Raw genomic sequence first — 144179 nt, 5'->3', positions numbered from 1 at the left:
ATCTCCTTGGATCAAATTTTTGGATTACCCCTCTCACTTTCACTCCCACCCCAAAATTTCTCGATAATACCAAGACTCCATCTCCTTGGATCAAGGTTTTTTGGATTCCCCCCTCTGGGGGTAAGCATTCAAATGAACTCCTCCTATGGGGCATGGTGCTCTCTCTTACTACAGGTCTAAACAAGTGTGACGTCATTATTCCTCTCATTAATGTGTTTACTCGACGGTCAGTGACGTCACACGATGACCCCCACACACACAGGCTGAATCTTGTCTACCCTTTTAGTTAATAAGGGGACATAGTAGTGACGTCACGCGCACACAGGCTGAATCTTGTCGATCCTTTTAGTTCATTCAAGTTAATAAGGGGACACAATACATCAGAAAGACACATTTTATCGTTAATACCCACATTTTCTTTACAACACAAGTCTAGACATTTTTTTAACTATTTCATCTCAGGTCACTCCCCACGAAGTAACCTCCTCCCCACCCTCCCAAACCCTCACACTCCAACCAACACCTCACAATTTTCACTCATAACCCCCAATTTTTCTCGTTTTAACCCTTTTAGTTCATTAAAGTTAATAAGGGGACACAGTGCATCAGAAAGTCACCACATCGCTTACATCCACTTTCGTTAAATTCACTACTCACAATTTTACATATTACGAAGTTAAATACGCACTTTTACTTTGAACATCTTCAAAACACTCATAAATCATTTGAATACTCACCAAAAAATACCTTTATACATTTCCAAACAACACTGAAATACTCCAAAACATCATTCGAACACCCCCAAATCACCTCTGAATACTCCCAGAACACCTTCATAAGTACTCTTGCACATCATTTGAACACCTTCATAAGTACTCTCATAATCATTTGTACACCTTCAAAAAACACCTTTGAATACTCACATAAACACCCTTGAACACCTTCAAAACACCTTTGAATAACCTCAAAACACCTTTGAATACTCACATAAACACCCTTGAACACCTTCAAAACACCTTTGAATAACCTCAAAACACCTTTGAACACCTTCAAAACACCCTTGAACACCTTCAAAACACCCTTGAACACCTTCAAAAAACATCATTTGAACACCTTCATAAGTACTCTCATAATCATTTGTACACCTTCAAAAAACACCTTTGAATACTCACATAAACACCCTTGAACACCTTCAAAACACCTTTGAATAACCTCAAAACACCTTTGAACACCTTCAAAACACCCTTGATCACCTTCAAAAAAAACAACATTTGAACACACTCAAAACACCTTTGAACACCTTTGAACATTTCCAAACAACACTGAAACACTTCCAAAAACACCATTTGAGTACTCCCAATTACACCACTGAATACTACTAAAACACCGCTGAATTCAATCAAAACACCCTTCAAAACACCTTTGAACACCTTTGAGTACTCCCAATTACACCACTGAATACTACTAAAACACCGCTGAATTCAATCAAAACACCCTTCAAAACACCTTTGAACACCTTTGAGTACTCCCAATTACACCACTGATTACTACTAAAACACCGCTGAATTCAATCAAAACACCCTTCAACACCTTCAAACACCCTTGAACACCTTCAAAACACTCTTGAACACCTTCAAAAACACCTTTGAACATTTCCAAAACACTATTTGAGTTCTCCCAATTACACCACTGATTACTACTAAAACACCGCTGAATTCAATCAAAACACCCTTCAACACCTTCAAACACCCTTGAACACACTCAAAACACCCTTCAACACCTTCAAAACACCTTTGAACACCTTCAAAACACCTTTGAACACATTTAAAACACTCTCATAATCATTTGAACACACTCAAAAGACCTTTGAATAACCTCAAAACACCTTTGAACACCTTCAAAACACCCTTGAACACCCTTGATCACCTTCAAAAAAACAACATTTGAACACACTCAAAACACCTTTGAACACCTTTGAACATTTCCAAACAACACTGAAACACTTCCAAAAACACCATTTGAGTACTCCCAAATACACCACTGAATACTAAAACACCACTGAATACACTCAAAACACCACCAAAATCACCATAAACTAAGATCAACACCCACATCCCACAACACCCACAACCCACAACACCCACAATTTTTTCTCGTTTTATCTAATTTCATCAGAAAGTCACAACACCCACACCTCCCATTTTTTTCTCGTTTTAACCCTTTTAGTTCATTAAAGTTAATAAGGGGACACACTACATCAGAAAAAGTCACAAAAACAACCCACTTATAACGTCTTTTCGGTATCTCTAGTTCGACAACAACACCCACATCCCACAACACCCACATCCCACACACACACACAGACACACACACACACACATCCCTAACCTAGCCTAACCTAACCTAACTTATCCTAACCTAACCTAACCTAACCTAACCTAACCTAACCTAACCTAACCTTACTTATCCTAACCTAGCCTAACCTAACCTAACCTTACCTAACTTATCCTAACCTAACCTAACCTAGCCTAACCTAACCTAACTTAACCTAACCTATCCTAACCGAACCTACCCTAACCTAACCTTACCTAACATAACCTAACCTAGCCTAACCTAACCTAACCTAACCTAACTTAACCTAACCCAACCTAACCTAACCTAACCTAGCCTAACCTAACTTAACCTAACCTAACCTAACCTAACCTACCCTAACCTAACCTAACCTATCTTAACCTAACCTAACCTAGCCGAACCTATCCTAACCTAACCTAAAATATATTGGAACACTTCCAAAATACATTAGAGTACTCCAGAATTACTTTGAACGACTCCATTTTTTTTGGATATTTCCAAATTAGTTTTGAAAACTTTATCGTGAAATCGAACATTATTTTCTTGTTGGTAAACACACTCAATGGTAGAAATATTTACTCGATTTCCGAATAGAAACACTTTCCTCGCTCTGAGAGACTCATTGTGGGTCACCCCTTCCCCCCCAACACCACTGGGTAATGCGGTTCACACCCAAGGTAGATTTAAGATAATCATGAACACCTGCGTCAACTCAGGACAGACAGACGCCATGAAATGCGGGTAACATCCAAGGTAGAAAATCATCTCTTTCCAGACCAACTGTCTATCCTAACCTAACCTAACCTAACCTAACCTAACCTAATTCCTAACCTAACCTAACCTCACCTAACCGAACCTAACCTAACTCCATCAATCACCTCTATCCTAACCTAAATTAACCTAACCTAACCCAACCTAACTCCATCAAACACCTCTATCCTAACCTAACCTAACCTATCCTAACCTAACCTAACTCCATCAAACACCTCGAATACTACCTAACTTAACCTAACCTAACCTTACCTAACCTACCGAACCTAACCTAATCTAACCTAACCTATCCTAACCTGTCCTAACCTAACCTAACCTATCCTAACCTAACCTAACCTAACCTAACCTAACTTATCCTAAGCTAACCTAACCTAACTTAGCCTAACCTAACCTATCCTAACCTAACCTAACCTAAAATAACGAACCTAACCTAACTTATCCTAATCTAATCTAACCTAACCTAACTTATCCTAACCTAACCTAACTTATCCTAACCTAACCTAACCTAAAATAACCTAACCTAACTTATCCTAACCTACTCACTTTACTTTGAACACATTCAAAACACTCTCATACATCATTTGAGACCCCCTTTTCTCAATATCTCTCATCCACAACCTTTATCATCTCACTACAGAACAACCCCAAGATTACTTCGAACACTCTCATAAAGCATTTGAGTACTCACATAAACACTTTTGAACATTTCCAAACAACACTGAAGCACTTCCAAAATATCATTTTGATTACTCCCAAATAAGATTTGACAGCTCTAATTTATCTACACTTACACATTTCATTAAATTACATCTCATCCCCCCAAACTCCTCCCTCATTCTCCAGACTTTACAACATTAGCACAAAAAAAAAACTAACTCATACACTTATGACATGAGACATTACCATATCTAACACACTGACTAACTTTGAACCATCTCTGAACACCACTGATCTTCTTCAAAAAATGCTCTGCACATCATTTGAACACCTTCAAAAAAAACACCATCAAACACCTCCGAATACTCCCAAAAAACACTACTGATTACTACCAAATCACCACTGAATACTACCAATCACCGTCAAAATCACCAGAAACTAAGTTTAACATCACCATCTAACATCCTTTTTATAGAAATCCCCTCAAATCACTATAACCAAGAAGTCCCTCCCCATTTGGCGCATGAAAAAAAAAAAAAAAGCATGAACACAAACCTAATACGCAAACACTTAGTACATGATCACCATCAACTGAAAACATATCTTGTACACACACATAATATAAGACAATCACCAACTACAATCACCCATGTTCACTTACCTCAAAATCACTAATATCACAGAAAACAATCATTTTTATAAACATTTCACACACACACACACACACACAAAAAAAAAAATCATATTTGACAATATCTTAGCGCACTCACCTCACTACCACCAACACACGATGTCTCACCTCACAGGACCGACGAGCTCACCTCCAGTGACGTCACACTCCCATTGTGTTACTTGGTGGTTGGTAACATCACACCTAACCCCCCTTGTTTCAACCTGTTGTACCCTACATTATCTAAGAACACTATATCCAAGACGATTACCAGATTTTATGATCCCCAACACCAAGATCACAGAAAACACACATTTTTATAATTATTCACACAAAAATCACGATCACCAATTCCATATCATGTTTACCGTCATCTATCAACACTAATCACCAAGATCACCAAAAAATCTAAGATCATGCATCTCAAAACTACTATGATCACTGAAAACACTTATTTTAAACATTCGCACAAAAATAAGACATACACAAAAATACCACAACACTTCCACCAACATCTATAACATAACATGAGCACTATAACATATCACTATCACAAAAAAAAAAAAAATAATACACAGACACCCACATATTATACATTTCAATTGCAAATTTAAGACATGAGACATACACACCAAATCTAAGACATTCACCTCCAACTAAGACATACACATCACCCCTAAAACTTCCTTCCTTATTCATTCCGTATATCTCCTAGAGCTGTTTTAACCCCGACGGATCCATCACGACGTAGGAGCCAGAGGAACCATCACCACTCCAACACCACCTACTACACTCTGGCTCCTACGTCGTGATGGATCCGTCGGGGTTAAAAACAGCTCTAGGAGATATACGGAATGAATAAGGAAGGAAGTTTTAGGGGTGATGTGTATGTCTTAGTTGGAGGTGAATGTCTTAGATTTGGTGTGTATGTCTCATGTCTTAAATTTGCAATTGAAATGTATAATATGTGGGTGTCTGTGTATTATTTTTTTTTTGTGATAGTGATATGTTATAGTGCTCATGTTATGTTATAGATGTTGGTGGAAGTGTTGTGGTATTTTTGTGTATGTCTTATTTTTGTGCGAATGTTTAAAATAAGTGTTTTCAGTGATCATAGTAGTTTTGAGATGCATGATCTTAGATTTTTTGGTGATCTTGGTGATTAGTGTTGATAGATGACGGTAAACATGATATGGAATTGGTGATCGTGATTTTTGTGTGAATAATTATAAAAATGTGTGTTTTCTGTGATCTTGGTGTTGGGGATCATAAAATCTGGTAATCGTCTTGGATATAGTGTTCTTAGATAATGTAGGGTACAACAGGTTGAAACAAGGGGGGTTAGGTGTGATGTTACCAACCACCAAGTAACACAATGGGAGTGTGACGTCACTGGAGGTGAGCTCGTCGGTCCTGTGAGGTGAGACATCGTGTGTTGGTGGTAGTGAGGTGAGTGCGCTAAGATATTGTCAAATATGATTTTTTTTTTTTTTTGTGTGTGTGTGTGTGAAATGTTTATAAAAATGATTGTTTTCTGTGATATTAGTGATTTTGAGGTAAGTGAACATGGGTGATTGTAGTTGGTGATTGTCTTATATTATGTGTGTGTACAAGATATGTTTTCAGTTGATGGTGATCATGTACTAAGTGTTTGCGTATTAGGTTTGTGTTCATGCTTTTTTTTTTTTTCATGCGCCAAATGGGGAGGGACTTCTTGGTTATAGTGATTTGAGGGGATTTCTATAAAAAGGATGTTAGATGGTGATGTTAAACTTAGTTTCTGGTGATTTTGACGGTGATTGGTAGTATTCAGTGGTGATTTGGTAGTAATCAGTAGTGTTTTTTGGGAGTATTCGGAGGTGTTTGATGGTGTTTTTTTTGAAGGTGTTCAAATGATGTGCAGAGCATTTTTTGAAGAAGATCAGTGGTGTTCAGAGTTGGTTCAAAGTTAGTCAGTGTGTTAGATATGGTAATGTCTCATGTCATAAGTGTATGAGTTAGTTTTTTTTGTGCTAATGTTGTAAAGTCTGGAGAATGAGGGAGGAGTTTGGGGGGATGAGATGTAATTTAATGAAATGTGTAAGTGTAGATAAATTAGAGCTGTCAAATCTTATTTGGGAGTAATCAAAATGATATTTTGGAAGTGCTTCAGTGTTGTTTGGAAATGTTCAAAAGTGTTTATGTGAGTACTCAAATGCTTTATGAGAGTGTTCGAAGTAATCTTGGGGTTGTTCTGTAGTGAGATGATAAAGGTTGTGGATGAGAGATATTGAGAAAAGGGGGTCTCAAATGATGTATGAGAGTGTTTTGAAGGTGTTCAAAGTAAAGTGAGTAGGTTAGGATAAGTTAGGTTAGGTTATTTTAGGTTAGGTTAGGTTAGGATAAGTTAGGTTAGGTTAGGATAAGTTAGGTTAGGTTAGATTAGATTAGGATAAGTTAGGTTAGGTTCGTTATTTTAGGTTAGGTTAGGTTAGGATAGGTTAGGTTAGGATAAGTTAGGTTAGGTTAGCTTAGGATAAGTTAGGTTAGGTTAGGTTAGGTTAGGTTAGGATAGGTTAGGTTAGGTTAGGACAGGTTAGGATAGGTTAGGTTAGGTTAGGTTAGGTTCGGTAGGTTAGGTAAGGTTAGGTTAGGTTAAGTTAGGTAGTATTCGAGGTGTTTGATGGAGTTAGGTTAGGTTAGGATAGGTTAGGTTAGGTTAGGATAGAGGTGTTTGATGGAGTTAGGTTGGGTTAGGTTAGGTTAGGTTAGGTTAGGATAGAGGTGATTGATGGAGTTAGGTTAGGTTCGGTTAGGTGAGGTTAGGTTAGGTTAGGAATTAGGTTAGGTTAGGTTAGGTTAGGTTAGGTTAGGTTAGGATAGACAGTTGGTCTGGAAAGAGATGATTTTCTACCTTGGATGTTACCCGCATTTCATGGCGTCTGTCTGTCCTGAGTTGACGCAGGTGTTCATGATTATCTTAAATCTACCTTGGGTGTGAACCGCATTACCCAGTGGTGTTGGGGGGGAAGGGGTGACCCACAATGAGTCTCTCAGAGCGAGGAAAGTGTTTCTATTCGGAAATCGAGTAAATATTTCTACCATTGAGTGTGTTTACCAACAAGAAAATAATGTTCGATTTTACGATAAAGTTTTCAAAACTAATTTGGAAATATCCAAAAAAATGGAGTCGTTCAAAGTAATTCTGGAGTACTCTAATGTATTTTGGAAGTGTTCCAATATATTTTAGGTTAGGTTAGGATAGGTTCGGCTAGGTTAGGTTAGGTTAAGATAGGTTAGGTTAGGTTAGGGTAGGTTAGGTTAGGTTAGGTTAGGTTAAGTTAGGTTAGGCTAGGTTAGGTTAGGTTAGGTTAGGTTAGGTTAGGTTAGGTTAGGTTAGGTTAGGTTAGGTTAGGTTAGGCTAGGTTAGGTTATGTTAGGTAAGGTTAGGTTAGGGTAGGTTCGGTTAGGCTAGGTTAGGTTAAGTTAGGTTAGGTTAGGCTAGGTTAGGTTAGGTTAGGATAAGTTAGGTTAGGTTAGGTTAGGTTAGGTTAGGATAAGTTAGGTTAGGTTAGGTTAGGTTAGGTTAGGTTAGGTTAGGTTAGGATAAGTTAGGTTAGGTTAGGCTAGGTTAGGGATGTGTGTGTGTGTGTGTCTGTGTGTGTGGGATGTGGGATGTGGGTGTTGTGGGATGTGGGTGTTGTTGTCGAACTAGAGATACCGAAAAGACGTTATAAGTGGGTTGTTTTTGTGACTTTTTCTGATGTAGTGTGTCCCCTTATTAACTTTAATGAACTAAAAGGGTTAAAACGAGAAAAAAATGGGAGGTGTGGGTGTTGTGACTTTCTGATGAAATTAGATAAAACGAGAAAAAATTGTGGGTGTTGTGGGTTGTGGGTGTTGTGGGATGTGGGTGTTGATCTTAGTTTATGGTGATTTTGGTGGTGTTTTGAGTGTATTCAGTGGTGTTTTAGTATTCAGTGGTGTATTTGGGAGTACTCAAATGGTGTTTTTGGAAGTGTTTCAGTGTTGTTTGGAAATGTTCAAAGGTGTTCAAAGGTGTTTTGAGTGTGTTCAAATGTTGTTTTTTTGAAGGTGATCAAGGGTGTTCAAGGGTGTTTTGAAGGTGTTCAAAGGTGTTTTGAGGTTATTCAAAGGTGTTTTGAGTGTGTTCAAATGATTATGAGAGTGTTTTGAATGTGTTCAAAGGTGTTTTGAAGGTGTTCAAAGGTGTTTTGAAGGTGTTGAAGGGTGTTTTGAGTGTGTTCAAGGGTGTTTGAAGGTGTTGAAGGGTGTTTTGATTGAATTCAGCGGTGTTTTAGTAGTAATCAGTGGTGTAATTGGGAGTACTCAAATAGTGTTTTGGAAATGTTCAAAGGTGTTCAAAGGTGTTTTGAAGGTGTTGAAGGGTGTTTTGATTGAATTCAGCGGTGTTTTAGTAGTATTCAGTGGTGTAATTGGGAGTACTCAAATTGTGTTTTTTGGAAGTGTTCAAAGGTGTTTTGAGTGTGTTCAAATGTTGTTTTTTTTTGAGGGTGATCAAGGGTGTTCAAGGGTGTTTTGAAGGTGTTCAAAGGTGTTTTGAGGTTATTCAAAGGTGTTTTGAGTGTGTTCAAATGATTATGAGAGTGTTTTGAAGGTGTTCAAAGGTGTTTTGAAGGTGTTCAAATGTGTTTTGAAGGTGTTGAAGGGTGTTTTGATTGAATTCAGCGGTGTTTTAGTAGTATTCAGTGGTGTAATTGGGAGTACTCAAATTGTGTTTTTGGAAGTGTTTCAGTGTTGATTGGAAATGTTCAAAGGTGTTTTTGAAGGTGTTCAAGAGTGTTTTGAAGGTGTTCAAGGGTGTTTGAAGGTGTTCAAGGGTGTTTTGATTGAATTCAGCGGTGTTTTAGTAGTAATCAGTGGTGTAATTGGGAGTACTCAAATAGTGTTTTGGAAATGTTCAAAGGTGTTTTTGAAGGTGTTCAAGAGTGTTTTGAAGGTGTTCAAGGGTGTTTGAAGGTGTTGAAGGGTGTTTTGATTGAATTCAGCGGTGTTTTAGTAGTAATCAGTGGTGTAATTGGGAGTACTCAAAGGTGTTCAAAGGTGTTTTGAAGGGTGTTTTGATTGAATTCAGCGGTGTTTTAGTAGTATTCAGTGGTGTAATTGGGAGTACTCAAATGGTGTTTTTGGAAGTGTTTCAGTGTTGTTTGGAAATGTTCAAAGGTGTTCAAAGGTGTTTTGAGTGTGTTCAAATGTTGTTTTTTTTGAAGGTGATCAAGGGTGTTTTGAAGGTGTTCAAAGGTGTTTTGAGGTTATTCAAAGATGTTTTGAAGGTGTTCTAGGGTGTTTATGTGAGTATTCAAAGGTGTTTTTTGAAGGTGTACAAATGATTATGAGAATACTTATGAAGGTGTTCAAATGATGTTTTTTGAAGGTGTTCAAGGGTGTTTTGAAGGTGTTCAAGGGTGTTTTGAAGGTGTTCAAAGGTGTTTTGAGGTTATTCAAAGGTGTTTTGAAGGTGTTCAAGGGTGTTTATGTGAGTATTCAAAGGTGTTTTGAGGTTATTCAAAGGTGTTTTGAAGGTGTTCAAGGGTGTTTATGTGAGTATTCAAAGGTGTTTTTTGAAGGTGTACAAATGATTATGAGAGTACTTATGAAGGTGTTCAAATGATGTGCAAGAGTACTTATGAAGGTGTTCTGGGAGTATTCAGAGGTGATTTGGGGGTGTTCGAATGATGTTTTGGAGTATTTCAGTGTTGTTTGGAAATGTATAAAGGTATTTTTTGGTGAGTATTCAAATGATTTATGAGTGTTTTGAAGATGTTCAAAGTAAAAGTGCGTATTTAACTTCGTAATATGTAAAATTGTGAGTAGTGAATTTAACGAAAGTGGATGTAAGCGATGTGGTGACTTTCTGATGCACTGTGTCCCCTTATTAACTTTAATGAACTAAAAGGGTTAAAACGAGAAAAATTGGGGGTTATGAGTGAAAATTGTGAGGTGTTGGTTGGAGTGTGAGGGTTTGGGAGGGTGGGGAGGAGGTTACTTCGTGGGGAGTGACCTGAGATGAAATAGTTAAAAAAATGTCTAGACTTGTGTTGTAAAGAAAATGTGGGTATTAACGAAAAAATGTGTCTTTCTGATGTATTGTGTCCCCTTATTAACTTGAATGAACTAAAAGGATCGACAAGATTCAGCCTGTGTGCGCGTGACGTCACTACTATGTCCCCTTATTAACTAAAAGGGTAGACAAGATTCAGCCTGTGTGTGTGGGGGTCATCGCGTGACGTCACTGACCGTCGAGTAAACACATTAATGAGAGGAATAATGATGTCACACTTGTTTAGACCTGTAGTAAGAGAGAGCACCATGCCCCATAGGAGGAGTTCATTTGAATGCTTACCCCCAGAGTAGGGAATCCAAAAAACCTTGATCCAAGGAGATGGAGTCTTGGTATTATCGAGAAATTTTGGGGTGGGAGTGAAAGTGAGAGGGGTAATCCAAAAATTTGATCCAAGGAGATGGAGACTTTGATTTCGAGAAAAACTTGATCCGAGGAGATCATAAGAATTTCGAAACCCCCATAGGGGGGAATCCAAAACTTGTATTATCGAGAAATTTTGGGGTTGGGGGGGGTGAAAGTGGGAGGGGGGAAACCTTAAAAATTTGATCCAAGGAGATGGAGAATTTCGAAAACCCCCATAGGGGGGAATGCAAAAACTTGTAATATTGAGAAATTTTTGGGGTTGGGGGGGGGGTGGAAGGAGGGACAATCCAAAAAAAAACCTTGATCCAAGGAGATGGAGAATTTCGAAAACCCATAGGGGGGATCCAAAAAATTTGATCCGAGGAGATCATAAGAATTTCGAAACCCCCATAGGGGGGAATCCAAAACTTGTATTATCGAGAAATTTTGGGGTTGGGGGGGGGTGAAAGTGGGAGGGGGGAAACCTTAAAAATTTGATCCAAGGAGATGGAGAATTTCGAAAACCCCCATAGGGGGGAATGCAAAAACTTGTAATATTGAGAAATTTTTGGGGTTGGGGGGTGGAAGGAGGGACAATCCAAAAAAAAACCTTGATCCAAGGAGATGGAGAATTTCGAAAACCCATAGGGGGGATCCAAAAAATTTGATCCGAGGAGATGGAGAATTTCGAAAACCCCATAGGGGGGATCCAAAAAATTGTATTATCGAGAAAAATTTGAGGTGGGGGGTGGGTGAAAGTGGGATGGGTAATCCAAAAATTTGATCCAAGGTGATCATAAGAAATTCAAAACCCCCATAGGGGGGAATCCAAAACTTGTATTATCGAGAAATTTTTGGGATTGGGGGGTGAAAGTGGGAGGGGGAACCTTAAAAATTTGATCTGAGGAGATGGAGAAACCCCCATAGGGGGGAATCCAAAAACTTGGTAATATCGAGAAATTTTGGGATGGGGGGTGAAAGGAGGGGTACCCAAAAATTTGATCCGAGGAGATGGAGAGAACAAGAAAATGAAATTCAAAAAAAATTCGAAAAAAATCGGAAAAAAATTCGAGGCGCGGGGGCGATCCGGACGACGCTGCAGAAGGCGCAGCAGAAGGCGCGGGCGGGGGTCGCGAAGGGCGCGGGCGGGCGCGCGGGCGGGCGCGCGGCGGGGGGGCGCGAGGGGCGCGGGCGGGCGCGCGGCGGGGGTCGCGAAGGGGGAGGGGGTCGTGGGCGGGGGTATTGGTTGGGGGGTCAAGGGTGAGGTAGTCTCGAGGGCGAGGTCATGGTCAAAACCGGAAGTAACACCTAGGTGTGAAAAGGTGACCCTCCAGCTGCTGGTCCTAGACCGGATACCTCGCTCAGTGGAAGGCCTAAACCGGAAGGAGCCTCCCAGTGGAAGGCCCTAAACCGGAAGAGACCGCTCAGTGGAAGGCCCTATACCGGAAGAGACCGCTCAGTGGAAAAAATGACTACTCATGTTATCAGTATATATACCAATCATGTGACCCGAGACCAAGCCACGATTAATGGAGCGAGGAAAAAGCCTCTATTACCTGCGTTGAATGACTCCCATGGGTTTTGTGCTTCTTAAAATACAGTAACGAGGATTTATCATATACACTAAGTAGGAGGTTATACATAGCTGAATGTATTTAATTACTGTCACTAGTGACTAACGCCAGGAGCAAGTTGTTCGTAATTTTCACATGTATGACGGCAATAAATTATTGTGGCTTAAAATACTAAGCAGCAGCTACAGTGTGAAGATAGACAAGGTACTGACTGGCACTCTCATTATACATTTCTTAACACATCGGACGTCTCCCACCAAGATAGGGTGACCAGAAGCGGGCCGACATCACAGTTCAGATAACCTTCCGAACTGCAGCATCCCCACCCCTCCTCCAGGTATACCTTATTATCCATTAGTATACCTATTTTTGCTGGGAAAATTATAACTTCCAGTATGTAAATAGAATACAGCATGTTTTTTTTTTTTTATTATCACACCGGCCGATTCCCACCAAGGCAGGGTGGCCCGAAAAAGAAAAACTTTCACCATCATTCACTCCATCACTGTCTTGCCAGAAGGGTGCTTTACACTACAGTTTTTAAACTGCAACATTAACACCCCTCCTTCAGAGTGCAGGCACTGTACTTCCCATCTCCAGGACTCAAGTCCGGCCTGCCGGTTTCCCTGAATCCCTTCATAAATGTTACTTTGCTCACACTCCAACAGCACGTCAAGTATTAAAAACCATTTGTCTCCATTCACTCCTATCAAACACGCTCACGCATGCCTGCTGGAAGTCCAAGCCCCTCGCACACAAAACCTCCTTTACCCCCTCCCTCCAACCCTTCCTAGGCCGACCCCTACCCCGCCTTCCTTCCACTACAGACTGATACACTCTTGAAGTCATTCTGTTTCGCTCCATTCTCTCTACATGTCCGAACCACCTCAACAACCCTTCCTCAGCCCTCTGGACAACAGTTTTGGTAATCCCGCACCTCCTCCTAACTTCCAAACTACGAATTCTCTGCATTATATTCACACCACACATTGCCCTCAGACATGACATCTCCACTGCCTCCAGCCTTCTCCTCGCTGCAACATTCATCACCCACGCTTCACACCCATATAAGAGCGTTGGTAAAACTATACTCTCATACATTCCCCTCTTTGCCTCCAAGGACAAAGTTCTTTGTCTCCACAGACTCCTAAGTGCACCACTCACTCTTTTTCCCTCATCAATTCTATGATTCACCTCATCTTTCATAGACCCATCCGCTGACACGTCCACTCCCAAATATCTGAATACGTTCACCTCCTCCATACTCTCTCCCTCCAATCTGATATTCAATCTTTCATCACCTAATCTTTTTGTTATCCTCATAACCTTACTCTTTCCTGTATTCACCTTTAATTTTCTTCTTTTGCACACCCTACCAAATTCATCCACCAATCTCTGCAACTTCTCTTCAGAATCTCCCAAGAGCACAGTGTCATCAGCAAAGAGCAGCTGTGACAACTCCCACTTTGTGTGTGATTCTTTATCTTTTAACTCCACGCCTCTTGCCAAGACCCTCGCATTTACTTCTCTTACAACCCCATCTATAAATATATTAAACAACCACGGTGACATCACACATCCTTGTCTAAGGCCTACTTTTACTGGGAAAAAATTTCCCTCTTTCCTACATACTCTAACTTGAGCCTCACTATCCTCGTAAAAACTCTTCACTGCTTTCAGTAACCTACCTCCTACACCATACACTTGCAACATCTGCCACATTGCCCCCCTATCCACCCTGTCATACGCCTTTTCCAAATCCATAAATGCCACAAAGACCTCTTTAGCCTTATCTAAATACTGTTCACTTATATGTTTCACTGTAAACACCTGGTCCACACACCCCCTACCTTTCCTAAAGCCTCCTTGTTCATCTGCTATCCTATTCTCCGTCTTACTCTTAATTCTTTCAATTATAACTCTACCATACACTTTACCAGGTACACTCAACAGACTTATCCCCCTATAATTTTTGCACTCTCTTTTATCCCCTTTGCCTTTATACAAAGGAACTATGCATGCTCTCTGCCAATCCCTAGGTACCTTACCCTCTTCCATACATTTATTAAATAATTGCACCAACCACTCCAAAACTATATCCCCACCTGCTTTTAACATTTCTATCTTTATCCCATCAATCCCGGCTGCATGTACCCTCGTTAATTATACAGTCTTTTTGGACCGGGAATAATGCATTTGTAAAGTGGATGAACCAGCTTCAGATTATAAAAACTGTGACTGAAAACAGTTAACATTAGAGTACTTAGTTATCTTTCCTGCAAGGTATTTGTTCCAAGAATTAAAAAAAAAGTGCAAAGATTACCCTATGTGTAAAACTAATAATTTTCTTTGAAGTCACATGAATGAGCGACTAGTCAGTGGCAGCACCAAGGGGCATCAGCCCCCCAAATTCCATCAGTTCCCCATAGCCCCTTCAAATATAAATAATAATAATAACGCAGCTTCAAAACAAATCCCCCACCCCCTCCCTCCTATTATATATATATATATATATATATATATATATATATATATATATATATATATATATATATATATATATATATATATATATATATATATATATATATATATATATATATATATATATATATATATATTTTGCAATTTTGACAGCTTGTCCACATCAAAGACCAACGAAGCGACTGAAAATTTGCATGTTATACACCCCATAGAGGCACACCAAACTTAATGAAGTCAGTATTAAACATTCAGAAAAAAATTAACTAAGTCAGATGAATTTTAGTTTATCTTTAGCTACTTATGACTGTTCCTTGGATCAAACCAGCTTACCTTCTTTCTATTCCTTAGGCGCCATATCACATATGAACAACAATAATAATAATAATAATAATAATAATAATAATAATAATAATAATAATAATAATAATAATAATAATAATAATAATAATAATAATAATTTATTATTATTGTTATCCACCTAAGAATTAAACTTAAAGTGTCAATTAAGTGTATTCTTTGTAATAATTAATCTTTGCAATTAGCGTTCTGACACTTCCTGCTGACACTCGAGATTAAGAATGAACTTTATACAGTTATATCATTGTCTGACGTGACACGATAACATGACACATACTTGGTGAATAATCAAGATGATAAGAAATTTTAGATCAATAAGAGTTATCTATGATATCATTCTCATGGATCTTGATAGAGAGTACAAAGACGTAATTATACTTAATGGAAGGTTCTGTGCATTACATATATGTGACAAACACAAAATTCCAGTGAAAATGTTTAGAGAGACAATTGAGAAAAACGAAAAGGGTATTATTGTTGCTGCTGGAATTAATGTTTATAATATTACTATTTTCTTATCTATGAAATGATTGTAGACTTTTTTCTTCTTTGTAAAGCATCATTTAGTATTAATAAGTTTTAAAAATTGTATAACAGATTTAGTAAAGTTCAATAATTTCAGGTTGCAGTGAAAACTTGTTGTATTAAGAGTATCTTGAATTAGTAAAAAAAAAAAATCAGATATGCTTTTTCGCTATCAATTTTTACTCTTGCCGGGAAAGGAACTTAGAATAGATGACAAGAGATGTAACAATGTTCATCAGATGACAAGAGATGTAACAATGTTCATCAGATGACAAGAGATGTAACAATGTTCATCAGATGACAAGGGATGTAACAATGTTCATCAGATGACAAGAGATGTAACAATGTTCATCAGATGACAAGAGATGTAACAATGTTCATCAGATGACAAGAGATGTAACAATGTTCATCAGATGACAAGAGATGTAACAATGTTCATCAGATGACAAGAGATGTAACAATGTTCATCAGATGACAAGAGATGTAACAATGTTCATCAGATGACAAGAGATGTAACAATGTTCATCAGATGACAAGAGATGTAACAATGTTCATCAGATGACAAGAGATGTAACAATGTTCATCAGATGACAAGGGATGTAACAATGTTCATCAGATGACAAGAGATGTAACAATGTTCATCAGATGACAAGAGATGTAACAATGTTCATCAGATGACAAGAGATGTAACAATGTTCATCAGATGACAAGAGATGTAACAATGTTCATCAGATGACAAGAGATGTAACAATGTTCATCAGATGACAAGAGATGTAACAATGTTCATCAGATGACAAGAGATGTAACAATGTTCATCAGATGACAAGAGATGTAACAATGTTCATCAGATGACAAGAGATGTAACAATGTTCATCAGATGACAAGAGATGTAACAATGTTCATCAGAAACACTTGTTCGACACTTAATCCCTGACAAGAAACATTATCATACATTTCCAACTCTGCCGAGTTTTCACAGCAGCAGAAAAATTTCAGACAAATTTGTGACAGAAGTGATTACACTGTATGTATGGGAAAAGCGCTAGACCCTTAGGGGGTCATACATCGCCTGCGGGAATGGGAGGCATTAGGGTTTGATCCGAGGAAGGGAAGCACAGTCTAATTCATTACATCAAGAACCCCTCCCCTGCATCAAAGACCCTCTCTCGAGGGTCCTGGATTACTTATTTTGGTTGTTATTGAAGTATATACGTATATATATATATATATATATATATATATATATATATATATATATATATATATATATATATATATATATATATATATACAAAAAAAATTACGAATAACCTCTGCAAACCCTAAAATCTTCATTAATGTTTTTCAAAGTAATTTACGAGCAATAATTTTATTAGAAAAATATGGTGGTATAGTGGAGCAACAAATTATTATTTTTTTTTATTAACACACTGGCCGATTCCCACCAAGGCAGCGTGGCCCGAAAAAGAAAAACTTTCACCATCATTCACTCCATCACTGTCTTGCCAGAAGGGTGCTTTACACTACAGTTTTTAAACTGCAACATTAACACCCCTCCTTCAGAGTGCAGGCACTGTACTTCCCATCTCCAGGACTCAAGTCCGGCCTGCCGGTTTCCCTGAACCCCTTCATAAATGTTACTTTGCTCACATTCCAACAGCACGTCAAGTATTAAAAACCATTCGTCTCCATTCACTCCTATCAAACACGCTCACGCACGCCTGCTGGAAGTCCAAGCCCCTCGCACACAAAACCTCCTTTACTCCCTCCCTCCAACCTTTCTTAGGCCGACCCCTACCCCGCCTTCCTTCCACTACAGACTGATACACTCTTGAAGTCATTCTGTTTCGCTCCATTCTCTCTACATGTCCGAACCACCTCAACAACCCTTCCTCAGCCCTCTGGACAACAGTTTTGGTAATCCCGCACCTCCTCCTAACTTCCAAACTACGAATTCTCTGCATTATATTCACACCACACATTGCCCTCAGACATGACATCTCCACTGCCTCCAGCCTTCTCCTCGCTGCAACATTCATCACCCATGCTTCACACCCATGTAAGAGCGTTGGTAAAACTATACTCTCATACATTCCCCTCTTTGCCTCCAAGGACAAAGTTCTTTGCCTCCACAGACTCCTAAGTGCACCGCTCACCCTTTCCCCCTCATCAATTCTATGATTCACCTCATTTTTCATAGACCCATCCGCTAACACGTCCACTCCCAAATATCTGAATACATTCACCTCCTCCATACTCTCTCCCTCCAATCTGATATCCAATCTTTCATCACCTAATCTTTTTGTTATCCTCATAACCTTACTCTTTCCTGTATTCACTTTTAATTTTCTTCTTTTACATACCTTACCAAATTCATCCACCAACCTCTGCAACTTCTCTTCAGAATCTCCCAAGAGCACAGTGTCATCAGCAAAGAGCAACTGTGACAATTCCCACTTTATATGTGATTCTTTATCTTTTAACTCCACGCCTCTTGCCAAGACCCTCGCATTTACTTCTCTTACAACCCCATCTATAAATATATTAAACAACCACGGTGACATCACACATCCTTGTCTAAGGCCTACTTTTACTGGGAAATAATTTCCCTCTTTCCTACATACTCTAACTTGAGCCTCACTATCGTCGTAAAAACTCTTCACTGCTTTCAGTAACCTACCTCCTATACCATACATCTGCAACATCTGCCACATTGCCCCCCTATCCACCCTGTCATACGCCTTTTCCAAATCCCTAAATGCCACAAAAACCTCTTTAGCCTTATCTAAATACTGTTCACCTATATGTTTCACTGTAAACACCTGGTTCACACACCCCCTACCTTTCCTAAAGCCTCCTTGTTCATCTGCTATCCTATTTTCCGTCTTACTCTTAATTCTTTCAATAATAACTCTACCATACACTTTACCAGGTATACTCAACAGACTTATTCCCCTATAATTTTTGCACTCTCTTTTGTCCCTTTTGCCTTTATACAAAGGAACTATGCATGTTCTCTGCCAATCCCTAGGTACCTTACCCTCTTCCATACATTTATTATTGCTAGGAAAATATACTTCGTAGTTTACGAAATTAAGCAAGAACTGTGAAGAATACTGTAGTTTGGAATATTGTATTTTGTGTTATATCAAGACTCTCCCACCTACTTATGACGCTTCAAGGAAGGGAAAGAAATATCCTTGATGCAGAAGGTTGTTGTAGTTAATGTCTAGGAAAATCAATTGATGTGGGTTGTAATCAGAATATGACACACTCAGTGGCTCATTAAGGCCATCTTAAAAACTATGGCAATACTTAGATTTGTGTCCTTGACTCAGTTACAGATTGTGTCTGTCGTAGAGCACTAGGCTCTTGTCACCGCCGACGTACTGCTGCTAGCATAGATTTGTAAATTTATTCAATAACTACACATGGGCCTTAGTTTTCTTTTTATCTGGGTATGTTATTATTATAATTAAATAAAGCGCTAAACTTTATGTGTATGGGAATGTCATCGTGGGAAAAATATGCCGAACTTTGTTGCCTAAACCCAAGGGGGTTATCTAGCACCTGGCAAATGGGACATAATGATGACATAGGAAGGGAAGCGTGGCTCCAATTATTTGGCCCAAGAGAGGTCAGCTCAGTGGTGACCTGTACTTAGCTCAGTGAGGTCGTGTCTAGTGTACTCTCCGTGGACTGAACCAAGATGCCCTCCATCGAGCAACTTGACCAGCAGCTTAAGGAAGAATTGAGGGTAGCGAAGATGGACATACGGCGATTGACTGAGGAAAATAAGAGGATTCGTAGTAGTCCTCCAGTTGTGAGTTCTCAGGTCAAGAAGGGAACCTGGACAGTGGCTGGACAGCATGGAACGAAGTTGACGATCAAGAAGACGAATGGAAAGGTAGAAACAATGAAGAAGAAACAGACTGCTGTGGAAACTGTTGTGGTAACATCTAATGCATTCTCCGCACTACCCGACGAATGTGAGTCGACTACTGGGAAGGTCACGACGAACGACACCAAGGAAGGTAAGAATATTGTTGTTGTTGGGGATAACCAGGTTAGATACATGGATAGGGCGTTCTGCTTGAAGGATAAGAGTAGGAGACAGAGGGTTTGCTTTCCTGGGGCTGGGATGGAGGATATTGTTAGCCGACTTGACAGCATCATGAACGGTAATGGGATCAATCCTATTATCTGCCTCAGTACTGGAGGCAATGATGTAGGCAAGCGTAGAAGTGAGGATTTAGTTAGAAGGTTCAGGACAGCAATAGACATAATTAGGAAGAAGGGGGGCATCCTGTTATATGTGGCATTTTGCCAAGAAGGGGTGATGGAAATGAATGGTTGTCCAGAGCAATTGGTGTTAATTGTTGGCTGGACAAACACTGTAAAGATAATGCAGTACCATTCATTGGCAACTGGAACCACTTCTATGGCCGAAATGACATGTATGCCAGGGATGGGGTTCACTTATCCAGGGCAGGTGTGGGTTTTCTTGCTAGCTCAATTGAGGGGATTGTTAGGGCTTTAAACTAGGATTAGTTAGAGGTATGGGTTTAGAAATGAAAAATAATGAGTATGGATATATTGATTTAGGCTTTGATATTATGAATCTTAATAATAACAGTCATGAAGTAATGCTGGGTAATGATAATTTCAGAAATTGTGTAAAAGCAAAGGCGAATAGGAAAAATGTGAGAAGAAAAAACATATGATGATATTTTATGCTAACAGTCGAAGTGCAAGAAATAAGATTAATGAACTACGTTTGGTAGTGTGTGCTGGGAACTTTGATGTCATTGCATTAACTGAAACCTGGTATGATTTAAAGAGTCGGGATATGATTGCCGAGTGTAATATTCAAGGGTTTAAGCTCTTCCGTGTGGATAGTTGTAATGGGAAGGGGGGAGGAGTTGCATTATATGTTCGAGAAAATATTAAGTGTTGCATAAAAACTGGTATAAAAATAGATGGAATAGTAACAGAATCTGTTTGGGTAGAGTTTGTAGAAGGTTAAGAAAAACTAATTCTAGGTGTAATATACTGACCTCCAGGCTTGTATCACGATAGAGGGAGACTTCTTTGGGATGAAATTGTTAGGGCTTCTAGACACAATAACGTAGTGATAGTAGGGGATTTTAACTTTAGTCAAATTGACTGGAATTCTTTGACCGGTAATCTGGAGTCCGGTGACTTTATGGAAACAGTTCAGGACTGTTTTCTGAAGCAGTGTGTAATAGAGCCTACCATGGGTAATAATTTGCTCAACCTAATCTTGTCAAATAAGGAAACACTCGTAAATAATCTGGAGATCACTGAAGAGCTTGGCGCAAGTGATCACAAATCCATCACTTTTAGCATTAACTGGGAATACAAGAATAATGATAATACGGTAAAAAAAATCCCTGATTTTCGTTCTGCCGATTATAGTGGACTTAGGGAACACCTATCTAATCTCGATTGGGGTTATCTAGCTAATGATTTTATTGACGATGATCATACTTATGATTACGAAGGGATCTGCGTTTATGGTTTTTTCCTTAATAATGTACACCGTGCTCAGAGTATATACATTCCCCAGAGAGAAATTAGGTCTAGTAATAACGATCCCAAATGGGTTAACAGGAGGCTAAAGCGTCAATTAGGGAAAAAAAAGGGAATTTATAGGCGCATCAGAAGAGGAGAGGTTAACCTTACTGACCAATATGTTCAGCTTAAAAGAGAAGTAAAAAAGGGGATTAGAAAGGCTAAACGTGACTATGAAATTAGAGTTGCTAATGAATCAAAGACCAATCCAAAGGGGTTCTTTCAAGTGTATAGGACGAAGGTGAAGGAAAAAGTAGGACCTTTTGAAAATTGGGAATGGACAACTGACGGATAACAAACTGGAAATGTGTTCCTTATTTAATGACTATTTTTTGTCGGTTTTTACACAAGACACAAATGAGATTCCAGAAATTAACAACTATTCAGTTCCTGATGAATTTAACTTAACTAATATTACTGTCACGAGGGATATGGTTATCAAACCGATAGACAAACTGAAGCAAAATAAGTCCCCGGGGCCCGATGAGTTGTTTTCCAGGGAACTTAAGGAGTGCAAGATGGAACTTAGTCAGCCATTAACGAGTGTGTTTAATGCGTCCATCCTTACTGGTGTTGTGCCAGAGTTGGGGAAGATGGCTAATGTGGTTCCTCTATTCAAATCAGGGGATAAGTCCGTACCTTCAAATTACCGTCCAATAAGCCTGACATCTATAGTGAGCAAGTTATCAGAATCAATTATAGCTGACATTATTAGAAGTCACCTTGAAAAGTATAATTTGATTAATGAATCTCAGCATGGGTTCATGAGACGCCGTTCCTGCCTGACAAATTTACTGACATTTTTCAATAGAACATTTGAGGCAGTAAACAGTGATAAAGAATATGATACTGTTTATCTGAATTTTGGTAAAGCTTTCGATAGAGTACCTCACAAGAGACTCTTAAGAAAAGTGGCAGCTCATGGTATAGGAGGTAAAGTTCTAGCATGGATAGAGGCATGGCTTACCAATAGAAAGCAGAGAGTTTCCATTAATGGGGTCAAATCTGAATGGGAATTAGTTACTAGTGGTGTTCCACGAGGATCAGTTTCAGGCCATCTCTTGTTCATAATTTACATTAATGACCTTGATGAAGGGATTACGAGTAACATGAGAAAATTTGCTGATTATACAAAGATAGGCCATATGATTCATTCTGAAGAGGATAGCAATGAACTCCAGGAGGATTTTGAAAAATTGATGTCTTGGTCTGAAAAATGGCAGATGAAGTTCAATGTGGATAAGTGTAAGGTACTAGTCTCCGCACTGTCGCTTGATCTTCAGATAGTTCCTGACTATGGAACTGAACTTCTCCAGGCCGAGGGACTGACAACCTCAAATTCTACGACTTCAAGGGTGATGGACTGATTACATCGTATTCACATCTCTACTGTTCCTGCCTACTTTCTGTATTCAACTGAAGAAGCCAACTGTGTAGGTGAAACGTTTCGGAATAAAGTTGTCTAACTGTTGCATATGTGTCTTACCTAACAACCTGTCGGTATTGTATACCATTTTGATGTTCATCTTGTCAGACACTGCAACACATGGCATCTTGTTACAGAAAACACCTTGGACAAGCTTTTCAAGTGAGAAGTGTTGGATCTGAGAGGGACATGACCTCTCAGTGGCTACATTCTCACTACTACTACTACTACTCTGCACCTCTCCTTCCGACAGTATTTAAGTCTCCGCACTGTCGCTTGATCTTCAGATAGTTCCTGACTATGGAACTGAACTTCTCCAGGCCGAGGGACTGACAACCTCAAATTCTACGACTTCAAGGGTGATGGACTGATTACATCGTCTTCACATCTCTACTGTTCCTGCCTACTTTCTGTATTCGACTGAAGAAGCCTACTGTGTAGGCGAAACGTTTCGGAATAAAGTTGTCTAACTGTTGCATATGTGTCTTACCTAACAACCTGTCGGTATTGTATACCATTTTGATGTTCAATTTTTACAGTATTTTATTTTAACCAGGAGAAAATAATACACCCAGAGGGGTCATTTAACGCCTGAGGAATGGGAAGCAGACTATCCAAATTATTATTATTATAATCAAGGGGGAAGCGCTAAACCCGGAGGATTATACAGCGCCTGGGGGGGGATATGTGGAAGGCATTCAGGCTTAATTCGGGGAACTGGAGCACAGATCCAATTCCCTAAATCAAGAGCCCCTCACCAACATCAAGGAACCTTCCTTGAGGGGAGACTATCCAAAGAAAAGGAGGGTAAATCAAGTTCCTTGAGTCAAGAACCCCTCATTGGTATCAAAGCACCTCCCTCGAGGGGAATTAATACAGTAATGTATTAAAAGAACTGTCAATATAGGTGTTTACCTGGAGTTTACCTGGAGAGAGTTTCGGGGGTCAATGCCCCCGTGGCCCGGTCTGTGACCAGGCCTCCTGGTGGATCAGCGCCTGATCAACCAGGTTGTTGCTGCTGGCTGCACGCAAACCAACGTACGAGCCACAGCCCGGCTGATCAGGAACTGACTTTAGGTGCTTGTCCAGTGCCAGCTTGAAGACTGCCAGGGGTCTGTTGGTAATCCCCCTTATGTGTGCTGGGAGGCAGTTGAACAGTCTCGGGCCCCTGACACTTATTGTATGGTCTCTTAACGTGCTAGTGACACCCCTGCTTTTCATTGGGGGGATGGTGCATCGTCTGCCAAGTCTTTTGCTTTCGTAGTGAGTGATTTTCGTGTGCAAGTTCGGTACTAGTCCCTCTAGGATTTTCCAGGTGTATATAATCATGTATCTCTCCCTCCTGCGTTCCAGGAAATACAGGTTTAGAAACCTCAAGCGCTCCCAGTAATTGAGGTGTTTTATCTCCGTTATGCGCGCCGTGAAAGTTCTCTGTACATTTTCTAGGTCGGCAATTTCACCTGCCTTGAAAGGTGCTGTTAGAGTGCAGCAATATTCCAGCCTAGATAGAACAAGTGACCTGAAGAGTGTCATCATGGGCTTGGCCTCCCTAGTTTTGAAGGTTCTCATTATCCATCCTGTCATTTTTCTAGCAGATGTGATTGATACAATGTTATGGTCCTTGAAGGTGAGATCCTCCGACATAATCACTCCCAGGTCTTTGACGTTGGTGTTTCGCTCTATTTTGTGGCCAGAATTTGTTTTGTACTCTGATGAAGATTTAATTTCCTCATGTTTACCATATCTGAGTAATTGAAATTTCTCATCGTTGAACTTCATATTGTTTTCTGCAGCCCACTGAAAGATTTGGTTGATGTCCGCCTGGAGCCTTGCAGTGTCTGCAATGGAAGACACTGTCATGCAGATTCGGGTGTCATCTGCAAAGGAAGACACGGTGCTGTGGCTGACATCCTTGTCTATGTCGGATATGAGGATGAGGAACAAGATGGGAGCTAGTACTGTGCCTTGTGGAACAGAGCTTTTCACCGTAGCTGCCTCGGACTTTACTCTGTTGACGACTACTCTCTGTGTTCTGTTAGTGAGGAAATTATAGATCCATCGACCGACTTTTCCTGTTATTCCTTTAGCGCGCATTTTGTGCGCTATTACGCCATGGTCACACTTGTCGAAGGCTTTTGCAAAGTCTGTATATATTACATCTGCATTCTTTTTGTCTTCTAGTGCATTTAGGACCTTGTCGTAGTGATCCAGTAGTTGAGACAGACAGAAGCGACCTGTTCTAAACCCATGTTGCCCTGGGTTGTGTAACTGATGGGTTTCTAGATGGGTGATCTTGCTTCTTAGGACCCTTTCAAAGATTTTTATGATATGGGATGTTAGTGCTATTGGTCTGTAGTTCTTTGCTGTTGCTTTACTGCCCCCTTTGTGGAGTGGGGCTATGTCTGTTGTTTTTAGTAACTGAGGGACGACCCCCGTGTCCATGCTCCCTCTCCATAGGATGGAAAAGGCTCGTGATAGGGGCTTCTTGCAGTTCTTGATGAACACAGAGTTCCATGAGTCTGGCCCTGGGGCAGAGTGCATGGGCATGTCATTTATCGCCTGTTCGAAGTCATTTGGCGTCAGGATAACATCGGATAGGCTTGTGTTAATCAAATTTTGTGGCTCTCTCATAAAAAATTCATTTTGATCTTCGACTCTCAGTCTGGTTAGCGGCTTGCTAAAAACTGAGTCATATTGGGACTTGAGTAGCTCACTCATTTCCTTGCTGTCATCTGTGTAGGACCCATCTTGTTTAAGTAGGGGCCCAATACTGGGCGTTGTTCTCGATTTTGATTTGGCATAGGAGAAGAAATACTTTGGGTTTCTTTCGATTTCATTTATAGCTTTTAGTTCTTCCCGCGATTCCTGACTCCTAAAGGATTCTTTTAGCTTAAGTTCGATGCTTGCTATTTCTCTGACCAGTGTCTCCCTGCGCATTTCAGATATATTGACCTCTTTTAGCCGCTCTGTTATTCTTTTCTGTCGCCTGTAAAGGGAGCGCCTGTCTCTTTCTATTTTACATCTACTCCTCCTTTTTCTTAGAGGAATAAGCCTTGTGCATACATCGAGTGCCACCGAGTTAATCTGTTCTAGGCATAAGTTTGGGTCTGTGTTGCTTAGTATATCTTCCCAGCTTATATCGGTTAGGACTTGGTTTACTTGGTCCCACTTTATGTTTTTGTTATTGAAGTTGAATTTGGTGAATGCTCCCTCGTGACTAGTCTCATTTTGTCGGTCTGGGGCTCCTCGCATACATGTCTGAACCTCAATTATGTTGTGATCTGAGTATATTGTTTTTGATATGGTGACATTTCTTATCAGATCATCATTGTTAGTGAATATGAGGTCTAGTGTATTCTCCAGTCTAGTAGGCTCTATTATTTGCTGGTTTAAATTGAATTTTGTGCAGAGATTTAAAAGCTCGTGTGAGTGTGAGTTTTCATCAGAGCTGCCTCCTGGTGTTATTTCTGCAACAATATTATTTGCTATATTCCTCCATTTTAGGTGCCTTAAGTTGAAATCCCCCAGGAGCAAGATGTTGGGTGCAGGAGCTGGAAGATTTTCCAGACAGTGGTCAATTTTTAACAGCTGTTCCTGGAATTGCTGGGATGTTGCATCCGGAGGCTTGTAGACTACCACAATGACTAGGTTTTGGTTCTCGACCTTTACTGCTAAAACTTCCACTACGTCATTTGAGGCATTAAGCAGTTCTGTGCAAACAAGTGACTCTGCAATGTACAGGCCAACCCCCCCCTTTTGCCTGTTCACTCTGTCACATCTGTATAGGTTGTAACCTGGGATCCATATTTCATTGTCCAAGTGATCCTTTATGTGGGTCTCAGTGAAAGCCGCGAACATTGCCTTTGCCTCTGCAAGCAGTCCACGGATGAAAGGTATTTTGTTGTTTGTTGCTGGCTTTAGACCCTGTATATTTGCAAAGAAGAATGTTATCGGACTGGTGGTATTGTTGGTACTGGGGGGGGATTTTTTTTCCGGCATTAGTATCTGTATCTGTTGGTTTGGAGTGGAGGCCATCGACTGTGGTTCCACTCCAGGAATGACTGGATTTGGTGTACGATTTCTGCCATTTCCTGCCAGTTTTTTTTCCTTCCTGGCACTAAAAAACCTCTCCCTCTTGAGTGGCTGTGGCTACCCAGGTTTTCCCATGGCCTGGATGTTTTGTATCTTTTTGTCCCCTTTAGATGGTATGCCTGGCAATTTAAGTTATAGCACAGTCTTTCCTGTACTGAAGAGGTACACATTTCAGGGTGAAAAAGCTTACAGGAAGGGAGTTTGCATTTTCCTGTTGTCATATGGGCATGGCATTTTCTAGGGTGGTCATAGTTGCACGTCCCATCTGTTTTTCCAGATTTCCCATGCCAGCAGATACCAAGTGCATAGTATGTGCACGGGCTTGGTTTCCGCTTGCCTTGGGTTTCTGTGACTGTATTCCCTGTTGGTGCATGTTTCCCTGTCTTACTTCTATCCTCCCTAGCACCAACAATGGAGCTCCCACCAGTTGTTTTTGGTAATTTATCCTCACTATTGCTATTGGAGTCCTCTTGTTTGCTATTTCCTGCGGTATTTCTAGTTTGCAATATTGGTTTTATCTTATCTTTGACTACACTTGTTTCCCTACTATGGCTCCTGTCCCCTATGAGGTCATTTATATGTATTCCTTCCTGCGTATAATTCCCGACTACCTGGACAAAATCTCCAGCTTCACCATTACTGTCTCCCAGGACAGTATCTCCAGCTTCACCATTTCTGTCTCCCAGGACAGCACCTCCAGCTTCACCATTACTGTCTCCCAGGACAGTATCTCCAGCTTCACCATTTCTGTCTCCCAGGACAGCACCTCCAGCTTCACCATTACTGTCTCCCAGGACAGCACCTCCAGCTTTACTATTACTGTCTCCCAGGACATCACCTCCAGCCTTACAGTTTGTGACTACATGGCCAGTATCAAGGGCAGTACCATTCAGCCCAGACTTTTTATGTTCCCATCTGTTGTAGAAAGCTTCCAGGTTTTTTATGAAAGCAGCTTTGATGTTGTCCTCTTTTAATACCCTTGTGATTTTAGTCCACAGATTTTCCTCATTTGGGCATACCCAGAAACACTTCTCTGTTTTAATACTGCTTGTAGCTAGTTCTGGGATATCTGCACAAGGGGCGTGACACCAATTTCCACAAAAATGACAATTTATCCATGTGGAAGCCCGTTTGTTTGACTGACCACAGACTACACACAGCTTCATAATGATTTGAATGGTTGATTTACTGCAATTCTACTAGCAACCTCTTGAATATTATATTAATAACCTTAAATGAAGCTCTAGCTATTTGTATTTCTGTTTCTAACTCTTTTTGTATATTGGACAAATTGCTTTATAAATTCCGTGAACTAGACTTTCGAATATTCTTCAGACTATATTAACATATCTTACTCTTCGTGATAATAACAGTGACAAAAAAGAACACTAACCCGACATAGTGTGGTCTGAGGAGCAGTGTATGTCAGGTGTTGTCAGGACAGATGTTGAGATCCCAGTGACTGCTCTGAGGCAGGTGGTGTCACCTCATTTCTTATCTTCCTACTCTTAAGTGGCAGCTGTCACCTATCACAATCTCTCTCCTCATACATACTTTCCCCCATGACCAGAAAACATATGAATATTTTTTTCATTCCATCATGTATGATCCAATTAAATTATATAGAAAAATTTTTACCACAGTGGCAGCTATGATATAGGTGCCATGTAGGCACAATGTTTGCCAACCGCAAAAATCGTGTACAATATATAGTTATCTTGAAATATTACATTGTATCAGATAATTACAGTCTCCTCGTGACAAGAGGCGACACCTGATTCGTTCTTTAAGGTTGACCAATGAGTGAAAACTAATAGTAGTTATCTCTGACAATGAATGACTAACAGAGCACTTCCTTCCTACTGTCTTACATATTACAGTACCATATTATTATTGTGTCCTCAGAGGGGGGATCTTTAAGAAGTTACTTGATTTTTTCTTCCTCCAACTTTTTAATATTTCACTCATAACTAGAGTATGGTATGTAAATTGGCATGCTCAAGTGCCCTATGAGCAAAGTAGTTGAGCCCGTTCTCAGCATTCTGGAATGGCTCAGATAACTTCCAAAATCCTCAGTGGCAGAGCTTCCAACATTCACAAAAGGTTCCGAAGAAATAACCCAATAAGTCAGGCACTAACTTATTGGGTTCTCCTAGGTTAAATCTACATGATTTAATTTTTGTGTCTCCATAATGTGTGTTCTCTCAAGGCAATTGTCACAAATTTGTATGCTATCCAAATTAAGCACAAAACCCGTAGGTCAAGTGCATAGCGGTCATTCAGTCTTATACGTACACAGCTTATGCCTGGAGTGGTATTAAAGTATTATTATTATCAAATTAAGCACTAAACCCATGTGAGTCATACAATACTATGGGGAGGAATGTGTGAAGGTTAACAGTGAGCGAGAGTGTATAAAGTTAATAATGATAATAAATCTTTATTTCTTTTCACAATTCAAAAAAGGAAGGAAGGGTGAGGATGTTGCAAACTGCAATATCATCACCCTTCCTTCAGAGTGTAGGTCCTGAAGGTGGGAAGCACAATGCTTGCACTCTGCATGGGTAGGGATGTAGTGTGGAGGGTCGTTTGAATTGTGATGTATATGCACATGTAGCAAGACAGCAATTGAATGAATGATGGTGAATAAATTTCCTTTTACAGGGGAAGGGAGAGTCACCTTACGTGGGAGACGGCCAGTGTGTTAAAAAGGTCACTATTATTTTATCGTATTACAGTATTATTATTATTTTATTATCATATTACAGTATTATTATTATTTATTATTATCATTTTACACAGTATTACAAAAAATGCTGAACCTGAGGTTGAGTAGAAATTAAAAATTAGAAATTTAATTTTTTGTGGAGTAAAATGCCAGTGGATAAAAAACAGTTGAGAGAGGGAGCCTTGAGGGCAGCGGTGATATTAAGAAAGAGGGGGAACAAGATAAACCTGTCAACGCTGCAGGAGATACTAAAAGTGAAGTTGACATGTTATCTAATAATGGGACAATCTATCAAAAAATATTGAACTGTCGGTTCTACCTGATAACATTACATTATTATTATTATTATTATAATCAAAAAGAAGCGCTAAGCCACAAGGACTATACAGCTGATAACATTACAGTGGTGTATTGTATCATGAGAATATTTGGCATAATCATTTATTATAAATATGGGTACGAGCTAAACCCTTAGGGGTTATACAGCACCAGGGAAATGGGAGGTGATTATATTTGATCAAAGGATGAAGTTACCTAAACCAAGCATCCTTTACCAGTGTCAAAGTACCCTCAAAGTCACTATTTTAAACCAAACATAAGATCAGAGGTTTGCTTTTTCCATCTTGTACCATGTGAGGCAGGATTTTTTTTATACTGTGTACACTCACTGCACAGACCCATTCTCATGTTTAGGTGAAAATTTACTACCCACAGCACTTTTGAAGGCTCTGTGCTTAAAACATACATGTACAAGAGCAACACTGGCATCAATAACATCGATCAACGTAATAAGCACACGGTGAAAGGGTTAAGAATATGAAGTTATGCTTGCTGATCCTCAGTTGTCAAGATATTCCAACAATTTTGTATAAGACCTTTAGTAAATCTGATTATTTCACAAAATATATGTACCCTATTTAGCATGCAAGTGTGATTGTAATATAAGCTGATAAATTGTTTGCTATTATTGTACAACTTTTAACATCGTGCACAAATAACCAACAGGTTATTTGTATGTCATGCCAGCCACAGTATTGTGACTTTGTATTCTTTTTTTAGCATCATGCTTTTATGAGGAGTGTCATAATCGGAATATGTATGAGTTCTGGAGGAAAAGCCTGAAACAACAGCAATGCTCTCCTGTATATTGAGCTTGTTTTAAGTTCAAACAAAATTTAGATTCCATTTTAGTGAAGTGAAGTGTGTATAGGTAGTAGGTTGGTAGACAGCAACCACCCAGGGAGGTACTACCGTCCTGCCAAGTGAGTGTAAAACGAAAGCCTGTAATTGTTTTCATGATGGTAGGATTGCTGATGTCTTTTGTCTGTCTCATAAATATGCAAGATTACAGGCATGTCTTGCTACTTCTACTTACACTTAGGTCACACTACACATACATATACACATTTATTCATACACACTCATCTGAGTTTTCTTTGATTTTATCTTAATAGTTCTTGGTCTTATTAATTTTCCTTTTATATCCATGGGGAAGTGGAATAAGAATCTTTCCTCCGTAAGCCATGCGTGTTGTAAAAGTCAACTAAAATGCCGGGAACAATGGGCTAGTAACCCCTTTTCCTGTAAAGATTACTAAAAAGAATAAGAAGAAGAAAATTGTCAAAGTGGGAAGTCTGAATGTGCGTGGATGTTGTGCAGATGATAAGAAAGAGATGATTGTGGATGTTATGAATGAGAAGAAGCTGGATGTCCTGGCTTTAAGTGAAACAAAGCTGAAGGGGGTGGGAGAGTTTCAATGGAGAGGAATAAATGGGATTAGGTCAGGGGTTTCAAATAGAGTTAGAGCTAAAGAAGGAGTAGCAATAATGTTGAAGGATAAGCTATGGCAGGAAAAGAGGGACTATAAATGTATTAATTCAAGGATTATGTGGAGTAAAATAAAGATTGGATGTGAAAAGTGGGTTATAATAAGCGTGTATGCACCTGGAGAAGAGAGAAGTGTAGAGGAGAGAGAGAGATTTTGGGAAATGTTGAGTGAATGCGTGGGGAGTTTTGAATCAAGTGTGAGAGTAATGGTGGTTGGGGATTTCAATGCTAAAGTGGGTAAAAATGTTATGGAGGGAGTAGTAGGTAAATTTGGGGTGCCAGGGGTAAATGTAAATGGGGAGCCTTTAATTGAGCTATGTGTAGAAAGAAATTTGGTAATAAGTAATACATATTTTATGAAAAAGAGGATAAATAAATATACAAGGTATGATGTAGCACGTAATGAAAGTAGTTTATTAGATTATGTATTGGTGGATAAAAGGTTGATGGGTAGGCTCCAGGATGTACATGTTTATAGAGGGGCAACTGATATATCGGATCATTATTTAGTTGTAGCTACAGTTAGAGTAAGAGGTAGATGGGAAAAGAGGAAGGTGGCAACAACAAGTAAGAGGGAGGTGAAAGTGTATAAACTAAGGGAGGAGGAAGTTCGGGCGAGATATAAGCGACTATTGGCAGAAAGGTGGGATAGTGCAAAGATGAGTAATGGGGGGGTTGAAGAGGGTTGGAATAGTTTTAAAAATGCAGTATTAGAATGTGGGGCAGAAGTTTGTGGTTATAGGAGGGTGGGTGCAGGAGGAAAGAGGAGTGATTGGTGGAATGATGAAGTAAAGGGTGTGATAAAAGAGAAAAAGGTAGCTTATGAGAGGTTTTTACAAAGCAGAAGTGTTATAAGAAGAGCAGAATATATGGAGAGTAAAAGAAAGGTAAAGAGAGTGGTGAGAGAGTGCAAAAGGAGAGCAGATGATAGAGTGGGAGAGGCACTGTCAAGAAATTTTAAGGAAAATAAGAAAAAATTTTGGAGTGAGTTAAACAAGTTAAGAAAGCCAAGGGAAAATATGGATTTGTCAGTTAAAAACAGAGTAGGGGAGTTAGTAGATGGGGAGATGGAGGTATTAGGTAGATGGCGAGAATATTTTGAGGAACTTTTAAATGTTAAGGAAGAAACAGAGGCAGTAATTTCATGCACTGGTCAGGGAGGTATACCATCTTTTAGGAGTGAAGAAGAGCAGAATGTAAGTGTGGGGGAGGTACGTGAGGCATTACGTAAAATGAAAGGGGGTAAAGCAGCTGGTACTGATGGGATCATGACAGAAATGTTAAAAGCAGGGGGGGATATAGTGTTGGAGTGGTTGGTACTTTTGTTCAATAAATGTATGAAAGAGGGGAAGGTACCTAGGGATTGGCGGAGAGCATGTATAGTCCCTTTATATAAAGGGAAAGGGGACAAAAGAGACTGTAAAAATTATAGAGGAATAAGCTTACTGAGTATACCAGGAAAAGTGTACGGTAGGGTTATAATTGAAAGAATTAGAGGTAAGACAGAATGTAGGATTGCGGATGAGCAAGGAGGTTTCAGAGTGGGTAGGGGATGTGTAGATCAAGTGTTTACATTGAAGCATATATGTGAACAGTATTTAGATAAAGGTAGGGAAGTTTTTATTGCATTTATGGATTTAGAAAAGGCATATGATAGAGTGGATAGAGGAGCAATGTGGCAGATGTTGCAAGTATATGGAATAGGTGGTAAGTTATTAAATGCTGTAAAGAGTTTTTATGAAGATAGTGAGGCTCAGGTTAGGGTGTGTAGAAGAGAGGGAGACTATTTCCCGGTAAAAGTAGGTCTTAGACAGGGATGTGTAATGTCACCATGGTTGTTTAATATATTTATAGATGGGGTTGTTAAGGAAGTAAATGCTAGGGTGTTTGGGAGAGGGGTGGGATTAAATTATGGGGAATCAAATTCAAAATGGGAATTGACACAGTTACTTTTTGCTGATGATACTGTGCTTATGGGAGATTCTAAAGAAAAATTGCAAAGGTTAGTGGATGAGTTTGGGAATGTGTGTAAAGGTAGAAAGTTGAAAGTGAACATAGAAAAGAGTAAGGTGATGAGGGTGTCAAATGATTTAGATAAAGAAAAATTGGATATCAAATTGGGGAGGAGGAGTATGGAAGAAGTGAATGTTTTCAGATACTTGGGAGTTGACGTGTCGGCGGATGGATTTATGAAGGATGAGGTTAATCATAGAATTGATGAGGGAAAAAAGGTGAGTGGTGCGTTGAGGTATATGTGGAGTCAAAAAACGTTATCTATGGAGGCAAAGAAGGGAATGTATGAAAGTATAGTAGTACCAACACTCTTATATGGGTGTGAAGCTTGGGTGGTAAATGCAGCAGCGAGGAGACGGTTGGAGGCAGTGGAGATGTCCTGTTTAAGGGCAATGTGTGGTGTAAATATTATGCAGAAAATTCGGAGTGTGGAAATTAGGAGAAGGTGTGGAGTTAATAAAAGTATTAGTCAGAGGGCAGAAGAGGGGTTGTTGAGGTGGTTTGGTCATTTAGAGAGAATGGATCAAAGTAGAATGACATGGAAAGCATATAAATCTATAGGGGAAGGAAGGCGGGGTAGGGGTCGTCCTCGAAAGGGTTGGAGAGAGGGGGTAAAGGAGGTTTTGTGGGTAAGGGGCTTGGACTTCCAGCAAGCGTGCGTGAGCGTGTTAGATAGGAGTGAATGGAGACGAATGGTACTTGGGACCTGACGATCTGTTGGAGTGTGAGCAGGGTAATATTTAGTGAAGGGATTCAGGGAAACCGGTTATTTTCATATAGTCGGACTTGAGTCCTGGAAATGGGAAGTACAATGCCTGCACTTTAAAGGAGGGGTTTGGGATATTGGCAGTTTGGAGGGATATGTTGTGTATCTTTATATGTGTATGCTTCTAGACTGTTGTATTCTGAGCACCTCTGCAAAAACAGTGATAATGTGCGAGTGTGGTGAAAGTGTTGAATGATGATGAAAGTATTTTCTTTTTGGGGATTTTCTTTCTTTTTTGGGTCACCCTGCCTCGGTGGGAGACGGCCGACTTGTTGAAAAAAAAAAAAAAAAAAAAAAAAAAGTGTGTAGCTGTTTAGCAAACTCATGTGGAGTCAAAAAACGTTATCTATGGAGGTAAAGAAGGGAATGTATGAAAGTATAGTAGTACCAACACTCTTATGTGGATGTGAAACTTGGGTGGTAAATGCAGCAGCGAGGAGACGGTTGGAGGCAGTGGAGATGTCCTGTCTAAGGGCAATGTGTGGTGTAAATATTATGCAGAAAATTCGGAGTGTGGAAATTAGGAGAAGGTGTGGAGTTAATAAAAGCATTAGTCAGAGGGCAGAAGAGGGGTTGTTGAGGTGGTTTGGTTATTTAGAGAGAATTGATCGAAGTAGAATGACATGGAAAGCATATAAATCTATAGGGGAAGGAAGGAGGGGTAGGGGTCATCCTCGAAAGGGTTGGAAAGAGGGGGTAAAGGAGGTTTTGTGGGCGAGGGGCTTGGACTTCCAGCAAGCGTGCATGAGCGTGTTAGATAAGAGTGAATGGAGACGAATGATACTTGGGACCTGACGATCTGTTGGAGTGTGAGCAGGGTAATATTTAGTGAAGGGATTCAGGGAAACCGGTTATTTTCATATAGTCGGACTTGAGTCCTGGAAATGGGAAGTACAATGCCTACACTTTAAAGGAGGGGTTTGGGATATTGGCAGTTTGGAGGGATATGTTGTGTATCTTTATACGTATATGCTTCTAAACTGTTGTATTCTGAGCACCTCTGCAAAAACAGTGATAATGTGTGAGTGTGGTGAAAGTGTTGAATGATGATGAAAGTATTTTCTTTTTGGGGATTTTCTTTCTTTTTTTGGGGTCACCCTGCCTCGGTGCGAGACGGCCGACTTGTTGAAAAAAAAAAAAAATGTGTCTATTGTGAAATATGCTTCTTTCTATAAGAACAGTGAAAATGACTGAACCAACTCCCAGAGCTAACAGCTGAAGTGTCAGCCATATTACCCCCAGTTTATAGACCTGGCTTATAATTGTGTTAATTGAAACTAGTTTCCATTATGCCTGAGTAGAAATAGTGTTGCCAATTAAATATATTAGTAATAGGTATGAAATAAGTTAATAATAATTTTCTGTTATAATCATGTGACTTTGCCTAGCCTTATTCTAGTCTGTCATTCATGTTATTACTGCTTTTTATTACCTTTGCCTACATTTTCTGTACCTTTTTGTATATTTCTGCTGTTATTCTATAAGTATCCCACGTTAAATTATCATTTACATTATCTTGCAATTCTGTTAAAGTGTCATGGATCTTTTTAGCTTTTATTTACTTGCTTTATATTTAAAAAGATCTGTTATTTTTGCTTGTTAGTGTTTTTTTTTAACATTCTGGGTAGAGATTTTAGTGGCTTATGAGTTTGCATTTCATTCTGAAACTGCACCAATTAAGACTTCTTAAAAACATCATGTACTAGTAGTCTTTCGTGTCTTAAATGATGACTAAGAATGATCATTCTAGTTATACACAGTTGTTTGTACACATATAGAAAATAATCAATGAACAGCTTACCATTGTATCCATTCACATTCGAGAAGCTACTTTGGCACTCAAAATTAGATGCAGTATATGTACTAAAGAAGAGGGGTGTCCCCTCCGGAAAGTACTGGGTTGGTGTGTCTTTTCAACGGGCAATCCTTGTTGAAACACCGTGAGACCATGTCATTTTTTGGGACTTAAGGCCTCCTCTGGCGGCATCCCGGCCGAAAACACCCCATAGTCTCTTGGCACCATCGCCGTCTAAGAGGGACGGCGCACACCACCGTTCCCTCGGGTGACACCTCTCCTTCTTCCCAAGTGTCCAAGGCAACGTGCTACACTCATACGAGACAAGCGCGAGCAGCATTAACCCCGTCCTCTTCCACCTCTGGGAGCGGGACAACCCGTCTCCTTTACTATACATGCAGTGAATGGAGATGAATGGTTTTTGGGACTTGATGAGCTGTTGGAGTGAGCAGGGTAATATTTTGTGAAGGGATTCAGGGAAACCGGCTAGCCAGACTCGAGTCCTGGAGGTGAGAAGTACAATGCCTGCACTTTAATGGAGGGGTTTGGGATACTGATTGTTTGGAGTGACATCTGAACTGTCATATCTGGGCACTTCTGCAGACAGTGATTATGTCTGAATGATGGCGAAGGTGTTTCTTTCTTTTTTGGGTCACCCTGCCTCAGTGGGAGACAGCCGTGTTAAAAAAACAAATGTACTTAATGACATTTTGGTAATCATATACATATTATTGCTGACATTTATTGAAAATGTTCTGCATTTTAATTCACAAATACAAGCACATAAAATTTTGCAAGCTGATGTTTTTATAAAGCAAATTTCAACATTATACAGAACTGTATAATTTTTGACTTTATTGTTCTTTTATCAAAACAAACTAATTTTGCCTTTCATATTTATGAACCCTTATTATATTCACAATAAAAAAATATTAAACCTCTATGTGTCATTCTGTGCTATTGATGTCTATGTAAAAAATAATAAAATTGTATGACTTTTTCATGGAGGCCTTTAATTAAAAACTCTAACCAAAAAGCTAAACAAAAAATATAAAAACACAATATAATAAGAGCATTTTCAAATGCAGATAATCAATTTTGCGTATATTAATTTTTCCACATATCTGCAGTTACTGCATATATAATAATGGAATAACAGTACATATTACAAGATGGACATATGTACCATATGTGGCCATTCACAAAATACATCAAGTTTAGCAAAGAAAGTAATGATGCTTTTGGCACATACTAAATGTACCATTTACCATCTTCTGACTAAAAATAAATCTGGCCCAGTAGGGCATTATAATAGGAAAATTTTGTTCTGAGGATAAAAATGGAATTAACATCATTAATATTTTTTTTTTGTTTGAAAAGCAATGATTGTAAATGATGTTTGTCACATTTAACCCTTTCAGGGTCTGTCCCATAGATCTATGACTTTGAAGCCAGGGTCCAAGCCATAGATCTACACCACGAACTCAGCTCACTCAGATAACCTGTGAGCAGTAAATTTGGGCCTAGATATGAGAGAATACATCTATGTAGTAAGTGTGCACCACATAAAATAAATCCTGCAGCACGCAGTACTTAATGAGAAAAAAACTGCAACCGTAATTTTGAATTAAAACAGTGACTTTGTGGAGTTCTTTCATATGTTTTTTTACAGTTGTATTTGCAATTTCTTGGTCTCACTTGATAGAATGGAAGATATATTACAGAAATAGAGATAATTTTGACTGGTTTTAGTAATGAAAATGGCTTGAAACTAAGCTCAAAGTAGCAGAAATGTTCAATTTTTGCCAATGTCCAAGAGTAAACATATGACATCGTGCATCTAATATGCATCAGCTGGTGGGTCCAATATACGTTCACAAATGTGCTGATATTATTTATATAATTATTACAACATTGCATAACAGTAAATCTTCTAGTTTTTGGTGGGGATAAAAATTCATTGTGAATAAAAAATAAAAATGGAATTCATTTATAAAGCCTGAAAACATAACTAATGAACAGAGGAAATGTTAATTTAGTGCCAGGATTACCTGCAATGTTTATTCTGGACCCTATTTTGAAATTGGAATATTTTAAACTTTGTGTTAAACTGGCCAAATTATCAATCACTTTCTTGGGTAGTTGAAACAGTTGACTAGGCAATTTCTTGTGCTCAGTCAATAAAATAGAAGTAATACTAGTGAAACAGCTAAGAATTTGGTCGATTGGAATAATGTAATTGGCCTAAAATGGGAGTCAAAGTCAGCAAAATTGCCGGTGCGTAAATATCGCTGACTCATCAAAATTCACGAAAGCGTAATTTCGTCAATTTTCCATCAAATTTCATACTTTTTTGTTTTATTACCTTCAGAAAAAGATTTTCTACCATTTCATAAGAAAAAATAGCATTTTTTTTTTTTTTTTTTTTTTTTGTAAATTCTTGGACCCTGGCTGTCACTCTGAGATTTAGCCTCTGGACCCTCAAAGAGTTAAAGACTGGTAAGCAGTTTCTTTGTTGAACAAACTTCTGGGTGCATAAGTTCTCTATCTTGTACAAATTAATGTTTTCATTTATAACTGGGTGGAAGAGAAATAATAACATTTAGATTTAATCCCAGGAACACTGAACTTAAAGGTCCGAGTCCTCCTTAAAATCATGAGAAATCCACTGGTAAGATTGCAAATGTTTTACAATTGTGTGTTCTCTGCAATTAATAGATATTATGTATCTACACAAACTAAAAACTAAGGAAAGATGGCATATGCCATAATCATGAAAGTGAAAAAGTTCCTTTTATTTTGTGTGACAGCATGGTTTTTCTCTACAAACAATGATCTCTCACTGTTCCAAGATAAATAATTATTGATTCTCTTACTTTCCAGAATAAATTTAAAAATATTTTCAGTTAGTGGCCTTTTAATGTGTTATGTCTCCTGAGTAAACTAAACCTGTGTTTGGATAAACCCCTGAGAACACTTCAATATCAATGTAAAGTTTTATTACCATGTACTACATTTACCATAATCTTCCTGACATTCTCTTAACATCTTGTCAGCATCCCTCAGAGAGCATTTTTCAAAATTAATTTAAAAATCTGCATTTCATTAATAGATATCCAAACACAGAGGTGTAATAAATATGTTCAATGGCACATATTAACTCACATGGAGACAGTAAAAAAAAAAGAGTTGAGTACTACATATTTCAAACACTACATTTACTGTACATTTCTGTTTTGTAAAAAGAAGAAAAACGTTTGTTTCCTCTTTTTCAGGCTGCCCTGTCTCGGTGGAAGACGGCCTGTGTTAAAAAAAAAAAAATCTGAAGAAGGCTTTATTCTGAGAAAAATACAGTCTTTATCTTATCTTCTGCTTTAATGTCTCAATGTGGATTGATTTGTGTCATTAATAGATATATTTAATGGTATCAGTATCACAATAGTCATATTAATCAAGATATGGGTTGAAGCAGTAAGAGGTGTATGTTTGCAATATGCTTGCCACTGATACACTTCAAAAATATTCTTAGAGCACATATATTCATATAGTATAAGAAACTGTAGTTTTCATGGATGTATTCTGTGAATCAATGACAATGTTTTATCAAGAATAACATTAATGGCTGAGAACAAAAAAGCACAATACCGTGATTGGAATAATACACAAATACGTAACCCACACGTAGGAAAGGGGAGCTTACGACCACGTTTTGGTCCGACTTGGTCCAAGTTGGACTGAAACGCCATCATAAGCTTTTCTCTCCTACATGCGGGTTATTTGCGCATTAATGGCTGAATTATGTTAAATTTATGACAGTCCAAGTTTCTGAACAACTTGCACTACTGGCTCTGATTAAATTAAATCTGAAAGATATAAGCAACAGCAGCCATTAATAAATCAGTCATGAATTGTGACACTGAATTATTTCAAGTACCGTACTGTACTGTATATGGTTTCAAACATCATAATCGCCATACAATTCTACTGGATGATAATAAATAAGTTTAAAAACACAGGAAACTTGTGACTCATATCTGCACAATTTAAAAAATGTATCAAATAATTTCCACACCAAACATTTGAGCTAAAAAACAGCTACTGTATGTTCAAAAATACTAATTCTTACTCCCACATACACTGCACTGTATTACAGAAGAGGCAAATATTTGCTTACTATCAAGCACCCTAGCATTCACAGCAGGCACAAAACTGTTCATCTCTGTAATGAAAAATTAATGGCACTTACACACACCAGATAATGTCAGAATTACAGTAAAAGATGAGCTATGACATGCAATAGTTTCATACGACAACACTCAGTAACACAGAGAAGATGGTTTATAAGAGGACATACAAAGTTTATCACAACGGTGCTACACAACATAGTATTTGTTGGGATGGACTAAATTCAACCTTGCTTAGAAAACACCAAGAAAAAAGGCACACAATTCTATTTTAAACTTCTTGATGTTATTTTGAGCCTTCTCCTGAGGTAAGAACTTGACACATTCACATGGCTTTCCAGATTTTGCAATACACTCAAATAATATACTGTACAATACTTTGCATTTCTATGCATAATAAGCCAGACATTACCTAATATGCTAATAACACTCACAAACCTCTAGAAAACAATGTTACCTCTTTCTTTACAATGATAAGGCCAAGGAAAAATTTGTGTCATTTCCTTACCAGAGGAAGAGGCCATCATTAGTAGTATGCTCAAAATGCTAGCTACCTTGGTCTCACCTTGTGTTGTACCTACCAGTGCTAAACTAGTTTTCAGCACTCATCTTCTACTCAGTACAAAATATCTACTTGTCTAAGGTTAACATTTGTTTAACTATTTATATGTCTATTAACCTTACCCCCTTTCCAAATAAATGGGTGGAAAAGGTTTACAAAATCTCACCCAAAATAAAGTACAAATATCAGTTTACTGTTCATATTCTTTTTGTAATCAACATTACATTTGCAAGTCCTACTCTAATACAATCTACAATGTCCTCATACTAAGAGATTGGTCTTATTTGATTTATTTAACTCTAAAATCAAACTTTTATCTATAAATTCATTTCACATACAATCTCAACAGTTTTTTCCTTAGCAAGACCTGATTTAAATTTGATTCATTTAACATGGGAAATTTCTGCAATTATTTCTATAATTACACAATCCATGTCAAGCTTTATCATAAAATTTATTAACACCAAAGGAAATTTTGATTTAAGAATTTCTATTAGTCATCATTAAGTCCTTAAAATATTAAGAAGATAGTTTCTGAAAGGAACATTTAACATTAAAAATTAAAGCAAAAAGTATGTTAGATGTTAGGAAAATGTTTTTTGAAATATTATTTTAACATTCAACATACTTTATGAAAAAACATTATGATTGATGGGAGTGCTAAACCCATAAGGATCATTCAGCGCTATTTTTTAAAGAACTTTTGCTTTCAGATGCTTGCTCAATACAACATTCCAACATTCATAATACAGGGATTTTTGCACAGGAAGAACAAACCAGACACTGTTTTATGCATTCAATATTCTTACCATGTTCATGTTATGTAGCTACTAACCACAACCAGAGAGAAATTTTTCGTGCAGCGGAAGAAAATGACATGCAATAATCACTGTACAGTATTTGCCCACCATTATATGTAGTATATATGTATGAAAGAATGTGCAGTATACATGTATGTACATACTGTATGTCATGCTTTTTAAGCAGAGTCTGTTATCTTGGTTTATAAAGCAATGATCACTTTGCTAAAACAAGCAAGGTAAAAATTTAGTATTGCAATAACTTTGCAAAAATCATCCTGAACACCTTTTGATGTTAATAAATCACTGATGTTAAATACTAAATAAATTTAAGCTGACCTAATAGAGGTTTGGTATAATTAAGGTAGGATCTACTTTAAGGTCAGTTCAATTTGTTTGACTGACTCTGCCTAAATAACACAGCATATATATGTAATGCGTTTTAGCTAGAAGTTGCTGACTCGACTTATTCAACAAGAACAGTTTTGCTGTACAAGCCAATTTTATATTCATTTTTGCTCTACCTTAGCAATAATTATTGAACACATTTTAAAGATGTTTAATAATGCTAAATTTAGGATGACCTTAGAAAAGTAAGATTAAGCTAAACAGTATTATACTGCAATGAGATATGGAGAGGAAAGGTATAATTTACTTGAACACTTGAGGAATCATCAAATTCACTAGAAGACTAACACAATTCTCTAACCCCTAAACAATAAAGAGACGATAACTAAATCCACTTTTTAAATATGCAGTAAAATGCAAAATTTTAACATTTTTCTGCAGATACCAGATTTAGTGAGTTATTATGCTTGGTGGATGCTAATTCTGCATTTAAACAGTACCCTGAGGCAGTCACCTGACTCCCTCTTTCTAACAGGCAACAGGTAATATCACTTTTACAGCATAGGTAACCACCTCCTTCCTCATGCTTTGCTATGCTAAAAAGGGCATCAGAGAGAGATTATTTTCCAGATGATATTTAACATGTATAACTGACAGAAACAAGGACAGGCAGGGATGTTGTAGTTCAAAGGTTTATTTGAACTGTGATGTCCATGCGCTTCTTGTAAAACAGCTACTGAATACACATTAATTTTACAAAAAAAAAAGAAAATCTGTTGTTGACCTAAGCTATTGTTCTGCTTGGTTTTCATGCTCCTTTGTATAGCTTACTCCTTAAAGTTCTTCATTAAGAACACAGGCATATCTTATTTGTCTTGTAGCCATTGCTTTGTCAAAATAATGGTAATTACTGGAATACCAAAATTAAAAGTGTGGCAGCAAGCAAGCATCAACTATCATACATGCTGTTATTTTCTTCACATATGCTACTAGGATGTTTTAAGATGTATAATGAGCCTTTTCCATAGATTTTCCTTATCTGCCCATTGTAATATGTCAAAGACAATTGCAGATAGCCCCAGGGATAGTAGTTTAAAGAAGAAATATTCCCTGTAAGTGCACCTTTGTTAAGAAGCACCATGGGAAAGATTTGTACTGTGCACCACAGTGCATAAGTGGTGAAACTAACCACTCAGCTTACCTTCCTGTCTCCTTACCTCCCTCTTTCCCTCTCTTCCTATTTTCTTCTCTCTCTCTCTCCTTAACTTTCCTTTTTGCACACTAAATCACTAGTGTTCCTCTTTCAATATCAAAGAACTTTGCAATTACTTTACAATAATCGACTGTACACTTATAAATCTACTTATTGTGCTGTATGACACTTTGGATTAACAGCGGCAGAAAATAGCCAGGGCCTGGAGGCTTGGTGTGAATGCCACTTGAAACCAGGAAACATGTACTTTTTGCAAGATATCTCTTACCTCTTTCCCTATTCCAATCTTATTATTATTATAGGTATTTGATTTTTTAAAATAGTACAATACACTGATCATCATATTTAAAAAAGGCTGGTAATATAACACAGTTTAGTGAAATTAACTTCCTTTAGGTTACTCTGCCTTGGTGGGAACAGCCAATTTACTAAAAAAAAAAAAAAATGACAGTATATACATACAGCATGATATTTCTCTTATTGGAATTAAAGGGGTATCAAGGCATTTTCTATATACTGCTGATACTGTGCTTTTTCAACAGCAAATAAGACCAATAGCAAGAGCCATGATCATAGAGCTGCATGAAGAGCTCAGAAATATACATCTTAATTTCTTCTGTAAGAGTGTAGCAGCAGCTCAATGTGAATAAACATGAGACAGAGCGAATATGGAGGCAAATGGCTTTTATGGCTGGACATGTTACTGGAAGGGATAGAGGCAAAAATGGTTAGCTAGATCTGAGTCCTAGAGATAGGAAGTACAGTGCCTTCACTCTGAAGGAAGGGTGGAGATATTTGCAGCTTGGATGGGCATCTGAACTTTAGATCTGGGAACCTTTGGTAAAAAGAGTGATAGAGTGAATGATGGTGAAAGTTGAAAGTGTTTCTCTTCTGGGTCACCCTGCCTCAGTGGAAGACGAGGGTGTGGAAGTGGGGAAGTGGAGCAGAATTCTTCCTCCGTAAGCCATGCATGTCATAAGAGTCAACTAAAATGCTGGGAGCAAGGGGCTAGTAACCCTTTCTCTTGTATACACTACTAAAGTTAAAAAGAGAAACTTTTGTTTTATATTTTTGGGCCACCCTGCCTCGGTGGGATATGGTCAGTTTATTGAAAGAAGAAGATATGTATATATATAGAGGGATGTGCAATGTCACCATGGGTGTTTAACATATTTATAGATGGGGTTGTAAAAGAAGTAAATGCTAGGGTGTTGGGGAAAGGGGTGGGATTAAATTATGAGGAATCAAATACAAAATGGGAGTTAACACAGTTCCTTTCTGTTGATGATACTGTGCTTTTAGGGGATTCTAAATAAAAGTTGCAAAGGTTAGTGGACAAGTTTGGGAGGTGTGTCAAGGTAGAAAGTTGAAAGTGAATACAGATAAGAGTAAGGTGATGAGGGTATCAAACGATTTAGATAAAGAAAAATTGGTTATCACATTGGAGGGGGAGAGATGGGAGAAGTGAATGTTTTCAGATATTTGGGAGTCGACTTGTCAGTGGATGGGTTTATGAAGAATGAGGTTAACCATAGAAATGATGAAGGAAAAAAGGTGAGTGGTGCATAGAGGTATCTGTGGAGACAAAGAATGCTATCCATGGAGGCAAAGAAGGTAATGTATGAGAGTAAAGTGGTACCAACACTCTTATATGGGTGTGAAGCATGGGTTGTAAATGCTGCAGCAAGAAGGTGGCTGAAGGCAGTGGAGATGTCGTGCCTAAGGGCAATGTGTGGTGTAAATATCATGCAGAGAATTCGTAGTGTGGAAATTAGGAGGAGGTGCAGAATTACTGAAAGTATTAGTCAGAGGGCTGAAGAGGGGTTGGTGTGGTGGTTTGGTCATTTAGAGAGAATAGAACAAAGTAAAATGACTTGGAGAGTGTATAAATCTACTGGGGAAGGAAGGCGGAGTCGGGGTCATCCCTGAAAAGGTTGGAGGGAGGGGGTAAAGGAAGTTTTGTGGGCAAGGGGCTTGGACTTCCAGCAAGCATGTGTTAGCATGTTAGATAGGAGTGAATGGAGATGAATGGTTTTTGGGACATGATGAGCTGTTGGAGTGTTAGCTGGGTAATATTTTGTGAAGGGAGTCAGAGAAACCGGTTAGCTGGACTTGAGTCCTGGAAATGGGAAGTACAATGCCTGCATTTTAAAGAAGACAGTGATTATGTATATATAAAAGTATAAAAATTGCATGTCAAGGGGGAAAAAATATTGAAGTACATAAAATGTACAATTGCTTTAAGCATAGCTAAAAGCATTTGCAGAAAGCTAATGAGCCATTACAAAGCAATAAACTGTATCTCGCACAATTCAAATTAATTTTTATTTTTTATTCTCAAGCAGTCTGTTGCATATACAGTAGACATCATAAATATTCATGCCCATAAGTATGCCTTTAGCACACTATTTGCCTGCCAGATTCAAGAAGTGCCTGGGCAGTACCTTTTGTTATAGTGCAAAAGACATTAAGAATTGCGTAAATCATTTCCATACTTTAATGACTAGCATGGAAACTCACTGGACTTAAATCCAATAGAGAATGTTTGGAAGCTTATTAAGCATAATCTTCCTGGAATGGACGTGTCCTCTAACCCCAAAATCTTGAGTGCCATTAATCAAGTGTGGGAGGGTGCTGACTGTCCTGTTTTCCATAAGTTAGCCTTATCAGTAGCTAGCAGACTTACGGAGTGCATCAAGAGGAAGTTTAATGCTACGAAATAATAGTTTAAATGAGGAACACATACTTATTTCAGAGGTACATAATTAATACAATAGGTTATAGTGAGCAGTCTCATTATCTGTGTGATATGTCTATGTGTCTCCATGGGGAAGTGGAACAGAATTCTTCCTCCGTAAGCCATGCGTGTCGTAAGAGGCGACTAAAATGCCGGGAGCAAGGGGCTAGCAACCCCTTCTCCTGTATATATTACTAAATTTGAAAGGAGAAACTTTCGTTTTTCCTTTTGGGCCACCCCACCTCGGTGGGATACGGCTGGTACGCTGAAAGATGTCTATGAATATGTATATTTATGACACCTGTAGGTATGTAGCTGATATACAAAAAAACTTCAGTTTAAGAAAGAACAGTCTGCTATGCAAGATTATGGAAGTACAGACTCCTGGTTTATTATCATGCATGTTTGACCTTGTACTGAGGGCAGCATGTATCCTGGCACCTATGGAGAATCTGGATATTATGAGGATAACTTTGGGGTGAACCTTTTAGCTTCATGTTTCAGGCTGCTGGTTTATGAAATAGGATACAAGCCTAATTAAGCTTGTCAGTTATCACTCTCAGTTATTCTTAAACAGTGGCAATGTGAGAGGTAGAAAGTGAGAAGGGCTGAGACAGCCACATGGATATGAGACAAATGTGAGATCGTACTTGTAGTTTTCTCTTTCAGCAATTCAGCACTCTGTGAAAGCTTTGATAAACAAGAAGAAGAATATTCATGACTGAAAATTTGAAATATTCTCCCTCTAAAAATCCTGAGCAATCATAATATGTAGAAACACAAATATCAGATAAATGTGCATCTTATCCTATCAAAATTTGTAAATAATTTCTAAAAATAATTCTAAAAATGCACCTAAGTTAGATTTCACCAAAAGTCAGATCATTTGCATTTGAAAATATAATAAATTTTATCAATAAATTAGCATATATCCTTTAAAGATTACAGTACCTTAGGTTCCCAACTTACAACATTAATTTGCTCTTGAAAATTGTTAGCAAGATAACTGTTCAGAACTGGGGACAACTATTTTCTCACATGTCCTTGTTATAATCAGAGAAAGGTTCATCTGTTTTTTAACTAAGAATATTCACCTAATATTTTACACTCAGTATTGTGCCTGGTCGCTTACAAGCAGTATTAAACATTGTTTAATAAACAGAACAGAGGTACAATATGGAACATATACAGTACAGTACATGTGTTGGGAGATGGGAAGAGGGAAGAAGTGGGGGGAAGATGGGGGAGAAATGGGGCTGAAGAAGAAGTGGAGTAGAAGGGGAAGAAGAAAAGAAGTGAGGTAGAAGGAAAAGTGTGGCAGAAGGGGAAGTGGGACAAGAGAAGAAGTGGGACAGGAGAAGAAGTGGGACAGGAGAAGAAGTGGGGCAGAAGAAGTGGGGCAAAAGGGGGAGAAGTGGGGCAGAAGGGGGAGAAGTGGAACAGAAAGGAGTGAAGTGAGACAGAAGGGGTAAAAGTGAAGCAGGAGGGATAATGTGTATGTAGTACAGGAAGGTAGTGATGAACCACCAAGGATGGTGTGACAAACTCCCTCAACATTAATGTTTACAAAGATTCACTTAGACATCTCTAAAGTAATGTTTTGGGTAATTTAAAATTGGCACCAATGTCATCACTTTCATGAGGTAATGATTTGTGCATTTATGTATTTTTTATTTAAAAATACTATATATTATTTGTGAATTTTAGACATTAGTTACACTACGTTAAGTAAAAGGACACAAGTGCAACTAATGCAACATTTTATTGTGGCAACTTTTTGCTTTCCAGGAACTTTGTCAAGCCGTTACAAAGAATACATGGACACGGAGGGTATATATAGGCTTTAGAGTGAGGTGTAAGGCACAATATAATCATTGTAGAAGAAGTAGCATTTGTAATACTAGTAGTAGTAGTAGTAGTAGTAGTGGCGGCGGCAGCAGCAGCAGCAGCAGTAGTAGTAATAGTAGTAGTAGTAATAGTAGTAGTACATGTGGTTGTTACAGCTTATTGTTTGGGTAGCATTAACCCTTTCAGGGTCCGTCCCGTAGATCTATGGCTTTGAAGCCAGGGTCCAAGCCGTAGATCTATGCCATGAGCTCAGCTCACTCAAATAAGCTGTGAGTGGTAAATTTGGGCCTAGATATGAGAGAATACATCTGTGTGGTAAGTGTGCACCACATTAAGCAAATCCTGCAACACGCAGTGCATAATGAGAGAAAAAAGCTGTGACTGTAATTTTGGATTAAAACAGCAAATTTTCAGTGTTTTTTCAAATGTTTTTTACAGTTGTATTCACGATTTCTTGGTCTCATTTGATAGAATGGAAGATATATTACATAAATAGAGATGATTCTGATTGGTTTTAGTAACGAAAATGGGTTGAAACTACGCTCAAAGTAGCGGAAATGTTCAAATTTTGCCAATGTTCAAGAGTAAACAAATGATGTCATGCGTCTAATATGCATCAGCTGTTGGGTCTAATATACATTCACAAATGTGGTGATATTATTTATACAATTATTACAATATTGCAAAACATTAAATCTTCCATTTTTTGGTGTGAATAAAAATTCATTATGTGAATAAAAAGTCAAAGTGGAATTCATTTGTAAAGCCTGAAACATAACTAATGAACAGAGGAAATGTTAGTTTAGTGCCAGGAATGCCTGCATTGCTTATTCTGGACCCTATTTTGAAATTGAAATATTTTGAACTTCGTGTTAAACTGGCCAAATTACCAATTTCCGATCACTTTATTGGGTAGTTGAAACAGTTGACTGGGCTATTTCTTGTGCTCAATCGATAAAACAGAAGTAATACTAACAAAATAGCTAAGAATTTGGTCGACTGGAATAATGTAATTGGCCTAAAATGGGAGTCAAAGTCGGCAAAATCGCTGATGCGTAAATATTGCTGATGCATCAAAATCCGCGAAAGCGTAATTTCATCAATTTTCCATCAAATTTCGTACTTTTTGCTTTATTACTGTTACGAGTATGGCCATACCCGTTATATTTTATACAAGGATTTGCTCCTTTATTTTATAATATATATGCTAATGCTAATATTGTATTATATTATGTTTTGTTAGCAGTTCTTAATATTGTCATGTAGTGGGAAACCACTAGTGTAAGTGCCGGTTAGCACTTCAGGTACTTAAGTCTCCCTCAGTCACGTGACCAACGTGACGTTGCCTTACCACTCAGTGGTACCGGCAGTAGGTTCTCAGCCCTCGCTCAGAGCAGGTTCACTACTCTTACTGAGTAGGTTCTCAGCCCTCGCTCAGAGAGGTTCACTACTCTTACTGAGTAGGTTCACAGCCCTCGCTCAGAGAGGTTCACTACTCTTACTGAGTAGGTTCACAGCCCTCGCTCAGAGCAGGTTCACTACTCTTACTGAGTAGGTTCTCAGCCCTTGCTCTGAGTAGGTTCACTACTCTTACTGAGTAGGTTCACCGCCCTCGCTCAGAGCAGGTTCACTACTCTTACTGAGTAGGTTCACCGCCCTCGCTCAGAGCAGGTTCTCTACTCTTACTGAGTAGGTTCTTAGCCCTCGCTCAGAGTAGGTTCACCACCCTTGCTCTGAGTAGCTTTTCAGCACTAGCTGAGAGCAGGTCCTTCACACACACTCTGACTAGCATTCCCACTTCTAGTCTGGGCTTGCATAGCCAAGGGAGCATACCTCACTCATTGACCTCTCATAAGAGACATGTAAAGTTTTCTGTGGTGGTCGTTTTTCTTTCATGACCGACTTCCTTTCTTAAGCTTGTCACTTTCGAGTTATTTATACTCTAGAGAATTAATCTTTCAGTTGAATGGACAAGCCTTGTTGGCCTTGTGGGTTAATTTGTGGTCTAAGCTATTCTTAGTCATGTTGGATGGAAATGAGACTAAGTCCGTCACTTACGAGTTCTTGTATACTCTGAATTGATAGTTCAGATAAGTCTTTATAAGCATTGTAAGTTACTTTGTGGCTAGGTCTTAATAACTCTTATAGGTGCATATTATTGGTGATTTTAGTACAAAGCTCAACCTCAAGAGGTTCATTTATTCATATCAATGTACTAGTACGTATCAAGAGAAATGTAAGAGTTAAACTCCTTATTTTATGTTAATCATAACATATCATACATTAAGCTAAAACTCTACTAGTAAATATTTTAAGTTTTAGTTATTTGTTTTGTAATCCTGAATTCTTACTAAGTTATTGTTGCAAAACCGTAAACAGGCCATATGTTCAACAAGAATGCTACCTTAACACTCTACCATACCATTGGAGAAGGTTAAGAAGACGAGTTTTGTAACAATTACCTTCGGAAAAAGATTCTCTACCCTGGCTGTCACTCTGAGATTTGGCCTTTGGACCCTTAAAGGGTTAAGATGGGTTGGGCAAATATTTTTGTTAGTAGGTTGGATTTGAAAAGTCCTGTTGCAGTGTTCCTCCTCTTTTGTGTTCATAATTATGTAGTATCAGCAGCAGCAACTATCCTCAAAACAATGAACCCTGCCATCACATAGTTGCTGCTGCTGATACTACATAAGAACACTGAGAACACAAGAGAGGAGGAACACTGCAACAGGGCTTCTCAAATCCAACCTAACAAAAATATTTTCCCAACCCTTTTTAATGCTACCCAAGCAATAAGCTCTAGTATCCACATGTATTACTACTACCACTAGTATTATAACTACTACTACTTCTACAACGATTATATTGTGCCTTATACCCTAGGTCTATATATACCCTGTGTCCATGTATTGTTTGTAACAGCTTGACAAATCTCCTTCTACTTAACATATTGCTGGTAATTCTACCAATGTTAATACAGTTAGTTACACAGTTTCATGATAGATACTCACCTGTAAAATTGTACTTACTGTATGTATAGGATTACATGACTGAATTTGGAATACCTCTATAATGTGTATAACACATAGGTATAGAAAGTGGCAAGTAAAGGATATCAGAATTGTATATAGCTTATATTTTATGATTTTTTAAACTATTTTAGGGTAAATTTATTTTCCATAGTTTTAGTTTTTAAATGGTAACAAACACAATTTTTTAATTTTTTATATTGTCAATTAGTGTGTGTTTTAGCAAATACTGTCAACTGGGATGAATTTGGTAAAAACTAACAAGAAATATTTATAATTCATCCTTAAGAAAATCATAAATATTAAATTTGTAGTTGTTGACCAATCTCAACTAGACAAATGTGACTTCTCTGCATATGCATAAAAATGAACATACACAAAGTATGAATGCATTTAGTAAAAAGCTGAGAAAAAATATATGTATGTATTTACAATTCATCCTTAGGAAATATTAAATATATGGTTACTAATCAATGTCAACTAACATGAGCTCTTTCTACATACATAAAAAAAAAAGACCAAAGTATGAATGCACTTAGTAAATAAACAAGAAAAAAAAATTATAATTTACCTGGAAATAAATCATAAGTGTAGTACTGTATATCGAAAGTGAGTCTGTGCTCGTAAGTATTTTACCTCAAAGGGCCAATATTATAAAAGGGCAACGTCGTGAATCAAAACATTGTAAGTCAGGGACCTACTGTACATTGTAATTCTAAGAAAAGCAATCTGACTGATATTTTTAACTTAGCAATGACATTCATTACCAACTTCTTTGATCATACATGACCATCATTACTGATGACTGCCACCATGACCATCTTCTTATCTATGACAGTACCATGGGTTCCCCAGATTATGAACAAGTTGTATTCCTGCTTTTACAACTAACAAATAAGTTATTTATAACTTAGAACCTGTTTTCCAATAGACAACAACGGTATAAAGGATGGTTATGTTTCACCTGTTCATAACTGTAGATCACCATCCATAAAACTATTTGGTTCTTCAGTTCCCCATTTGTAAGTGTGGATGTCTGCAAATGCAGAGTGGCATTCATAAAACTTTTATTGGTTCCTAAGCCCCCCATTCACAAGTGCAGATGTTTGTAATTCAGGCTGTCATAAGTTGAAGAACCCACTGCATTACCATTTGAAGAACAATTTTACTAATGACCTGACTCTTGATGGCTATGACCATTCCACTGAGAGACTGTCACAGCCTCACTGCGGGACCGTCTGTGTATGCTCGCATGGTGCTTCAGTCCATTTTGGTTATTCGAACTATCATCCTGCTTGCTTGATGCTTCTTGACTCATTATTCGTTGATCATACGCACTCATAGTCACGTCAGTTTCAAGATTATCCTTTACCTGCAAAATAGACAAAATAAACAATAGATTTCAACACAAATGACACTGTAATATTTAAATAATTAAATACACACACACATACATATGCAGAGGCCAGACATATTTTTAAATGCCTGAAGCCCCCATGTTCCAATTACTATCATATAGCATGCAAGGTAGGCCTCTATTGTAGCCAGATGACACATCTCAGAAGTTTCAAAGACATCCATGAACCTGTGACATATGTACCAGAAATGAGCTTTATGTCACAAAAGGAAGGATTAGAAAAGGCTCAGGAACACCACTCAAATAATCAACACAGTGCTACTGGGCTATGTTACAAGGTTGCAGCCAGGATATTCCAACAAAAGTAACTGTTGCATGAGCTCCTAAAATCATTAGACTGTTTTTAAACTACTGTAGATAACCAGAACAGGCCTACATCAAATGACATAGGATTCTCTGCTGCTCTTGATACTATCAAGAAGGCCTGGAATTCTCACACTGATATTAACACAACAGCAAAATACTGGTGGAAATTTGCTAGCACTAGAGCTCTTCCAGCAGACAGGGCTTGAAACACCATACCTGAAAATTCCACTACAACTTCTCTGGCCACCACATTGGGAACAGATCTGTCACCCATAAATGAAGTAAACCTTGAATCTGTTGGCTCCACTGCTACACCTAACAGTACACCTGACATCACTATTCCAATACCAACTGGTACACCTGGCAACAATGCTCCATCTGCCAACCCTGACTGCTGTGGCTAACAATCAGCTGACTGACATTGTACCTGAATAATACCCAGGCCAAAGCATGAACAGCAGATATATATCTGGTAGGGCTGAATGAGGGTGTGGAAAAGGATGTGGAGGAGGTTGTGGAAAAAGAGGTAGCTAACCACAGCCTTCTCGTCTTATACTAACACAGCCCGAGGAGAGTGCCCACCAGGCACATAATCATCAGGCTCATCAGCAGCAGAACCAACAGAGGAATCAGCTGATGAATCAGCAGCAAAACACAAGAGTAGCAGGAAATAGAAGACCACCCTCCCAGGCATCTAGCCATGTTCCTGTTGCCACTGAAGGGCGTATACCGCTGACAATTGTCTGCAAGATATTAGGTGCAATTACTGTCATGAGAGGTGACATCATGAAGACCACTGTTGAAGCAAAAAGGAAATAGACAGACAGGATCACCAGCTATTTAGATTCATTCTCAGAACAAATGAGTAGGATTGCAGAACTGATGAACACTTTTACACATCACCCACCTAGCTACTTCTAGCCCAGCTCAGCAGGTGGTTTTGTGTCTTATACACGACTAGAGAGCTATGCTCCAGTGGCTGTCCTAGTGTACTACCTGTTTCAAGGGCACACACCTTACATACCTATTTAGTCAAGCTGAACACAAACATAAGGATCAAGTCTATCAGCATCCTCTCTGCCAACATTATGGGCTTCATTACCAATGATGGGGAGGTCACGCACAGTTTAATGGAAATTCACTGTCCTGATATGATTGCCATTGCTGAGACATTTTTGGACAACAGGACCCCAGAAAATTTTGCTAGAATTGCTGGCTACACTTCATAAATGTGACAAGACAGACAAGGCCAAGGAGGAGGATGCACTGCCATATGCTTTTCAAAAAATGTACATACCAAGTTCATTGATACTGCCATTCCTATCACCTGTAAATGATGTTCTTTCAGCTATGCATAAACCCTAGTGCCTCCAAACTAGCAAGTGCAAATGCAATATACAGCACTCAATGCATCTGTGCACGTGTGTGTGCATGTGCATACTCACCTATTTGTGGCTGCAGGGGTAGATTCATAGCTCCTGGCCTTGAGCATGTGTATATGCATGTGTGTATATGTGTGCAGTGATAATGTATAGCAAACCCCTTTTATAATGTGACCTCACAACCTAATTTGTAGTATAGCACTGGTGTTTATCCCAAGAAACCATGTTATTAATTTTACTGTTTTATTTTTTAACATACCAGCTATCTCCCACTGAGGAAGGGTAACCAAGAAAAACATTCACTATCAATTCATTCAATCACTGAGAAGTATCCTGCCATCACAGGTCAGACAGCTCTCTCAACTGCAACACCTTCCCTCCTTTTAGAGTGCAGGCACTGTGTTTCCCACCTCAATTTCACTTTCATGACAAATTGCTAAAATGTTGCAAGAAGGAACAGAAATACTGTCACTGCAAAACAGAAACACTTACAAATACACTTAGAGTTTTTGATATGTAAGATATAGCCACCTGTTGTTACAAATTGTGGAATAAAAAAAAAATAGTTTTGATGTTTTCTCGTTATACTTACCTTTGTGGGGGGAAATTTGGTTATGAAAAAGTTTGCAACAACGCAGAAGGTCTTGCTGACAAGAGGAACACATAATGACTGATGAAACATGGCCGCAATCCGGTAATTTGGGCCATAGAAAGGATCACTTATGGCTGGGCACAGCATGTTGTTTAAATTCACCTGAGAAGCCTGCAAAGACAATGTTAATAAAACAACTGTTTAAGTGTTTACAAAAACTGTTTAAATATTAATAAAACAACTATTTAAATATTTATAAAACTGTTTAAATGTTTATAAAACAATGTTTATATTTATAAAACTGTTTAAAGGTTTATAACAATGCTGGGAGCAAAGGGCTAGTAACCCCTTCTCCTGTATATATTACTAAATGGGAAACTTTCATTTTTCTTTTTGGGTCACCCCGCCTTGGTGGGATATGGCCAGTGCGTTGAAAAACAACAACTGTTTAAATGTTTATAAACAACTGTTTAAATGTTTATAAAACAACTGTTTAAATGTTTGTATGAACAATAAACAACTGCTGAATAAGCTTCTTTGAGCAAACACATCACCGATGAAAACTTTTGAAGTGTAAAAATAAAGGTCAAAAAAACAAAAACAAAGACTATATGACCTTTTTAAATCAGGCTGCCTTTTGACATCATGTAGGAATAACAAAATAAGAGTTGAAGGAAATATAAGTTAATATGATTCATGGGGAGCCTTTAATTGAGCTATGTGTAGAAAGAAATTTGGTAATAAGTAATACATATTTTATGAAAAAGAGGATAAATAAATATACAAGGTATGATGTAGCACGTAATGAAAGTAGTTTGTTAGATTATGTATTGGTGGATAAAAGATTTATGGGTAGGCTCCAGGATGTACATGTTTATAGAGGGGCAACTGATATATCGGATCATTATTTAGTTGTAGCTACAGTTAGAGTAAGAGGTAGATGGGAAAAGAGGAAGGTGGCAACAACAAGTAAGAGGGAGGTGAAAGTGTATAAACTAAGGGAGGAGGAAGTTCGGGCGAGATATAAGCGACTATTGGCAGAAAGGTGGGCTAGTGCAAAGATGAGTAGTGGGGGGGTTGAAGAGGGTTGGAATAGTTTTAAAAATGCAGTATTAGAATGTGGGGCAGAAGTTTGTGGTTATAGGAGGGTGGGGGCAGGAGGAAAGAGGAGTGATTGGTGGAATGATGAAGTAAAGGGTGTGATAAAAGAGAAAAAGGTAGCTTACGAGAGGTTTTTACAAAGCAGAAGTGTTATAAGAAGAGCAGAGTATATGGAGAGTAAAAGAAAGGTGAAGAGAGTGGTGAGAGAGTGCAAAAGGAGAGCAGATGAAAGAGTGGGAGAGGCACTGTCAAGAAATTTTAATGAAAATAAGAAAAAATTTTGGAGTGAGTTAAACAAGTTAAGAAAGCCTAGGGAAAGTATGGATTTGTCAGTTAAAAACAGAGTAAGGGAGTTAGTAGATGGGGAGAGGGAGGCAGTAGGTAGATGGCGAGAATATTTTGAGGAACTTTTAAATGTTGAGGAAGAAAGGGAGGCGGTAATTTCATGCACTGGCCAGGGAGGTATACCATCTTTTAGGAGTGAAGAAGAGCAGAATGTAAGTGTGGGGGAGGTACGTGAGGCATTACGTAGAATGAAAGGGGGTAAAGCAGCTGGAACTGATGGGATCATGACAGAAATGTTAAAAGCAGGGGGAATTATAGTGTTGGTGTGGTTGGTACTTTTGTTTAATAAATGTATGAAAGAGGGGAAGGTACCTAGGGATTGGCAGAGAGCATGTATAGTTCCTTTATATAAAGGGAAGGGGGACAAAAGAGACTGTAATAATTATAGAGGAATAAGTTTACTGAGTATACCAGGAAAAGTATACGGTAGGGTTATAATTGAAAGAATTAGAGGTAAGACAGAATATAGGATTGCGGATGAGCAAGGAGGCTTCAGAGTGGGTAGGGGATGTGTAGATCAAGTGTTTACATTGAAGCATATATGTGAACAGTATTTAGATAAAGGTAGGGAAGTTTTTATTGCCTTTATGGATTTAGAAAAGGCATATGATAGAGTGGATAGAGGAGCAATGTGGCAGATGTTGCAAGTATATGGAATAGGTGGTAAGTTACTAAATGCTGTAAAGAGCTTTTATGAGGATAGTGAGGCTCAGGTTAGGGTGTGTAGAAGAGAGGGAGAATACTTCCCAGTAAAAAGGTCTTAGACAGGGATGTGTAATGTCACCATGGTTGTTTAATATATTTATAGATGGGGTTGTAAAAGAAGTAAATGCTAGGGTGTTCGGGAGAGGGGTGGGATTAAATTATGGGGAATCAAATTCAAAATGGGAATTGACACAGTTACTTTTTGCTGATGATACTGTGCTTATGGGAGATTCTAAAGAAAAATTGCAAAGGTTAGTGGATGAGTTTGGGAGTGTGTGTAAAGGTAGAAAGTTGGAAGTGAACATAGAAAAGAGTAAGGTGATGAGGGTATCAAATGATTTAGATAAAGAAAAATTGGATATCAAATTGGGGAGGAGGAGTATGGAAGAAGTGAATGTTTTCAGATACTTGGGAGTTGACGTGTCGGCGGATGGATTTATGAAGGATGAGGTTAATCATAGAATTGATGAGGGAAATAAGGTGAGTGGTGCGTTGAGGTATATATGGAGTCAAAAAACGTTATCTATGGAGGCAAAGAAGGGAATGTATGAAAGTATAGTAATACCAACACTCTTATATGGATGTGAAGCTTGGGTGGTAAATGCAGCAGCAAGGAGACGGTTGGAGGCAGTGGAGGTGTCCTGTCTAAGGGCAATGTGTGGTGTAAATATTATGCAGAAAATTTGGAGTGTGGAAATTAGGAGGTGTGGAGTTAATAAAAGCATTAGTCAGAGGGCAGAAGAGGGGTTGTTGAGGTGGTTTGGTCATTTAGAGAGAATGGATCAAAGTAGAATGACATGGAAAGCATATAAATCTATAGGGGAAGGAAAGAGGGGTAGGGGTCGTCCTCGAAAGGGTTGGAAAGAGGGGGTAAAGGAGGTTTTGTGGGCGAGGGGCTTGGACTTCCAGCAAGCGTGCATGAGCGTGTTAGATAGGAGTGAATGGAGACGGATGATACTTGGGACCTGACGATCTGTTGGAGTGTGAGCAGGGTAATATTTAGTGAAGGAATTCAGGGAAACCGGTTATTTTCATATAATCGGACTTGAGTCCTGGAAATGGGAAGTACAATGCCTGCACTTTAAAGGAGGGGTATGGGATATTGGCAGTTTGGAGGGATATGTTGTGTATCTTTATACGTATATGCTTCTAAACTGTTGTAGTCTTAGCACCTCTGCAAAAGCAGTGATAATGTGTGAGTGTGGTGAAAGTGTTGAATGATGATGAAAGTATTTTCTTTTTGGGGATTTTCTTTCTTTTTTGGGTCACCCTGCCTCGGTGGGAGACGGCCGACTTGTTGAAAAAAAAAAAAATTATTCATACTGGAAGGGTTATATGTTAGACACAAACAGTTCTTCTCTGTCATTAATTCAGTGAAACCTATAGTAACTCATTTTGAAAATGCAAATGTATGTACATACCCTTTTTTTTTTTTTTGTTTTTTCAACAAACCAGCCGTATCCCTTGTTAACCTTTATAAAAGCATTTACACAATCTGGAGAACCCTGTCACTCACTTAAGATCCTCAACTATGAAGATGTAATGATGTGACCACAAATAAGTCATGACAACTACAATTACCATTATTTGCTCCATCCTTACCATGCCAATAATCTGAAGTGGCAGGAAGTGATAAATAAGAAGGATGCCCAAAGACATGATGGTCCAAGTCATATCTCTGGGGCTCTCTACTGTGTACACACCTGTGGGAAAATGTCTGTTCAAATATATCACTTCTAAATGAAAATTACAAGTTAAATAATAATTCAAAACTAAAAGATAAAGTCACTCCTCACAACAGGCTATCCTTAGATCAACATGGGCACCTATCAATTGCATACAAGCTAGGAAAACAATACTAAAAGAAAACAATAATCATATTCTCTACAATAAGAAACTACAGTATCTAGTAAAACTGAATAATGTTCATATTTTTTGTAGCTTTAATTGACAATGACTTAGGCTATTAGAATATCAACAAATTCAGTAACAGTGTACCACTTAAAAGATGTTTCACTTGCTAGCTACAGGTGGAAAAATTTGATGCCTGAGCATTGTGATTACTGTTACCGGCAAGGGTGCTCTAGGGATGGTACAAGACTTGCAAGGCATGCATACTGTGCGCAATAGCGGTAAGCTACTTAAGCAAAGGCATCGAGAAAATGAACAGTGACCAAATACTGAGATCTCGCTTATTCTCCTTAAAATTGCTACAGTATATTAGTCAAAAATACAGCACCCCTGGCCTATACAGATTAATTGCTGTACAGTGGAACCTCAAAAATCGAACTTAATCCATTCCAGGAGCTAGTTCTAAATTCGAAAAGTCTGAAATTCGAAGCAATATTTCCCATAAGAAATAATGGAAATACAATTAATCCGTTCCAGAAACCCAAAAATATTCACACAAAAAATACATTTTATAGAGATTAATTACAGTTTTACATACAACAAATACTATGGCTTTTAAATATGTATAGTAATACATATAAAATAACATTTTTACTTACCTTTATTGAAGATTGGTGATGGCATCTGGAAGATAGGGAGGAGGAGAGAGAGAGTTGGGATTAGTGTTTGGAAGGAGAATCCCCCTCCATGAGGACTTCAGGTAAAGCCCTCTCTGGGGTTACTTCCCTTCTCTGTCTTTTAATGCCACTAGGACTGGGGCCAAACACTTCATGGACCCACTCTTTGAAAATTTGTCTTGTGACCCATGCCTTATGATTAGCTTTCCACAAGACACATAACTTGTTCTTAAAAACATTGTTTTTCTTAAACACTCTGGGATTTTCTGAATGATACACAAGTAAAGGCTTCACTTTAAAATCACCACTAGCATTACCACAGAACAAAAGAGTAAGCCTGTCTTTCATAGGCTTGTGTCCCGGCAGTGCCTTTTCCTCCTGTGTGATGAAGGTCCTTTTGGGCATTTTCTTCCAAAACAAGCCTGTTTCGTCACAATTAAACACTTGTTCAGGTTTCAATTTTTCACTGTCTATGTACCCCTTAAACTCCTGTACAAACTTCTCTGCCGCCCGTTTGTCTGAACTGGCTGCCTCACCATGTCTTACAACATTGTGTATGCCACTACACTTCTTAAATCTGTCAAACCAGCCTCTGCTGGCCTTAAATTCACTATCAGCACTGGTTCCAGGAGTTTTCTGTGCCAGGTTGGCATGCAACTTCCTTGCCTTTTCGCAAATAATTGTCTCTGAAACACTATCATCTGCAATCTCTTTATCCTTGATCCACACCAGCAACAACTTCTCAACCTCTTCAACTATTTGTGGTCTTTTTTTGGTTAGCATATTAACACCTTTCACAACATCAGCTTCCTTGATTTGTTCTTTCTTTGATAGGATAGAACCAATGGTCGACTTGCTTTTCCCATACATCCTGGCAAGCTCAACAAGTCTCACACCACTCTCATACTTCTGTATTATTTCCTTCTTCACATCTATGGTGTTTCTCACTTTCTTTACCACAGGGGTACCATTAGCAAGTTTCTTTGGACCCATGGCAGCTTATTTCACAGTCCCACAAGCACTGAACACAACGAAATAATCGTAAAATGCGTGAATGAGAGCACAGGTTAGTGTTCACTCAAGCATAAACAGAGCTAGACTGCTCACGGCGCCTGCGTGGGGACGCGGACAGAGCGGGCGGCAGACAGGTCCCGTACCCGGCGGTCCGAAAATAGGGGCACGTTCGATAATAGGGACACAGTTTGTCCGAAAAAATGGTTCTATTTTCGAAAGATTCGATATGTAATACGTTCGATTTTTGAGGTTCCACTGTAACTCATTCCTGTTTTTATCTAGCCAATGGAAAGCCTAATTATGTTAATGTTGCCAGTGTTAGGCAAACTGTTATTAATGAAGAGCATAAATAAACAGGAATAATGTATGAAATGGAGACAATGTAAGAAAGGAAAAGATCAAGAAAGATAAGAGAAAAGATAAAGAAAGACAAGGGAAAAGATCAAGAAAGACAAGAGGAAGGATCAAGAAAGACAAGGGAAAAGATCAAGAAAGACAAGAGAAAGGATCAAGAAAGACAAGAGAAAAGATCAAGAAAGACAAGGGAAAAGATTAAGAAAGACAAAAGAAAGGATCAAGAAAGACAAGAGAAAAGATCAAGAAAGACAAGGGAAAAGATTAAGAAAGACAAAAGAAAGGATCAAGAAAGACAAGAGAAAAGATCAAGAAGGACAAGGGAAAAGATTAAGAAAGAGAAGAGAAAATATCAAGAAAGACAAGGGAAAAGATAAAGACAAACAAGAGAAAGAATGGGGAGGCACACAAATGAATTTTAGTAGTGTGCAACACTGTCAGGATTTAAGGGAACAAATAATATAAGGGAAATAGCTTGATAAATATAGTTAGAGTCACTGCTAATTAATGCCTAAGATAATGGCTTGGACACAAAGAGAAAGGTGAATGTTAAGTTGCATCACATCACAATGAAAACAGTTACATCATTATGCTCAACACATAAGGCACATCAGCTCAGTCTAACACCCACCTTGCTTTTAGTTACTTTTGTGGCCAGTCAAACTTCTATTAAGAAAAGAATTAAATTAACAATAAGCTAAACTATGTATGCTATATTCTACAAGCAATGTAAAATATTTAAACTACAATCCTAGATAGTTATAAAGTATAATGTAAGAAGCTGTTAATTGTTAAGTTGGTATGTTGTGTACCTTTAATGGCATACTATCGTAACATTGATGAAAATGTTATGATCTGTACAGTTAATAACAAAATATTGTAACATTGACGAAAATTATATACAGAAACTAATACTTCATCATAAATATAATGAAAGAGCCAATCAGTGTCATACCTGGAAATAAAATATTCACCAGTATTTCTCAGGAATAAATATATAAAGACTTTCCCCCCCTCTAATAATTATTGTATATAAACAATATTACAACCACCTTCAGAACAATATTACAGTAAAAATTGCCCAGTAGTGCCACAAAGTATATTCACAGGAGATACCTAGTGCAAACTTCTTACAAAAGGCAATAATCATTGCAAACATAATAACAAAAATATCTTTCTCAATGACAATACTGTGTATTAATGAGGGATTTTATTGCAGTAAGATAACCATTTACAGTTTAACGACAAATTTTAGGATCCCCAACAAAGAACTTACCACCAAGCCGCAGAAGGTAGTACGGCGTAACAAGCATCATTATATGCTGCACCCAGTATATCTCCACCTCAAACGGAAGCTGAAAGTATGTACATTATAGCACAGTCAACTGATCAAAAGCCTGTGGGGCCACCAACTTCTCAGGTCGTATTCCACAGATCCTTATCAATTCCCACACCTGATCACCGTTTAATGAATAATATAATTTTTTCTGCAGTTCCACGGTTTATCCTAGCAGAAACATCATCATTACTAGATTGAAAGATACCAAATCCAGTAATATATGAAGTTAAAAAAAAATTCTACTTACTACTGAAAAACTATAAGCTTATCCATAAAAATAGAAGTAATCAGTGATGAGAACTGGTGAGGAACTCATGGAACTCTGACACTGAAGGCATGCAATAGCTTGGCTTCCTTGTCGCATGAGCAAGCTTCTCATTAAGGTATCATCAAGTGATACCAAAATAATTTTGAATAAAAAGTAAATTCTAGTAGCAAGTATTAATCTATAAATGATCAAAGCAATCATCCCAAAGGGTATTGAAGGAGATGCTTTATAATTAATCATGAGAATATAATGATAGCCAAATAAAAAAAGAATAAAATAACTGTCTTGTTCTTCAGTGCGAATAAGAGTTTATAGCAACATAACTTTGAAATCTATTTGCTCAGTACTATTATTAGAAAGAGTAACAAACAGTACAAATTCATAGATGCAGGGGATATTAAAACATGCCAATTAGGTGCTTCAACTGGGATAAGTGATAGTACGCATTACTCTGCCAGACTCGGAATAAAACTGCAGAAGCTTATTTAATGACTTTTATCTTCAAGGGAAAATGAGCAATGTTTCCAAATTAATTAGAGGTAAAAATAATTAATGCTTACAAGTCTTGAATTGGTGACAGGAAAGAGAAGAGCGAGAACTGCTCCATTCAGAAAGTTTAGGTGCACCCGGAAAACTGTAGTTACCCACTTGCTTGGAGGTGCTGCAAGAAGGTATATCTGAAATAAATGTTTCTAAAAAATATGGGATTTCATTCCTTTGATCCATGCATTCCCTATACATAAAATATAAAGTGCATGATATTTACAACCATTCATTGTCACTGCAGTGTTAGGGTACTGAACCCTCGATTTAACCCAGTAATAAGGGAAAGGAGATGTCCATCAAAGCTGACTGTTATAGAGGGATGACGACTATTATATTATTATTATTATTATTATTATTTTTTAACAAGTCGATCGTCTCCTACCGAAGCAGGGTGACCCAAAAAGAAAGAAAATCCCCAAAAAGGAAATACTTTCATCATCATTCAACACTTTCACCTCACTCACACATAATCACTGTTTTTGCAGAGGTGCTCAGAATACAACAGTTTAGAAGCATATACGTATAAAGATACACAACATGTCCCTCCAAACTGCCAATACCCCAAACCCCTCCTATAAAGTGTATGCATTGTACTTCCCATTTCCAGGATTCAAGTCAGGCTATATAAAAATAACCGGTTTCCCTGAATCCCTTCACTAAATATTACACACTGGTATCTCCCACCAAAGCAGGGTGACCCAAAAAAGAAACACTTTCATTATCATTCACACTATTACTGTCTTGCCAGGGATGCACAGTTATGACAGATTAGATGTCACTCTATACAGCACATATCCCAAACTCCACCCTTTAGAGTGCAGGCACTGTACTTCCCACCTCCAGGACTCAAGTCTGGCAAACTGGTTTTCCTGAATCCCTTCACAAAATATTACCCTGCTCACACTCCAAAAGCTCATTAAGTCCCAAAAACCATTCGTCTCCATTCACCCCTATCTAACATGCTCACACACGCCTGTCCTTTACTCCCTCTCTCTATCCTTTTCCTAGGATGACCCCTACTCTGCCTTCCCTCCACTCAGGGCCAGATTAAGGGATGGGATTTAGAGGCTGCAACCCAATGGCCCCTGCCAGCTGGAGGACCTCCAGACATTAAGTGAAAGGTGTTCAAAGTTACTGCTGTAAGTTTATAATTTTTTTTTTAACACGTTGGCCACTTCCCACCAAGGCAGGGTGACCCAAAATGAAAGAAAAAACTTTCATCGTCATTCAACACTTTCACCATCACTCATACATAATCACTGTCTTTGCAGAAGCACTCAGATACGACAGCTTAGACGTCCCTCCAAATTACCAATATCCCAAACCCCTCCATTAAAGTGCAGGCATTGTACTTCTCATTTCCAGGACTCAAGTCTGGCTAACCAGTTTCCCTGAATCCCTTCACAAAATATTACCCTGCTCACACTCCAACAGCTCGTCAGGTCCCAAAAACCAATCGTCTCATTCACTCCTATCTAACATGCTAATGCACGCTTGCTGGAGCTCCAAGCCCCTCGCCCACAAAACCTCCTTTACCCCCTCCCTCCAACCTTTTCTGGGATGACCCATACCCCGCCTTCCTTTCCCTACAGATTTATATGCTCTCCAAGTCATTCTACTTTGTTCCATTCTCTCTAAATAACTAAACCACCTCAACAGCCCTTCTTAAGCCCTCTAATACTTTTAATAACTCCACACCTCCTTCTAATTTCCACACTATAAATTCTCTGCATAATATTTACACCACACACTGCCCTTAGACACATCACTGATTCCAGCTGCCTCCTCGCTGCAGCACTTACAACTCATACTTCACACCCATATGAGGGTGTTGGTACCACTACACTCTCGTACATTCCCTTCTTTGCCTCCACTGATAATGTTCTTTGTCTCCACAGATACCTCAACACACCACTCACTTTTTTACTCCATCAATTCTATGGTTAACCTCATCCTTCATAAACCCATCCACTGACAAGTCGACTCCCAAATATTTACCTACTACTCCCTCCACAACATTTTTGCCCACTTTAGCATCAAAATCCCCAACCACCATTACTCTCACACTTGGTTCAAAACTCCCCATGCATTCACTCAACATTTCCCAAAATCTCTCTCTCTCCTCTACACTTCTCTCTTCTCCAGGTGCATAAACGCTTACTATAACCCACTTTTCAAATCCTTTATTTTACTCCACATAATCCTTGAATTAATACATTTAGGGTCCCTCTTTTCCTGCCATAACTTATCCTTCAACATTATTGCTACTCCTTCTTTAGCTCTAACTCTATTTGAAACCCCTGACCTAATCCCATTTATTCCTCTCCACTGAAACTCTCCCACCCCCTTCAGCTTTGTTTCACTTAAAGCCAGGACATCCAGCTTCTTCTCATTCATAACATCCACAATCATCTCTTTCTTATCATTTGCACAACATCCACGAACATTCAGACTTCCCACTTTGACAATTTTCTTCTTCTTATTCTTTTTAGTAATTATTACAGGAAAAGGGGTTACTAGCCCATTGTTCCCGGCATTTTAATTGACTTTTACAACACACATGGCTTATGGAGGAAAGATTCTTATTCCACTTACCCATGGATATAAAAGGAAAAATAATAAGACCAAGAACTATTAAGATAAAATCAAAGAAAGCTCAGATGAGTGTGTATAAATAAACGTGTACATGTATGTGTAGTGTGAACTAAGTGTAAGTAGAAGTAGCAAGACGTACCTATAATCTTGCATATTTATGAGACAGACAAAAGACACTAGCAATCCTACCATCATGTAAAACAATTACAGGCTTTCGTTTCACACTCACTTGGCAGGACGGTAGTACCCCCCCTGGGTGGTTGCTGTCTACCAACCTACTACTACAACATATACATACACATATGTGTAGTACAGAGCAAGGGGCTAGTAACCCCTTCTCCTGTATATATTACTAAATTTGAAAGGAGAAACTTTGGTTTTTTCTTTTGGGCCACCCTGCCTCGGTGGGATACGGCCGGTGTGTTGAAAGAAGAAGATGTGTAGTACAAGCATATATATATACACACACCCCTCTGGGTTTTCTTCTATTTTCTTTCTAGTTCTTTTATTATTTTTTTTTTATTATCACACCGGCCGATTCCCACCAAGGCAGGGTGGCCCGAAAAAGAAAAACTTTCACCATCATTCACTCCATCACTGTCTTGCCAGAAGGGTGCTTTACACTACAGTTTTTAAACTGCAACATTAACACCCCTCCTTCAGAGTGCAGGCACTGTACTTCCCATCTCCAGGACTCAAGTCCGGCCTGCCGGTTTCCCTGAATCCCTTCATAAATGTTACTTTGCTCACACTCCAACAGCACGTCAAGTATTAAAAACCATTTGTCTCCATTCACTCCTATCAAACACGCTCACGCATGCCTGCTGGAAGTCCAAGCCCCTCGCACACAAAACCTCCTTTACCCCCTCCCTCCAACCCTTCCTAGGCCGACCCCTACCCCGCCTTCCTTCCACTACAGACTGATACACTCTTGAAGTCATTCTGTTTCGCTCCATTCTCTCTACATGTCCGAACCACCTCAACAACCCTTCCTCAGCCCTCTGGACAACAGTTTTGGTAATCCCGCACCTCCTCCTAACTTCCAAACTACGAATTCTCTGCATTATATTCACACCACACATTGCCCTCAGACATGACATCTCCACTGCCTCCAGCCTTCTCCTCGCTGCAACATTCATCACCCACGCTTCACACCCATATAAGAGCGTTGGTAAAACTATACTCTCATACATTCCCCTCTTTGCCTCCAAGGACAAAGTTCTTTGTCTCCACAGACTCCTAACTATACTCTCATACATTCCCCTCTTTGCCTCCAAGGACAAAGTTCTTTGTCTCCACAGACTCCTAAGTGCACCACTCACTCTTTTTCCCTCATCAATTCTATGATTCACCTCATCTTTCATAGACCCATCCGCTGACACGTCCACTCCCAAATATCTGAATACGTTCACCTCCTCCATACTCTCTCCCTCCAATCTGATATTCAATCTTTCATCACCTAATCTTTTTGTTATCCTCATAACCTTACTCTTTCCTGTATTCACCTTTAATTTTCTTCTAGTTCTTGTTCTTGTTTATTTCCTCTTACCTCCATGGGGAAGTGGAACAGAATTCTTCCTCCATAAGCCATGCGTGTTGTAAGAGGCGACTAAAGTGCCAGGAGCAAGGGGTTAGTAACCCCTTCTCCTGTATATATTACTAAATGTAAAAGGAGAAACTTTCGTTTTTCCTTTTGGGCCTCCCTGCCTCGGTGGGATACGGCCGGTGTGTTGAAAGAAGAAGAAAGATAAATTAGTATATCTTCTGTCAAAAGGAATAGGCAAAAGATGCCAAAGTTCTATAACCAATTAAGGTTCAAAACACATTTCACAATAAAACATAAAATTACACAAATAAAAAAAACACCAGGTCATTCTTTCAAACTAAATAATAATACAAAAAAAGAATTCAAAGAATAGTTTTCAATTAAAACATTTGCACACACCTGTATTGCTGTTGTAATATGGCATGGATTCAAAAGATATATCAGCTGCTTTGTGGCAAACTTGAAGCCTATCTCCATACCGAACACCATTGATACCAACACTAGCAGTGCTCGTTTACCTCCTCGGTCCTTCCTGTTAAGGTACACATTTTTTATTTTTAATAAGAAGCAGGCAGATATGTAGATGCTGTATACTATATGTAGATAAGGAGATACATGGACAGGTAGATAAGTAGATAAATTAAAAACTACAGTACAGAAGGTTAATAAACAAATCTGAACACTTCTGGTTTTAGGCACAAGTACCTGCACATGCCCAGTGTAATTAAGGTTGTCCCACAAGTAAAAGAAAGATGGCACTGAAAGATTTCTTCTGTATTTCAAAACTTTCTAAGGGAAAAATCCAAGCAGAAATTTTAATGTTAATTATTTTTCTGAAACATTTTGGCCAACATTAACACCCCTCCTTCAGAGGGGTGTTAATGTTGGCCCTCCTTCAGAGGGGTGTTAATGTTGCAGTTTTATAACTGTAGTGCAAGCACACCTCTGGCAAGCAGTGATAAGTGAATGATGATGAAAGTACATGTATTTCTTTTTTGGGCCACCCTTCCTTGGTGGGAAACAGCTGATGTGTTAATAAAAAAAAATAAAATAAAATAAAATTAAATAAAATTTTGGCCACAGTACCAAGGCGGTTACACACATAGTAGTGCATTTAGTAAGGTAAAGCTTACTATCTGAGCCCATGGTAAATCTCAAAATACACCTCAGTGTAGAGAGAACAAGTGACAAACAGTATTATCATTGACTTGGCATCTCTTGTTTTGAGGGGTCTAGTTATCCAGCCTATCATTTTCCTTGAAGCTGTGATATTAAAAGTGTGGAGATCCTTGAATATCAGAGTTCTGACATTATCACTTCTACTGAGTGACCTGAATTAGTTTTATACTCATTTCCAGTTTTGGGGAACATCAAGCAAGAAAATCTTATGATTCACGAAATTGTAATAACACAATTGCAAATAAACCATGGTGCGGGTGGGGATCAAACTCATGGCAAGTGCGTCATAAAACTCACTTACTATGAGGTTGAGCCCCACCCTACTGTGGTTAAGAAAATCTTATAGTAAGTGTGAATTAAATACCAAAAATCTCTAGTATACCATTCACATCAGTCTAAGCAGAGATATGCAAGGTCAACCTTGTTAATGTATGGTTAGAAAAGCAGCAAGTTGATAAATTATATGTGTGTGCAACATTTGGGTATCTCCATTCTGGAAACATTATATTAGCCAGTCATTTCTTCAGTTCACTTTTCTCTGTACTGGACTGAAGCAGCCACTAGCTGGTGAAAAGTTTCACAATAAAGATACCCAATTTTTGTACAAGTGTCTCATTTATCATTGTCAATCTTTCCCTCACATTTAATGTGTGAAAAAATCATGATCATTATTGATCATTAAAATAGTAATAAATAAATTAAAATTAAAATTAATTTTGGTAATTAGACAATTAAGTCAATTAACATTACCTACATACTACACTGCTAATACCTGCATAATTATAGATCAAACAGCAAGAGTAATGGGATCCCATTTTATAGCAAACAGTGTCATATTAAGCAGCTCTTCCTAAAACTATAAATAAAATTAATTTGCTGTAAATATTCATTTCCAAAAGTTTTGTGAGTGCATTTAATCACACAACAAACTGTATACCAACAAAAATTTCACATACAATTGTACACCCATAAGGCTGTCAGTATTCACAGGTCATTTTAACACAGTTAATATTATCTTTTAGAAGCTTGATAAAATAATTCTCCAGATAATAGTCACTAACCTTACAAATTTATATGATGATGGGTATGTAATATATGAATAACCCCAGAAGAAATACACCAGTGGTATCGCACATCCCAGAAAAGTTTCGAAGAGGCGGCGGTGCATGGAGAGAAAATTTGCACAGGATGGTCCTCCATTGCCTGGAATTGATGGATCCACCCCCCCATAGCTCCAGTCGAGTACATTCTCCAATGTGTATCTGCTCCTCCAATCCATCCAATGTCTGCAAGAAAAGCGAGTCCTGTATATTCTTGTGACACAGTATTACTCATGCATGAAGAGCTGATTTTACATGTCTGCCAATACCGCAGTCCAGTCTCAATGGATAATTATGTGAAGAAGGTACACATATACAAATACTGTATGACAAAATACAGTGGACCCCCGGTTAACGATATTTTTTCACTCCAGAAGTATGTTCAGGTGCCAGTACTGACCGAATTTGTTCCCATAATGAATATTGTGAAGTAGATTAGTCCATTTCAGACCCCCAAACATACACGTACAAACGCACTTACATAAATACACTTACATAATTGGTCGCATTCGGAGGTAATCGTTATGCGGGGGTCCACTGTAATGTGAAAAATGGGAAAAGCAGAGAAAACAAATTCTGTAAACAGAAAACTGATCCAAGGTAATTGCACTTAGAAAAAATAAATGTGCAAAAACCCTCTACATACAAAAATATTAAGGTTGAGGTATGCTAGTGGCATTCTGTATCTGCTGAAGTGATATTTCAATATCAAAAGTTCTAAATCTAAATATTCTAAATGGTTATTTTATAAACAAAATAACCATACCTTGCAAACTTGAAATCCTGGCTCTTGTGGTTTAACCCCTAAAGGTCCCCAGTCACTGTGTGGTTACACAGCAGCAAATGTAGTACTGTACATACAACTTTTCTCTATGCTGTTATTTTGTCTGGAAATCCAATCTGGACCTTTCTTATGGGGTGAATGTTATTACAGCTAATACATTTCAGAAACTAATATCCACCTTTATCAAAATAATGTATATTTCAAAGAACAGGAAATACAGCTCTACAATCTAAATTATTAAAAGCAAAACTAAGCTTAATGAAAAATATGCCAAGCTTTTAAAATTAGTGAAAAGTCCCAATAAACTGAACTGAATTTAATGTTAGTGCTGTTGACAGTATAGCTGTGGCATTCTATTATTTCTATTTACACTTACTGGTGCTCATAATTGTGGCAGTATATACGTGACCAGTTTTGAGAGTATTTTTACCCTGACAGTCCAAACTAAGGCCTGACATCCTAGTTGCCTGTCTGATCAACTAGGCTACTGCTGCTAATGGCAGAGCTTTCTTAGCATTTTTCAATCAAATATGCCTCTTCCACCATTTTCCAGCTACATATATACAGTGGTACCCCGAGTTTCGTACAGTTCCCAACTCGAACAATTATGTAAGTGTATTATTATAAATGCTTTTGTAAGTGTATTTTTGGGGGGTCTGAAATGGACTAATTTAGTTTAAATTATTCCTTATGGGAACAAATTCGTTCGGTAATGGCACTCGAACAGCCTTCTAGAACGAATTTTGTACGAAACTCAGCATTTTTTCTCATTTTTTTCCATCCATTTATAAAATTTCTGAAGTACCATACATAGTATGAAACTTCTAACTGAAATTTCACCTAAAATTTAATAATATAGTTATACAGTGGACCCTTGACTTACGAAGGCCTCATCTAACGATAAAATCGACTTACGAAGCGTTTCAGCATAAAAAATTTCCCCGACCTACAAACATAAACTCGACTTACATCATTCGTCCCAAACGCGTCCACGCGTCCCTCTGGCCTGAGCGTGCCTTAGTTGCCCTGCCTTCAGTTAATGTGCCAATGTTTACAAGCCTGTGCGGTCACTTCCACGAATACATTTGGTACATTTTGTATTATTCCAGTGTTTTTAGTGCTTGTAACTGCTAAATAAGCCACCATTTATTTATTTATTTATTTATTTATTTATTTATTATTTGAGCATACATACAGAGGTACAAAAAAATACAGATAAGAGCAGCATGCCAAAGCCACTTATACTATGCATAGCATTTCGGGCTGGCTTAAAATTAACTAAGCAATGATGAAATCAGTGATAATACATTATTGTAAACAGATAACTATAAAGCACAAATGAGTATTACAAAGACAGGTCATATGGTTGCATGCATTGTTGTACATTCAGTCGTATGGAGTATTCTGTTAGGTAGTGTATTTAAAAAATAATAAAGTTAGATTGGGTTTTAGGTTTAACATTTATGTGATATAATTGTGAGAAACATTTAAGATATACAATTTATAAGGTTCAGTTATTCAGTATTTATTTGGTTTTGGGTGAGTAAGTGATCTTTGAGAAGAGACTTGAACTTATAAACAGGTAGTGTTTCTTTTATATTTACAGGTAATGAATTCCAGATTTTAGGGCCTTTTATGTGCATTGAGTTTTTGCATAGTGTGAGATGGACACGAGGAACATCAAAGAGTGATCTGTGCCTTGTGTTATGGTCATGTGTTCTGTTGAGGTTGGCAAGATGTTTGAGGGGAGGGTTAATATCAGAGTTAAGTGTTCTATGTATGTAATAGGTGCAGTAATAAGTATGGATGTTTTGTATGGTGAGTAGGTTTAGTGTATTGAATATTGGTGGAGTGTGCTGCCTGTAGTGAGAATTTGTTATCATTCTAACTGCAGCCTTTTGTTGGGTAATTAGTGGTTTGAGATGGTTAATTGTTGTTGAGCCCCATGCACAAATTCCATAGGTGAGATAGGGGTAAATAAGAGAGTGATATAGGGCCAGGAGGGCTGACTGTGGAACATAGTACCGTACCTTTGACAGTATGCCTACAGTCTTGGAAATTTTCTTAGAAATTTGTTGTATATGTGTATGAAATTTGAGTCTATTATCAAGGTGGATTCCTAAGAATTTTCCCTCTGTTAGCTTTGTGATAGGTGATCCGTTTATCATTATGTTAAGAGGGACATCTGTAGCTCTGTTACCAAACTGAATGAAGTAGGTTTTGTCAATGTTTAGTGTAAGTTTGTTAGTCCTCATCCAGGTAGATATTTTCTGTAATTCAGTATTTACAGTATTGGCTAGCGTGACTGGGCTCGGGTGAGAGAAGACGTATGTAGTGTCATCTGCAAATAGTGTGGGTTTGAGTAATTGCGAAGCATTTGGAAGGTCATTTATGTATAGGAGAAAGAGAAGAGGGCCAAGGACACTTCCCTGTGGGACACCAACTGTAATTGGTTGCGCAGAAGAGTTTGCCCCATTTGCGTACACATATTGGCTTCTGTTGCTGAGGTATGACTTGAGGTAGTTGAGGGAGTGCCCTCTTATACCATAGTGTGACAATTTTACGTGGAGCAAGTCATGGTCAACTGTATCAAAAGCTTTACGTAAGTCAATGAAGATCCCCAGTGGGACTTCTTTTTTCTCTATTGCAGTGTATATATGTTCTAGCATGTGTATAATAGCATCATTAGTATTTTTATTAGGCCTGAATCCAAATTGGCAGGGGTTGAGTATGTTTTGGGAGATAAGGTAGGAGTAGATTCGTTTATGAATTAATTTTTCGAAGATTTTTGAGAGAGGGTGTAAGTTGGATATTGGCCTATAGTTATTCAACTCTGTTTGGTCTCCTCCTTTGTGGATCGGGGTGACCCTTGCTATTTTGAGTACTGTAGGGAAGGTGGAGGATTCTATGGATTTGTTGCAATGATTGGTGATAGCACTTGTGACAGTTTTTTGTATATAAAGGGTGGTAAGGTATTTAAATCTCCTGCCTTGTTTTTTAGTGCGTTGATAATAAGGGAGACTTCGTATGGGTTAGTCGGAGCTAGGAACAGTGTGTTCGGGTGGTTGCCGGTGAGGTAGTCATTTGGTGGGGTATCTGAGCTTGGGATTTTATTGGCAAGGTTTTGTCCTATAGTGGAGAAGAAATCATTGAGTCTGTTTGCTGTTTCTGTTGGTGGGAGTTGGGGTTCATCTGACTTTGCTAATTTTATTTCGCTATTTCGTGATATCTTTTTTGTTCCCAGAATTTCTGATAGGGTTTTCCAGGTCTTTTTTATATCACCTCATAAGTTGGATAATCTGTTCTCATAATACAATTTTTTTGCCCTTCTTATCAGGCTGGTTAGGATTGACGAGTAACGTTTTGTTTGGTCTCTGGTTATGTGACCCATTCTGTACTGTTTTTCATATTGGTGTTTTGTATTTATGGATTTGAGAATGCTGGGTGTTAGCCAGGGACTGTTCGGTCTCTTAGCTGTCATCTGTTTAGTTTTTTAGGGCAGTGCTTGTTATAGAGGTATTGGGTCTTTTTTAGAAAATTATTAATACATTCGTCAATATCTGTATAGATTTCTAGCTCAGTGTGCCAATCAATGTTTGCTACTGCTGTTGTGAAGTTATTAATGGCTGCCTCATTGTGAAGTCTGAAGGTGACTTTAGTAGTGTCTTGGGGTAGTTTACCAAGAGTTGTTATGAGGAAAGTAGGGTAGTGGTCTGTGGTATTATATTTAATTATGCCTGATTTTAAAGGGGATATGGTGTTGGTCCAGATGTGGTCAAGTAGGGAAACACTAGTCTCTGTAACTCTTGTAGGTTTTGTTACTGTTGGTAGTAACATACAGTTACTCATTGTGTTTGTGAATTCAGTAATGTGTGGGTCCTGGTCTTGCAGGAGATTTATATTGAAGTCACCTGAGAGTAGTAAGTGATCTTTGTTCATGCGTGCATCAGTTATCATACTTCCTAGGTTTTGACTAAATTGGGTAATGTTTGACTGTGGAACTCTGTAGATGTTTATCAATGTGAGAGGTTTTTGTAGGTATTTGGATTTGAATTTAGCTATTATATATTCCCCATGTTCATCCCTTGTGCAAGTATTAGTGATACATTCTAGTTGGTCTGAGTAGTATATGGCTGTGCCACCCCCTTGTTGGTCTGGCCTACAGTTGTGTATGGCTGTGTAACCAGGAATGGCATAGACATCTGTACTATCAGGCTTTAGCCAGGTTTCAGTTAGTGTAATGATGGACATATTGGCATGTAAGGAATTTAGTAATGCTATGAGGTCATCGTAATGCTTGCTTAAAGATCTGATATTGTAGTTAAAGATAGTTATGTTGTTGTTGGCACTGAGAAGTGCCTTTGATTGTTCTGCAGTGTAGTAATTACAGTAACTGTTTGATTCATTTAAGTCATTAAATAAGAGGTTGGTATCAGGATCAATGCTTGTAATCATAAGATTTGTAGTGAATCTATAGTTAGAATTAAGTATAAAACAAAGTAAATAGTCTTAAGCTAAAAAATAGCACCTGAATTATTTAACAAATGTAAAATAATGAGGTAAGGTAGTTTTTTTTTTTTTTTTTGAAGCTAAAATAAAGGAGACAATATAAAAGGGACTAATACAAATAAAGTGATGATCAAATAATGGAGCTTGGGAATATGATAGTAGGTAGTACTATAAAGGTAATTTTTTAAAGTTAGAATTATAGTATAAAATTATAATATAAAAGGGACTAATATAGGTTGTGGTGAACAATAAAGTGGTAATCAAATAAATGAGCTTTGGAATATAATGGCAAAATTGTGAACTTATTCTACTTTAGCACCTGAGAATAGCACCTTGATTATTTTAACAAATGTGAATATATAAACTAGGGTAGTTATATAAAGCTAAAATAAAGGAGAAAATATATAAGGGACTAAAATTAAGTAATGGTAAACAAAGTTAAATGGACAGATGGTAGGAATTATAATATAAACTTATAATATAAAAATACAATTTGAAATGGTACTTGCAATTGCACTAGAGTCTGGTATAGGTTGTTGACAAGATCAAGATTATAACTAGATTTAAATTGACAAAATAAAATTCACAATTAAAGTACCAAAAGAATAATAGTAAAAAAATAACAATGGTAATGTCTTGGTTATAATATGATAGTAAGATGGTAGACAGGTACCCAGGTACACAGGTACACAGGTACAAAGGATAATATAAAGGTTGGGGTTGAATATACAAACTTGAAAATTTGGCAACAAAATGTTATGGGAAGTATAAAATAATGTTTAATGTACAAAAGTAAAATTGACTGGTAGTAAATATGGTGTTTAATAAAATTTTAGTAAGTAATAATGATTACAAAAAAGTGAAAAGGTAATGTTTATTTCATTCAATATTGCACTGGTAGTTATACTTGGTTATATGGCAGTATGAACAAGGTAATTAAGAGTAATCTAAGATAGTAAATGTGGTATTAAAACAGGTAAAGGTAATTAGACAAGTAATGGTGCCAATGGGCCCAAAGAAAGCTTCTAGTGCCAACCCTGTGGTAAAAAGGGTGAAAATTACAATCGAAATGAAGGGATAATCACAAAATATGAGAGTGAAGTACGTGTCTCCGAGCTGGCCAGGTTGTACAACAAACTCCAATCAACCATTGCTATCTTGGCCAACAAAAAGGCAATCAAGGAAGCTGTTGTTGCAAAAGGTGCAAGTATCTTTTTGAAACACAGATCGCAAGTACTCGAAGATGCTAAGCGACTGTTATTGGTGTGGATAAATGAAAAACAGATATCAGGAGGTAACATCTCTCAAGCGATCATATGTGAAAAGGCAAGGCAGTTGCATGACGATTTAATTAAAAAAATGCCTGCAACTAGTGGTGATGTGAGTGAATTTAAGGCCAGCAAAGGTTGGTTTAAGAGATTTAAGAATCGTAGTGGCATACACACTGTGATAAGGCATGGTGAGGCTGCCATTTAAGACAAAAAAGCGGCTGAAAAATATGTACAGGAATTCCAGGGGTACATAGAGGCTGAAGGATTGCAACCCCAACAAGTGTTTAACTGTGACAAAACAGGCCTGTTTTGAAAGAAAATGCCAAACAGGACCTACATTACACAGGAGGAAACAGCACTCCCAGGACACAAGCCTATGTAGGACAGGGTTACTTTAATGTTGTGTAGTAATGCTAGTGTGGATTGCAGAGTGAAGCCTCTACTCATGTATCACTCTGAAACTCCCAGAGTGTTCAGGAAAAACAATGTCATCAAGGCTAATTTGTGTGTGATGTGGAGGGCAAACAGTAAGGCATGGGTCACTAGGGACATTTTCTATGATTAGTTTTACCATGTGTTTGGCCCCACTGTGAAAAATTACCTCCTGGAAAATAAATTGGACCTTAAGTGCCTCTTGGTATTAGACAATGTTCCTGCTCATCCTTCAGACTTGCCAGAGCAAATTTTGGGGAAGTTGAGTTTTATTAAAGTTTTTGCCTCCTAATACCACTCCTCTCCTCCAGCCCATGGACCAGCAGGTCATTTCAAATTTCAAAAAACTGTACACCAAAGCAATGTTTCAAAAGAGCTTTGAAGTGACCTCAGACACTCGATTGACCCTAAGAAAGTTTTGGAAAGATCACTTTAGTATCCGCAATTGCATAAACCTTATAAGTAAGGCTTGGGAGGGAGTGACTAACAGGACCTTGAACTCTGCTTGGAAGAAACTGTGGCCACAATGTGTACAAGAGAGGGATTTTGAAGGGTTTGGGGCTAACCCTGAGGAGCCTATGCCAGTTGTGGAATCTATTGTGGCATTGGGGAAGTCCTTGGGGTTGGAGGTTAGTGGGGAGGATGTGAAAGAGTTGGTGGAGGATGATGATGAAGAACTAACCACTGATGAGCTGCAACAGCAAGAGGCCACAACTGAGGAAATTACTTCAGAGGAAGGGAGAGAGAAATTGAGGAAGTTGCCTTCTTCAAAGATTAAGGAAATTTGTGCAAAGTGGGTTGACATGCAAACCTTTATGAAAGAAAATCACCCTGACATAGCTATTGCAAGCCATTCTGGTGACTTTTACAATGACAATGTTGTGACCCACTTTAGGAAAATCTTAAAGGAACACAAGGTACAGAACTCTATGGACAGATTTTTTGGTGCGACAGAGATCCAGTGACTCTCAAGTTGTTCCCAGTGGCATTAAAAAACAAAGAAGGGAAGTAACCCCGGAAAAGGACTTGCTACCTAAAGTCCTTATGGAAGGGGATTCCCCTTCCAAAATATAATAAACCTTCATCTCCCCTCCTCCCATCCCATCACTCATCACTACATCTTCAATAAAGGTAAGTGTCATTTATTCTTCATTTAGTACAGTACACGCACAATATATATTGTGCATGTATCCTTCTTTTTGTGTGTAGGAAAATGTATATTTCAGGTGGTAAAACAAAATTTTTCATACTTTTAGGTGTCTGGAATGGATTACTGTAATTGGATTTCCATTATTTCTCATGGGGAAAATTAATTCAACTTACGATAATTTTGTCTAACAATGAGCTCTCTGGAAGGGATTAGTATCATAAGTTGAGGGTCCAATGTACCTTTGAAATTTAATTTTATCACATTTCTCAGCTCAAAATTGTGGAGGAATTGACATGCCAACCTCAAAGGCATCAGGCTTCTTCTTTTAACTGATATATTTAATGGCCAACAATAGTAATGTACTACAGTGGCCACACAAGTAGCAGCTGGTGGTACTGTCATATAAACCCTAAAGGGAGGTTCCTCAATGCTGGTGAGGGGCTGCTGATGCAAGAAATTGAACCTATTTTCTTCATTGGATCAAACATGTGTGCCTCCCATTACCCCAGGAGCTGTATGACCCTTATGAATTTAGCATTTACCCCTATGTATATTTTTTAACACACTGGCTGTCTCTCACCAAGGCAGGGTGACCCAAATATGAAGAAAAAAGTTTTTCTTCTTTTTACATTTAGTAATTTATACAGAAGAAGGAATTACTAGCCCCTTGCTCCCAGCAATTTAGTCGCCCCTTATGACACACATGGCTTATGGAGGAAGGATTCTTCTCTACTTCCCTATATGTAATAATATCATACTGTCATAATAGAGGAAATAACAGTACCCTGCCTAATATAGCATAACCTAGCTAAAATGCCTAGTTATGTCCACAGCCACTGTAAAGTTCTTTTCAGCACTTTAAGTTCACACATGAGCAATAAAGCTCTCATCACTCTCCACTCACATCCATAACAAAAGTTCTGACCACTAATTCAGTGGTACCAGGAAAATGAACACCCTAATATGTAATATATAGTTAACATTACCTTTAACCAACCCTTGGTACCGTCCAGTGTACAGGAAACAAACTACAGTTTCTAACACAGCACCTCCTAAGGCAACCAATATCACTCTAAACTAAAAATATATACTGTACATGTCATGATGCCTCAGAGAATATGAGTCAGGGCACTACTGTACTTAAACCCTACTGACAAAATGTTCAAAATAATATAAAACAATTTTGGTCTTGCAAGCAGCCTTCAATATTGCCCAACAATGTGCTGTATAACAATTTACGGACCTAAACAATAAATTAATGCCAAGGCACACTTATAATTACCGCTATATAAATTGCTCTCATGCAACCTGAACATGTCTAGTGCACATGCAATGCTGTTAAACTATAGTCCACAAGAAGTAATCAGTAGGTGTAATTTGAGGGCTTGTTAGAGTGTCGTGTTATTAACCAGACAGGCAGAGGCATCAGAACGCCTCATTCAGCACTGCTCTACCTTATTCAGCACTGCTCTATTTCACTCAACATTGCTTTACCTCACTCAACACTGCTTTACCTCACTCAGTACTGCTCTAACTCATAAGCACTACACTCACTTAATTCCATATCTATCTATCTATCTATCTATCTATATCTATCTATATCTATCTATCTCTCTCTCTCTCTCACACACACACACACACACACACACATTGAAGAGGCGGGGCTAGGAGCTGTGACTCGACCCCCGCAACTACAACTAGACGAGTATATACACACACACAGACACACACACACACAGACACACACACACACACACACACACACACACACACACAAACCTGATACCCCACACACACACCTGAAACGACACCTGATAGCGCGCGCACACACACCTGACACCAAACACCTGATACCACATACACACCTGACACCACACACACACCTGATACCACACCTAACACCACACACACCTGATACCACACACACCTGATATCACACACACACAGGCCTAGTGTCTAATCGACATGTGCCTAGGACATAATGGTAACTAACACACACACACACACACACACACATACACATGCATGCACACACATGAAGCTAAAGATTCCATCCCAATGTGGCTTGTTGCAAGACAAGCCACAGAGGGAGGGGGAGGGTGGAAGTCTTTAGCTCAAGTACTTTCACACTTTTCTGTGCATCATCAGGAGCTATGCAATGTTGCAAGAGTAGCAAATGAAGAAATGAGAGGATGTTTTCTCAGAGTAGGGTAGCATGGGGGCAACACCAGCTCCAGCTTTTCTCATGAAAGATATTATAGGTTAAGTCATCATAATATCCTCACTTTTTCCTAATTAAATAAGACTTTTATGGCAAAATTCACAACTTGCAGACTGGAAGGTGTGGGGTTACTAAAAGTATTATTCAGAGGGCTGAGGAGGAGGTTGTAGAGGTAATCTGAACTTTTAGAGAAGACAGAGGAATACAAGATAACTAAGAGGGTGAATAAATCTAAGGTGGAGTGACGGAGAGTTAGGGGGTCATCCCATGAAAGATTGGAGCAAGGGAGTCAAGAAAGTTGTGAGTGCTAAGGGCTTGGGCATCTAACAAACTTCCTAGAGTGTATTAGATAAAGAGTGAGTGGAAATAAGCAGTTTTTATGATTTTACTTAACTACTGTTGGAGTGAAAGTGAGGTAACATTTATGAAGGTATCTGGGATAACTGGTTAGCCAGATTTGAGCCCTGGAGGTGTATAGTACAGTGTTTGTACTATGAAGGAAGGATGATGTTGCAGCTCAAGAGGGCCATCCGAACTCTGATGTCAGCATGCTTCTGGCAAGACAGTGACTGAATAAGTGATGATGAGTATTCCTTCTTTTTTCTGGTCACCCCTTGGTGGGAAACAGCAGGTGTGTTTAAAGAAAAAGAATGAAAAAAGAACAAAAAGGCACAATACCGTGGCTGGAACAAGACACAAATAATTCACACATAGGCGAGAGAGGCTTACAACAACATTTCGGCCTGACACAGTTCATTTACAAAGTCAAACTAACACAAAAGAGAGAGAGAACCAGTATATATAGGCAAGGAGGTCAAAGACATGACCAAGAGAGGAAGGAAAAAAGTAGAGGTAGTGGTAAGGTTGGTGATGGAAGTAGTAGTGATAGTAGAAAGTAGGGAGAGTAGTTTAGTAGCACAAGAGAGACAGGGGAGTGAAGGGTGAAGGGAGGCAATAGTAATGGTAGTAGCAAAAGTAATAGAAATGGAGTGGTAGTTGTAATAGTAGTAGAAGTGGAGTCAGTCTAATGACAGGGAAAAGGAACACTGCAGGAGAGTTAAGGGCTTACAAGGGGTAAGACTAAAAACACAGGTGGGAAAAACTGAAGGACAGAACACACTTATGCAGAAAGGCAAACAAAGAAAAATGAAAAAATAGGAAAGGAGAAGAGGTAAGAAAAGTATAAGAAGAAAGGATCAGGTCAAGTCACAAGTGTTCTGAAGTTTGGAGCATTTGACAATGTAATAAGAAAGGAAGGCATCTACAGAGACAAGTTGTGCAGTAGCTCTCCTGCAGTGCTCCTTTTCCTTGTCCTTAGATTGACCCCATTTCTACTACTACTACTATGATTACCATTCTATTTCTACTACTATTGCTATTACCATTACCATTGCCATTACCATTACTATTGCCTCCCCTCACCCTTCACTCCCCTTTCTCTCTTGTGCCACTAAACTACTCCCTACTTTCTACTACTACTTCCACTATCAGCCTTACCACCACCACTACTTTATCTTCCTCTCTTGGTCTTGTGCTTGTCCCCCATCGCTTATATATATATATGGCTCTCTCTCTATTTTGTCGTTCTGGCATTTGGGCTGCAGCCTGAGTGCCAGGAATAGCTCAAATGGAATTGAAAGAGTCACTGTGCCTTTGTCATAGGGCTGCCCTGCCAAAGGGCTGTAAACAGTAGTCCACCTAACAAACATGGCTCACTGTGCCCTTGCCACAGGGCTGCCCCCACACTAGGGCCATAAGCAGTACTCCACTTGACAAAGACAGCTCACCACGCTTTTGCCATATGCTGCCCCCACCACAGGGCTGTATCCGGTACTCCACTTGACACAAAGATGACTCACCGCACCGTTGTTATAGGGCTGCCCCCACCATAGAGCTGTAAGTGGTACTCCAGTGGAAATATAAACACAAATGCAGTATAATGTGATCCTTTATTGACAACGTTTCACCCACACAGTGGGCTTTTTCAAGTCACACACGGATCTACCTGGGGTTGGAAGGTACGAGAGTATTTATAGTCATGTTCAGAATGTTGAGGTCAGGTGGAGAATGCTGCATCTGATGATCTACCGGGTGGGGTTATACAGTCTTGGGTAGCTTGGCAGGGGTATTGGACAAGTTGTGAGTAGACTTTCTGCAGTGTTCTATGTTCTTATGTGGGATAGCGATGAAGAAGTTTCTTGGCGAGTGGTTCAGCTATGTTATAGAAGCCATTGTTCTGGTTGAAATTGTTGGTTGTAGAGATGAGCGATGATTCCAGGATTCTTCTGTATTGAGTGTTGTCTTCTGTGGCTATAAGTCTTGAGTTTCTGTAGTTAATTAAATGGTTGTGTGAATTGCGATGTTGTACACAGGCATTCCTTGTATCGTCAGTCCTGCTTGCATATTGGTGTTCTGAAATACGTGTTTGGAGGTCTCTTGATGTTTCGCCCACATATAATTTGTTGCAGTCATAACAAGGGATTATGTATACCCATGCAGAGGATGGAGGCTTGTCCTGTCTACTACTGTCCTTGATGGTCGTGGTTGTGGAGGTAGATACTTGGAATGATGTTTTGGCAAAGATGTTGGAAACATGTTTGGCAATGGAGTTGGTTGGGAGGACTATGTATCTCTTCTCGGCAGTGTCTTCTCTGGGTGTGTTGAAGATGTTTAATGCCCGCCGTCTGCAGTCTCTGATGAAGTGACGAGGATAGCGGAGTTTAGAAAATACTTGTTCAATTCTTCATCGCTATCCCACATAAGAACATAGAACACTGCAGAAAGTCTACTCACAACTTGTCCAATACCCCTGCCAAGCTACCCAAGACTGTATAACCCCACCCGGTAGATCATCAGATGCAGCATTCTCCACCTGACCTCAACATTCTGAACATGACTATAAATACTCTCGTACCTTCCAACCCCAGGTAGATCCGTGTGTGACTTGAAAAAGCCCACTGTGTGGGTGAAACGTTGTCAATAAAGGATCACATTATACTGCATTTGTGCTTATATTTCCACTGTGTCGGTATTTTATACCATTTATTTCCAAGTGGTACTCCAATTGAACTGAAAAAGACTCACCATGCCTTTGCCATAGGGCTGCCCCTGCCATAGGGCTGTAAACAGTACATCACTTGTACCAACTCTGACACTCTTTCAGGAGCCACTGCCTGGTCACCACATGGAGAAGACCCGAGCCAGGACCCATCCTGACAAATGCACATGAACATGAACATCTCTTTTATGTCAGTGTGACTTTGTAAATAGTCCAAGTCGGATTGAAACATTGTAAGCTTCTCTTCTATGTGCAAGTTGTGTAGTATATGATGTTAGGACTGATGTACAGTAAATACATGTGTGTCTGGATAAGACAAAATATAGACCATAATAGATATAAAGCCTTTCAAGAAGCTGTAAGCACATCCTTGGAAAAGTCATCATAAAATGTCACTTCTGAATATCTATAATAATTATATATATTTTGTAATCCTTGTACTAAGCTGGCCCCAGGGCCAGACTCATGGAACTCTGTGTTCATCAAGAACTGCAAGAAGCCCCTATCACGAGCCTTTTCCATCCTATGGAGAGGGAGCATGGACACGGGGGTCGTCCCTCAGTTACTAAAAACAACAGACATAGCCCCACTCCACAAAGGGGGCAGTAAAGCAACAGCAAAGAACTACAGACCAATAGCACTAACATCCCATATCATAAAAATCTTTGAAAGGGTCCTAAGAAGCAAGATCACCACCCATCTAGAAACCCATCAGTTACACAACCCAGGGCAACATGGGTTTAGAACAGGTCGCTCCTGTCTGTCTCAACTACTGGATCACTACGACAAGGTCCTAAATGCACTAGAAGACAAAAAGAATGCAGATGTAATATATACAGACTTTGCAAAAGCCTTCGACAAGTGTGACCATGGCGTAATAGCGCACAAAATGCGCGCTAAAGGAATAACAGGAAAAGTCGGTCGATGGATCTATAATTTCCTCACTAACAGAACACAGAGAGTAGTCGTCAACAGAGTAAAGTCCGAGGCAGCTACGGTGAAAAGCTCTGTTCCACAAGGCACAGTACTAGCTCCCATCTTGTTCCTCATCCTCATATCCGACATAGACAAGGATGTCAGCCACAGCACCGTGTCTTCCTTTGCAGATGACACCCGAATCTGCATGACAGTGTCTTCCATTGCAGACACTGCAAGGCTCCAGGCGGACATCAACCAAATCTTTCAGTGGGCTGCAGAAAACAATATGAAGTTCAACAATGAGAAATTTCAATTACTCAGATATGGTAAACATGAGGAAATTAAATCTTCATCAGAGTACAAAACAAATTCTGGCCACAAAATAGAGCGAAACACCAACGTCAAAGACCTGGGAGTGATTATGTCGGAGGATCTCACCTTCAAGGACCATAACATTGTATCAATCGCATCTGCTAGAAAAATGACAGGATGGATAATGAGAACCTTCAAAACTAGGGAGGCCAAGCCCATGATGACACTCTTCAGGTCACTTGTTCTATCTAGGCTGGAATATTGCTGCACTCTAACAGCACCTTTCAAGGCAGGTGAAATTGCCGACCTAGAAAATGTACAGAGAACCTTCACGGCGCGCATAACGGAGATAAAACACCTCAATTACTGGGAGCGCTTGAGGTTTCTAAACCTGTATTCCCTGGAACGCAGGAGGGAGAGATACATGATTATATACACCTGGAAAATCCTAGAGGGACTAGTACCGAACTTGCACACGAAAATCACTCACTACGAAAGCAAAAGACTTGGCAGACGATGCACCATCCCCCCAATGAAAAGCAGGGGTGTCACTAGCACGTTAAGAGACCATACAATAAGTGTCAGGGGCCCGAGACTGTTCAACTGCCTCCCAGCACACATAAGGGGGATTACCAACAGACCCCTGGCAGTCTTCAAGCTGGCACTGGACAAGCACCTAAAGTCAGTTCCTGATCAGCCGGGCTGTGGCTCGTACGTTGGTTTGCGTGCAGCCAGCAGCAACAGCCTGGTTGATCAGGCGCTGATCCACCAGGAGGCCTGGTCACAGACCGGGCCACGGGGGCGTTGACCCCCGAAACTCTCTCCAGGTCTCCAGGTATATAACTCTATGGTTTTTGACTTTCCTAAATAAAGAACTGAATAAAACAACCATCACTCCCTATTTTCAAACAAGTCCAAAGAAAGCAAATATATATATATATTACTTTCTCTCTGCCCACTATCAAGCTTACACCACCAAGGGAAGATTTGTAACCCTCTACGATCACTACTAAGCTTAAACTACACAGGGAAGGTTTATAACATCAATGAGGCAAGACCTTTAGGTAGCTTTTAAAACAGGTTTAGCAGGTATATAAGCAGATGTTGATGGGTGCGAGTTGTACCTTCCTAGCATGGGTCAGTAGAACTGATGGACTGCTCCACTATTCTTATGTTCTTTTGTCACTCTACACCAACTACTAAACTTATATCACACAGAGAAGGTTAATTTCACCCTCTTAACTCGCTACTAAGCTTAAAGCACAGATAAGCGGCTTGTGTACTTCTCAAGGCTCACTAAGCTTAAATCACTGATGGAAAGATTGTACCACTTAAATGTCACCACAAAGAGTACAACACCGAGATAAAGTTTATGTCTTTAAGCTCACTACTAAGCTTACATAACCGAGATAGGTATGTATCAATCTCAAAGTTAGCTACTTAGCTTACACCACCAAGGATTGGTTTGTATCACTCTCGAGCTCACTACTAAGCTTTTATCACCGATGGAAGCTTTATATCATCCTGTAAACCCTCTACTAAGATTACATCATAGAAGCAATACTTTGTAACTCTCTAAGCCCACTAATAAGCTTACACCACAGAGGAAAGCTGTATAACTCTCGCTCCTCTCACTACCAAAATGCTTACAATAATCTAGACATAGTACCACTAGATAAACAGATCTGGTTCTAATAACGTAATATTATATTCACCTTGCTACTATCATGGTACATGCATATTAACATATGCTTTCACATAAATGGCTATTTATATTTTATCTTGCCTTAATTTTGTTAAAATAAGTTAACAAGTTGAATATAATAAAGCTTTTTATCTGCAAAGATGAACTACAGAAGCGAGTTTTAATTCCGTATTACACAGTGAATTGCAATGGTATTATATAATAAATACGCATTTATCTGTTTTGTTGCTGTAAATAATTATGCTTCGTCAAGATAGGCATTATATTTACTTTATTCTTATAAATGTATCTTGTTGCTATACTTATAAAATTATATTAATAATCTTTCATTTGTAAACCGTAGTTATATAATTTATGAATCAGAAGGGGATACGGTTCCTCTAGCTAGGATATTTACGTTAAATTATATACTATGTCTAAAAAAAAATAAGTGCTATTATAATTTTGTGGGGCTATATCTGAGTTATATAGGTAATTATAGAGATCTGGTCATTGTGTCAGTTTCGCGATTAATTTGTCTAACAAAAATTCAATATTAGGTTTGTTTTTCATGGACATAGATGTGCAAAAAATAACCTAATGTTTACTTAACCTTGCTCTGACAGCGGTATATATGGGACTGGAGCTCCTCTCTTTACATTCTATATATCCCGTGGCTTGGTAGGCAACACTCTTGCCACTAATCTTCTACTCCCTACTTTCTATTACTACTTCAACTATCAGCCTTACCACCTACACTACTTTTTCTTCCTCTCTTGGTCTCGTCCTTGCCCCCCATCGCTTAGCACTATCTGAATTCATATTGTGCTGACCTCAGCAGTATAAGGCCCCCTCACATAGGGTACTGCAGCCGGCTAGTCAGTATTACGAGTGTAACCAAGGAGATAGGTACGGCTGGCAAGGGCTCTATGCACATAACAGCAATATACGTAATAACAGCCTACGTGAGTATTTCTTCCCTAATCCACGTATCGAACTCCCACATGATATATATATATATATATATATATATATATATATATATATATATATATATATATATATAGATATCTATATATATATAGAGATATATATATAGCTCTCTATTTTGTCGTTCTGGTATTTGAGCTCCAGCCTGAGTGCCAGGAATGGCTCAAGTGGAGTTAAAAGAGTCACATATACTGCTATGTATGATAATGTAACTGTATTTAAGAACATAAGACAGAAGGAAAACTGCAGCAGGCCTACTGGCCCATGCGAGGCATGTCCAGTTCTCCTACCGGCTTAAACCAATGCTTTAACCTAGTCAGGTCAAGTCACGTTCACTTAAGGAAGGAGCACGACATCTGACTTAGTAGCACAAGCTAGTCAGATCAAACTCACACCCACTCACGTACTTTTTTTTTCAACAAACCGGCCGTATCCCACCAAGGCAGGGTGACCCAAAAAGAAAAACGAAATTTTATCTTTTTAAATTTAATAATTTATACAGAAGGGGTTACTAGCCCCTTGCTCCCGGCATTTTAGTCACCTCTTACAACAAGCATGGCTTACGGAGGAAGAATTCTGTTCCACTTCCCCATGGAGATAAGAGGAAATAAACAAGAACAAGAACTAGTAAGAAAATAGAAGAAAACCCAGAGGGGTGTGTATATGCTTGTACATGTATGTGTAGTGTGACCTAAGTGTAAGTAGAAGAAGCAAGACGTACCTGAAATCTTGCATGTTTATGAGACAGAAAAATGGACACCAGCAATCCTACCATCATGTAAAACAATTACAGGCTTTCGTTTAACAATCACTTGGCAGGACGGTAGTACCTCCCTGGGTGGTTGCTGTCTATCAACCTACTACCTACAACTCATGTACTTATCTAACCTATTTTTAAAACTACACAACGTCGGGAGTTTGTTCCTGAAAAAGCTTACTTGCCTCACACACTGAGTGTCCGGGGTTCAATCCCCAGCAGGGTGAAAACGTTGGGCATGTTTCCTTACACCTGTTGTCACTTCACCTAGCAGTAAGTAGGTACCTGGGTATTAAGTCACGTTACACCTGTTATCACTGTTCACCTAGCAGTAATGGGTACCTGGGTATTAAGTCACGTTACACCTGTTATCACTGTTCACCTAGCAGTAAGTAGGTACCTGGGTATTAGTCACCTTACACCTGTTATCACTGTTCACCTAGCAGTAAGTAGGTACCTGGGTGCTAGTGGACTGGTGTGGGTGGCATCCTGGGGAACAAGATTGAAGGACCACAACGTAACTAAGACAGACAGTCCTTCGATGAAGCCCTGACTTCCCTGGGTTATCATGGGTGACTAACCCTCCCTACCACGGCTTAAAAAATCCCAATAAATCTTATCATGTTCACGGTGACTTGCCAGAAGACTTAACTTCCCTGACATGCTGCACACCCAGTAATATATGGATTATTTTTGTTGTTATATCTCTTTGAGCGACAATTTCAGCGAGACACAATCATTTGTGCCGGGTTATATGCAGATACCATACTTGTATTTTACAATAGACAATAATGCGTGATCTCTCAAAAGGACCGGATATCCACATTAACTGACTTTTTGGGGGGATTATCCTAGGTTATTTACATATGTTACTTTGTATCATAATTCTACATAATGTATACCTGTACGTAAATAAACTTACTGTTTAAATATATATATATATATATACATTAATATATATATACATTATATATATATATATAAATCAATATATATATATATATATATATATATATATATATATACATGAATATATATATTTATATATATATATATATATACATGAATATATATATATATATATATATATATATATACAAAAATATATATATATATATATATATATATATATGCAAAACAACCACTCTGAAAGAATAGAGAAATTCCAAGCGCTTTCGTGACTACTCACATTATCAAGGAACTATGATAATGTGAGTAGTCACGAAAGCGCTTGAAATTTCTCTATTCTTTCAGAGTGGTTGTTTTGTATATTTTGAAATCACCTGTTTACTGTGATCTTATTGTATATATATATATATATATATATATATATATATATATATATATATATATATATATATATAGATATATATATATATATAATATCTGTGTACTCACCTTTATGTGGTTTCAGGGGTCGATTCACAGCTACTGGCCCCTCCTCTTCCACTCTCCTTTGGCTTCAAGAGGCTTATTGTACCTCTTAAAAACGACGATAATTATACTCGGTGTTAAGCGTAAACCCGTGTGAGCTCTACAAGAGGTTGAGGCTCGATCCACCGTCTGGTTATTGTGTGAAAGTTCCGTTACCATTCATCTTACACCTATTTCCTAGGTTGATATTACAGCCGCCAGACGTCTGCATGAGACTACAAATGTCTCTGAAAGATTACACCATCATCTGATTTGTTCATCCTGTGTCAGCAAGATCAGTTACTACATCTTGCGTCATTATAAACCCGAATGAGAGAAAGTCCAAGAATTTAAGAGGTAAATTTATCATAGTGTTCAAGAAAAGTCTTTAAATATCACTTATAATGCACTACAAAAAAAAAATCTCCAAATGGGATAGGTAACTTGGTCACTGAGCTTAAATTGATTCTAATATTGGGTTGCATATTGTATATTATTACAGAGCTTGAGTGAGCATGTGTATGCTCAAGTGAGCACTCTTCATAACTGTAATGACAGCTTCATTAATAATGATAATGATTTTATTTCCCAAGATGATACGTCAGAATTGTTAGAGCAGGTTAAAAGTATATGTTTCTTACAAGGAAAAACCCTTGGTTGTACATAGCATTGTATCTGTTAATGATATCAAGGACCCTAATGGAAATAAGTCACTTTGACTTTTTTTTGGATTTTCCTAGGTAATTTATACTATGTATGATAATTGTGCTTACGTGCACCTGTGCCTAAATAAACTTATTTACTTATCAGCGCTGTTAGAGTTGTTGTAGCAGGTTAACAATGTTTCTTACAAGGAAAAGCCCATAGTTATATGTAGCATTGCTGCTGTAAATGATAATAATTACCTTTGTAACTTATCATGATTGTGACCAGCTCTACCTGGAGTTCATTACCTTTGTAACTAGTTCAGCTATCATAACTTTGGGGTCTAGTTCCTGGGCCCATTATGTACCTCTGTAATCTTTTGACTACCTCCTACAGGATGGGTATGGTGTGAATAATAAATGATTTCAGGGACTACTGCTTCAGGTGTACCAGTTTGGGTTCAATTTCTCTCAATCGTCAAATATTTCAGATTATTCTAACTTCATCTACTGCAAATGTATCTTTATCAATGTAACTTTTTAGCTAATTCATAAATAATTCAGACCTTGAAGAGGTAATTTTGGACAAGGTTTCAATCCATCCCGAAGAATTACTAAGTGATTGGGTATTGGGACTCGTTAGGAAAAGAAAAGTATATTCCCGGCATAAAAATCCGAATTTCGAAAGAGAAAGGAATGTGAGGATCAAGTGTTAACTAGAAATGAGTTATTCTTTCTTGGCTAGATAATGGTAACTTTCCTTAATCCTAATGATCAACACAATACCAAACCTCGTAGTGAAAACTATGTCAAAATAATTATCCCATGAATGCAAAACTAGGTAAATGCTAACTTTCCAGGACCCCAGTAGAAATAAGTTGTGTACGAATGGTATATAATACCGACAAGATGAGATTAAGACACATGTGCAACATCTGGGTATCTTTATTGTAGACGTTTCGCCATCCAGTGGCTTTATCAATACAAATTCTAGGACATAACTTGAAGACAGTAGAACTATGTACAGAAATAAGTCACTATGTCTGACTTTTTTGGGTTATCCCAGGTTCTCTACAGATATGCTACTATGTATAATAATCTATATAACTGTATTTGTGTATACCTGAATAAACTTGCTTAATCTCCTAACGACATTTTCTGAAGCTCTTTTGAGTTCCTGTCTAAGAGAGAGATGATTTTCTAAGGTAAAGTATCGCAAACACGAGGAACCTACCAAACCATACCACGGGTGGGTTAGAACCCGCGGTCAGAGTCTCAAAACTCCAGACCGTCTCATTAGCCACTGGGCCAGCTAGTCACAATAAAATTCATCCAAGTATATTTATACACTATAGGTATATTTATACACCTTCCTACCTGGAGTTTACCTGGAGAGAGTTTCGGGGGTCAACGCCCCCGCGGCCCGGTCTGTGACCAGGCCTCCTGGTGGATCAGCGCCTGATCAACCAGGCTGTTGCTGCTGGCTGCACGCAAACCAACGTACGAGCCACAGCCCGGCTGATCAGGAACTGACTTTAGGTGCTTGTCCAGTGCCAGCTTGAAGACTGCCAGGGGTCTGTTGGTAATCCCCCTTATGTGTGCTGGGAGGCAGTTGAACAGTCTCGGGCCCCTGACACTTATTGTATGGTCTCTTAACGTGCTAGTGACACCCCTGCTTTTCATTGGGGGGATGGTGCATCGTCTGCCAAGTCTTTTGCTTTCGTAGTGAGTGATTTTCGTGTGCAAGTTCGGTACTAGTCCCTCTAGGATTTTCCAGGTGTATATAATCATGTATCTCTCCCTCCTGCGTTCCAGGGAATACAGGTTTAGAAACCTCAAGCGCTCCCAGTAATTGAGGTGTTTTATCTCCGTTATGCGCGCCGTGAAAGTTCTCTGTACATTTTCTAGGTCGGCAATTTCACCTGCCTTGAAAGGTGCTGTTAGAGTGCAGCAACATTCCAGCCTAGATAGAACAAGTGACCTGAAGAGTGTCATCATGGGCTTGGCCTCCCTAGTTTTGAAGGTTCTCATTATCCATCCTGTCATTTTTCTAGCAGATGCGATTGATACAATGTTATGGTCCTTGAAGGTGAGATCCTCCGACATAATCACTCCCAGGTCTTTGACGTTGGTGTTTCGCTCTATTTTGTGGCCAGAATTTGTTTTGTACTCTGATGAAGATTTAATTTCCTCATGTTTACCATATCTGAGTAATTGAAATTTCTCATCGTTGAACTTCATATTGTTTTCTGCAGCCCACTGAAAGATTTGGTTGATGTCCGCCTGGAGCCTTGCAGTGTCTGCAATGGAAGACACTGTCATGCAGATTCGGGTGTCATCTGCAAAGGAAGACACGGTGCTGTGGCTGACATCCTTGTCTATGTCGGATATGAGGATGAGGAACAAGATGGGAGCTAGTACTGTGCCTTGTGGAACAGAGCTTTTCACCGTAGCTGCCTCGGACTTTACTCTGTTGACGACTACTCTCTGTGTTCTGTTAGTGAGGAAATTATAGATCCATCGACCGACTTTTCCTGTTATTCCTTTAGCGCGCATTTTGTGCGCTATTACGCCATGGTCACACTTGTCGAAGGCTTTTGCAAAGTCTGTATATATTACATCTGCATTCTTTTTGTCTTCTAGTGCATTTAGGACCTTGTCGTAGTGATCCAGTAGTTGAGACAGACAGGAGCGACCTGTTCTAAACCCATGTTGCCCTGGGTTGTGTAACTGATGGGTTTCTAGATGGGTGGTGATCTTGCTTCTTAGGACCCTTTCAAAGATTTTTATGATATGGGATGTTAGTGCTATTGGTCTGTAGTTCTTTGCTGTTGCTTTACTGCCCCCTTTGTGGAGTGGGGCTATGTCTGTTGTTTTTAGTAACTGAGGGACGACCCCCGTGTCCATGCTCCCTCTCCATAGGATGGAAAAGGCTCGTGATAGGGGCTTCTTGCAGTTCTTGATGAACACAGAGTTCCATGAGTCTGGCCCTGGGGCAGAGTGCATGGGCATGTCATTTATCGCCTGTTCGAAGTCATTTGGCGTCAGGATAACATCGGATAGGCTTGTGTTAATCAAATTTTGTGGCTCTCTCATAAAAAATTCATTTTGATCTTCGACTCTCAGTCTGGTTAGCGGCTTGCTAAAAACTGAGTCATATTGGGACTTGAGTAGCTCACTCATTTCCTTGCTGTCATCTCTGTAGGACCCATCTTGTTTAAGTAGGGGCCCAATACTGGACGTTGTTCTCGATTTTGATTTGGCATAGGAGAAGAAATACTTTGGGTTTCTTTCGATTTCATTTATGGCTTTTAGTTCTTCCCGCGATTCCTGACTCCTAAAGGATTCTTTTAGCTTAAGTTCGATGCTTGCTATTTCTCTGACCAGTGTCTCCCTGCGCATTTCAGATATATTGACCTCTTTTAGCCGCTCTGTTATTCTTTTCCGTCGCCTGTAAAGGGAGCGCCTGTCTCTTTCTATTTTACATCTACTCCTCCTTTTTCTTAGAGGAATAAGCCTTGTGCATACATCGAGTGCCACCGAGTTAATCTGTTCTAGGCATAAGTTTGGGTCTGTGTTGCTTAGTATATCTTCCCAGCTTATATCGGTTAGGACTTGGTTTACTTCGTCCCACTTTATGTTTTTGTTATTGAAGTTGAATTTGGTGAATGCTCCCTCGTGACTAGTCTCATTTTGTCGGTCTGGGGCTCCACGCATACATGTCTGAACCTCAATTATGTTGTGATCTGAGTATATTGTTTTTGATATGGTGACATTTCTTATCAGATCATCATTGTTAGTGAAGATGAGGTCTAGTGTATTCTCCAGTCTAGTAGGCTCTATTATTTGCTGGTAAAACAATTACAGGCTTTCGTTTTACACTCACTTGGCAGGACGGTAGTACCTCCCTGGGTGGTTGCTGTCTACCAACCTACTACCTACTTAGTAAAACTATCATATGATAATTATTTATAATTATGATAATTATTTACAATTACATGATAATTATTAGTAATTATTTATAGACCCCTGGCTAGGCACCTAAGTCAATACCTGATCAGCCAGGCTGTGGCTCGTACTTCGGTTTACCTGCGGTCAGCAGTAACAGCCTGGTTGATATCAGGCCCGGGCTCCTGGGGCGTTGACCCCCGGAAACCCCCTCTAGGTATACTAACCTAAGGAAATTCAACCTAAAAACTGGAAGTATTTCAGTCGCTGCGCGACCCGAGAAAGGTATCCCCATACTGTATAACCCTAGTCCCCTGTACCTCAATCCAAGCGAAAGGCATAGTGCAGAGTGCGGCAGATGAATGGCTCGGGCACCAAGCTGCACAGTATTTAAGGTTCACTCGACTAAAGACATTTAAAAAGAACACTATAAGACGCGAGTTTTCAATATTTTTCAGTTTTCTTTTTCTCTGTATTAATTTTAAAATTCTCTACAACCCTCTCAAAAAAATATTTCGTTTTTAATAAATAAATAATGTTTATTTATACAAGATATAAGTACACGATTCAACTGATACAGACTTAGCTGACATCATTAGCATATTATATGGAAGGTTTCTGGTTATGTAGAGCATTTCTGGAAACTTAGGTTCATTTTGTCCCCCAGGATGTAACCTACAACAATTGGTTAACGCCCAGGTACCTACTGGCTGCTAGGTGAATATCGGCAGCAGGTGTTAGGAAACATGGCTAATGTTTCACCCGTGCCGGGGATCGATTCCGGACCCCGCAGTGTGAGTTTAAGGCGCTACCAACCCAGCCACGAGGACCAGAGGGAGGATATGTCTTCTGTTTATTGCATGTCATGTACAGTAATACTGAAATTTAGATTAGTATCTTCATTTATATTTGACCATTATTAGTTATAATCTCCACAAATGCTACATCAGATTTTCTTACTACTTCCAGGAGTGGTTATGACTAATTATAAGTCATTTTAAGGCTGACAGAAATGCTCTGCTGTGTGTAAATTATGGCAATAATATCACCTTTTTTGTACCAGTTGAAAAGCATTCTTTATTGAAATAAAACTGCCAGAAATGCTCATGCATGCTAGTGGCTTTTTGTGCTTAACAATACATTAAGGAATATAAAATTTTATTTAATTTTGATTAAGTTTATCATTTATCACTGATGCTTCAGTACCTCCTAAATATATCGGCATAAAAAAATACTTCTAAACCTGTAAAAAGATTATAACAAGATAAAAGTTATTTTTTTCCAGTAAATTTATGAAAAAATTTGAAGCCAAAAATCCTCAACAATATGTGTGAAATATTGAAATTATGCCATTATTTTTTTTATTGGAGCGAGGTAAACACCGGCCAAAACACAAGTCACTCCCGCCGCTGCTCATCATTCCTCACTGGAGAAGGTAACACTTGGCCAGAATTTGTGTGTTTTTCTTGCTGTTGAGGGTCGAATAGCGGTGTAAGTGATAGTTATTTATTGGTAGTTAAAGCGGTGGTGAGGAGACAGGTGGTTCAAGAGACAGGAGGTTAATGAGGCCTGAACATGACTAAGTTTATGGAGGACTCTTGAGTATTTACACCCGAGAATTATTTCTTAGCATCACCTGGTAGAAGTTAAACAATGTCTCTCAGTGGTTATTGATACCTGGGAATGTGAGTCAAGTTAATGAACTTCGAGTAGATAGCTTCCCCATTAACAACGACCTTATATATTTAATTACCTAATCGATCGGAATTTTTGAGTATTAAAGCTTAAGATGGAATGCCTTAATAATGGTAAATGGCTCTTGATCCAAGGTGGCTAAGGAGCCTTGTGGCTCAGTTAGTAGCCACCTCAGCTGGCTCACTGAGACACCAAGGTTCAATCTCTGGCACGAGGAGAGATGTTGGATAAGTTTCTTGTCCCTGTTCACCTAGCAGGAAGTAGGTGAAACAGGACACAATCCTGTTTCACCAATTACTGACTAACTGAGTCACTAGTAAGAACACCGAAAGCCAAAACTAAAGTTAAAAAAGTGTGGTAAAAAAAAAAACGCCAAAGATGTTGTTGGTTGTATTGAAGAGTAGAACAACTGATAATGGTCTAGGATGAATTGAAATGTAATAAAGTTTTCATTCATAATATTTGAACTTTTGATTTCTTGCAGCCATGGTACTGTGGTTTTTATTTTATTGTATATGGATAAAGCTGGGGAGGACAGGCATGAGCATCATTCTTGGATGTGTAGGTGGAAGTCAGAATGAAATGATTCTCTTCCACAAGGGTATATTCAAGTATAGTGTTAAGTTTGTTTATATGGCCCTGTTTTCCTGGAGTTTACCTGGAGAGAGTTCCGGGGGTCAACGCCCCCGCAGCCCAGTCTGTGATCAGGCCTCATGGTGGATCAGGGCCTGATCAACCAGGCTGTTACTGCTGGCTGCATGCAAACCAACGTACGAACCACAGCACGGCTGGTCAGGTACCGACTTTAGGTGCTTCTCCAGTGCCTGCTTGAAGACAGCCAGGGGTCTATTGGTAATCCCCCATATGTATGCTGGGAGACAGTTGAACAGTAGTTAAAACATCTCAAAAGAAAGTGGGTGGGGGGGGGGTAACTGAGCTCACTGTGAAGGGTATGGCAGGCAGTGAGACAGTCATTAGGGAATGTTACAGGCAGTGTTCCAAGAGTCTGGGGGTGAGCTACGAAACTGGCATAAACATGAGGGCAATGAAAAATTATGATGGCTCCAACATGACCATCTTGGTATGTTGCCACCCCTCAGGGAAGGTTTTTTGATGTTGGTGAGAGGCTCTTGATCTAAGGAATTGGATCTGCCCTTTCCTTTCCTTGGATCGAACCTGATTGCCTCCCATTTCCCTGAGTGCTGTACAATCCCTACAGGATTAGCACTTCCTCCTCTACCAAACTGTAAATATAATGAGGTATGCTGCCAGCCAGCCAGTAAATCTATCTTTTGGTGTTCCCAACTGGTAACTTCCGTCAACAGTGAAAGACAAAATAGCATAGCAGGTTTTCATAAAGTTGCTTAGTTTGGTTACTGAATCATTGAATGCCTTTTGTAAATGAAAATAAATCACATTGACTTTGTGTTATCCTAGTTAAATTCCACATATACTACATATATAAAACCACAGTGAAAGTTCTAGGTTATATATGGGACCTAAATGAAACTAACTTGAGCTGCTATTACTTTATTTTAAAATGTTTTGAACATTTTCTTTTGGCAGTGACATAAAATTTAAGATTTTATCTTTGCTCTTATTTAATGTGTATAGCATACTACAGTGATTGTAGTTTCAAGATAAGTACATGTACTGTACTTTTTAATACAGCCTTTCATTTTCGGTGCATTCTTTTCAGATGTTTTTAACACGCAGTGAGTATGATCGTGGAGTCAACACATTTTCTCCTGAGGGTCGTCTATTTCAGGTTAGTAATTAGATCCTATTTGTAATTGTCTGTTTGTAGCTACTAGAGTTGAGCTGTTCTCATTTCTTTGCCAGTTTAGTTGTAAAGAAAAAATTTCCCAGTATACCTTCAGCTCAATTTTATTCTTAATTTATCTGTTGCCTATTGTTATTCCTGCTGAAGGTACTAAAAGCATTATGCTTTTGTATCCTTTTATAACCTTATGTTATAATATCTCTGCTTTCTATATATGTCAGCCAGTGTGGGCATCCTGTGTTTCCAGCTTTTCATCCTAACTTTTTTTTTTTTTAGCTCTGGGATCCATTTTTTCTGTCTGATCCACATAGTTTTTTTTTAGGTATGGATACCACACTATAGCTGCATATTCCAATTTTAGCTAGTATATGTTGTAAACAGACTTTTTCAGCATCTATATATTTATATAGTTAGCTAGTTTGGTGCATTATATGCATTTCTCACAATTTCATTTATATGATATGATAGAGACATTTTTTTCACTGATAACTCATAAATCACTTTTTTTGTATGATAATCCCAAAATGTTATCATGTGATTATATTCTTTAAATGGTCTGCAGTTAACAAATTGCCTAATCTTTATTTTATTATTATTAACACACTGGCTGATTCCCACCAAGGCAGGGTGGCCCGAAGAGAAAAACTTTCACCATCATTCACTCCATCACTGTCTTGCCAGAAGGGTGCTTTACACTACAGTTTTTAAACTGCAACATTAACACCCCTCCTTCAGAGTGCAGGCACTGTACTTCCCATCTCCAGGACTCAAGTCCAGCCTGCCGGTTTCCCTGAATCCCTTCATAAATGTTACGTTGCTCACACTCCAACAGCATGTCAAGTATTAAAAACCATTTGTCTCCATTCATTCCTATCAAACACGCTCACGCATGCCTGCTGGAAGTCCAAGCCCCTCGCACACAAAACCTCCTTTACCTCCTCCCTCCAACATTTCCTAGGCCGACCCCTACCCCGCCTTCCTTCCACTACAGACTGATACACTCTTGAAGTCATTCTGTTTCGCTCCATTCTCTCTACATGTCCGAACCACCTCAACAACCCTTCCTCAGCCCTCTGGACAACAGTTTTGGCAATCCCACACCTCCTCCTAACTTCCAAACTACGAATTCTCTGCATTATATTCACACCACACATTGCCCTCAGACATGACATCTCCTCTGCCTCCAGCCTTCTCCTTGCTGCAACATTCATCACCCATGCTTCATGCCCATATAAGAGCGTTGGTAAAACTATACTCTCATACATTCCCCTCTTTGCCTCCAAGGACAAAGTTCTTTGTCTCCACAGACTCCTAAGTGCACCGCTCGCCCTTTTCCCCTCATCAGTTCTATGATTCGCCTCATCTTTCTTAGACCCATCCACTGACACGTCCACTCCCAAATATCTGAGTACATTCACCTCCTTATTTAACCCTTTCAGGGTCCAGAGGCCAAATTTCAAAGTGCACATCAGTGTCCAAGAATTTTCAAAAAACAATTTTGTTATTTTTTCTTATGAAATGGTAGAGAATCTTTTTCTGAAGGTAATAAAACAAAAAGTACGAAATTTGACGGAAAATTGATGAAATTATGCTCTCGCGAATTTTGATGTGTCAGCTATATTTAGGCATTGGCGATATTGCCGACTTTAACTTCCATCTTAGGCCAATTACCTTATTCCAGTCAACCAAATTCTTAGCTATTTCACTAGTATTACTTCTATTCTATCGACTGAGCACAAGAAATCGCCAACTTAACTGTTTCATCTACAAAATAAAGCGATTGGAAATTGGTAATTTGGCCAATATAGTGCAAAGTTCAAAACATTCCAATTTCAAAATAGGGTCCAGAATAAACAATACAGGCATTCCTGGCACTAAATTAACATTTCCTCTGTTCATTAGTTACATTTTTCAGGCTTTACAAATGAATTCCATTTTGATTTTTAATTCACATAATGAATTTTTATTCAAACCAAAAAATAGAAGATTTACTGTCATGCAATATTGTAATAATTGTATAAATAATATCAGCACATTTGCGAACGTATATTAGACCTACCAGCTGGCGTGTATTAGACGTGTGAGGACATTTGTTTACTCTTGAACATTGGCAAACATTTAACATTTCCGCTAATTTGAGCTCAGTTTCAAGCCATTTTCAGTACTAAAACCAATCAAAATCATCTCTATTTCTGTAATATCAAATGAGACCAAGAAATCACAAATACAACTATAAGAAACATACGAAAAAGCACTGCAAAGTTGCTGTTTTGATCGAAAATTGCCGTCTCAGTTTTTCTCTCATTATGAACTGTTTGCTGCAGGATTTGTTTTATGTGGTGCACACATACCACATGGATGTATTCTCTCATATCTAGGCCCAAATTTACCGCTCACAGCTTAGAGTGAGCTGAGCTTATGGCTTAGATCTACGGTTTGGACCCTCAATGTAAAGCCGTAGATCTACGGCATGGACCCTGAAAGGGTTAACTGAAAGTTGCGATAGGTCATATTGATCAGTAGTACAATGTTGATGAGGTAAATTAGTCCCAGGCAAGGTAAATCAGTCCCAGAATTCAATTGAATCAGTTGCCATATACATATTATCTCATTCACGATTTTTGTAACTGAATGATATACGTAATGTTTAGGTGGGATCCAAGGTGTGAAGTTTAATTGAATAGTAACTGGTTCATTACAACTATTTTTATTTCTAATATGCATAGCATATGCTTATTTCAAGTAAAATTAAATTACAGAATGGTAAACTCTTCATAATGAACTTCTGAAATATTGAACAAAACCTGCTGGGTCAGTTGATTTGAAAACAAATACTTGACAGAATAGTCAGCTATTATTACAAAAACAGCAAAACAATCTCTTCTCTATATACCACAATTGTCATTACTAGCCACTCGTTTCCTCCAGTTAGCCTGTTATATGGAGAGTTTGCTCTTGTCTATATTAGTTTCTAAATAAAAAATATAATTTTCAGTATACTGCTTTCTTGTCTTAATTTTGCCAGTTTGCCAAAACATATGTTAAAAACTGCAGTGTTATTTTACTTATTAATGTCTTCCTTAGGTTGAATATGCTATTGAGGCAATAAAGTTGGGTTCTACTGCCATTGGTATCCAAACAAGTGAGGGGGTTGTCCTAGCTGTTGAGAAGAGGATTACATCACCTCTCATGATCCCCAGCACCATAGAAAAAATTGTGGAGATTGACAGTCACATTGGTAAGATTTCTGTGTGTCTTTCAAATTATCTACACCCAGTGCTCTGTTTTTACACTAAGTGGTACCGTAATAAGGGAGTATTAACAAGGAAGCTTTCTTGAGTTAAGATGAGATTAGCAAGCACATGAAAGCTTATGAATGTTCTGAATGCTTATAAAAAGTTGGCATTAAACAACAGTAATGTTGACTGATGTAGTGGTAGTATTCCAGAGCAAAGAAGAAAAGAGTTAGCAACAGACATTCCTACAGAGTTTTCAAATTAAAATGATCTTATGCTCAGTATAAATGAAAATATCTTCCTAAGGTTATACAGTATTTGGAAAATATAAAAAACTGAATTTATTCATTTGATATCTTCATGCACCATTAGTGTAAGATGTTTTTTGTTTTAACCTGGCAGGGTGAGTAACCAGAATTAGGGAACATGTTCACCATCACTTGTTCTCTAGCTGACTTTCTAGTAGGGCACACACAAATTTTTATTTACCAAGTGTAATCATTGTACAGTGCTTCCCACTATTCATCGAAACATATGAAGTCTTAAACCAAGCAATAATAAATTCATTTTGTTAATGGCCTCATGAGACAGACAGATCCATATTTAAAACTATTGTGACAGCAAAGCTCAGAAGCTGAGGCCAATATTATTAGATGTGACCTAATGAATTGTCTTAAAGATTACATCTCCAAATATCCTGCTTGGTAATTTCAGTTGAGACATCTAAAATAGAATAATTTAGCAAATATTTTAATATCCATTCTATCTGCTCATTATTAGAGAAAAAATACCTGTATAGACCTTTATAATAATTTTGTTTTCTTTTGTCATCATTCAGGTTGTGCTGTATCAGGACTGGTTGCAGATTCTCGAACATTAGTTGATCATGCACGAGTTGAGTGCGCCAATCATTGGTTTGTGTATAATGAGAACATGAAGGTTGAATCTGTTGCTCAGGCTGTGTCAAACCTTGCTATTAGGTTTGGTGACTCAGATGATGATGGTCCAGCAATGGTAAATATATTTCTCTGTGTATATACAGTATTGTGTGTAAATATATACGTGTATACAGCCTCTCTTCACTTAGGGACGTACTCATTTACTGAGGACTCGGACATACAATGGGCTCTCTTACCAGTATGCATACCTAAATAATGTATATCAGAGCTGATTTCCTCTATTCTGTTTATTACAGTATACAGTACACTACTGTATAAATATTTAAAAAATTTTATAAATGGTGCAAGGGTGACATTCAAGCAATATCAAAGATGGTTGACATAAACCCACTACTGTATAGTATGCTCCTCATTTAGACATGAATTCGTTTATCGACTCTATTAGGAACAGAACTCTGCCATTAAGTGAGGAGAGGCTGTTTGTATATTTTTTTTTTTTGTCAACGAACTGGCCGTATCCCACTGAGGCAGGGGTGGCCTAAAAAGAAAAACAAAACTTTTTCTTTTTATATTTAGTAATTTATATAGGAGAAGGGGTTACTAGTCCCTCTTATATTTATATATAGGGTATAAGGTTTTTTTCAACAAACTGGGCATATCCCACCGAGGCAGGTGACCCAAAAAGAAAAACGAAAGTTTCTTATTTTAAATTTATTAATATGCAGGAGAAGGGGTTACTAGCCCCTTGCTCCCGGCATTTTAGTCGCCTCTGTGTGTGTGTGTGTGTGTGTGTGTGTGTGTGTATGCACGTGCGTTTGTTTTTCCTCTGTTCCACTAAAGACAAAGAAGAAATTGCATTCACCATTCATTCCATTGCTGTTTTTCCAGAATTGTGCTGTCATTACAATTCAGAGTACCCCCCAACTGCAGCATCCTCACTCATCTTTCAGAGTGCAGGCTCTGCCTTTGCCACCTCCAGGATTCAAGGCCAGCTCACCACTTTTCCCTAAATCCCTTCATAATTTACCTTGCTCACACCCCCAGCATTAAAAACCACTTGTTTCCATTCACTACTATGTTAACATGTTCACAGAAGCCTGCTGGTTGTTGAAGCTTCTAAAACTCGAAGCCTCTTTTTACCCTCTCCCTCGGCAACTATTTCTAGGATGAACCCTGCCCCACTTTCCTTCCACCTCGAATAGTATCCTGCTCAATCTTCTCTAAATACCCAAACCACCTCAGTAGTTCCTCCTCAGCCCTTTGTATTATACCTGTAGTAACCTACACTGTCTTCTAATTTTTATGGATTCATTGCCTAATATTCACACAACATATTGCTCCCAATTTTTATTTTTTATTATTACCACATCAGCTGATTCCCACCAAGGCAGGGTGGCCCAAAAAAGAAAAACTTTCACCATCATTCACTCCATCACTGTCTTGCCAGAGGGGTGCTTTATACTACAGTTTATAAAACTGCAACATTAACACCCCTCCTTCAGAGTGCAGACACTGTACTTCCCATCTCCAGGACTCAAGTCCAGCCTGCCGGTTTCCGTGAATCCCTTCATAAATGTTACTTTGCTCACACTCCAACAGCACGTCAAGTATTAAAAACCATTTGTCTCCATTCACTCCTATCAAATACGCTCACGCATGCTTGCTGGAAGTCCAAGCCCTTCGCACGAAAAATCTCCTTTACCCTCTCCCTCCAACCTTTCCTAGGCTGACCCCTACCCCACCTTCCCTCCTCTACAGATTTATACACTCTCGAAGTCAGTCTGTTTCGTTCCATTCTCTCTACATGTCCGAACCACCACATATTTGCAGGTTGTAGTTATATCCTTACTTGATGTTATATTTATTGAAAATATACAACAGTGTAACACATAAAAGTTTGTATGCCTTTATAGTAATTGCAATAACTAGTTCTTTTAAACATTAAATATTCTCCAACAGTTGTTTAACATTTGTAATGCATTATCATTTAAAATACAGTGCAAAGGCACAATTGTTAGATTAGTCAATATATTTCTTTTTTATTCTGATGAGCAAAATGATTGGACAAAAAGTGAGCACAAATAGTTATACAGTATTTCTAAACTAATATTAATAGATATTTCATCTGAGCTTGAATATTTTAGATGTAATAAAAAATATAAATACAAATATTATTCATAAGGAAAATAATCAGCATAATGCTACATGGTTCTGTTAGCTAAATGGACCACTGTACTGTACATAATGGCCCATTAATTACCAGTGTTGACTAGTTAAAAATATCAAGAGATTTTCACACTTGCAGTATGTTTACCTTGTAAGTCTAAAAATGTTTGAAAATACATTTAAATTTTATTGTATTTTAGAAGTTTAAGTAATTCAAACTTTGTTCTGGCAGAGTCGTCCATTTGGAGTGGCGATGCTCTTTGCAGGACTTGACAAATCTGGCACACAGCTGTACCACATGGACCCATCTGGCACTTTCTTGGAATTTGGTGCCAAAGCTATTGGTTCAGGGTCTGAAGGAGCACAACAATCTCTCCAGGAGTCTTATCACAAGGTTAATAACTTTGTATTCCTTTTCTAAACTTTGTAACATTCATAGTTCCCAGTGTAGTGGAAAGTGATTCGGGTAAATGTATAACTCCCTCCTCACTTAAAAGTATAATTTGCAATATAATAGCAATCATATTATCAGCATAGTATTCTTGGTCTTTAAGAAAAAAATAATTGTACAATTCAGTATCTCATTTGTCAGGGTATTAGCAGACTGAGTCTACACTCCTGTCTATGAATAAACCACATTGAGTTTAGTGCATAATGAGGGCTGTGCAAAAATTACTGCTGCATATATTTATTGTCAAATTTCCAACCTCTCAGTTTTCTAATAAAACTTTTACATACAACTAAAATTTTTTGTATAATGTATGTTACATATTTTTGTACTAAGGCATATAAGCTTCTTGAGCTTGGTTTGGCTAAGCTAGGACTATTGTTTTAGACCTTATAAACCATTATTAAAGCTGACAGTTGGACAAGTAATAGTAGTACCTAAACTTGGTTGGTCATACAGTGATGTGGGACATTATCAGTCCCTACTTATGACATGAAGCAGTTTTCAGAACTTCATTTGAGTTATCTCGAGTTATCTATTTTTTTTTTTTTTTTTTTTTTTTTTTTTTTTAAAAAAGTCGGCCGTCTCCCACCGAGGCAGGGTGACCCAAAAAAGAAAGAAAATCCCCAAAAAGAAAATACTTTCATCATCATTCAACACTTTCACCACACTCGCACATTATCACTGTTTTTGCAGAGGTGCTCAGAATACAACAGTCTAGAAGCATAAACATATAAAGATACACAACATATCCCTCCAAACTGCCAATATCCCAAACCCCTCCTTTAAAGTGCAGGCATTGTACTTCCCATTTCCAGGACTCAAGTCCGACTATATGAAAATAACCGGTTTCCCTGAATCCCTTCACTAAATATTACCCTGCTCACACTCCAACAGATCGTCAGGTCCCAAGTACCATTCGTCTCCATTCACTCCTATCTAACACGCTCACGCACGCTTGCTGGAAGTCCAAGCCCCTTACCCACAAAACCTCCTTTACCCCCTCTCTCCAACCCTTTCGAGGACGACCCCTACCCCGCCTTCCTTCCCCTATAGATTTATATGCTTTCCATGTCATTCTACTGTGATCCATTCTCTCTAAATGACCAAACCACCTCAACAACCCCTCTTCTGCCCTCTGACTAATACTTTTATTAACTCCACACCTTCTCCTAATTTCCACACTCCGAATTTTCTGCATAATATTTACACCACACATTGCCCTTAAACAGGACATCTCCGCTGCCTCCAACCGTCTCCTCGCTGCTGCATTTACCACCCAAGCTTCACACCCATATAAGAGTGTTGGTACTACTATACTTTCATACATTCCCTTCTTTGCCTCCATAGATAACGTTTTTTGACTCCACATATACCTCAACGCACCACTCACCTTTTTTCCCTCATCAATTCTATGATTAACCTCATCCTTCATAAATCCATCCGCCGACACGTCAACTCCCAAGTATCTGAAAACATTCACTTCTTCCATACTCCTCCTCCCCAATTTGATATCCAATTTTTCTTTATCTAAATCATTTGACACCCTCATCACCTTACTCTTTTCTATGTTCACTTTCAACTTTCTACCTTTACACACATTCCCAAACTCATCCACTAACCTTTGCAATTTTTCTTTAGAATCTCCCATAAGCACAGTATCATCAGCAAAAAGTAACTGTGTCAATTCCCATTTTGAATTTGATTCCCCATAATTTAATCCCACCCCTCTCCCAAACACCCTAGCATTTACTTCCTTTACAACCCCATCTATAAATATATTAAACAACCATGGTGACATTACACATCCCTGTCTAAGACCTACTTTTACCGGGAAGTAGTCTCCCTCTCTTCTACACACCCTAACCTGAGCCTCACTATCCTCATAAAAACTCTTTACAGCATTTAATAACTTACCACCTATTCCATATACTTGCAACATCTGCCACATTGCTCCTCTATCCACTCTATCATATGCCTTTTCTAAATCCATAAATGCAATAAAAACTTCCCTATCTTTATCTAAATACTGTTCACATATATGCTTCAATGTAAACACCTGATCTACACATCCCCTACCCACTCTAAAACCTCCTTGCTCATCCGCAATCCTACATTCTGTCTTACCTCTAATTCTTTCAATTATAACCCTACCGTACACTTTTCCTGGTATACTCAGTAAGCTTATTCCTCTATAATTTTTACAGTCTCTTTTGTCCCCTTTCCCTTTATATAAAGGGACTATACATGCTCTCTGCCAATCCCTAGGTACCTTCCCCTCTTTCATACATTTATTAAACAAAAGTACCAACCACTCCAACACTATATCCCCCCCTGCTTTTAACATTTCTGTCATGATCCCATCAGTTCCAGCTGCTTTACCCCCTTTCATTTTACGTAATGCCTCACGTACCTCCCCCACACTTACATTCTGCTCTTCTTCACTCCTAAAAGATGGTATACCTCCCTGACCAGTGCATGAAATTACTGCCTCTGTTTCTTCCTTAACATTTAAAAGTTCCTCAAAATATTCTCGCCATCTTCCCAATACCTCCATCTCCCCATCTACTAACTCCCCTACTCTGTTTTTAACTGACAAATCCATATTTTCCCTAGGCTTTCTTAACTTGTTTAACTCACTCCAAAATTTTTTCTTATTTTCATTAAAATTTCTTGACAATGCCTCTCCCACTCTATCATCTGCTCTCCTTTTGCACTCTCTCACCACTCTCTTTACCTTTCTTTTACTCTCCATATACTCTGCTCTTCTTATAACACTTCTGCTTTGTAAAAACCTCTCATAAGCTACCTTTTTCTCTTTTATCACACCCTTTACTTCATCATTCCACCAATCACTCCTCTTTCCTCCTGCCCCCACCCTCCTATAACCACAAACTTCTGCCCCACATTCTAATACTGCATTTTTAAAACTATTCCAACCCTCTTCAACCCCCCCACTACTCATCTTTGCACTAGCCCACCTTTCTGCCAATAGTCGCTTATATCTCACCCGAACTTCCTCCTCCCTTAGTTTATACACTTTCACCTCCCTCTTACTTGTTGTTGCCACCTTCCTCTTTTCCCATCTACCTCTTACTCTAACTGTAGCTACAACTAAATAATGATCCGATATATCAGTTGCCCCTCTATAAACATGTACATCCTGGAGCCTACTCATCAACCTTTTATCCACCAATACATAATCTAATAAACTACTTTCATTACGTGCTACATCATACCTTGTATATTTATTTATCCTCTTTTTCATAAAATATGTATTACTTATTACCAAATTTCTTTCTACACATAGCTCAATTAAAGGCTCCCCATTTACATTTACCCCTGGCACCCCAAATTTACCTACTACTCCCTCCATAACATTTTTACCCACTTTAGCATTAAAATCCCCAACCACCATTACTCTCACACTTGATTCAAAACTCCCCACGCATTCACTCAACATTTCCCAAAATCTCTCTCTCTCCTCTACACTTCTCTCTTCTCCAGGTGCATACACGCTTATTATAACCCACTTTTCACATCCAATCTTTATTTTACTCCACATAATCCTTGAATTAATACATTTATAGTCCCTCTTTTCCTGCCATAGCTTATCCTTCAACATTATTGCTACTCCTTCTTTAGCTCTAACTCTATTTGAAACCCCTGACCTAATCCCATTTATTCCTCTCCACTGAAACTCTCCCACCCCCTTCAGCTTTGTTTCACTTAAAGCCAGGACATCCAGCTTCTTCTCATTCATAACATCCACAATCATCTCTTTCTTATCATCTGCACAACATCCACGCACATTCAGACTTCCCACTTTGACAATTTTCTTCTTCTTATTCTTTTTAGTAATCTTTACAGGAAAAGGGGTTACTAGCCCATTGTTCCCGGCATTTTAGTTGACTTTTACAACACGCATGGCTTACGGAGGAAAGATTCTTATTCCACTTCCCCATGGATATAAAAGGAAAATTAATAAGACCAAGAACTATTAAGATAAAATCAAAGAAAACTCAGATGAGTGTGTATAAATAAATGTGTACATGTATGTGTAGTGTGACCTAAGTGTAAGTAGAAGTAGCAAGACATGCCTGTAATCTTGCATATTTATGAGACAGACAAAAGACATCAGCAATCCTACCATCATGTAAAACAATCACAGGCTTCGTTTTACACTCACTTGGCAGGACGGTAGTACCTCCCTGGGTGGTTGCTGTCTACCAACCTACTACCATTTATTTATTTATTTATTTATTTATTTATTTATTATTATTATTTTGAGGAATTGTTAAATGTTGATGAAGATAGGGAAGCTGTGATTTCGTGTATAGGACAGGGAGGAATAACATCTTGTAGGAGTGAGGAAGAGCCAGTTGTGAGTGTGGGGGAAGTTCGTGAGGCAGTAGGTAGAATGAAAGGGGGTAAGGCAGCCGGGATTGATGGGATAAAGATAGAAATGTTAAAAGCAGGTGGGGATATAGTTTTGGAGTGGTTGGTGCAATTATTTAATAAATGTATGGAAGAGGGTAAGGTACCTAGGGATTGGCAGAGAGCATGCATAGTTCCTTTGTATAAAGGCAAAGGGGATAAAAGAGAGTGCAAAAATTATAGGGGGATAAGTCTGCTGAGTATACCTGGTAAAGTGTATGGTAGAGTTATTATTGAAAGAATTAAAAGTAAGACGGAGAATAGGATAGCAGAAGAACAAGGAGGCTTTAGGAAAGGTAGGGGGTGTGTGGACCAGGTGTTTACAGTGAAACATATAAGTGAACAGTATTTAGATAAGGCTAAAGAGGTCTTTGTGGCATTTATGGATTTGGAAAAGGCGTATGACAGGGTGGATAGGGGGGCAATGTGGCAGATGTTGCAAGTGTATGGTGTAGGAGGTAGGTTACTGAAAGCAGTGAAGAGTTTTTACGAGGATAGTGAGGCTCAAGTTAGAGTATGTAGGAAAGAGGGAAATTTTTTCCCAGTAAAAGTAGGCCTTAGACAAGGATGTGTGATGTCACCGTGGTTGTTTAATATATTTATAGATGGGGTTGCAAGAGAAGTAAATGCGAGGGTCTTGGCAAGAGGTGTGGAGTTAAAAGATAAAGAATCACACACAAAGTGGGAGTTGTCACAGCTGCTCTTTGCTGATGACACTGTGCTCTTGGGAGATTCTGAAGAGAAGTTGCAGAGATTGGTGGATGAATTTGGTAGGGTGTGCAAAAGAAGAAAATTAAAGGTGAATGCAGGAAAGAGTAAGGTTATGAGGATAACAAAAAGATTAGGTGATGAAAGATTGAATATTAGATTGGAGGGAGAGAGTATGGAGGAGGTGAATGTATTCAGATATTTGGGAGTGGACGTGTCAGCGGATGGGTCTATGAAAGATGAGGTGAATCATAGAATTGATGAGGGGAAAAGAGTGAGTGGTGCACTTAGGAGTCTGTGGAGTCTTGGAGGCAAAGAGGGGAATGTATGAGAGTATAGTTTTACCAACGCTCTTATATGGGTGTGAAGCATGGGTGATGAATGTTGCAGCGAGGAGAAGGCTGGAGGCAGTGGAGATGTCATGTCTGAGGGCAATGTGTGGTGTGAATATAATGCAGAGAATTCGTAGTTTGGAAGTTAGGAGGAGGTGCGGGATTACCAAAACTGTTGTCCAGAGGGCTGAGGAAGGGTTGTTGAGGTGGTTCGGACATGTAGAGAGAATGGAGCGAAACAGAGTGACTTCAAGAGTGTATCAGTCTGTAGTGGAAGGAAGGCGGGGTATGGGTCGGCCTAGGAAAGGTTGGAGAGAGGGGGTAAAGGAGGTTTTGTGTGCGAGGGGCTTGGACTTCCAGCAGGCATGCGTGAGCGTGTTTGACAGGAGTGAATGGAGACAAATGGTTTTTAATACTTGACATGCTGTTGGAGTGTGAGCAAAGTAACATTTATGAAGGGGTTCAGGGAAACCGGCAGGCCGGACTTGAGTCCTGGAGATGGGAAGTACAGTGCCTGCACTCTGAAGGAGGGGTGTTAATGTTGCAGTTTAAAAACTGTAGTGTAAAGCACCTTTCTGGCAAGACAGTGATGGAGTGAATGATGGTGAAAGTTTTTCTTTTTCGGGCCACCCTGCCTTGGTGGGAATCGGCCAGTGTGACAATAAAAAAGAAATAAAAATAATTATTTATTATCAGTGTGGCAGATGTTGCAAGTATATGGAATAGGTTGTAAGTTACTAAATGCTGTAAAGAGTTTTTATGAGGATAGTGAGGCTCAGGTTAGGGTGCGAAGAAGAGAGGGAGACTACTTCCCGGTAAAAGTAGGTCTTAGACAGGGATGTGTAATGTCACCATGGTTGTTTAATATATTTATAGATGGGGTTGTAAAAGAAGTAAATGCTAGGGTGTTCAGGAGAGGGGTGGGATTAAATTATGGGGAATCAAATACAAAATGGGAATTGACACAGTTACTTTTTGCTGATGATACTGTGCTTATGGGAGATTCTAAAGAAAAATTGCGAAGGTTAGTGGATGAGTTTGGGAGTGTGTGTAAAGGTAGAAAGTTGAAAGCGAACATAGAAAAGAGTAAAGTGATGAGGGTATCAATTGATTTAGATAAAGAAAAATTGGATATCAAATTGGGGAGGAGGAGTATGGAAGAAGTAAATGTTTTCAGATACTTGGGAGTTGACGTGTCGGCGGATGGATTTATGAAGGATGAGGTTAATCATAGAATTGATGAAGGAAAAAAGGTGAGTGGTGCATTGAGGTATAGGAGTCAAAAAACATTATCTATGGAGGCAAAGAAGGGAATGTATGAAAGTATAGTAGTACCAACACTCTTATATGGGTGCGAAGCTTGGGTTGTGAATGCAGCAGCGAGGAGGCGGTTGGAGGCAGTGGAGATGTCCTGTCTAAGGGCAATGTGTGGTGTAAATATGCAGAAAATTCGGAGTGTGGAAATTAGGAGAAGGTGTGGAGTTAATAAAAGTATTAGTCAGAGGGCTGAAGAGGGGTTGTTGAGGTGGTTTGGTCATTTAGAGAGAATGGATCAAAGTAGAATGACATGGAGAGCATTTAAATCTGTAGGAGAAGGAAGGCTGGGTAGGGGTCGTCCTCGAAAAGGTTGGAAGGAAGGGGTAAGGGAGGTTTTTGTGGGCGAGGGGCTTGGACTTCCAGCAGGCATGCATTAGCGTGTTCGATAGGAGTGAATGGAGATGAATGGTATTTGGGACCTGACGATCTGTTGGAGTGTGAGCAGGGTAATATTTAGTGAAGGGATTCAGGGAAACCGGTTATTTTTATATAGCCGGACTTGAGTCCTGGAAATGGGAAGTACAATGCCTGCACTCTAAAGGAGGGGTTTTGGGATATTAGCAGTTTGGAGGGATATGTTGTGTATCTTTATACGTATATGCTTCTAAGCTGTTGTGTTCTGAGCACCTCTGCAAAAACAGTGATTATGTGTGAGTGAGGTGAAAGTGTTGAATGATGATGAAAGTATTTTCTTTTTGGGGATTTTCTTTCTTTTTGGGTCACCCTGCCTCGGTGGGAGACGGCCGACTTGTTAAAAAAAAAAAAAATCCTTAAAACAAAAGTGGAGAATCAAGTGCCACATAGCCCTTCATCTGATTTGTATATTCTCGGTGAATGTATTCCTCAGCCTTGTCCTGTTTGCCTATTATTAGTGAATACATTCTTCAGCATAGGAAGGTGATGCACCTATGTTTACAGTGCACATTGAAGTGTTCGTGTGGCAAGTGAAACCTAGTCATCCTTGTATCATTTCGCACAATACTCTCGCTATAGGAAATCCATTCCATTTTTTTGGGGCAGAAAGCTTAGCTTTAGTATGCAAGAGAATACTCAGTCAAGACTATATGGCACTGGTAAGTCACTGATTAATAGAACACCTCCACTCTCCTACCAGCATCGGTAACACTCTTCTCTCCATAATATTGGAAGAATTACCGACAATATGTTAAGTAAAAGGACACAAATGCAACTAATGTCACAAGTAAAAGGACACAAATGCAACTAATGTGACATTTTATTGTAGCAACGTATCTCCAGGAGCTTTGTCAAGCCATTACAAACAATGCATGGACAAAGGGCATATATAAAAAAAATAGGTTGGGCAAATACCCAACCTATTTTTTTATGCTACCCAAGCCATAGCTTTGTAACCTTTCTTTCTCATGTACCAGCTGACTTTTCCACCACATGTGTAACCACTTCTACTACCTCTACTTGTACTACACCTCGCTCAAAGCCTATATATCCCTCTGTGTTCATGTATTGTTTGTAACAGCTTGGCTAAACTCCTGGAGAGCGGAACATTGCCACAATAAAATGTCACATTAGTTGCATTTGTGTCCTTTTACTTAACCCTTTGACTGTCACGGCTGTATATACAGTGGACCCCCGGTTAACGATATTTTTTCACTCCATAAGTATGTTCAGGTGCCAGTACTGACCGAATTTATTCCCATAAGGAATATTGTGAAGTAGATTAGTCCATTTCAGACCCCCAAACATACACGTACAAATGCACTTACATAAATACACTTACATAATTGGTCGCATTCGGAGGTAATCGTTATGTGGGGGTCCACTGTATATGTCTTACGAGGTACCGTGTTTGACGTATTTTTTTTTTTTTTTATCACACTGGCCGATTCCCACCAAGGCTTGGTGGCCCGAAAAAGAAAAACTTTCACCATCATTCACTCCATCACTGTCTTGCCAGTTTTTAAACTGCAACATTAACACCCCTCCTTCAGAGTGCAGGCACTGTACTTCCCATCTCTAGGACTCAAGTCCGGCCTGCCGGTTTCCCTGAACCCCTTCATAAATGTTACTTTGCTCACACTCCAACAGCACGTCAAGTATTAAAAACCATTCGTCTCCATTCACTCCTATCAAACACGCTCACGCATGTCTGCTGGAAGTCCAAGCCCCTCGCACACAAAACCTCCTTTACCCCCTCCCTCCAACCTTTCCTAGGCCGACCCCTACCCCGCCTTCCTTCCACTACAGACTGATACACTCTTGAAGTCACTCTGTTTCGCTCCATTCTCTCTACATGTCCGAACCACCTCAACAACCCTTCCTCAGCCCTCTGGACAACAGTTTTGGTAATCCCGCACCTCCTCCTAACTTCCAAACTACGAATTCTCTGCATTATATTCACACTACACATTGCCCTCAGACATGACATCTCCACTGCCTCCAGCCTTCTCCTCGCTGCAACATTCATCACCCATGCTTCACACCCATATAAGAGCGTTGGTAAAACTATACTCTCATACATTCCCCTCTTTGCCTCCAAGGACAAAGTTCTTTGTCTCCACAGACTCCTAAGTGCACCACTCACCCTTTTCCCCTCATCAATTCTATGATTCACCTCATCTTTCATAGACCCATCCGCTGACACGTCCACTCCCAAATATCTGAATACATTCACCTCCTCTATACTCTCTCCTTCCAATCTGATATCCAGTCTTTCATCACCTAATCTTTTTGTTATCCTCATAACCTTACTCTTTCCTGTATTCACTTTTAATTTTCTTTTGCACACCCTACCAAATTCATCCACCAATCTCTGCACCTTCTCTTCAGAATCTCCCAAGAGCACAGTGTCATCAGCAAAGAGCAACTGTGACAACTCCCACTTTGTGTGATTCTTTATCTTTTAACTCCACACCTCTTGCCAAGACCCTTGCATTTACTTCTCTTGCAACCCCATCTATAAATATATTAAACAACCACGGTGACATCACACATCCTTGTCTAAGGCCTACTTTTACTGGGAAATAATTTCCCTCTTTCCTACATACTCTAACTTGAGCCTCACTATCCTCATAAAAACTCTTCACTGCTTTCAGTAACCTACCTCCTACACCATACACCTGCAACATCTGCCACATTGCCCCCCTATCCACCCTGTCATACACCTTTTCCAAATCCATAAATGCCACAAAGACCTCTTTAGCCTTATCTAAATACTGTTCACTTATATGTTTCACTGTAAACACCTGGTCCACACACCCCCTACCTTTCCTAAAGCCTCCTTGTTCATCTGCTATCCTATTCTCCGTCTTACTCTTAATTCTTTCAATAATAACTCTACCATACACTTTACCAGGTATACTCAACAGACTTATCCCCCTATAATTTTTGCACTCTCTTTTGTCCCCTTTGCCTTTATACAAAGGAACTATGCATGCTCTCTGCCAATCCCTAGGTACTTTACCCTCTTCCATACATTTATTAAATAATTGCACCAACCACTCCAAAACTATATCCCCACCTGCTTTTAACATTTCTATCTTTATCCCATCAATCCCAGCTGCCTTACCCCCTTTCATTTTACCTACTGCCTCACGAACTTCCCCCACATTCACAACTGGCTCTTCCTCACTCCTACAAGATGTTATTCCTCCTTGCCCTATACACGTATATATACTCATAAATTCTAGCGGCTTCAAATCAAGCAGGAGAAAGCTGGTAGGCCTACATATGAGAGAATGGGTCTGTGTGGTCAGTGTGCACCATATAAAAAAATCCTGGAGCACGCAGTGCCGACTTTGTGGTCTATTTTCATATAGTATTTATGGTTGTATTCTCATTTTCTTGGTCTCATTTGATAGAATGGAAAACATATTGAAGAAATAGAGGTGATGTTGATTGATTTTCCTATAAAAAGAACCTGGAAATGGAGCCCAAAGTAGGGGAAATGTTTGATTTTTGCCAATGTTCAAAAGTAAACAAATGATGTCATTGTCCAATAAATGTCCAACTAGCCATTCTAATATGCAGTCATGAATGGGTTGATGTTATTTATACAATTACAGTGGACCCCCGGTTAACGATATTTTTTCATTCCGAAAGTATGTTCAGGTGCCAGTACTGACCGAATTTGTTCCCATAAGGAATATTGTGAAGTAGATTAGTCCATTTCAGACCCCCAAACATACACGTACAAACACACTTACATGAATACACTTACATAATTGGTCGCATTGGGAGGTGATCGTTCAGCGGGGGTCCACTGTATTACAGTATTGCAGTAGTCTGCATAATAGCAAATAGAAAGCAAGAGTAATATCAGAGGGGCCTGGAGACATGACTGATGAACAAAGAAAATGTTATTTTAGAGTCAGGAATGTCTGCATTGTTCATTCTGGACCTTATTTTGAAATTGTCAAATTTTTTTATTTTCGTGAAATTGGCTAAATTGCAAATTTCTGACCACGTTATTGGGTAGTTGAAATTGGTAAATGGGCAGTTTCTTGTATTCAATCGATAGAAAAAATGGAGTTCTAAAGAAATAGCTATGAGTTTGGTTGACTGGAACAAAGGAATTTGCTGAAAATAGGGCTCAAAGTGGGCGAAATCGCCGATTTGTAAATATCGCCGAGGTCGCTAACTTCGCAAGAGCGTAATTCCGTCAGTTTTCCATCAAATTTCGTTTTTTTGGTGTCATTACAATTGGGAAAAGATTCTCTATCATTTCATTAGAAAAAATGATTTTTTTTTTTTTTAAATTTTGCGACCTCAGGATTGGGGGTTGCGACAGTCAAGGGGTTAACACAACCCTTCTCTCAGTAGTTCATTAATTACAGCTGCCTGTTTTCTTTGTTTGCACCTCCACTTTGTACCCTCACCCATACATTACTTTTGTTTGACTTCACCACTTGCTAGCAAGTGTTCAGTGTTGTCTGATCATATTGAGTGTGAACACTTGTAAAGGTGAAGTACTACAGTACGTATGGTTAATAAGCTTTCTTATTGATTGTTATAACATTTCCAATGTGTTGTGATATTTAGTATAATTTCCTTGTAGTTTGGGCTAAAATGTTTAATGTTTCAAGTTTCACATTTCATTACGCATATTGCCTCATCCTAAATTATTCTATATACTCCTGCTGACATTTTAACCCATTGCTCCTGGTATAAAGTAGAACTGACTCTAAGCTCAGTATTTTTTTCCAGTCCATGACATTGCAAGAGGCCCTAAAGATTGCGTTGACGGTGTTGAAGCAAGTAATGGAAGAGAAAGTGAGTGGTTCTAATGTGGAAGTGGCAGCTGTAACTCCAGAGAAGGGTTTCCATCGCTACCCACAGGATGAAGTAGAAGCCATCATCTCAGGACTTTAATTGGTTACATATTTATATATTTATATATATTGATTTTTTGAATGGTGATTTAGGACATTTGAAATTTTAAAGTTTTGGTATGATTCACCCTAAGGAAATGTTTTGAAATGACCAGAAACTTTTGTGTTCAAGGGTCTTGTAAAAAGTTATAGAAAGTACGGTGTCCACTGCCATGCTCATGTCCATTTTTACCTTTGGTACGTTTAGCTTTTGTCACGTTAGAAAAATCACTGATTATCAGTACAACAAATAGTTTTTCAGTGGTTTAAAAATGTATTTAGTTTTGACACTTGTATGAAACATTAAGTCCTAACCTACAGATTCTGCACTAAAATGCCTTGTTATTGTTTACTGATATCAGAGAGACGGCTTTCATGATGAAGAGAGAAGAAAACTGGAAACTGTCTGCTGTGAGCTTTGACAGCTGCTTTTGTCATAAGGAATTAACAAATATGCATGTACTACAGTTTTTCTAAATAAAAAATAAGGTGATACATTGATTCATCTGATATATTTTCCTGTATATTTGTAAATTATTTAAGATTTCTTAAAAAAAAAAACTCATGGCAGGGGTAAATTCTGAGTTCAGAATCTCATTGTTTCACTCAGTATCTTTCTTCCATTTCAAGTTACGTTGGCATCTTTTGTTGCTGGGAGTCACTTACAGCATAATTGAAGGCTTGTTGAATGCTGTCCATGTAATTACTAGGTTATCACTGTGACAAGCAACATGATTGTTTACAGCAAAAAATGTGTTTACAATACAACACAGTCAGGGAGAATTAAAAGTATTGATTTAATATGATGAAATAAATGTAGATTAAGGACTGTCACTGAGGCACAGCTGACCCATATAAGTTTGCTTTGTGTGCGTTTGTGAATATAAGAATTTACACAAATAACCTGCACTTAGGAAACTGAATCTTGTGATAACATTTCAGTCTGACTTGGACCATTAACTAGTCACACACAAGTGTGAAGGGAAGGGTGCCAGAATATATAGAAGGGACTGGCAGGGGACAGAAGTAGCAGGAGAGGAAAGGTACTACTAATGCTACGTTATTATTTCTTCCTACTATTCTACCACTCCCATCCCTTGCCCCCTCATGCTTCTGTGCCCCCTTCATGCTTCTCTGTGACTAGTCAGTGGTCCAAGTCAGACCAAAATGTTGTCATGAGTTTGCCTGCTAAGTGCAGGTTATTTGTGTATTGTTCCAATCACAGTATTGTGTCTTTTTATTCAATATAATAATTTGTTACCAAGGTAATGTTTTAATGGGGATTCTCTCAGGTTTTTTGATGCCTATGAGGGATTCAAGAATTGAACCTGTCTTCCCTTTCTTTGGATCAAACCTGATTGCCTCCCAAGGGTTAGCTCTTCTCCAAAAATATAATTATCATTAATGGAATGCTAGATAAGGTGTATTGTCCTGACCCATCTGTTTACAAAATGGGACATCTATAAAGTATAGACATCTCCAGAGAATACTAGGTCAGCTTATTGATCCCCCTCTATCATCTAGCCTGTTTCTGGTTTTGTAACAATTTGTTAAGAGAATATTCTAGTCCAGTTATCCTTTAAAATTAAGAGACATTTCAATAACACTTTGGGATTGCAACTGGATGAATGTAAACCAACTAAATAAATTTTGAGATTTTTAATATCAAAATTGTCTAGGTGGTCATGAAGTTAATATATTTGGCATAATTAAGGAGATAAGCTCCTACACTTCTCATGGAGTATAAGTGGTATACTTTTATCTCGGGGTATCTGGTACAGATAATCATATAGTGTTAAGGGCACAATTACTAACTACGACTCGTAAGTACCGTCTGGTACGTTGGTATGATGAGCTATACTCTAATATATAATGTAGGTGGCTGGGAAGATGTAGATGGCTGGGAAGACTAGATGGCTGGGGAGATGTAGATGGCTGAGAAGACCAGATGACTGGGAAGAAACAGATGGCTGAGATGTGCCACAGATACCAGATTCAACCTTCTTTATTCAAGTTTCTGCTTAACACTGAGAACCACATGTTTCCTCTTGGCACCACCATTTGCTTTTGTCGTTGTTAATTGCATTTTACGTAATATGTTAATAAAGTCACAAAATGCCCTAAATCCAGGGAAAAATTGGAGACTGAATGATGAGTGTATGTGAGTGAGCACAAACTGGCATGGATGGCCTACGGCTCAGGGAACGAAAACACAGGTCCTGGACGTGGCCGCTTTGTCTAGTACCGGATAAACATCAGAGTCATTGGACTTGGTCTAATACTGCAAAAGAGAATCAGACACTATAGCTATGGATAAAATCTGGAATTATGGACTTCTCCATTATGTCTGATACTTTCTAATGTTTGTCCAGCCAATTTTTTTGACCAATATTTCTAAAATCCACTAATGAGAGGTTATTTTATTTTATTATCACACTGGCCGATTCCCACCAAGGCAGGGTGGCCCAAAAAAGAAAAACTTTCACCATCATTCACTCCATCACTGTCTTGCCAGAAGGGTGCTTTACACTACAGTTTTTAACCCTTTCAGGGTCCGTCCCGTCCGTCCAAACCGTAGATCTACGCCATGAGCTCAGCTCACTCTGATAAACTGTGAGTGGTACATTTGGGCCTAGATATGAGAGAATACATCTATGTGGTATGTGTGCACCACATAAAACAGATCCTGCAGCACACTGTGTATGAGAGAAAAAAACTTAAATCATGATTTTTCGATTAAAACAGCAACTTTGCAGTGTTTTTTCGTATGTTTTTTATAGTTGTATTTGCGATTTCTTGGTCTCATTTGATAGAATGGAAGACATATTACAGAAATAGAGATGATTTTGATTGGTTTTAGCACTGGAAATGGCTTGAAACTGAGCTCAAAGTAGCGGAAATCTTAAATTTTTGCCGATATTCAAGAGTAAACAAACGACCTCACACGTCTAATACACGTCAGCTGGTGGGTCTAATATACATTCACAAATATGGTGATGATATTTATACAATTATTACAGTATTGCATAACAGTAAATCTTCTATTTTTTGGTGTGAATAAAAATTCATTATGTGAATAAAAAATCAAAATGGAATTTATTTGTAAAGCCTCAAAACATAACTAATGAACAGAGGAAACGTTAGGTTAGTGCTAGGAATGCCTACATTGTTTATTCTGGACCCTATTATGAAATTGGAATATTTTGAACTTTGTGTTAAATTGGCCAAATTAACAATTTCCGATCACTTTATTTTGTAGTTGAAACAGTTGACTTGGCGATTTCTTGTGCTCAATCGATAGAATAGAAGTAATACTAATGAAATAGCTAAGAATTTGGTTGATTGGAATAATGTAATTGGCCTAAAATGGGAGTCAAAGTCGGCAAAATCGCCGATTCGTAAATGTCGCTGACACATCAAAATTCGCGAGAGCATAATTTCGTCAATTTTCCACCAAATTTCGTACTTTTTGTTTTATTACCTTCACAAAAAGATTCTCTACGATTTCATAAGAAAAAATAACAAATTTTTTTTTTTTTAAATTCTTGGACACTGGTGCGTGACTCCAGATTTGGGCCTTGGACCCTGAAAGGGTTAAACTGCAACATTAACACCCCTCCTTCAGAGTGCAGGCACTGTACTTCCCATCTCCAGGACTCAAGTCTGGCCTGCCGGTTTCCCTGAACCCCTTCATAAATGTTACTTTGCTCACACTCCAACAGCACGTCAAGTATTAAAAACCATTTGTCTCCATTCACTCCTATCAAATACGCTCACGCATGCCTGCTGGAAGTCCAAGCCCCTAGCACACAAAACCTCCTTTACCCCCTCCCTCCAACCTTTCCTAGGCCGACCCCTACCCCGCTCCATTCTCTCCACATGTCCGAACCACCTCAACAACCCTTCCTCAGCCCTCTGGACAACAGTTTTGGTAATCCCGCACCTCCTCCTAACTTCCAAACTACGAATTCTCTGCATTATATTCACACCACACATTGCTCTCAGACACGACATCTCCACTGCCTCCAGCCTTCTCCTCGCTGCAACATTCATCACCCATGCTTCACACCCATATAAGAGCATTGGTAAAACTATACTCTCATACATTCCCCTCTTTGCCTCCAAGGACAAAGTTCTTTGTCTCCACAGACTCCTAAGTGCACCACTCACCCTTTTCCCCTCATCAATTCTATGATTCACCTCATCTTTCATAGACCCATCCGCTGACACGTCCACTCCCAAATATCTGAATACATTCACCTCCTCCATACTCTCTCCCTCCAATCTGATATCCAATCTTTCATCACCTAATCTTTTTGTTATCCTCATAACCTTACTCTTTCCTGTATTCACTTTCAATTTTCTTCTTTTGCACACCCTACCAAATTCATCCACCAATCTCTGCACCTTCTCTTCAGAATCTCCCAAGAGCACAGTGTCATCAGCAAAGAGCAACTGTGACAACTCCCACTTTATGTGTGCTTCTTTATCTTTTAACTCCATGCCTCTTGCCAAGACCCTCGCATTTACTTCTCTTACAACCCCATCTATAAATATATTAAACAACCACGGTGACATCACACATCCTTGTCTAAGGCCTACTTTTACTGGGAAATAATTTCCCTCTTTCCTACATACTCTAACTTGAGCCTTACTATCCTCGTAAAAACTCTTCACTGCTTTCAGTAACCTACCTCCTACACCATACACCTGCAACATCTGCCACATTGCCCCCCTATCCACCCTGTCATACGCTTTTTCCAAATCCATAAATGCCACAAAGACCTCTTTAGCCTTATCTAAATACTGTTCACTTATATGTTTCACTGTAAACACCTGGTCCACACACCCCCTACCTTTCCTAAAGCCTCCTTGTTCATCTGCTATCCTATTCTCCGTCTTACTCTTAATTCTTTCAATAATAACTCTACCATACACTTTGCCAGGTATACTCAAGAGACTTATCCCCCTATAATTTTTGCACTCTCCTTTATCCCCTTTGCCTTTATACAAAGGAACTATGCATGCTCTCTGCCAATCCCTAGGTACCTTACCCTCTTCCATACATTTATTAAATAATTGCACCAACCACTCCAAAACTATATCCCCACCTGCTTTTAACATTTCTATCTTTATCCCATCAATTCCGGCTGCCTTACCCCCTTTCATTTTACCTACTGCCTCACGAACTTCCCCCACACTCACAACTGGCTCTTCCTCACTCCTACAAGATGATGTTCCTCCTTGCCCTATACACGAAATCACAGCTTCCCTATCTTCATCAACATTTAACAATTCCTCAAAATATTCCCTCCATCTTCCCAATACCTCTAACTCTCCATTTAATAACTCTCCTCTCCTATTTTTAACTGACAAATCCATTTGTTCTCTAGGCTTTCTTAACTTGTTAATCTCACTCCAAAACTTTTTCTTATTTTCAACAAAATTTGTTGATAACATCTCACCCACTCTCTCATTTGCTCTCTTTTTACATTGCTCCACCACTCTCTTAACCTCTCTCTTTTTCTCCATATACTCTTCCCTCCTTGCATCACTTCTACTTTGTAAAAACTTCTCATATGCTAACTTTTTCTCCCTTACTACTCTCTTCACATCATCATTCCACCAATTGCTCCTCTTCCCTCCCGCACCCACTTTCCTGTAACCACAGACTTCTGCTGAACACTCTAACACTACATTTTTAAACCTACCCCATACCTCTTCGACCCCATTGCCTATGCTCTCATTAGCCCATCTATCCTCCAATAGCTGTTTATATCTTACCCTAACTGCCTCCTCTTTTAGTTTATAAACCTTCACCTCTCTCTTCCCTGATGCTTCTATTCTCCTTGTATCCCATCTACCTTTTACTCTCAGTGTAGCTACAACTAGAAAGTGATCTGATATATCTGTGGCCCCTCTATAAACATGTACATCCTGAAGTCTACTCAACAGTCTTTTATCTACCAATACATAATCCAACAAACTACTGTCATTTTGCCCTACATCATATCTTGTATACTTATTTATCCTCTTTTTCTTAAAATATGTATTACCTATAACTAAACCCCTTTCTATACAAAGTTCAATCAAAGGGCTCCCATTATCATTTACACCTGGCACCCCAAACTTACCTACCACACCCTCTCTAAAAGTTTCTCCTACTTCAGCATTCAGGTCCCCTACCACAATTACTCTCTCACTTGGTTCAAAGGCTCCTATACATTCACTTAACATCTCCCAAAATCTCTCTCTCTCCTCTGCATTCCTCTCTTCTCCAGGTGCATACACGCTTATTATGACCCACTTCTCGCATCCAACCTTTACTTTAATCCACATAATTCTTGAATTTACACATTCATATTCTCTTTTCTCCTTCCATAACTGATCATTCAACATTACTGCTACCCCTTCCTTTGCTCTTACTCTCTCAGATACTCCAGATTTAATCCCATTTATTTCCCCCCACCGAAACTCCCCTACCCCCTTCAGCTTTGTTTCGCTTAGGGCCAGGACATCCAACTTCTTTTCATTCATAACATCAGCAATCATCTGTTTCTTGTCATCCGCACTACATCCATGCACATTTAAGCATCCCAGTTTTATAAAGCTTTTCTTCTTCTCTTTTTTAGTAAATGTCTACAGGAGAAGGGGTTACTAGCCCATTGCTCCCGGCATTTTAGTCGCCTCATACGACACGCATGGCTTACGGAGGAAAGATTCTTTTTCACTTCCCCATGGACAATAGAAGAAATAAAGAGGAACAAGAGCTATTTAGAAAAAGGAGAAAAACCTAGATGTATGTATATATATATGCATGTGCGTGTCTGTGAAGTGTGACCAAAGTGTAAGTAGGAGTAGCAAGATATCCCTGTTATCTAGCGTGTTTATGAGACAGAAAAAGAAACCAGCAATCCTACCATCATGCAAAACAGTTACAGGTTTCTGTTTCACAGTCATCTGGCAGGACGGTAGTACTTCCCTGGGTGGTTGCTGTCTACCAACCTACTACCTACAACTCATGTTGTTAGAAAATTCTTGGACACTGGTGCGCACTTTGAAATTTGGCCTCTGGACCCTGAAAGGGTTAAATAAGGAGGTGAATGTACTCAGATATTTGGGAGTGGACGTGTCAGCGGATGGGTCTAAGAAAGATGAGGTGAATCATAGAATTGATGAGGGGAAAAGGGCGAGCGGTGCACTTAGGAGTCTGTGGAGACAAAGAACTTTGTCCTTGGAGGCAAAAAGAGGGGAATGTATGAGAGTATAGTTTTACCAACGCTCTTATATGGGCGTGAAGCATGGGTGATGAATGTTGCAGCGAGGAGAAGGCTGGAGGCAGTGGAGATGTCATGTCTGAGGGCAATGTGTGGTGTGAATATAATGCAGAGAATTTGTAGTTTGGAAGTTAGGAGGAGGTGTGGGATTACCAAAACTGTTGTCCAGAGGGCTGAGGAAGGGTTGTTGAGGTGGTTCGGACATGTAGAGAGAATGGAGCGAAACAGAATGACTTCAAGAGTGTATCAGTCTGTAGTGGAAGGAAGGCAGGGTAGGGGTCGGCCTAGGAAAGGTTGGAGGGAGGAGGTAAAGGAGGTTTTGTGTGCGAGGGGCTTGGACTTCCAGCAGGCATGTGTGAGCGTGTTTGATAGGAGTGAATGGAGACAAATAGTTTTTAATACTTGACGTGCTGTTGGAGTGTGAGCAACGTAACATTTATGAAGGGATTCAGGGAAACCGGCAGGCTGGACTTGAGTCCTGGAGATGGGAAGTACAGTGCCTGCACTCTGAAGGAGGGGTGTTAATGTTGCAGTTTAAAAACTGTAGTGTAAAGCACCCTTCTGGCAAGACAGTGATGGAGTGAATGATGGTGAAAGTTTTTCTTTTTCGGGCCACCCTGCCTTGGTGGGAATCGGCCAGTGTGATAATAAAATAAAATAACCTCTCATTAGTGGATTTTAGAAATATTGGTCAAAAGAATTGGCTGGACAAACATTAGAAAGTATCAGACATAATGGAGAAGTCCATAATTCCAGATTTTATCCATAGCTATAGTGTCTGATTCTCTTTTGCAATATCAGACCAAGTCCAATGACTCTGATGTTTATCCGGTACTAGACAAAGCGGCCACGTCCAGGACCTGTGTTTTCTGCATTTATTATCAGTATTATATTTGAGAGGATATATAACTTCGGTGAAAACATAGATAATATAACTAGTGTTTACGTGTTCTCAGGAATGAGGGAACTAAATCTGACAAGCTTGATTTGGATATTGTGAATGAATAAATGATAAAATTTAGCACTAAATGCAAAAAGGATCCCATGAATACTGTACAATACATTTCCTTGCCTCCCTATCTTGCAGTAATATCCAAGCTCTGTTGTATCATTTGCAGTTTTGATTTAGTATGTCACTTGCAGTCCATCTTTATCTAATCTTGTGTTATTGTTCTGTTTTTTTTTTTTTTTTTTTTTTTCAACAAGTCGGCCGTCTCCCACCAAGGCAGGGTGACCCAAAAAAGAAAGAAAATCCCCAAAAAGAAAATACTTTCATCATCATTCAACACTTTCACCACACTCGCACATTATCACTGTTTTTGCAGAGGTGCTCAGAATACAACAGTTTAGAAGCATACGCATATAAAGATACACAACATATCCCTCCAAACTGCCAATATCCCAAACCCCTCCTTTAAAGTGCAGGCATTGTACTTCCCATTTCCAGGACTCAAGTCCGACTATATGAAAATAACCTGTTTCCCTGAATCCCTTCACTAAATATTACCCTGCTCACACTCCAACAGATCGTCAGGTCCCAAGTACCATTCGTCTCCATTCACTCCTATCTAACACGCTCACACACGCTTGCTGGAAGTCCAAGCCCCTTGCCCACAAAACCTCCTTTACCCCCTCTCTCCAACCCTTTCGAGGACGACCCCTACCCCGCCTTCCTTCCCCTATAGATTTATATGCTTTCCATGTCATTCTACTTTGATCCATTCTCTCTAAATGACCAAACCACCTCAACAACCCCTCTTCTGCCCTCTGACTAATACTTTTATTAACTCCACACCTTTTCCTAATTTCCACACTCCGAATTTTCTGCATAATATTTACATCACACATTGCCCTTAAACAGGACATCTCCACTGCCTCCAACCGTCTCCTCGCTGCTGCATTTACCACCCAAGCTTCACACCCATATAAGAGTGTTGGTACTACTATACTTTCATACATTCCCTTCTTTGCCTCCATAGATAACGTTGTTCTGTTAATAGTATTTATTCTCTAGGCCTGTCAATACTTATTCATTCCTTCTCTTTCTCTGCTAAGGGATTGGATCTGTGCTTCCCTTCCTTGGACTGAACTTTAATTCCTCTCACTTCCCCAAGCATTTTATGATCCTTACAGGTTTAGTTGTCCCCAAAACATGTAAATAATTCTATTTCTCTGTTGATCATTAACTTACTTTCATCATTGGTTATTCCTCCTCCCAACCTTGTGATCTTATTGCCTTGGACTTCACTGAATGTTCCTTTCTTCCATGGTTTATCCCTTTCTCATAATCTTGCTATTATTTTTCATAATTTCTTAACTTAATTCCTTTTACTGCAATTTTGATGTGTGTGTTTTTCCACATACTTTTGCTTTCCTGCCCCTCAAGGGAGATTCCTTGATGGCAGTGAGTGGTTCTTGATGCAAGGAACTGGATCTGTCTTCCCCTTCCTTGGATTGAACCTGATTACCTCCCATTCCTCTAGGCAGCATATGACCCATTAGGGGGTTTGCCACTTCTCCCCAAATACAGTACTGTTTAATAATTTTATCCCACATGTAGACTACCCTTATTTTTCATCTTTCCTTCCCAGCCATCTTTTTGCTCATTATTTGCTGCATTATCTCTCAGTTTCTACATTAAAGTAAGAGTATTTTATATTTCTACAAAGTATTGTTGCAAGAATGGAAATATAATTACACTTAAAACTAAAACTTTTGGTGACTGTAGTACAGGTTATATACATTGAGAGGTGTGCTTGTCCATTGTGATGTACATATACATGTGCACTGAGATGTACAGGCAATGCAGTCTTATGGATCTCCTTATGTGTTTAGCACTTAGTTTTAATTGTAATAATAAATAGATCTGCAGCAGTCAGTGAGCTTAAAACCTAACAAACCAACTAACCTGCCATATATTCAAAGATTAATGTGCCCAGAAGCTTGTAAAAAATTAACTCTTATCATTTATAATTCTGTTAGGTACATGCTTTAGACATGCAAGTTAAAATCATCTCTTTAAAAGGTTATTTTTTCCTAGCATTGTATGACTCTCTGAGGTTTGGTTAATTTGATTACATTATTATTATTATTTAAAGAGTTTTAAGTAATTGTGGATGCTGGATAATTTTTTTTTACAATAAAAGATAGGATACACATTTGAGAAACCAGGAGAGATGGAAAAGTAAATCTTCAAGGTACACCAGTTTAGGTCACAAAAGACCATACCAGACCTCGTTAAGACGACCATATCTGGCCAAGACCATAGCCTGGTCAAGATCACACCACATCTGGCCACAATCGTACCTGACCTGGCATAAACCACACCAGACAAGACCAAGACCACACCAGCTCTGGCATATAGCATACCAGATCTGGCCAAGACCACACCAGACTTGACAAGACCACACCAGATTTGATAAGATCATGCCAGATTTGACGAGATTACACCAGAAATGGCCAGGTCCACACCAGATCTGGCCAAGACCATACCAGACTTGACAAGACCACACCAGGACTATCAGACGTGTTATCAAGCACACCAAATCTGGCAGATCACAGCAGATCTGACAGACACCAACCCTGACCAAAACCACACCAACCTGGCCAGAACAGTGACGAGTCAGAGATAGACGTAGCTCAACACAAAATGAGTGTTATAATAATGTCTATTTCTACAAGTAAATGTACAAGGTATACAGGCCTAGCTGACATCAATGACATACTACTATATAGAAAGCTGCTTGTTATGCAGAGTATTTCGGGCAAATTATGTCATTTTTGTCCCGGGATGCAACCCACACCAGTCGACTAACACCCAGGTACCCATTTTACTGATGGGGAACAACCGGTGTAAGGAAACGCCCAATGTTTCTACCCTTGCCGGGAATCGTATCCGGACCTTCGCCGTGTGAAGCGAGAGCTTAGCTACCAGGCCACAGGGCACCCTAAGACCATTTTTCATATTTGACAACATCCCGTATGTATACAAGCTTGTGTGGCAGGCTGTCCCCTCAAGGAAGGTTCCCTGATGTTGGTGAGGGGCTCTTGATTTAGGGAATTGGATCTGTGCTCCAGTTCCCCAAATTAAGCCTGAATGCCTTCCACATCCCCCCCCCCAGGCGCTGTATAATCCTCCGGGTTTAGCGCTTCCCCCTTGATTATAATAATAATAATAATAATTGTGTGGCAGGCATCTGAGGTGTGTGTTATAGAGTTGTTTGCGCAGCCCCCCCCTCCCCCAAAAAAAAATTAACGTTCAAATTCGAACGTTTACAAGTTTTCTCGGCCGTCTTGTTGCCAGATGTATCGCATTCTGTTTATATATTTGACTTGTTTTTGGTTAAATATACTTTTTATAGGTGTGGAAGTGCCGAGTGTTGTATTTTAGATATATTATCTCGTGTTATACTGTGCCTGCATCTCAACTGCCAGTGTATTAATGTTTTTTTTTTTTTTGAAAGCCATTAACACACTCTTATTAGATAAGGAAGTCTTTGTAACTCATACAGCCTCATAAAACTAATGGAGCCCAGATATGTCTCATAATACTTATGAAAAAAGGCAGATAATATTTACTTTATAGCCGGGTTTGAACTCGTCCATTAACATTTTTGTTTTTAAATACGAGCAAGCGCTCCCCCCCCCCCTCCCACACAAAAATAGTCAATTCTTGTGCAAATTTTTAATTTTTAAGATAATTGTCATAATAATACCTCGATGCATGTTAGCACTCAACCAGGAAGGGCCAGGCTTGGCCAATCACACATCACTATTTGGTCACGTGACACTCCCGACCAATCACAATTCAAAAACATTTCCAGGGAGAGTTGTCAACTTGGGTCCCCATGACACACGACTTCTGACACTTGTAAAACTTCTGCTTACCACATAATTCGACGTGATTTTGTACGTTGCAATGTGAGTACCGCTGTAGAGTATATATTAGATCACAAAAAAAAGTTTTTATATATATATAAATTTAGGTTTGGTTGTTACCCAGGTTACATTAAGCTGGGTTAGGTTTGTCCATTTGTACACGATACTGTCTTGATTACAAAACCAGTTTATCCCCTCAAGGAAGGTTCCTTGACGCTGGTGAGGGGCTCTTGATCTAGGGAATTGGATCTGTGCTCCGGTTCGCTGTATAGCCCTTGTGGCTTAGCGCTTCTTTTTGATTATAATAATAATGTGCTCCGGTTCCCTGAATTGAACCTGAATACCTTCCATCCCCCCTCCCTCCACAGGCGCTGTATAATCCTACGGGTTTAGCGCTCCCTCGTGATTATAATAAAACCAGTTTATGACTACATTTTAAATCATAATTTATCGCTTGACTCAAACCCAGAGGTAAAAATCAATATATACAACAAGGAGTGACAGTGACACCCACATACAGCACCCACAGCAGAGTCGCTCCCCCACCCGTTTGTACTCGCCTAGGTTTAGAGCTCCTCCATGATTATAATAATAATAATGTGCTCACCTAGTTGTGGTTGCAGGGGTCGACTCATATCTCCTGGCCCCGCTTCTTCACTGACCGCTACTGGGTCACTCTCCCTGCACCATGAGCTTTATCATACCTCGTCTTAAAACTATGTATGGTTCCTGCCTTCACTACATCACTTGCCAGACTATTCCACTTCCTTACAACTCTATGACTAAAGAAATACTTCCTAACATATCTTAGACTCATCTGAGTCTTCAACTTTCAATTGTGTGTGTGTGTGTGTGTGTGTGTGTACTCACCCAATTGTGTGTGTGTGTGTACTCACCTAGTTGAGGTTGCAGGGGTCGAGTCCTAGCTCCTGGCCCCGCCTCTTCAGTAGTCGCTACTAGGTCATTCTCCATGAACCGTAAGCTTTATCATACCTCTGCTTAAAGCTATGTAATGGATCCTGTGTGTGTGTGTGTGCGGTTCCTGTAGATAATTGACTAAAATAATACCATTTATCTTTGTAAGAAGAGCTGTATAAAGTCAGCGTCACGGACGTCCAGCGGCTGATGTGCTGGCTGGTTCCTCGCAATAGAAGAACTTTACACATATATAATAATAATGAGAGGAAAACTCCCATCCATATTAATAAAAACTTCAAACTAAAAACAGGACATACCTGTTCCAGTGTTTGATAACTGTTGGTAAAAAACATTTGTCCACTTTTGTGTTGCGTCTTTAGACTTGTAAACCGTGTAAAATAAATATAAACCAATACATGCACAGTATCACAATACTAATACATGCCCAGTACTACAATAACAAGGTGTAAATATTATTTATTTCTCATGAACAACTGGGCATACCGCAAATCGTTTTTTACGTGTGTTGTCTGCCGCAGATACTTCCTTGAAGACGTCGATTTTGGGCAGCTGGTACTCATGTCTGGTGAGGGTTTTGCATCAGCAATTAATTAATATCCTTTAATCCTAAACACAGATAGCAAACCGTCAGTATATATACACTGAGATGTTACGTTCTGTAATAAAAAAAAATATTACATTCATAGGAGTGCTAAACCTTATGGGTCATTACAGCGCTTGGGAAATGGAAGGTATTCAAACTTGATTCATGGAACCAGAGATCAGGTCCAATTCCCCACGAGATCAAGAGCCCCTCATCAACATCAAAGAATCTTCCTTGAGCGACTGTAATACAACACGTGAAATATAATTTGTGCGAGAAAAAATAACTCAAAATAAATAAAGTATATGTTTGAAGATGAAATATTGGAGCCAGCAAGACATCTTTGGTAGGCTGCTACGTGATCATTGTCAGTCACAAAGGCATTGCACAACCTTGATGTACTTTAGATAATGTTAGTATTAAATTTACGTAAATGTATACCGTCTTGAAACTCAGATTGTTTTATATGGGATAAAATAAGACCAGTTCAAAGACATGGTAAACAAACTACGACCTTTTTTGTTTGATATAAACTTAGAATGAGCAGCAACTGCGTAGTGTAGGCGGAAGACATAATACTGTGTGTGTGTGTGTGTGTGTGTGTGTGTGTGTGTGTGTGTGTGTACTCACCAATTTGTGGTTGCAGGGGTCGATTCATAGCTCCTGGCCCCGTCTCTTCACTGATTGCTACTAGGTCCTCTCTCTCCCTGCTCCATGAGCTTTATCATACCTCGCCTTAAAACTATGTATGGTTCCCGCCTCCACTACTTCACTTTCTAGGCTATTCCACGGCCTGACTACTCTGTGACTGAAGAAATACTTCCTAACATCCCCTTGATTCATCTGAGTCTTCAACTTCCAATTGTGACCTCTTGTTTCTGTGTCCCATCTCTGGAACATCCCGTCTTTGTCCACCCTGCCTATTCCGCGCAGTATTTTATATGTCGTTATCATGTCTCCCCTGACCCTCCTGTCCTCCAGTGTCGTCAGGCCGATTTCCCTCAACCTTTCTTCCTAGGACAATCCCCTTAGCTCTGAGACTAGTCTTGTTGCAAACCTTTGCACTTTCTCTAATTTCTTGACGTGCTTGACCAGGTGTGGATTCCAAACTGGTGCTGCATACTCTAGTATGGGCCTGACGTAAATGGTATACAGAGTCTTGAACGATTCATTACTGAGGTATCGGAACGCTATCCGTAGGTTTGCCAGGAGCCCGTATGCTGCAGCAGTTATCTGATTGATGTGCGCCTCAGGGGATATGCTCGGTGTTATACTCACCCCCAGATCTTTTTCCTTGAGTGAGGTTTGCAGCGTGTGTGTGTGTGTGTGTGTGTGTGTGTGTGTGTGTGTGTGTGTGTGTGTGTGTGTGTATGTGTGTGTGTGCGCTCACCTAGTTGTACTCACCTAGTTGAGGTTGCAGGGGTCGAGTCCTAGCTCCTGGCACCGCCTCTTCACTGGTCGCTACTAGGCCACTCCCTGAACCGCGTGCTTTATCATACCTCTGCTTAAAACTATGTATGTGTGTGTGTATCTACTCACCTATCTGTGGTTGCGGGGGTCGATACACAGCTCCTGGCCCCGCCTCTTCACTGATCGCTGCTAGGTCTTCTCCCTACTCCATGAGCTTTATCATACCTCGTCTTAAAACTACGTATGGTCCCTGCCTCCACTACATCGCTTGCCAGACTATTCCACTTCCTAACAACTCTGTGGCTGAAGAAATGCTTCCTAATATCCCTTTGACTCATCTGCGTCTTCAACTTATAATTATGACCCCTTGTTTCTGTGTCCCATCTCTGGAACATGCGCGCGCGCGCGCGTGTGTATGTGGGTGTGCACCTCGCATCACTTCCTTCAGCTGGGTAAATAGATGTCTTACACACAAACACACACACACATTAAGGATGCATGAATTTAGGAAGTATAATAGTTTGTGTTGGCAGTTGCAAGGTTGGCAATGTTAAAGACAGCCATTGACCTTAAAGTTGCCGTTGTGTTCCTGGAACCTGGTGCTGATACATATGTACTGAGATACACACATCTGCGTGTACTAACTGGTCTTATACAGGATTATAACATGACAAAAAGTTCTACACATTGCGAAACATTGTCTCAGTAAAACTTGTGCTTGGGGTGTTTCTTCGCATAACTGTTGCTAAATCTAGGGATAAGCTCCGCCTTCAGTTTTATGATGCCAAGTAGTCAGTTATTATATTAGAAAGTATAATGCAAGAAAAAGCGATAAAAAACAAGGAAAATTTTCCAAAATATATATGGGCTGTGAGCAGACTCGCTACCAATATCACCGTCACCTTACCTCATATAAATGACTGTAATTTCTTGTAGAAACGTCGTAGAACATTCATTCTGGTACCATTGTGTTGCCAAAGAGTTAAGCTATTTCTCGGTATATATAACTCAATTTCCATAATTTATCGATTTTTGGTCGAGCGCGCGCGGAAATTTCCCGAGGACCCCCTTAACGTTTAGGGTAAAGAAATGGATTTGTGTTTTCTGTTAGAAACTAAGAGAGTGAGACGCTGCTGTTTAGTATTGCGTGTATATTTTACTTTAGCTTAATATTGACGTTTATAGTGATAGGCGCATGCGTTGGGCTTTGTGGTGCATGCGCGTATAGTCAGATCAATGCACAACCATCTTTAAAAAAAAATCAATTATTATTATTACCTCAAAAACAATTACTAAAGTAAAATGAGCCATGTTAACTTGTTACATATGTAAATATGCATAGTACTAGCCAGGGTATACACAGTAGTGTGCATATAAATTGGGACAGTGATGAAAAAAGGCATTTATTTGGAAAATTTATATTTATTTAAAAAATACAAGGCAATATGACAGATAACTGATTTTATTAGGTATAACTACCCTTTACATTTATAAGCATTATTTCTACATGCATTAGCATAGAATTGACCAATGTCGAACACATTTTGGCAAGTTTTTCGTCGTGGTACCAGGTCCTACAAACAGCAGTAATTAGCTTCACAGTTGAACAGTTCTGGGATGAGGACAGGAGAGTTTCCAGGCCAGTTTAGAGCGCTTAGCGCGCACTCTTCGAAGAGTGTCAGCATTATTCTAGAAGTGTAGCATAGAGCAAGATCCTACTTTAAAATGCCTTCTCCATCAGGCAAGTCTATCCACAATAGGAAGCAAATGAGTTGCCAGGATTGCCTTGTATTTGTCACTGTTCATCGTTCCCTCAACAATAACAAGTCGTCCAGGGCCTTCAGCAGTAAGCCTACCCCAAAACATCTTTTTAGGTGGGTGTTTTGGCGTTTGTTAAAATGTGTCTATTCCGAAGAGGTTCGCCTTTATTCCGTCTCGCTATCACTCATCTGTACCCATGTACTTCAAAATGCCCCTCATCGGAAAATATAACTTTTCTCCATTCATCTGTTGTCTGTCCCTTACGATCGAGTGCGTACCGCAGCCATTTTTTTCTTCATAGCAGCAATTAATAGTTTCTTTATCGGCTTTCTGGCAGTTTTGCCAACTTAAAGGAGCCTTCGTTGAACGGCAGAAGAATCAACATTTACGCCAGCTAATCTTGGGATCCTCCAAACTATTTCTCATGATAACCTTGTCATCGTGAGGTGTTGTCTTGCATTTTCTTCCACATCTTCCTCGACGCAGCGCTCCACAATCACCAGTGTCATCAGCTCTCTTGAGAATCCGACTAACAGTTGACTGTTGGGCACAAATTTTCAGCGATCTGTTTGATGCTCAAATCAGCATGTTCTCTAAGAGCTACAATACTTGTACGCTTCCTAGGTGTAACATCCATCATGAATTTCAGCAGTAATCACGAACTGAAGGGGAGAATTTGGGGAAACCACAATAACTCACGGAGCACGCTTGCAGGAATAGCCTTACAGAACAACAGCTGTTGTAGCACTGACGAGAGTCGCAGGGTAACACCACAACAGAATGGTTGCCAGAAGTCGGTAGCAAACAGTTATGAAAAGGAAAGAACCTAAATTACATTAATTAAACTAGTGACTAAGACATATGAGATAATCACAAAATTTACTCCTGTACACATTAATTTGCACACTACTGTATGCTATCCCAAAATGTGTTTGTAGGCCTATATAATCTGACAATGATGACTATAATATTAAACTTATTATGGATTTAGGTATACTTGATGGTAAGTTATATGTCTTAAATTGTGAATGCCTTTAAATATTAAATTATTATTATTATTATTATTATTATTATTATTATTATTATTATTATTATTATTATTATTGGGTGTTAGAGTATGGGGAAGGAGAGATAATCAGATTTCATCCAAGGAATTAAAGAGCAGCTCCAATTCCTGGATCAAGAGCCCCACACCAGAATGCCCCCCCCCACTCTGAAGGACGTATGCCTTAAGTTCTAAAATAAAAACATAATTGTAGTGTATCAATCAATATGGATGTCTACAGCTGCTGTACGAGCGACTTAAACTTTATCAATGTGTTTATTAGTTTATCAGATGACTTATAAGCATATTAATATTTACATTGTTGATATGTTCATATTGTACTGAAGAAGTTATCCTTATGGGTACTAAATCTACAAAAATTTAACCAAGGATAATCCAACAAAGCAGTCGTGTAGATTATTTCCACTGGAGTCATTCATTACTCAGCGAGCTCTAAGGTGTCTATTTCTTACTAAGTTTCTTGTTTCTTGTCCAGACCAGAGCTTTGGTGAGATGGGTAAGGAAGAAGGATGGGTAAGGATAGAAATTTTGGAAAAGGGTGGGAGGGGGGGAGAGGTAGGATATAAAAGGTAAGTGGCCCAACCACTTTGGTGTAATTTAAAAAGTGTATGTGAAATGATAAGATATTCTTAAAGGGGTATAAGACTAACCCATCAGAGTCACATAGATATAACAGATATATAAGTACATGACTCTGAATTGGTAGTAATTATACAAGTTGCAATTGCATTTTTTTTTTTTTTTTTTTTTTCTTTTGCGATTGCACAACGGATATTTATGCGACAATGAAGGCAATAATTTTCTGGCCAGTTTATAATTTCGTGACAATGGTTTCTTACAGGTGGTGTCCAGCCATAGTAAACAGCATAATTTTTACATTAGAAAGTTATATAAGATGTCTCCCTAATTGGGGGCGATGATTTTCTCAGTATACATAGAAGGGTTCTGGTGGTACCCAATCTTCTTCATCAGGGAGGTTGCTCAATATCATGGGTCGAGGGTAATCATCTTTATGAATAAAACGACGAACCCTCTGTGGGAGAGTCATTCTTTGAGTCCTGTGAGGAGGAGTATTGATGGTATAATCTGTGGTATTTACCACTTGTATAGGATGTTCTCTATCTGGCATGTATAGTTCTTGCATTGTATAAAGTTGTTTCTTTTTTAGGGTGTCAAGGCGTACATTTATGGCAGTAATATCTTGTTGTATGTGTAAATCTGCCATTTTAACTCTGTCTCTCCTCCTGGTATCGGTAATAAAGCGAAGAGCTCTATTCTGGATCCTTTGTAACCGTATCATGTTGGTCTTTGTTGTTAATGACATTGGGACACAAGGGTATTCGAGTATTGGTCTTATTATCATTTTATACAGATGTTTTTTGACATGTTGAGGGGCTTGATTGAATCGAAAGAGACTGCTAAGACCGGCTTTGGCTATATTGATCTTTTTAGTTACATGAGATGTTGAGTGGAGCAGCCTGTCTATTTCATATCCCAAAATCTTGTTAGGGTTTCTAATGGCTACAGGTGTACCTCTGATGGAGATACCCCCTTTATCTTCAATTGTTGATGCAAAACATCCTATCGTGCTAACAAGGACCTTGTCAGGATTAGTCGTAATTCTCCATTTCTTTTCCCAATTAGATGTTCGACGAAGTTCAATATTCATTTTTTCTATGACTCTCTCATACTTGTATTTTCCTGTTACCGGAGTTGATGAGACGACATGAATAACATCATCTGCAAACTGTGTCACAATTGTATCATTAAACTCTGGTTGAGGAAGGTCATTCACATAAATGTTGAACAGAATTGGACTTAGACAAGAACCTTGTGGGACACCAGCTGTTGGTATAAAAGGCTCTGTCGACTTGCCATGAAAGGTGGGAATGATTTTTCGTTGAGTTAAGAAATTATATATTAATCTGAGAAAAGTCCAGTTATGGTCTGGTAGGTCAATGAGTTTGTATATAAAGCCATCATGCCATAAGCTATCAAAAGCTTTATGAACATCTCTGGTGGCAATTAAGGCAAGATTGCCCTGATGTTTTAGAGTTTAAGTTTAGTTAGTTTAATATGTTTATTATGCACCCCATACCCATCCTGTGGGCGGTAGTCAAAAGATTACAGAGGTACATAATGGGTCCAGGGACTGGGCCTCAAAGTTTAGATGGCTGAGCAAGTTACAGAGGTAATGAATTCACAATTTACAAAGGTAATGAACTCACAATTTACAAAGGTAATGAACTCCAGGTAGGTCTAGTCACAATCATGACAAGTTACAAAGGTATTAACAGATTATAGAGGTACACAATGGGTCCAGGGACTGGGCCCCAAAGTTTTGATGGCTGAACTAGGTACAAGGTAATGAACTCACAAGTTACAAAGGTAATGAATACTGTAAGAATGGTTACTTGCGTTTATACATGGCTACAATCATGAACAAATTTTAGAGTAATGAGCAATTCACACTTCCACACCCAGTCACAACTGTAGTGAGTTATTGGTGCAAATATTGATTGTTGAGTCACACACACACACACACACACACACACACACACACACACCCACCAAGGCTCTCGCTCCCCCAACCCCAATATTCTTGCATGACCACAATGATAGAAAAGAAACTGAAAGTTTGGTACACAAACGCGGATGGAATAACGAATAAACATGAGGAGTGGAACGAAAGAATCAGTGAAAAATCCCCAGACATCATAGCAGTCACAGAAACAAAACTCGCTGAGACAATAACAGACACAATCTTCCCAATGGGATATCAGATCCTGAGGAAAGATATAAGGAGTAGAGGGGGAGGAGGGGTTGCACTGCTCATAAAACACCGATGGGGATTTGAGGAAATGGAACGCATGGACATGATTGGAGAAAGAGACTACATTGTAGGTACAATTCAGTCCGGAGAACATAAAGTAGTCATTGGAGTGATGTATAACCCACCACAGAACTGCAGGAGGCCAAGAGAGGAGTACGAAGAAAACAACAGGGTGATGGTGGACACACTGGCTGAGGTGGCAAGAAGAGCTCACTCGAGCAGAGCAAAGTTACTGGTAATGGGCGATTTCAACCACAGGGAGATCGACTGGGAAAACCTGGAGCCACATGGGGGTCCCGAAACATGGAGAGCCAAGATGATGGATGTGGTACTTGAAAACCTCATGCATCAACATGTCAGGGACACAACCAGAGAGGGGAGGATGAGCCAGCAAGACTGGATCTTGTGTTCACCCTGAGCAGTTCAGACATTGAGGACATCACTTACGAGAGGCCCCTTGGAGCTAGCGATCATGTGGTGCTGAGTTACAAGTGGAGAAGGTAACAGGAACTGAAGGGGTCAGGCCAAACTATAAAAGGGGGGACTACACAGGTATGAGAAGCTTCCTGCAGGAGGTTCAGTGGGACAGAGAAATGGTAGGAAAATCAGTAAACGAGATGATGGAATATGTGGCAACAAAGTGCAAGGAGGCAGAGGAAAGTTTTGTTCCCAAGGGAAACAGAAATAATAGGAAGACCAAAACGAGTCCTTGGTTTACCCGAAGGTGTAGGGAGGCAAAAACTAAGTGCAACAGAGAATGGAAAAGGTACAGGAGGCATAGGACCCAGGAAAACAAGGAGATTAGTAGAAGAGCCAGAAACGAGTATGCACAGATAAGGAGGGAGGCCCAGCGACAGTATGAAAACGACATAGCATCGAAAGTCAAATCTGACCCGAAACTGCTGTATAGCCACATTAGGAGGAAGACAACAGTCAAGGACCAGGTGATAAGGCTGAGGAAAGAAGGTGGAGAACTCACAAGAAACGATCAAGAGGTATGTGAGGAGCTCAACACGAGATTTAAGGAAGTATTTACAGTAGAGTCAGGAAGGACTCTGTGGGGACAGACCAGATGGGGACACCAGCAAGGAATACACCAACAAGTGTTGGACGACATACATACAGATGAGGAGGAGGTGAAGAAACTGCTAAGGGACATTGATACCTCAAAGGCAATGGGACCGGACAACATCTCCCCGTGGGTCCTTAGAGAGGGAGCAGATATGTTGTGCATGCCACTTACCACAATCTTCAACACGTCCCTGGAAACTGGGCAACTACCTGAGGTATGGAAGACGGCAAATGTAGTTCCCATTTTTAAAAAAGGAGACAGAAAAGAGGCACTAAACTATAGACCTGTGTCATTGACGTGTATAGTATGCAAAATTATGGAGAAGATTATCAGGAGGAGAGGGGTAGAGCACCTGGAACGGAACAAGAGTATAAATGCCAACCAGCACGGATTCATGGAAGGCAAATCCTGTGTCACAAACCTTCTGGAGTTTTATGATAAAATAACAGAAGTAAGACACGAGAGAGAGGGGTGGGTTGATTGCATCTTCTTGGACTGCAAGAAGGCCTTTGACACAGTTCCTCACAAGAGATTAGTGCAGAAGCTAGAGCATCAGGTGCATATAACAGGAAGGGCACTGCAATGGATCAGAGAATACCTGACAGGGAGACAACAACGAGTCATGGTATGTAATGATGTATCACAGTGGGCACCTGTGACGAGCGGGGTCCCACAGGGGTCGGTCCTAGGACCAGTGCTATTTTTGGTATATGTGAACGACATGATGGAAGGGTTAGACTCAGAAGTGTCCCTGTTTGCAGATGATGTGAAGTTAATGAGGAGAATTAAATCTGATGAGGACCAGGCAGGACTTCAAAGAGACCTGGACATACTGGACACCTGGTCCAGCAAATGGCTTCTCGAGTTTAATCCTGCCAAATGCAAAGTCATGAAGATAGGGGAAGGGCACAGAAGACCACAGACCGAGTATAGGCTAGGTGGCCAAAGACTGCAAACCTCACTCAAGGAGAAAGATCTTGGGGTGAGTATAACACCGAGCATGTCTCCGGAAGCACACATCAACTAGATAACTGCTGCAGCATATGGGCGCCTGGCAAACCTGAGAACAGCATTCCGATACCTTAGTAAGGAATCGTTCAAGACACTGTACACCGTGTATGTCAGGCCCATACTGGAGTATGCAGCACCTGTTTGGAACCCGCACTTGATAAAGCACGTCAAGAAACTAGAGAAAGTACAAAGGTTTGCGACAAGGTTAGTTCCAGAGCTAAGAGGAATGTCCTATGAAGAAAGATTAAGGGAAATCGGCCTGACGACACTGGAGGACAGGAGGGTCAGGGGAGACATGATAACGACATATAAAATACTGCGTGGAATAGACAAAGTGGACAAAGACAGGATGTTCCAGGGAGGGGACACAGAAACAAGAGGCCACAATTGGAAGTTGAAGACACAAATGAGTCAGAGAGATATTAGGAAGTATTTCTTCAGTCATAGAGTTGTAAGGCAGTGGAATAGCCTAGAAAATGACGTAGTGGAGGCAGGAACCATACACAGTTTTAAGACGAGGTTTGATAAAGCTCATGGAGCGGGGAGAGAGAGGGCCCAGTAGCAACCGGTGAAGAGGCGGGGCCAGGAGCTAAGACTCGACCCCTGCAACCACAAATAGGTGAGTACAAATAGGTGAGTACCCACACACACACACACACACACACACACACATAAACACACACACACACACACACACACACACACAGGGGTCAGTCCTAGGACCAGTGCTGTTTCTGGTATTTGTGAACGACATGACGGAAGGAATAAACTCCGAGGTGTCACTGTTTGCAGATGACGTGAAGTTGATGAGAAGAGTTCATTCGATCGAAGACCAGGCAGAAATACAAAGGGATCTGGACAGGCTGCAGACCTGGTCCAGCAACTGGCTCCTGGAGTTCAATCCCACCAAGTGCAAAGTCATGAGGATTGGGGAAGGGCAAAGAAGACCGCAGATGGAGTACAGTCTAGGGGGTCAGAGACTACAAACATCACTCAAGGAAAAAGATCTTGGGGTGAGTATAACACCAGGCACATCTCCTGAAGCGCACATCAACCAAATAACTGCTGCAGTATATGGGCGCCTGGCAAACCTCAGAACAGCATTCCGACATCTTAATAAGGAATCGTTCAGGACCCTATACACCGTGTACGTTAGGCCCATATTGGAGTATGCGGCACCAGTTTGGAACCCACACCTAGCCAAGCATGTAAAGAAACTAGAGAAAGTGCAAAGGTTTGCAACAAGACTAGTCCCAGAGCTAAGAGGTATGTCCTATGAGGAGAGGTTAAGGGAAATCAACCTGACGACACTGGAGGACAGGAGAGATAGGGGGGACATGATAACGACTTACAAAATACTGAGAGGAATTGACAAGGTGGACAAAGACAGGATGTTCCAGAGACTGGACACAGTAACAAGGGGACACAGTTGGAAGTTGAAGACACAGATGAATCAAAGGGATGTTAGGAAGTATTTCTTCAACCACAGAGTAGTCAGGAAGTGGAATAGTTTGGGAAGCGATGTAGTGGAGTCAGGATCCATACATAGCTTTAAGCAGAGGTACGATAAAGCTCATGGTTCAGGGAGAGTGACCTAGTAGCGACCAGTGAAGAGGCGGGGCCAGGAGCTTGGACTCGACCCCTGCAACCTCAACTAGGTGAGTACACACACACACACACACACACACACACACACACACACACACACACACACACACACACACACACACACACACACACACACACACACACATACACATACACGCACACACAAACACACATGTTTTAGACTTGCTACAGTATCGAAAATAACATTTATTGCATGATTGGTACCTCTATGTGTTCTAAAGCCAAATTGTTTTTCAGTAAAAAAGTGATTAAACTCCATATTATTACTAAGTGAACAAAGGCAGCAGGTATATATAAGGAGACTTGTCCATACGTCACGGCCGCCCTGCAAGCCAATCAGGATAACCAGTAGTCACCATGTCTGTGACTTTTCCACTGGAATCTTTTGATTCTCTTCCCCAGGATGCGACACACAACAGTCACCCAGACATCTATTTACTGCTAAGCGACAAAGGGCACCAGGTGTAAGGATACACGGCACATATCTCAGTGTACATATGTGAGAATGTACAAAGTAAATGTAACTGAGGGAACATAAGAGAAACTTCTAAGTAAATTTCAGGTGAGGCGAAGTGGAAAAGTGGAGGAGAGAAGGGAAAAGGGAGAGTACGAGAAGTAGGAGGGAGGGAGAGGTGATAGTAGCAACATAGGTTAAAGGGAAGAGAGTGTGTTGGTGGAATTCTGGGGGTTTAGGGAGGCATGGCGGGGCGGGGGAAGCCAGCAGCTCGTCCAGTAACTGGTTACATCCAGCTGCACCCTAACTGGCCTCAGCTGCCTGCTGCTCCAACCTGTCTTCTGTGTAGTCATCTAGCTCTGGCTGCTGGGGTCGAGTCTTTGCTCCCGCCTCCTCTCGTTCTACTGCTTGTATAAGCACTGTCATGTACCTCTGCGCTTTGTTCGGCCGAGAGGGCACTGAGAACATTGAAAGCAGGTGTACAAAGACAGCAAAATGGGTCTTTAAATACTAGATTTTGTATTTTTTTTTATATAATCACAGTAAAACTATTCGGTCTTCCATGGGCTAGACGCCAGTTGAATCAATGTTAAACAGTAAATTCAAAGTCCTTTTCAAGAGAGAATTTTTAAAAATAATATTGGACGGTGGGTAAATTTTTCTGCAAAGAGAATGTCAGCAACTAGGCTATGATTTCGTCAAGTTCGTGGAGAGCTAAACCAGTAAGGTCATGCACCACAAGGAGTGTTAGGGACGGGTTAATTAGCGATGATCCAAGAAAAAGAAGAGTAGCTCCTATGCCTTAGATCAAGAGCGCTTCAGCATTAATGAACCACCACTCCCATGAGGTAAATAGTTTCACAATACAACGGTTTCACCAGTTAAAAAAAAACAATTTTCGGAATGCCTTTTCAAATGTAATTTGCCAGTTACATGAAAGCATTCACATTTGAACTGTTTTAATATACACAAGTTACTTTTAATTTTATTAAAAACCCCAGTGTACCTCAATATTTTCTCATTTATTACCAGTTACTGTAAACTACATACTATCTCATCACGGTAAAATAGTATATAAAATATATTACTTTTTAGGGGGTTGATACAAAATGGAGTTAGGGCAAGGGAATGTCTATTATTTTCCATAAATGAGAGAGAGAGAGAGAGAGAGAGAGAGAGAGAGAGAGAGAGAGAGAAAGAAAGAGAGGTCATTACATACAAACCTGGTAGGGTGCTGCCAAATGTACGACAGCATGCTCTTTATATCCTGTTGAAGACGTGTCTAAACATTCAGCTTTATATTTTAAATCAACTCCTTTAAAATGGCATAAGAAAAAAAATCTATATAACGCAGCAAGCCTATTGTGACATGCTAGTCAGATATCCCTTACACCCAGACACTCCATGTATCTGCAAACATTATTCTTTCAGTTACACTTAGTATTTTGTTCCACTAATCTTCCACTACTGCCTAACCAGTGCCTTCTTATATTGGTTTTATATTTGAATTTATCTAATTAGTCCTTGTTTAGTGTTGTCTTCATTTTCACAACTTTATTTATATTGTTTTTAATTATGTTGGAAAATTCAGTTATATAGTATCCAGTCATTATAATCATGGGGAAAAAATGCTGAACCCATATAGGTTATTTAGTGCTTGGGAAATGGGAGGCAAGCAGGATTCATCCTATGAAGGGGAGCTCTTAATTTCCTGGATCAAGAGCACTTTAGCATTAAGGTACCCTTCATTTCATTGCTCCTACAGAAGCATTAAACCTTTAAGTGTCATGTAGTGCCTAGGAAACGAAAGAGAAGGGTACCCTAAACCTCTTGGATCAAAAGCACTCCAAAAGTATCAAGGCACACAACTTGAATTAAACATTATTTAACCTTACAAAAAAAAAAAACAAGGATATGTAGGGTAACTGAAAATTTTAAGTTTTTATTAACACAAAAGTATGTAATGAAAATAAATTTTTTCACTACTATAGAACTTTGTTAAATAACGTGAATTCCTTTGTATTTGAGGCTGTGTAAGGCATATATATATAAGGCTTAGTGAGGAATGGTCGCCGGGTCGCCATCTGGAGAAGACCCGGGCTGAAAGTACCGGCGAATCTAATGAATGAATGAAGTGAGGAATGGTGAGAATGAAGTACGATTACGTATAATTATAGCTTAAGTGATTCGGTAGTGAAAATATATTTGTTTAGCTGTAAACCGTTTTGATTATTGAGTACAAGGAGTGGTGGTGGCAACAACATAAAAATGCCAGGCTAGAGAACTGTGGAGCCTAGAGGGCCAGAGCTGATGTCTTAGTGGCAGCGGGAATGACAGCCAAGCGAGTCCAGGCGGGTATTGTGGGCAGGACAGGCAAGGAAGGTTTGGTATTGGGGAGATGGATGTGTGTGGGAGCAGTGCCCAGGTTATAGTACTGGTGCTCCAGGTGATCTTCAAGCACTTTCACCAGCCGAAAACCCTGCTGACACTCCCCCAGCTGTGCTCCCACCGCCGACGTAACAACTTCCTCCATATCCTTGTAGAAGCCTCCGGCGTTACGGTGGTAGTGGCCGCAGAAGATGTAGCGAACGCCGGCGTCGTAGAACCTGTCAAGCATGGTCTGCCGAAGGGCGGGGGCCATGTTGAAGTACTCCTTCTCCTCCTCCGGGCTGGTCAGGAAGAATGGGATGTGCTGGAAAACAATGGCATGTTGAGGCTTCTCCCTCCTCACTACTTCCAGCTGCTGGTCCAACCACGCCTCTTGTTCCGCCGCCAGGTCTTCACACTGCGAGGAGTCTTCGTAGTACTGCGTGTTGACCACAATAAAGAACACGCCGCCGCACCAGAAGCTGAAGAAATCATCGCCGAAGGAGGATCTGTAACTGCCGACGGTATCTGGAGTGGGAGTGTTACCTATATCGTGGTTACCGCACACACACACCAGCGGTATCTTTAGTCCAGCGAACACCTTTTTGAAATCTACCTCCTGCTGGAGACGGATCTCAGGTTCAGTGTGTGGCCAGGCGTCCAGTAGGTCTCCGCACACAACCAAGAACTTTGGGGCAGGGTACATGGCGTTGATGTCTTTGACCATCTGCTTAGACCACGCGATCTCCTGGTCCCACCCATATACCTCCTTTTGTTCCATGTATTTCTCCTGCATCCCAAACTGCGTATCCGCTGCCTGGATGAAGAAGAATGGCTCGGTCCATCGTTTCTCATCGCCGTAGTAGAAGGGCAAGAACTGTCGGTTCTGGGACAGAACGAAAAAATGCTCCCCCATGATTGTAGAATCTTTCACCGGGATTACGTATTTAGGTTGAACTTTGATGAGGTACTGGCTGATGTGAATCTCGGGACGATGGAGATGACTGTTATCACTGTTCAAGTGCTACTTACATAAGTAGACTTGCCATGATGATAAAGATGATTAACACAGGTTACGATGGGGCGTGTTGCTACGTCCAGCTATGGCATGGTCCCGAGAAAAACCGAGAAGTGATACTGATGATAGCCATAATAAAGATATTAAAAGTTGGATGATGAATTCCCACTCAAAAACCTTTCCTATTGTGAGAGGTAGCGCTGCTCTGTGTGATCTGCTGGGCGGCAGTACGCTCGCGATTTAAATAGTGGAGGTGTGACACGTAGAGCAGCCCAGCCTCTTTCTAGACCAATGACAAGCTGACCAACCACTCACTGGACCAATAAG

At 39.3% G+C, this 144179-nt stretch overlaps 4 protein-coding genes across 13 annotated transcripts in view; 1 reads left to right on the top strand and 3 right to left on the bottom strand.

Moving 5' to 3' along the window:
* LOC128692756 (uncharacterized) overlaps positions 1–28482 on the bottom strand; it is a 35032-nt gene extending 6550 nt beyond the window's left edge. Inside the window, exon 1 of one of the 2 annotated variants that reach the window (XM_053782106.2) lies at positions 28324–28482. In XM_053782106.2, coding sequence (XP_053638081.1) covers positions 28324–28330 — 7 coding nt within the window. In that variant the 5' untranslated portion in view covers positions 28331–28482. The remainder of the gene's footprint in view (positions 1–28323) is intronic. The other variant, XM_053782105.2, reaches the window with a different exon arrangement.
* Positions 28483–36787: 8305 nt separating this feature from the next.
* Positions 36788–88946, bottom strand: LOC128692753 (transmembrane protein 164). 8 transcript variants are annotated; one of them, XM_070089974.1, is made up of 8 exons: positions 88582–88946; positions 69059–69283; positions 67218–67350; positions 62692–62808; positions 61801–61879; positions 58231–58331; positions 54478–54648; positions 36788–52152 (listed from the first exon to the last, which is right to left on the bottom strand). In XM_070089974.1, exons 2-8 carry the CDS (start codon positions 69274–69276, stop codon positions 51949–51951), a joined length of 1023 nt encoding a protein of 340 aa, XP_069946075.1. In that variant the 5' UTR covers positions 69277–69283; positions 88582–88946; the 3' UTR covers positions 36788–51948. The 8 variants fall into 8 exon arrangements, with proteins under 8 accessions (XP_069946075.1, XP_053638068.1, XP_069946071.1 ...); XM_053782093.2 differs by lacking the exon at positions 88582–88946 and adding an exon at positions 87641–87792; XM_070089970.1 differs by lacking the exon at positions 88582–88946 and adding an exon at positions 85468–85606.
* Positions 86351–116055, top strand: Prosalpha5 (proteasome alpha5 subunit). 2 transcript variants are annotated; one of them, XM_053782102.1, is made up of 6 exons: positions 86351–86401; positions 96583–96651; positions 99751–99904; positions 100741–100916; positions 103200–103361; positions 115391–116055. In XM_053782102.1, exons 1-6 carry the CDS (start codon positions 86366–86368, stop codon positions 115553–115555), a joined length of 762 nt encoding a protein of 253 aa, XP_053638077.1. In that variant the 5' UTR covers positions 86351–86365; the 3' UTR covers positions 115556–116055. The 2 variants fall into 2 exon arrangements, with proteins under 2 accessions (XP_053638077.1, XP_053638078.1); XM_053782103.2 differs by lacking the exon at positions 86351–86401 and adding an exon at positions 94508–94623.
* Positions 116056–142396: 26341 nt separating this feature from the next.
* On the bottom strand, positions 142397–144085 carry LOC128692752 (serine/threonine-protein phosphatase CPPED1). Its single transcript, XM_053782090.2, has one exon. It carries the CDS (start codon positions 143748–143750, stop codon positions 142761–142763), a length of 990 nt encoding a protein of 329 aa, XP_053638065.1. The 5' UTR covers positions 143751–144085; the 3' UTR covers positions 142397–142760.
* Between the last annotated feature and the right edge of the window lie 94 nt (positions 144086–144179).

Source organism: Cherax quadricarinatus, chromosome 30 (assembly GCF_038502225.1).
Source record: "Cherax quadricarinatus isolate ZL_2023a chromosome 30, ASM3850222v1, whole genome shotgun sequence".
In the NCBI taxonomy this organism is placed as follows: domain Eukaryota; kingdom Metazoa; phylum Arthropoda; class Malacostraca; order Decapoda; family Parastacidae; genus Cherax; species Cherax quadricarinatus.
The sequence above is the reverse complement of the archived record's forward strand: the minus strand, read 5'-3'. Positions and strand labels throughout refer to the sequence as shown.

What these genes read in the sequence shown, in the direction of transcription:
- LOC128692753 (XM_053782093.2), bottom strand. Translation starts at nt 87,753, where the DNA reads ATGATAACCCAGGGAAGTCAGGGCTTCATCGAAGGACTGTCTGTCTTA. An exon ending in TCATCATATAAATTTGTAAG is followed by an intron (nt 67,351 to 69,058) that starts GTTAGTGACTAT and finishes GTACCTTAACAG; the next exon opens with GAAGGACCGAGGAGGTAAAC. An exon ending in ATATTACAACAGCAATACAG is followed by an intron (nt 62,809 to 67,217) that starts GTGTGTGCAAAT and finishes CATTTATTTCAG; the next exon opens with ATATACCTTCTTGCAGCACC.
- Prosalpha5 (XM_053782102.1), top strand. Translation starts at nt 86,366, where the DNA reads ATGCACATAACAGCAATATACGTAATAACAGCCTAC. An exon ending in TATACGTAATAACAGCCTAC is followed by an intron (nt 86,402 to 96,582) that starts GTGAGTATTTCT and finishes CATTCTTTTCAG; the next exon opens with ATGTTTTTAACACGCAGTGA. An exon ending in ATGATGATGGTCCAGCAATG is followed by an intron (nt 100,917 to 103,199) that starts GTAAATATATTT and finishes TTGTTCTGGCAG; the next exon opens with AGTCGTCCATTTGGAGTGGC.
- LOC128692752 (XM_053782090.2), bottom strand. Translation starts at nt 143,750, where the DNA reads ATGGGGGAGCATTTTTTCGTTCTGTCCCAGAACCGACAGTTCTTGCCC.